We start from the raw sequence: 144,179 nt of genomic DNA on the forward strand, positions 1-144,179 counted from the left end.
GTATTTCCAAAAATGAAGGGTTTGCATTAGAAGAGGTCGTGCTGAAGTGCGTTCCATGCCTGACCTCAGTACGCAGCAGCTGTTAATTCCATGAATATACAACAGCGAGAGTTGTTCAAAAAAGTTTCTGATCAGTTGCTAAATACTGAACAAAACCTTGAGCCTTTGCGGATCTTTGTCACTGGTGGTGCAGGTACAAGGAAAATTTTCACCCTAAAACTCACAGTAGAGCAGATTAATCGACTCGCCAACAACTAAATTAGCAAAACTGTGAAGATTACAGCGCCAACTACCTATAGAGTAGCTGCAAGGCTAATCGGGGGCGCGACATTGCACTCCACATTTGCTCTTCCAATCGAAAAAGGCAGAAACGAATCGATGCGTCTTTTAACCGGTGAACGCCTCTAAAGGGAAAGGAAAAGATGGTGTAGAGTACAGTGGCTTATCATAGATGAGATTTCCATGGTTCCGTACACTACACTTCGCAATGTACATCTCCGATTACAGCAGTTTAAGACGAATGATAATTTCTTCGGCGGTGTTAATATCCTACTGTTTGGAGACCTGATGCAATTGCCTCCCGTATCCAAATCGGCTGGCGGCGCGTACTGCTTTAAGCAACCGCAGATGTTGGAGTCCGAGGTGAACTTGTGGCCGATATTTGGTTTTTGCGAGCTACCTCAGAATATGAGGCAAGCTTTCCCAAGGAATGTTTCCCTCGACCCAGCAGGTCAATGATTATAACAACATGATGACCAACAAGCTGGCTCAATCATGCGTGATGTATGATATTGTGGCGGTAGACGTGTCTTTAGAGGCCTATGGAAGTATACCTATCTATGGACAGACACCTAACGTCCAGAGATGTCCAGAGCTGGACACTGGAGGCTTTGGTCATTTTTTCCTTCGTATATGACATTTATTTCGGTTTATAGCTTAAATAGTAGTGTGTCTACTTGGAAAAAAACACCTAGAGCCTGCCTGTCTGCCTGGGTTCTTAGAGTACCGAAGGCGGAATTTATATCTTCCAACCCGAACAAAACAGGAGGAATTCCCAAAGCAATAAAGATTGCTGTAGGTTCAAGTTATGCTGCGAAAGAATTTAAATGTTGGCCACGGCTTAGTCAACGGAGCTACGGGAGTCGTTAAGAAAATCGAATTGCCTGCCCTGCGCTGTGACCAGCTCGAGCCCGGGGAGCTGCCTCAAGCTGTCTTCGTAGAGTTCGACGATAAAAGTATACAATATTGTGAGTTTTGGGGTCAAAATTGAGACAAGCACAACAGAGTTTGGTGCGTTGAGAGGTCAGGGTAAAGTAGAGCGACATATGCTGCCACTGATATTGTGCTGGGCTGTGACAGTACATAATGTCATAAGCTGCAAGGGACTACGCTGGACAAAGCTGTCGTCGATTTTGGCAGCAAAATCTTTGCCAAAGGTCAGGCGTACGTCGCACTAAGTCGCGTTAGGCAATTAGAAGGTCTGGCAATTCGCTTCCTGGGACCCAGAAAACTTATCAAGGACCCTTATGATAAAAAATCTCTTGAAGAACTAGTTTGCCTGAGGAATCTTCATAACTCCTAAATCCATTAAGGTAGTTTATCTGTGTCACTAAAAGGTATTAAATAAATAAAATAATTAAAAAATTAAAAACGCGACTGCTTCCTTATATTGAACTTTAGTTTGAAATAATTTTTAAATAAGCCAACAAGATTTTGTAGGTTTATCACCTTGACTGTACCTACACACTCTCGTCTGCATTTTATAGGATATTCTGTTGATTTGTTGTTGAAAGGCGAACTTATCCCTATAAGGGATCTCTTCTAACCTTAGATTGAATGTGTGGAAAAATCGAATTAGATAGATAGACAAACTTACAGAACGTACAATAATATTTAAAAAGGAAAAAAGGAAAACTAGGTTTGGTTTGTGCGACTCGAAATTTCATGCTTGAAATATTTTCTAACAATTTCTTATCCATTTGATGAACCCATCTTCTGTTATCGTTGATACACCCGATTTGATCTCCAATACCGTAACCATAGGCAGTATAAAATATTTTTATAGCTACCCCAAAAGGGGAATTTTCGTGCGCGGATAAAGACCTTAAATTCTGTTATCGCATTGCCTTCTTGATAAAAAGGAAACTGTTCTATAAGGAAGAAATATTGAGGCAATTGATTTTATTTTTGCTGGTAAAAGAGCAGCGCTGCTACTGCTGTTAGATTAAATTTAAAAAAAACTTATCGCTACAATGCTGCTTCAGTATTGCTGCTGACTATTGGACTGCAGGAAATATCAAAAAATCATTCTATCGAGATATTTATACATTTGGAGTTTTGATATTTGCGGCAGCAATTCTGTTGGCAGCAATGTCGCTGCATTACTGCAGCAGTAATGTTGGTGTAGTCTGAATCCGAACGGCAGCTTTATTGATATAGCGTTGCAGCTGATGCCACTGTCAATATCCTTGATAAATTGCTACAGCAGCAATGTAGTGCAATTTATCAAGATTATTGACCACTGTGCGCTTTTTTCTCACTACTGCACCAGCCATTTAACTATTATTACTAACGTATAGAACCACACAGAATCAGTATTTTGCGCCATGAGTTGATGTTGTTTTGACAACAAACCATAGAAGCGGGGCGTGAGTCTCGCGAACTAAACGCGTAAGCGCCATGAATTTTACGACGGTCCAAACACACACACACACACACACACACACACACACACACACACACACACACACACACACACACACACACACACACACACACACACACACACACACACACACACACACACACACACACACACACACACACACACATACACACACACACACACACACACACACACACACACACACACACACACACACACACACACACACATTTACACATTTTTACACATTTTGTTAAAAGCCAATCCATCGTATCCAATCAAAATATAAAAGCCCGAACTTAAAAAAATATTAGTAAAAAAATAAGACAACACATTAATCGGACAAGTGCGAGTAGGACTCGCCCACCGAGGGTTCCGTACAAATTGTGGAATGAATGCTAAACTGTGGAATGAACTGTCGCCTGCGGTATTTCCGGACCGATATGAACTTCAAACCTTCAAGAAAAGAGCGTACTCCCATCTTAAAGGCCGGCAACGCACTTTCAACCCCTCTGGTGTTGCGGGTGTCCATGGGCGGCGGTAATCGCTTACCATCAGGTGATCCGTCTGCTCGTTTGCCTCCTATTTTATTAAAAAAAAATTTTTTTAGTATTTCTTGTTATAGCGGCAACAGAAATACATCATCTGTGATAATCTCAACTGTCTAGACATCTATGACGGTTCATGATATACAGCCGGTGACAGACAGATAGACGGACCGTGGAGTCTTAGTAATAGGGTCCCGTTTTTAGGGTTCCGTACCCAAAGGGTAAAAACGGGTCCCTATTACTAAGACTCCGCTGTCCGTCTGTCCGTCTGTCACCAGGCTGTATCTCATGATACGTGATAGCTAGACAGTTGAAATTTTCACAGATGATGTATTTCTGTTGCCGCTATAACAACAAATACTAAAAAGTACGGAACCCTCGGTGGGCGAGTCCGACTCGCACTTGGCCGGTTTTTATTACCCTTTGGGTACGGAACCCTAAAAATGATATTCTAATATTGTTCCTCATGCCGATGCCGTCGTTACCTTATTTCCCTCGAGTCTTCATGTCGTTTTCATATTAAGATCGTGGATATAATCTGGATTTCATGAAACCTTCAGGGAATAGCGAGCTGATCGAATAAGTAAAGAAATATGTTTCGACGAATATTTAAAAAACTGGCCAAGTGCGAGTCGGACTCGACGCTGCGAACGAGAACGCCGTGGGCCCGCCGCACCGCGCCGCGCCGCGTCGCTTCGCGTTCGCGATTTGTTAGAAAAGGACAATTTAAAATGACATGAAATTTGGTATCAACATTTATATCTCCTACTAGTTTTTGTTACCAAAAATTGTATTAAGTACCAAGAAATTAAAGCGAGTAGGAGTTTTACGTACCTACTTCTACTTTCTCTATTTTAGTTATTACTCCCAGTTCTACGAGTACCTATGATGCCTACGTTATCTATGTGACAGTGATAATGTCAGCTTCTGTCTTTTTCAATCGCGCGGTATTAAGAAGTGACTTTTACTTTCTTTATCACGCGTCCAACATACAAACGCCTTTAAAATTTCTCGGCTAAAATCCTCAGCCGAAATCCTAATCTAGATAAGAAAAGTGCATAAAAAATATCCCTTTTTATTTTAGTCTGTCGTCTTTTATATCTCTTCAAAATTGCCTGGCTTTATTTAAATATAAAGGCGTAGGTTGGCTAAATAAAAGATAACAAAGCTCTATCTCGGTTTACTGAGTGGCAAGTTACCAATTTGGACATGACCAGTTCTTGGTCTTCAGTTGACGCCCTACGCTGTACGGAGTCCCTTTGTTTGACATAATTATTGAAAGTCATAATGTAATGATTTTCAGATTATCATTAGTCATCATTTTCAGGATTTTCGTAAGGTTAGATAGGTTAGGTTAGGTTTGTTTTATGGAAATCCTGAAAAGTTACGCGTTTCTGAGGAAAACCAAATTAATGACTAACGAAAATGTGGACAAACAATACATTATGACTTAAAATTTTATGGGAAACAATAGAGACCCACGCAGTACACCTACAAACTTTGTTTGTAAATCGCAGATATACTAAAGTTATAGTTGGATAAAACAGTTTACCACCCAATCTGGAGGACGATTAAGATTTAACAATTTGTTAAGGTTTTGAACCGGTTACGGCCTTGAAAATCGCTACCGCTGAGTGAGATTCAGATTCACGAAATGAAGTGAAATTCGTACGTCAGATGCGTGCCAATCACCAGGAGGATCTTGAAGGTCGTAACAAAACTAGTTTGAAAGTTTTAAAATCATAAAGTATTGTGAAATAGAATCGACCTCCTCATCATCATCATATATTTAAGAGTAAGATTCTTGTCGGTGGAGCAATTTCCATGTTTGGCGGTCCTCTTCCTTCTCTTTGACAGCCTGATATGACACGACGTTGAGTTTTTCCTTTATTTGAGGCATGTACGCTCTCCTTGGTCTTCCCTTCTTTCTTTTTGCTTCAACTTTCCCTTCTATGATGTTTTTGATATGACGTAGTGACTTATCAAGCCCAAGCATCGTTCCTCTCCTATTATCTATAGTTCTTAACAAACTCCTCTTCTCTCCTACTATACGTAAAATCTCTTCGTTGGTTTTCTTTTCAGTCCAACTGAAATCGATCTCCTGGCCAATCCTAATGTAGTTTTAATAAAAACCAGACAGATTTCGTCCAAAGATTGCCCCATCTAACAGTTTTCTGGAATTTAAATAAAAAAATTAAAAAAAAACATGGACACAGCCTTACGCGTCACATTTACATTCAGGACGTCTACAGTGATTTTAAAAGGTTTAGTTCTTTTCAACTCCAGTTCAGGTTTTTTCAAGGAGAATTTGCCTTGAAAAGGGATTGACGAAAAACCTCGCTTGTTCAAATGTTTTCTCTATGAAGGTTTAATTAATTTACACAAAAGTATGTTTAATTTTTTGTTTGCCTCAGGCCACATTTTCAAGTGCGTTGATTCAGACTAAAAGGCGCCTTTCTATAGGATGAAACACATTTTCCAAGATGGCGGCGGTTTTTCGACGTCCCCAAACATGAGATGGTCTGGACTTGAAAACATGACCTTTCATTAACATACACAGGTACCTTTCAGGACTGTTCTAGAGATTTCGATATGTCCTATTTCGATTGTGCTATCGCTATATTCAGGTGAAATTATCTTACTTAAAAATCGTATTAATTTTATTTTAAAACTGGTTCATTGGAGGATTTTGACTCGGTCTCGCTCGAGTAATCTCGCGTTTTCTCGGTTCATCAGAGCAGAAGATGGCGGCAAACAGGCTTTTGCCGGTTTATAATATACTTAAACTTTACACGTTTATTGACCTTCTGGGTGATGAGCGTAAAATTATGTCTGGGTCCAGTTAAAATTTTAAATGTCAAGTTGAATTATTATTAATTTGACAAACATATCACGATTATGAAGTTCGCATCAAAATAAGTACAAAATCAATATATCAAGATATCAAGTTTTATAATTCGAATTGGCGTCGATATATTGACAGAGTTACGAGTAGCAAGAGTAGTGCAACAATTTTGATAGTACACGCAGTGCAAGTGTTATTTATATGTCATCATTTTATAAAAGTTTGACGTTTAAAATAACTCACTGCGTGTGCTATTAGAACCGTTGCTGACTTCTCTTGGTCTAACTTAATTTGGTTGGTTATCTGATATTTAATTGGTTAACATCGTAAAATTATCCTATGATGTAACTTCAGAGTGGCGGATTTGCATTCTTGACCGCCCTAGGCCCCAAGCCCTTTAGTAACTACTAGTCGCCCCTTTCTCAGTACTCATCTTATAGGCTGCCGCCTTGCTACCGCCCCTAACGTCTTGCCGCCCTAGGCACAGAATAAGTAATAGTATTATCATACAGAACGGCCACGCACCGCCCCGCCCCGACTCGAATTACCTCGCCCCGCGACACGAGATTGACAGCCGTTTGCCGGCCGCTCAGTACTATCAAAGAGGATACAATATTATAGAGCGGTACTGTCATAGTAAATTTTGTAACCACAGTAAATTCACTGCCATCTATCGACACACTTTAAAACTAAAAATGAAGATTTATAAAAATACGATAAAATGTATTTAAATATGGATAAATGATTTTTTTTATTTGTATTAATTATTATTTTGACCCATGTTCTTTCACTGATATGCGTTAAAATTGTTAAATAACAAACGAAATTGTCAACGCCCACTATACGAGAGTAGGCCAAAGGTAGTAGCGACATCTGATCGAGAATCAAATTTTCGTGATTTTCGAGGCACGTTTTTTCCTTAGACTGTATTCATCTATTACGGAGTTATATGATAGATAGATAGATAGATAAAACGTTTATTTGGATATCTATCTTTGGTACTATTTTTAAGCAACTTACTCACACTATGACGCATGGTGCGTGTACAGACGTGCCGTTCACACATAGAAACGCAGGTTTTTTTTTATTTTAGTATTATACTTCGCTTCTGGATGAGATTAGCTCAGGACCGGGAAAAGTGGCGTACTAGAAGAGAGGCCTATTGCTCAGCAGTGGGCGATAAAGGGCTGATATGATGATGATAATGAACTTCTACTAGGAAATCACCACGCAACTTCTTTACCATCTGAGATAAAGTCACAAGAATCCGCTGCCAAAAAGCCGCTCCGATACAATCGAAAGTTGCACTCTCATTTGAAAACAACATGCTTAAATTACATTAAACTTGGCATACATTTACGTACCGTAAAATGGTCTTACTTTGCTCCTTGGTGGGTAACTATGCTCCAATTTAAAAATAGGATAACGTCTAATATATTCAAACAAAACATTTTTATCTTAGCTAACTTTGCGGTTTCACTCACGTATTTGACTAAAAATAAGTGAAACCGCAAAGTTAGCTAAGTTAGTATGTCTCACGATAGTTTAAATTCGATAATATTTCTGTTGTTATTTATATACTCTGATAAACGAAATTGTATACATATTTTTAATTGCTACGTTGGTCATAAAAGTAATCTCTTTTTTATCGGGGCCTATTAATTTGGCGCACAATGGGGTAACTGGATCTTCGTTTCATTTACCGATGAAATATGTTACATAAGATGTTCTTCTTAATTTTAATTTCGTCTGAATATTTAATAAGGACAATAAAAAAAATATTCAACATTTCTTTAAAGTCGAGCAAATATTGGATCAAAGCAGGATTTTACGGTAACAAATATATCTATGTCTGGTACTAGTTTTCGTCGCTTGTTAAACTAAGAAAATAGAAGGAGTAGAAGTTTTATATGTAATCGCTATAATTTCTTTGTATTGTCAATTTCTAGCAACGAAAACTGATTAGATTAGATAATTATGTTTATTTCTTAAATAAAAAGACACAGTATTTTACACAAAAGGATAAAACAAAGGCTTTCACTAAAATATCGTCAACAACATTGGCGGCGGTTCGTGTCTCATAATGTAAGTAACACTAATAATTCTAACTTATATTAAAACTAGTTTGGTAAGAAATGGAAGCCGACTTTCAAATAACATTTACTGTTCATTGTGATACGGATTCAAAAATAATTAAGTTATAAAAGTCACAAGAGATCAAAAGAATTGCCAAATTGCTTTTACCAATTCAATTATTCGTAGCATTTACTCCGTATTTTTGTAAAAAGACTACAAAGAGGCGTTAAAAGCATTTCGTGCTACCAATTACGATAAAACTCACAGGAATAAAGTTGGAGAAAAATTTAGGAACTAAGCACGCGAAGTGTGACTCGGCGTATCTTATAATAGCTACTGTTTTTAGAGTTCCTTACCCAAAGGGTAAAAACGGGAGACATAGATTTGCTAGTTGGGACCTAAAGTTGTAAACCTCTTAACTAATCCGGAGGAGTTACGAGGTTTGCAAGTTTAGCCAACTTTGTGTAGGAGGACATGGACGCTCACTAAGGAGGCTGTGCATAAAATCCGAGTGGCACAGAGAGCCAATATGCCGAGCATAGCATCAAACTTCAAGACCGAGTGAGGGATGTCGAGATCCGACGCCGCACTAAGGTGCAAGACGTCGGATACGTCATAACCAAACTTAAATGGAGCTGGGCGGGACATGTTACCAGGCAGAGTGATGGCAGGTGGGCCAAAATGTTAACGGAATGGTGGCTGTTTTCAGACGAAAGGAGTGCCTGGCGTCCGTTGGCTCGTTGGGTTCTGGATGAGATTAGCTCAGGACCGGGATAAGTGGCGTACTCGAAGAGAGGCCTTATGCTCAGCAGTGGGCGATAAAAGGCTGATAATGATGTTGATGATGTATAGGATACCCAGCTGCTCGATACCTTTTACGCGTCCGTAACCCAACCCTATAACCCTTCCTCTCAACCGTATGAGAGGAAGGGTTATAGTGTTGGGAAAAGCTCTAGTCTTTTTTTGTCAGTCTAGAGCTATCGTTAAAAATGTCTAGTATTTAATGAGCAAGAGGCGGAATTTTCGTAGTAGAAATCCTAACGTCAAAGGTAGGGAACAATATATTGTATCGACTATCCATAACGCAGCACGTCAAATAACTATAATAATAAGTAGGAAAAATATTAATAAGATGGAAGGCATTATAATATTTGATCAAAACGATTAAATATTTTTTAATACAGTTACTCAAAAAGTGCTACTTTTCGTGGCTGTTTAGCGTGCGGAAAGTTGGTTTTCGCGAACTAGTGCTTTTTACTTTTCCAATTTTTTTAAATTTATATTTGTTCCAATTCATGACTACTTATTGATGAGTCTTTATATTAGTTTCCTTTAAACGTCGTAATCAACATAAAAACCTACTGTTAATGTAAGAATACGAAAAATATGCATATTTAATATTTTATTACTTACCTCTTCATCATTATAAGTATTATAACACGTTTATTTTTTAATGTTGAAAAACCGTTCTTAATAAGTTGTCTGAATGGAACGGAACGCCTGTCAAAGAAGAGGCGTATTTTCTTACTGCAAGAATGTTTTAAGTTTCCAAAGGCAACATTCGATATTGTTTTTATAAATATACGTTACACAAATAATCGTAAATAACGATATTTAGGTAATAATAGAACAATGTTTTAATATTTACAATTGTTTCTGTCTTATAGAACATGCATTTGAAAAAAAAAAACTTTCATTGAAGTGGGTTCAATAATAATAACAAAATCTATTCTAGTCGAATAAAAGCTAGAAAAACACCTATTCATAATGTCAATGTCAATGATGTCACAGAATTAATAATATAAAAAGTTTCGAATTCCATTGTTGCTTTTCTCATTTTTTCGCAACTGTATTAAAAAACGTCGTTCGATACACGTGCGGATATCTCATTCTTCACTCGTCCCGAGTCTTGCCACTCGCCTACGGCTCGTGTACTCGTGATGTAATGACATGCTTTCCGCACTAGCATCGAAATGTACTATTATCGGCCTTTTGCAGATATCTGTGTTTTTCGTCGGGTTTCAGTATGATTATCCCCCTCACGCCGAAAAGGTTTCAAATACAATTTTTATGATAAATAAACTATTTTGTTTCCTAATCAATTTAATTTTATGTAATTAGAAAACACCAGTCAAAACTTAAATAATTGATGTAAATAAATAGTCACTTGCCGTTTGGCGTTTGTCGATGTTTGAGTGTCATTTTAGCTAGACCTCTGAAGGCCTACCGTGAACCATGTTCGACGTGTTGCCTCCCTGTCGAACTTACGTGCGAATTTCCAAGTGCGACAGAGAGGCAAACGTTCGCGGTAGGCCCCTGGGCTTTTCTGCAAAGACTCGAGTCTTTAGATACGAAGTGTCACAACACTAGCGGGTTAACTTCGAGCTTCGTTAAACAACGGTAACTGACGTGTTTAATGAAATTCGGCTGCGGTGAGAGATATCCATTTCGATACATTGTTTAACTGATATCCGACACTTCATTATACGCCCTTCTAATGGAAGGGCGTTGGTTTTGGCGCATGTATGTTTAGGGTTACGTAGCCAAATGGGAAAAAACGGAACCCTTATTGATTGGTCATGTCTGTCTGTCTGTCCGTCCGTCCGTATGCCACAGCTACATTTTTCTGAAAGTATAAGAACTATACTGTTGAAACTTAGTAAGTAGATGTATTCTGTGAACCGCATTAAGATTTTCACACAAAAATAGAAAAGAAACAATAAATTTTGGGGGTTCCCCATACTTGGAACTGAAACTCAAAAAATTTTTTTTCATCAAACCCATACGTGTGGGGTATCTATGGATCGGTCTTCAAAAATGATATTGAGGTTTCTCATCATTTTTTTCTAAACTGAATAGTTTGCGCGAGATACTTCCAAAGTGGTAAAATGTGTCCCCCCCCTGTAACTTCTAAAATAAGAGAATGATAAAACTGAAAAAAATATACCTAATTACCATGCCAATTTCCACCGAAAATTGGTTTGAACGAGATCTAGTAAGTAGTTTTTTTTAATACGTCATAAATCGTAAACCGCAATTTACCTTTCACTCACGTTTCACATAAAAAATACATTGTTAAAATTATGTAATGTACGGAACCCTCGGTGCGCGAGTCCGACTCGCACTTGGCCGGTTTTTTTAAACTATGGTTCTGATTTACGACAAACAAAAGAAAAACGACCTTAGAACAAATTATAAGTAACTTTCCCACTAATATATTTTGAAATATTGATCCTATATAGCGAAAAAGTGTACCTACTAAACCTATATTGTAGAAAATTTTATGTAGATCACTTATCTAATAAAACATTTCTTGCTACAGGCCACCGTTTAAGAATTATTTAACTTTTAACTTCGGACCCGTTTAGCTTCACCCCCACCCTAAATAATCACTTATATTGTATAATATATTATACTTGAACTAATGTCGCTTTTCTTTCATTTGTTGAAAATTAAAACTGATTTATGTAATTTTCTGTGCAACGGACGACAAAGATTACTACATAAATCAGTTTCCAATAATAAAATTGTTAAGGTGAAGGGGGCGAAGTGCGCCTGCCGTGTAAGTGTGCCTATCTATATAGTCTATATAGATATATAGGGGTAGGCGCACTTACACGGCAGGCGCACTCCGCCCCCTTCACCTTACCTGCAGGTAAAGAGCCCACGAGTATGCGCATGTGTGTGTGGGTGTGTGTGTAGTGTGTACATGTGTGCGTGTTTTCTACTATAGTCTCATTAGTTGAGAGCAGGACCGCTAGAGGCAGCACTAGTAGAGACGTGAACGTGAAATGTCCGAGAGTTTCTTATCTATTACAGTAATAACATATACTAATCTATGCCTCGGACCATTCTCTACAACTATGCAAAAATTTGCTTATACAAGAATTATTTCCCCTGAATTTCCTTCGTTTGGTGGCCTATATACCTACTTGTTTTCATACATTTCACAATTCTCAAGTTCAAATGAAAGACTGCAAACAATAATATAAACATGAAATCGCAAAAGTGATGATGTTTTCTTCGCAGCAATAAATATAATAGACGAGGTAATAATAGACCTCGTTGTTCGATTCAATTTACTGCGGGAAAACTGGGCATAATAATTTATTATGTCTATACTTACTCGGAAATAAGATAAAGAAAAAGAAAAATCCAATATATCGTTGACCGTGGTAGGAGGGTGGGAATAGTTATTTGTGCAACAAGAGAGGAAAGTTGGTTTTTCTTGCGAGTGTTTATTTTGAGTCCCGAGAAAGCGAAAGATTCTATAATTGTGAATCAAGAGCGAAGCGAGTGATTCTAAGGTAGAATCTTGAGCGTAGCGAGGGACTCAAAAACACGAGATGTAAAATAACTTTGCTCTCGTGTTGCACACATAATTTTTCACCTCAGTAGTGAGAACATATTACCGTTTTCATAGTTTTATTTCATGAGTAACTATCGCGGTAACCGAAGACAATATTAACATATTAAAGGTTAAAATGTATTTCGAATAACACAGAATAAACAGAAAAAAAAGTATGATAATATGTACGATACGATAAGATACGATACGATACGATACGAGACGAGACCGGACCGGACCGGACCGGACCGTACCGTACCGTACCATACCATAAAAAAAATGTAATAAAAGTATGAAGTTCATGGCCTTCACTAAAAAGCTACATTGTTTCACTCCCTGGAGTGAGGAAAGTCGCACTTTCCTCACTCCAGGGAGTGACGAAAGTAGGCTTGTTCGAGCTGCTGAGGTGAAAAATTTATTGCATACTTAAAAAAATATGCAAGCAAAAACGGGTAGCACTGTGATAGACTAGCACGTTATTTTTAGCGGATTAGCAAAGTAACGCAGCGTACTCCGTAGGCGAACAACACGCGAACGCGAAGCGAAGCGATGCGGCGGGGGGTGAATCAATCCTTTGATACATATAGAATATTTAGAAGAGTCCTACGTCTCGTTGCGAACGCGAACGCCGTGGGCCCGTCGCACAGCGCCGCGCCGCTTCGCTTCACGTTCGCGAGTTGTTCGCTTGCGTAAGACGCTGCGTAATATTTTTGTTTTAATTGATAAACCGTAGTTCATACTAGTTTTCACCGATTTTATTAACGTATCCGGTATTTACGCCCTAGGTTCATCTAGCCCAGTAACCTTACACCACGACTGCCTTACAAGCCGGGCTAGCACATGATTGGCGCGAGAGTATCTCTACTACCCTTCCCCCTTTAATTCATACAGTTAGTAAAAGACGGGTAGTCCATCTCGCGGCGAGATACTGTCTCGTCAATCATGTGCTCGGCCTACAGGTGTCAAACTGACATATTCTTAACGTCTGCGTAACTTATTTTATATACATCTCGCTCGCACTAATATGCCAGTACGAGCGAGATGCATAGAAAAAAAGTTACGCACACGCTAGCGCAGGGGTCGGCAAACTTTTAAGAAGAAGCCAATCACAGTAGAAATCACTAGATTTATGAACCTCAAAGAGCCGCAAAGGTTTTTTTCCTTAGTCTGGGAACCCCAAGAGTTAATATTTTGAGTGACTTCAAGAGCCGCATGCGGCTCGCCAGCCGCGGTTTGCCGACCGCTGCGCTAGCGTATATTATGTCAGTCTCAAACTGACAGTAGCCGTACAGTTGCATCTCTAGACGTGTACAACGTATAGTCAGTATCAAAAGAAGCGGATCAGACTACGGATATACTCCGCAATGCGCTGCGTCGTTCCGGAATGTATGGCATCGAGGCCATACTAATGTAGCGGTAGCTCAGATGGTGTGGGCCACGTCCTTCGAATAGATGACCACTTGCCTAAAGCTGTTCCCTACTCTGAGCTGGCGGAGGGTAAGGAAGCACGGTGGTCAGCACCTGCGCTACAAGGACGTGAGGATCTGAGCGCTTGCGCCATCGACCCTGAGCGTTGGGAGGAGCTTGCTGGAAGGTCATCTTGGCGTTCTACCATCCATAACGGTGTCAAAACATTTGAAAATAAGCTCCTCACAAGCCTAGACATAAAACGCCCGTTGCGGAAAGAAAGACCTAAGCCCTACGTGTACACGTTTAACGCAGCTGGCCAACTTTATTGTCACGCGTGCAATAGAGTATTTAAGAGCAAGTTCGGCCTGGCCAGCCACATTAGGGCTCACGCTAGACAACGTCCATAATGTTTATTTAGGGTCGCCGTCAACGAAAATGATGAGGAGGACTATATACTCCGCAGACCATACAAAGTTTAACAATATTTATATGAAAACTTTGAAAAGGATCCGGAGGCAGAAAATGAATTCCGATTGCAAAATAATTTTAAAAACTGTTTATTGGTATTATTTCGTTACTTTTGTAACTATTACCGAAGGATAACTGATACTTTAATTTTCTCCAACCTAAATACTGAACGGCAAATAACCCAATCAGCGGGGCTAAGATAGACGGCGGTCTATCATTTTTGTCACCATACCTGTCACGCTCTAACACGTACGTAAGTGCGAAAGTGACGCACGATATGACAAGTGACAAAAAGGCGACCATGATACCGCTGCAGCAAAGTTTGCAAAAGTTTGGTTTAACTTCAGTAAAATAGATTTTTGTTGTTGGCGAAGAAAGAGGGTTCCGCTTTTTAGTATTTGTTGTTATAGCGGCAACAAAAATACATCATTTGTGAAAATTTCAACTGTCTAGCTATCACGGTTCATGAGATACAGCCTGGTGACAGACAGACGGACAGACGGACGGACAGACGGACAGCGGAGTCTTAGTAATATGGTCCCGTTTTTACCCTTTGGGTACGGAACCCTAAAACAATACTCATCCTTTTCTTTTGGGTGCTAGTACTAGTGTAAGACGAAGACAGTATGATTCTCTCTGTCTATGTTTGAAATGAGACAGTCCTTTGACAAACTATACTATTTCGGTTTTAATAATTTTATAAAGATTTTATCTTATTTTGATACGTCTCTCTCACGCACACCAATTTGATACGTGTGAGCAAGATGCCTCATGAGACGAATCCTGTACTGCTACCACCAGTTTGACACTGACTCGCTAGCGTGTGCGTTTGCTTTCTATGCACCTCGCTCGTACTCGCGTATTTTGGACATGTTGAACTAATAAATATATTAGTTTGGTTACCCATCTAAGAATTCCAAATAGTCTGTGCGGAAAGGGAGAGCCGTGGAATATAAGGTAACCAATACATTCTACGACTCTTCCCTTTCCGCACAGACTAAGCGCCGACCGACGGACTGTACCGGCCCTAACAGCGCACATTAATCTCAAACTGTCTGAAGCTCGGCTGATAAACAAAGCAGCGACTGGTCGCATTTGCGACAGCGACTGGTCGCATTTGTGAGTGCGACTACAGCCCGACCAAGCAAGCGTCAGTCTTCCGCCGAACGCCGCGCAGTAAACACGCGCGCCCGAAGCTTGTGGCATATCGAAACTTTTCACTAGTATGCCATGTTCGGACTTTGAGGTGTTTACGGAAAAAGGTACCTGTGTGTTGATGTAAGAGGATTTAAGGGTATTTGTGCTTCGACTATTTTTAATGCTTGTCTAAGTCGTAAATATTATTTTTTTACGTTATAATATTGGGTTAGGAGTTAGTAATCTACACATATTATGTTAAATAAAACTTGGTGATTAACTTATGTCATTAGATTGGTCGGAATATTAGAATAATATACCTACCTAATGTAAACAATAACCAATCTTTATGTATAAGAAGGATGATTTAACTAGGTATACAAAAGTTTTATATTATAAAATCATGAGTTGCGCTAAATGTTCCTTTTATATGTTTGAACAAAATATTACTAAATAAATGATACGTTTGTCTCAGCAGTGACATTTGATTTATTATATTAAGTATGCTCTAATACCATTATAAAATATGGCCACCGGTCTGGCCTAATGGGTAGTGTAGTGAAGTGACCTTGCCTATGAAGCCGAAGGTCCTGGGTTTGGGCAGGTTTTTGTATGATGAGCACAAATATTTATTCCAGTCATGGGTGTTTTGTATGTAGGTATTTGTATATTATATAATATCGTTGTCTGAGTACCCACAATACAAACCTTATTGAGCTTACTCTGGAATTAAGTCAAAATAATCAATCTGTGTGAGAATGTCCTATAATAAAAACAAAATAAAAATAGGTAGGTAGGTATCAAGATTTTACCGTATATAGAAATTGATATTTTAGTTTCCTACGATAAGGAGTTGATGAGATTTTAATTAAATACAATTTAATTTAAAGTAGGTAGGTACGTTAACAACTTTCAAAAATTACTACACTTTGTAGATGTGTCTTGATTTTTGAAAACAAAAAAATCTTAATTTTATCAAAGCAGAGCACTCTATACAAAACAACATTAATTAAAGAACCATAGACTTTAGATATCGGCTAAAATCAAGCCCTTGTATTTGTATATTATTTCCAAAATAAAGTAAAATTTAATTATTTATATAGTTACCAAAGGAAGTAAATCCACGAGGATTACACAGAATAATTAATTAGACAAAAAAGTACACGCGTATTTAAATTTGCTATATAAATATCCGTTCTACTGCTACCTATCCGATGATGATGATGATGATGATGATGATAATGATGATGATAATGATGATACGTTTCCTAAAAAAATGACACTCATTAATTTTGTAGTTTTTCATAAATTTTGTAGTATTTATATTTATACTCAGAATCAAGCTCTTTCGATCTTAATGGGATAAAAAAATGTCCCAAGGTTTTTTCCTATTGTGTTACCATTTCCCCATATACTTTGTATGGCGGTAACAAAAAGGAAAGTTTGATATATATGAAAATTTCGGGACACTTTTTTTCTCCTATAAGGATGAAAAGGGCTCGTAATCCTAACTAGAAATAACACAAAAGTGACAAAAAAGGTCACAAGAAAAAAAATAATGGCAAAAAGAAAGAAACGTTCACCTAATGGCATTAACGTGAGGCACTTCATTCGGTTCTTGTCTGTTTGTCTGATTTAATATCTTGTCTTTTTATTAATTATATAACAATTCAAGTCTTGGAGACCCTTTACATCTCTGGATAATTTGATGATCTTTTTTATTATCATATACATTTTATCTCTGAGACTTTTCATCTCTAAACAATTTTAGTACTTCTGTTGTTTGTATATTTTTTATTCGCTTTTTTTGTTAATTTGACATTTATATTCATGTAATTGTTTTTTTTTTCTTTTTGTAATTTTGAGTTAACTTTATTGTTTGTAAAAATTGACATGTAAAAGTGCCCCTGTGGCCTATTTGCTGAATAAATGTTTGATGTTTGAATGATGTTTTGCCGATGTTTCATTAGTTACCTACAGTGCCTAAAAATACATTAGATTATTTATTTCATGAAATAAATTTCAGTACAACTTTGCCTAAGCCAAAATTATTTATTTGTTAATTATTTTTTTATTGGCAAAAAATTTTGGAACCAGTAAACCGTTGCAGCAATACCGTTCCTTAAAAAAACACAATGAGAAACAAATTTATGTCAACCAAAATCAACGGATTAACGCACCTAAACCAGCACATAATAATGAAATATCCCCTACAAATATTTAAACTTAATCTAGTCATTGAGCTATTATTACTAACGTATAGAACCGGCACAGAGAACCAGTATTTTGCGCCATGAGTTGCTGCCGTTTTGGTATCAAACCATAGAAGCGGCGCGTGAATCACGCGACCTAAGCGCGTAAGCGCCATGAATTAAACGGCGCTTACGAAGTTTTGGTCGCGTGGTGGTGGTTTGGTTGGTTGTGAGTGCGACAATTTCATTGTTTGGTATGTCGTCTCTATAGTAATAATAACTCAGTGTGTACAGTAACCTGCAAAGATAACTGACCTGGCCCCTCTGCATAGAAACTTGTTTGCATGGTTTTTTTACATTTAGGTAGTTTACAACAATATCTAAACTAAATTATAAAAGTATCCGGACTCCATTCGCAGTAGATTTAATATGACAATAAAATATCTTATAACAAAAAAAAATTTAAGAAACTATTCATAACTTGCTCTATTTAATTTATCAATCAGAATCAGAGTATTCGCCTTTGGCATTTTACAAACATGAAAACGTTTGTAAAATGACGACGCCGTTTGTAAACGGCGGATTCTCACAATTTGACTTGTACAGATACATAGGTACATTGCAAGTTAATAAAAAGCTTGTAAATTTTTACATTTATACAATTCTCAGTTTCACCGCGTTTTCAGTGCATGAGAGGCGTGCGGGTTAACACTGCACGGGATTAAAAAAATCCCGGGCCAATTTGGCTGATTCAATTTAAAATGTTCGCGCGAACCATGGGATGGCTTCCAACCTTCCGCGAAAGACGGAAAACTAAAAAACCGTTTCATCAGCGTTAGGTAGGAATTCAATTTATAAAATTCTCGATGATTTTAGGTTAAATTGTCAGTGTCCATAGTGTCCGGCGGATAAACGTTTTTTCGACAGCAATGCGACAACTAGAGCAACGCAATTTATCAAGAAAATTGACAATGACATCGATCGCGTGAACGCTGTTACCTTCTGTACCTACCTATATAGTAGTATAGGTGGAACTCAATAATCAACGCATATATTTTTTATGGGTTTAACAGGCGTTTTATAGGTTAAAGTGGCAGGGCATTAATAAATGCCAGGGGTAATTTGGCTTTTGTTTACAGTATTCTCCTACTCGTATCGTAAAATTGAAAAAGTTGTACCGTAAATTAAGGAATTCAGGAAAAGGGAAATAAGAGAAAAGACGGCCATTTCGTCAGAGTAATTATTTGATTTGTAAAATTTCATTTTTAAGTAAAGTTATAAGTGGCAATTGTGCTGTCTTGCGTTGTCTTCCAAATATTTTACGAGTCTCAGCAACGAGAAGTAGATATTTTTTCTGTCTTTCTATCAAAGGTAATTCCTTAAAAACGCATTTAACTGATTTGTAAGACCGAAGTGATCCCATAAGTGTTCCGTTTGTCAAAAAAAAGTTTTGTACGGAACACTAAAAATCGTCGAGCCTCAGGCGGATATAAAATTGCGATAAAAATCGTTAATAGTTATTTGTTTTACAAGGGGGCAAAGTTGTTGTTTAACCGCTCGTGCTAATATTGATATCCGAGCAAGCGAAAGATTCCAAAACAGGAAAAACAGAATTTTGAGCGTTGCGAGGGTTTCAAAGCACGAGCTTTAAACAAATTTTCAGTGAAACACTAAATTTTTTAACACACCAACACAAGAATAATACTAACTGTAAAATATCAAACAAAATCAAAGCAAATTGATTCAAAATTAATGTTATTAAATATTTATCATTCAAAATCATCATTTAAAAGTCAATTCTACCATCAAACATAAGAATCCACCTTGAAATTTGCATTAGATTACTTTCCTTCACATGTGGATAAAATGCAACTTTCTTAGGAGTACTTATTTGAACAATCAAGAGCCTTTACCAGCTGGTTTGGTGAAAAAAAATTTGATTGACACCTGAAATCTTTTGCTCATTTTATGATGAAAACGCTCTATTAACAAGCATTTCGGGTTTGTTCAATAAAATTGTAGAATTTTTTTTCTGACAGGTACCCTCTTCTTCGTTATGTTACACGTTTTTGACGTCGTTTTGTCATTTGCAGATATTTTAGACAACGTTTTAGCGAAAAGTTAGTGAGAGTGCCTCTATCTTTAGTCTTTTTCTTTCTGTACTTTTTTTGTCGAGATGTGCAATAATAGTAGATTGTGTCACAAGGGAGCAAAATGACATATATACGGCGTGGGCCTACATTGAATCCTAAGCGAAGTGAGGGATTCAAGTGTCAACGCCCAAGGTGGAATCCACATAGGAGGAATCCACGATTATAAAGAAATTGGTATCGATTATGTGCATACTATTTTCATATATCATTGTGATATTTTGTACTGGCAATAAAATGAACAGAGAACAGAAAAGTGCCACTTTGATCCCTCCTAGCAGGGAAGAAAAACCCTTTGCCAAATGGGTTTTTTTATGATGAACTAGCTTTTGCCCGCGACTTCGTCTGCGTGGACTTAGTAACCCCAGCTAAAGTAAGAATAGCGCCTGGAGAAAATCTTATAGCAATTATTCAATTTGAGCATATTATGCACAAATTAGAAGACACTTCATTAATTATCTCAATTCCACCCCGCTTTTTACTTTCTTAAGGGATGATTTTCGGTATATAAACCAATCTATGTCCTTCTCAGGGACTCAACCTATCTCTATGCCAAATTTCATCTAAATCGATTCAGCGGTTTAAGCGTGAAGAGGGAACACACAGACAGACACTTTCGCATTTATAATATTAGTATGGATTAGTATGGATAGGCAGGCGTTTGACCACGATCCCACCTGATGGTAAGTGATGGTGTCTACGGTGGAGCACGCTTACCTATGAGGTACCTATTAACTCTTGTCTTGAAGAGCCCCAGATTGTACTCATGCGGAAACACAGACTCGGGCAGGGCGTTCCACTCCTTGGCAGTTCGCATAAGAAATGTGGAAGCAAAACGCTTCGTGCGTATTTTTGGAGTTCCTACCATTAAATAAAAATAAGTAAATAAATATTATGTACATATTATATATATATTGTTTAAATTAACTTTTTTTTTTATCGAATAATTGGATTTATTTGATAATATTTTAAAATATTACATTGAAATTAACTAACAAAACAAAACACACCTTAAATAAAAAATAATTCTACACTTAGCCTAAAATAACCCCCCCCCCCTATATTGTTTTATAAGTACCCACAACACAAGCCTTACGCAGTGTCTTACCGAAGATAGATATAACTCCGTAATAGATGGATACAGTCTAAGGAAAAAACGTGCCTCGAAAATCAAGAAAATTTGATTCTCGTTCAGAGGGCGCTACTAGTTTTGGCCTACAGTCGTATAGATGGCGTTGACGGTTTCGTTTGATATTTAACAATTTTAACGCATATCAGTGAAAGAACATGGGTCAAAATCATAAAAATATTTAATGCAAATAAAAAAAATCATTTATCTATATTTAAATACATTCTATCGTATTTTTATAAATCTTCATTTTTAGTTTTAAAGTGTGTCGACAGATGGCAGTGAATTTACTGGGGTTACAAAATTTACTATGACAGTACCGCTCTAGTATAAGTTACTCTATGGTCTTACGTAAGCAGACAATTCGCGAACGCGAAGCTATGCGGCGCGGCGTGCCCACGGCGTTCGCGTTCGCAACGAGATCGCCCACGTAGGACACTTCTATAGGTATCAAAGGATTGATTCACCCCGTAGTATAAAAAAAAAACCGCTCCGCGCCGCGCCGCTTCGCGTTCGCGTGTTGTTCGCCTACGTAGTTGCGTTATTGAGCTTACTGTGACTTAGTTGATTTGTGTAAGATTTTCCTATACTATTTATTTATTTATTATATACTTTTTTTAAGCTATTAGAGAATGTATCTATGTACACACGCGTAGTCTAATCCGTTATTTTTGGTGCTAACTGTACTTTTCGTTATCTCCGAAGTAGGGTAAGTAAACAATTTTAACAAGCAAATTTAGCCAGCCATTTGTTCCATTAACTTGTTTACTTACCTTAGCGAAGGACACGGAATCTCAAAATATTGACTTCAAACTTTATGATTTCAGGGAATTTGTGCCGTACTTACTCTGATTTGACAGCTTTCATTTGACAAAGTTGTTTATGTAGCAATTTTCTGTGTACTTTTAAGTTATTGATATTTGAAAATGTTTGTAAATGCCTATGGAGACTGAAGGAATTTATTGGCAATCTTAATGGTTTTCAGTAGGGACTTGACTTAAAACCGGTCAAGTGCGAGTTGGACTCGCACACGAAGGGTTCCTTACCATTACTCAAAAAACAACAAAAAAGTCGTGTTTGTTGTTATGGGAGCCCCACTTAAATGTATAATAAAAATAGAATAAAATAATTCTATTTTTATTATTTGTTGTTATAGCGGCAACATAAATACATCATCTGTGAAAATTTCAACTGTCTAGCTATCACGGTTCATGAGATACAGCCTGGTGACAGACGGACAGACAGACAGACAGATAGCAGTCTTAGTAGGGTCCCGTTTTTACCTTTTGGGTACGAAACCCTAGAAACTACGAATTAGTTGTGGCACGGACACAGATAACAAATATAATTATATAAATAAAAAAATAGTACCTATTACAATATGTACAGTACACATGGTATTACTTTACCGCACTAGTGCGATAATTAGCACATTACGTAACTATGTCGAAAATTTCAAGGACCATAATAATTATGTACTGATACATGTGCGAATAGGTAATTCGCGACTCGTGTCGATTTAAAACACTCTTCGGTCGTGTTTTAATTTATCGCCACTCGTTTCGAATTTCCTATTTTTCGCACTTGTATCGTAATGTACCATTATTTCGCCCACGGTTTCCTCTTTTTTTATTATTTCAATAGCGAGATTATTTATAATACATTACCCATATTATTTGTAGTTCAATTTAATTTAAAATATTTAATATCAATAAACACATGTCAACCATTGTAATAAACTAAAATTAAAATCAAATTCAAATAACTTCCAATACGATACCAAAAACCGAGTACACAGTAAAATCACATATTAAAGTAATATTTTAATAATTAGAGTTTTGAATGATTCACGGTTAGTTTCACTAGACTTATATTGACCGGGATATAGACCGTGATTACCTTTTGTATTATTTGTGAGCTCCCGATATTTCGACGCAGTTACATGCATCATGTTCACGGGTGATTGAAGATAGCGGGTGGGTGTCAAAGTTGTGTAGACAGCGCTCTGTCTACCCTCATTCTTGCGCGTCGGCTGCGTTCACTTTCAACGTTACCAACGGTCGCATTCACACTTGTTGGTCCGGTCGCGTTCACACTCGTTGGTCTGTCCAAACACACTACACTCACGGTGTCACTACGCGTGTTTGATTCGGATATCACTGGTACAAAAGGTAATCACGGTCTATATCCCGGTCAATATAAGTCTTTTAATAATTAGTTTATACAAACCTGTCAAGGACCGATTTCATATCGAGATAAGTTTTCCTTGGATCAATTCGACGCATCCCGAATTCATTCTTGTGCTTTCACATAAATAGTTAACCCTCTTCATGGTTCAGAGGAATCAGGGATTACTAACACATGCATATATTATGATGCGGAATGGCATCAAAGCGTTCTTTTTCCTTAATTAGTTAGGTTAGTTATATATTTAATAACTTAGTTAAGAATTAGCTTTAAGTTTTTTGATTGGGGACTGAAAATCAGCGGTCTCGCTGAGTCTCATCCATTTTGCAGCACAAATATTTGTAAATTCTACCTGATTTTTTATTCATTTTGCAATTCATTGTTTTTTGTATGGTAAATAAATATATTTTATTGATTTATTTAATTATTGTGAAATGAGAAGCGTTAGAGTTTTGAATGATTCACGGTTAGTTTCACTAGACTTATATTGACCGGGATATAGACCGTGATTACCTTTTGTATTATTTGTGAGCTCCCGATATTTCGACGCATATATCGAATAACAATAATAACGAATATCGGGAGCTCACAAATAATACAAAAGGTAATCACGGTCTATATCCCGGTCAATATAAGTCTAATGAGTAGCGTTGATAGCCTAGCCACAGAATAAGTAATACGGCCACGCACCGCCCCGCCCCGACTCGAATTACCTCGTCCCGCGACAGCAGATTGACGGCCGTTTGCCGGCTGCTCAATACTGTTTTTAAGCAACTTACACTACGACGCATGACGCGTATACAGACGTGTCGTTCACACATAGAAACGCAAGTGATTTTTGATGTATAGCGTGTCCGCCCTGTGGCCTAGCCGTGCAAAGGGCGTGCGACATTTAATCCGGATATCCTGGGTGACCAATAAGTTTTTCGGAATTTATATACAAAATAAAACCTGATATTTATCAGCTCTTCAAGGAAGAAAGACATTAGGAAACCTGCATACATCTGCGAAGAATTTGAAGTCCGCAACCCGCTTTGGGCCAGCGTGGGGACGACTATTATTTACCTACATTTTCACATAACCTATTCGGAAAAGCGCTTTTTCTTCCCTGCTAGGAGTGATCAAAGTGGCCCTTTTCTGTTCTATGTTCTATAACATTTTATTGTCAGTACAAAATATTAACAAGAATGAAATATGTAAATAATATGCACATAATCGATTACAATTTATTTATAATCTATTAAGGCATACAATTTTTTAGCATAATAATTCCTCATAGTTGATGTGAAAAGCTGTAGTATGTGTCATTGATAGCAAAATTATTCCCACCTTGGGCGTTAACACATGAATCCCTCACTATGCTCAGGATAATATTTTAGAATCCTTCGCTTCGTTCGGGATTCGATGTACGCCCACGCTGTAAATATGTAATAATGCTCCCTTGTGACACAATCTACTATTCATACATTTCACATAATCAATTGTGCTATTCTCAATCAAAAGGGTACTTATTGTCGGTTGTCAATAAGCCGCTATTGCCATATAGCTTCAATTGAAAATCAACCTTATTGACAAGCGACAATGTGGTACTTTTTAGTTGAAAATGTCACAATTACTACCCTCGTTTTGGTTCGGGGACTAACACTTACATGACTGCATGTGATGCGGGATGGCATCAAAGCGTTCATTTTCCTTAATTGGTGTGAAATGGGACTTAAAGAGAGCGGAAAGTGACAAAGTTTGTCAAAGCAGGTGTAGAGATGCCATAGATCACCTCATATAGATTCCGTTTCAGAAAGCGTTTCTTAAATATTCTTCTTCGGGTGCCGTCTGCTATCGCAGTTTGGCAATAATTATAGCAATCTGAACCTTCGACACAGTAGCTCTGAAAAGTGACCGTGTGCTTTTCTGGAACCATTGGCGCAGATTTCTAAGCCACGATATTCTACACAAAACTTTACAGTCGCGTTTTGTACACATTTAATTACACGAACGTCGGAATTTAAGATAAAAACAATGAAATCCATACCATCCGCTCAGGATGGAATGGAAAGTTCTTCTGCGAACCCTATCTCCCTAATGAGGGATAACAGGATTACATCATCATCATCATTATTATAAAGATGAAAAACGTGGAAGTAAAACAAATTAAAGGTCGTACTACACTACGCGCTCGTCGCTAATCCATACTAATAATATTATAAATGCGAAAGTCTGTCTGTCTGTCTTTCTGTCTATGTGTTCCCTGTGTTCTGTGTGAATCGATTTAGATGAAATTTGGCATAGAGATAGGTTGAGTCCCTGAGAAGGACATAGGATAGTTTTTATCCTGAAAATCATCCCTTAAGAAAGTAAAAAGCGGGGTATAAGCGGGATAATTAATGAAGTGCCTGCTAATTTGTGTGCATAATATGCTCAAATTGAATTGCTATGAGAATTTTTCCAGGCGCTATGCTTACTTTAGCTGCTGTTACTAAGTCCACGCAGACGAAGTCGCGAGCAAAAGCTAGTTTAGTATAAGGTCAATGTGGGGAAAATCGTAAGTTACCTGCAAAGGAGTATGTGTACAAACGCAAGAGTTAGAAGTGACGAAAGTGCTTGTAAACGGTCTTACTTTATAGACGGTATTCCCCACATTAACTTTAGTATGATATGGAAGCGCCAATCTGTAGTTAACGCGAGTTGTCTTACATGCTCCGTCTATAGTAGAGTGATCTGTGGAAACGCTAATTACAGATAAGGCAGAGCTCCAAAACGTGGCTTCAGTCGACCTGAAAGGATGTTTTTTGCTTCACCTTTCTTGCTAGAGGCTATTGAACTTTTAAATTATGATCTTGACAAATACACACCTAACATATTTAAGAACGAGCTAAAGGCATTGAGAATTATGACATTATTTAACATTATAAAATCAATCAAAACTATCAAATATTAGTTATGGTCGACCGGGATAAGTGCAACTGTGGGATTATTGCGTCTTATTGAGTTATTTTTTTAAACAACGTGAGATACAAGAGCTTCCGTGATTTTGCGTTTAGAGACGGATGGCTCCTCTACACGATGGCCCGGGCGCTGGACCAGCGAGATGGTCATGCGATGGATGGCTCCTCTACACGATGGCCCAGCGCTGGACCAGCGAGATGGCCATGCGGTGGTTGAGAGCACGCATTACGGAATCGCACCATCGTTGGCCCATGAAACATAACAGAGGGCGTTATGAATTAAACGTATTTGAGAAATAAATAATAGAGGCAATAATAGTTGCACATTGCAATTACCCTAATTGACCTTATAAACGTGACCACCGCCATATATGAGGCGGGGATAGATGGGAATGATTCATATGAATGCTCCTATTCCCATGTGTGCATGCCCGACGAAGACAAATAGGAATACAACCAAAACACAGGGCAAAACATCTCGGATCCCTGAGAGACCTCCCCGAGGTCCTACTCAACATCAAAGGCTTGATAGGATTCCTCGAGGCGTTGGGCTGGCAAGACTAGCCCCCCCCCCCTCCCTGTCACGCAAAATGGGCGTCAGTCGTCGAGTTGCGGATAAACGCCCGAACTACAATACAAATGCCTTTATTGAAAATTCTATACTCTAGGGAATCACTTGATATTACCTCGGCAGTTTTAATTTTCACGGCCGAAGTGTGTGATATTCAAATGTCCTCAACTTTTGAAAACATTTATTTTAGACGTATCAGTATTAATAAAAGCTGAAAAGCGTACATCCAACTGCTTTTTACGTACAGATAAAATAAAAATTAATCCTCTGAATAACAAACTTGGGCGTGTTGACATTACGAATAACGCAGCGTCTTACGTAAGCGAACAACTCGCGAACGCGAAGCGAAGCGGCGAGATCGCCCATTCCCTTCTATTATTAGCCCGGTGGCCGGCTGCATGAAACCCTACCTGATAAAAAAATTGAAAATGCCTACTGTGTGGGGGTAGCTGACTTTTAGTAGCTTCAACTGCTCTTAGTCGACCGCGGCCTATCCTGGCAAATTTTGTGCAAATGGCAAAAAAGTGGTACAAAAACGTGTATGTCAGGATAGCTACCTTTGAGGACAGTAAAAAAAAGTGGTCGGCCAAATCCTGCGTTCGCAGGTTCCTGTGTCCGACCAAATTTATGGTACCACGTGGCAGCTACAATTTACCTCGTCGAAAAATAGAATAAAAAAATGGATCTTTTGATTTGATTGAAGAAAATACTCTGCCTCAGCTTTCAATTTGTCTAATCTCGGTAAGCAAATGGCCTCACAGAAACCCTTTCACCAATCCATATCTCATTGTGTGTTAAAATCTTCAAGTAACTTCTGAAAGTGACATTGTAAACAGCCTACAACCTTTGAAATCTGCAAAATATTTCGATATTTCTCGGATAAAATACGAAAAAGTTTTATAATATAAAGGTTTTCGATCTCTCCAAACATGTAGCCTCTTAAAAGGGCCGGACACTTGTAAAAGAGGTCCGAAAATTTGTGATCCAAAAGGCACCTTAGATAAGTAGATAATAATTATTTATTTTCATAACTAAGTTAATCGCGTCTTTTAATAATATCAAAGATAGATATAACTCAGTAATAGATGGATACAGTCTAAGGAAAAAACGTGCCTCGAAAATCAAGAAAATTTGATTCTCGTTCAGAGGGCGCTACTAGTTTTGGCCTACTGTCGTATAGATGGCGTTGACGGTTTCGTTTGTTATTTAACAATTTTAACGCATATCAGTGAAAGAACACGGGTCAAAATCATAAAAATGATTAATGCAAATAAAAATAAAAAAACATTTATCTATATTTAAATACATTTTATCGTATTTTTATAAATCTTCATTTTTGGTGTTAAAGTGTGTCGATAGATGGCAGTGAATTGTAGTGTTTTACCTTGCATGCTTGGATTACTTCTCTGTAACTCCTCCCTTCTTTGGTTTCTAGCGTAAGAATCCAATTGATCGAACCTTTTAAAATTGCATTCCCTGGCTCCAATTAAATTACTATTTTCTTGATCTGCGCCTGAAAATCACAGGATAACGTTACGGAGATGCTTTAAGCTCTCGCGAACTTTCCTGTCGCGTGCGAAGTCTGAAACCTCTGCCCCGCTTGCTGTTTCATAATTCCTGAAACTTACCTTGCTGTTTTTCTAATCATTTCATGTTTTTATAATGATTTCAAAGCTAATCGACCTAAAATTCACTATAAATTTTCCTTGACATATTTGTTTCTTTGTTTCGACATAATCCGTCAAACTATTAATTTACTCTAAATTCCTTAGCATGAAGTTTAGGTCGTATAGTTTTCAAGTAGTTTGTTCTAAATTTTATCTAAAAATTGTTACTGGTGAACAAATATTTTCAAATATTTTCAAAAATAATAACAAAGTAAACAATAATTCTAGAAAATGTTATCGCTAGCTATATAAGCGGCCCAGCGGACATCTGAATTCAGTTTGCTTCTAGTTCCCAATAAAGGAACGTCAGTTGTAAGGGTCCGTGCGGGGCCAAGCCAGGCCCCGCACCATCAAGAAACCCTCGCTCGCGCTCCTTAAAAAGTTACCTGTGTTCCTGGCGAAGTCTGGCGCTCTCTGCACGCGCCCAAGTCCGGTGGTGCTTTGCGGTTGCTCTAGCGGAGCGCCTCGTCTCCTAGGCGCGCGCTATCGGCGCGCCTCGCCTCAACAGGCGCGTGCTGTCACCGCGCCTCGCCCGCTATCGGCGCGACTCGCCTCAACAGGCGCGTGTTGTCACCGCGCCTCGCCTCTTCGAAGAGCGTGCTTATCAGCGCGCCTTACCCAGCGCGCCTTACCGTGCGCGCGCTATCAGCGCGCCTTACCCAGCGAGCCTTACCGTGCGCGTGCTACCAGCGCGCCTTACTGTGCGCGTGCTGCCAGCACGCCTCACCTTTGCGCGTGCTATCTGCGCGCCTTACCTTTGCGCGTGCTATCTGCGCGCCTTACCTTTGCGCGTGCTATCTGCGTGCCTTACCCTTGCGCGTGCTATCTGCGCGCCTTACTGTGTGCGTGCTACCAGCGCGCCTCACCTTGCGCGTGCTATCTGCGCGCCTTACCTTTGCGCGTGCTATCTGCGCGCCTTACCTTTGCGCGTGCTATCTGCGCGCCTTACTGTGCGCGTGCTACCAGCGCGCCTCACCTTGCGCGTGCTATCAGCGCGCCTATCCGTGTGCGTGCTCCTGCCTTGCGCGTGCTACTAGCGCAACTATAAACGTATTTTTATTCTTTTTGTAATTTAAACCATCTGTTAGCGTGTCATATTTAGACTATAGCCGATAAATAAAGAACCTACCCCTGTTATATCTATCCTTTCCTTTCTACCTCCTCACTCCCAGCTCCGTTACTCACTCCTCCAATATACGTGGAGGAGGGAGTAACGTGACAGTTTTGGCGCCCAACTTTTAAATTTACCGGCTTTCTTAACCCACTAAATTCTAAATTATAGACAGAATCCGTGTCTTTAAATCTTAAATAACTTTTCGGCCTCTTTCTGTTTAATTTTTTTTTATTTTTATTTCTTTAGTCAAATATGGCACGCACCATTAAATACGCTAATCTAAACAAAGCAGAGCTAGAATATGAGGTTCGCATTAGGTTAGAGGAACCTAGGGAAAACTTGGTTGCCTTGAAAAAGCAAGCAGAGGTTTTGGGTCAATCGCAACCCGCATCGGAGGTACTTAATTCCATTATTCCTCCACAGGAAGATTTATTACAGATTGAGACTTGCCTTACCTTCATACAAGCAAAAATTGAGCAGCTTCAAGCGAAACCTTCGCTATATGCAACTAAAAGGTTGGAATCATTTATCAATCACTTACATTATAGATTTAATCGTATTGATCTAGATCATGACTCTCCTTTTGCAGATAATCTTAACACTCTCTCTGAAAGATTCAAGGTTTTGGAGAACAGTTATGAAGGCTTACTATTTGAATCAGCGGAATCTACCCCTCAGTTTTCCCAACACGCTCCCGCGCCCGAGACCTCTGAGACATCATTAGCTACTTCTAACTCCCAACAACTAAAATCTCCTCTCGGCCAACAGACCTTCCAAATTGTTTCTCCTTCGAACGTAATCTCTGAGCTGAGGAAACTTGCTTATAATGGTGACTCTTGCCCAAAATCTTTTCTTCAAAAGGTACAAGAATTCAGCACCTCTCGCAACCTTAAAAAGGAACGTCTTGCTGAGTTAGTGTTTGAAATCTTCACTGATAAAGCCCTTCATTGGATACGCTTTCAAAAAATCCGTAAACCAGATCTTTCCTGGGACGATATTTCTAACTTATTAGTTAGAGATTTCGGAAATACGGACTACGATCACAAACTTTTGACTGCTATTCACGCTAGAACGCAAGGTGAAACTGAAGCGATTGTTATCTACGTCTCCATTATGCACGGCATGTTCTCTCGCCTTAATAAGCAATTGCTGGAATCTGAACAACTGGCAATCCTCCTGAGAAACATACGTCCTTCTTACTCAGTTTTTGTTGCACTCAACAAAATAAATTCTATTGATGAACTCCTAGCGGCATGCCAAAATTATGAACATATTTTGGACAGAGACCGCAACTTCACAGAACCCAAACCAGCTGTAGACCAACTGGCTTCGGAGTTCAACTATATGCCTACTCCATCAACTTCCAAATTCTCTTCTAATTATAATTCTAAACCTGCATTCAATTCGGAGGTTAGACCTGGCAGATATAATTTCTCAAAGCAAGTAAATAGCATTAATAATAAATTTACTGCTAACCTTTTCTGCGTCCGATGCCGTAGCAATGGACATTCCCTTAGCACCTGTAACCAACCTCACTATCCTATTTGCTTCAAATGTGGTCTGAAAGGTCACAAGTCCCCTGATTGCCCTAAATGCAATCCTTCAAATAGTTCTTCTCCAAAAAACTAACTCAGCGCGACTTAGATAAAGCTCATTACTTTAATGCAAATGATTGGAAAGATTGGCTGTCTTATCTTCGTAACTTTTTCACTGTCTATAAAATTTCTTCAGTTCTCTATGAGGAAGAACAAGATAGTGACAGACCATTCTTAACATTCACTATAGATAACATTCCCTTCTCTGGCTTACTAGATAGCGGCAGTTCATTAACCATTCTGGGCAATAACTCCCATTTCAGCCTTTTGAAAATGGGTTATCCTTTATCTAAGTCGTGTCCAACTACAGTTTCTACAGCCAAAAAGAAGAATAAACTACATTCAATTGGCCATATAGACTTGCTCATGACTTTTAACAACAAAACACACGCCATAAGAGCTCACGTATTCCCGGAAATACACCCTTCTATAATTCTTGGAGTTGATTTCTGGAAAGCTTTTGACTTGATTCCTGATTTACTAAAACCTAATTTTCTTGATGACTTAAAGTGTAACACGATTACACTAGAACAAGAAAAAATCTTTACTTTCGAAGCCTTAAAGTCTGAACAGAAAAACATCGCTAAAGATATAATTACTCGTTTTCGGCAGATTTCTTTTGAAGAAAAGGGCGAACTTGGAAGAACTCACCTGGTTTGCCACAAGATTGACACCGGTGATTCCCCTCCAATAAAACAACGCTGCTATCGACTCTCTCCTGAGAAGCAAAAGGCGCTGATCAACGAAGTGGACAAGATGCTCGCTTGGAAGGTAATCGAACCCTGCGAGAGCCCTTGGTCATCACCGGTTATTATAACCCCTAAAAAGAATGGTGAGTGGCGTTTCTGTGTGGATAGTAGGAAATTGAACGCCATCACTCGTCGTGACGCCTACAGCCTTCCTTTCATGAACGAGATCTTGGATCACCTGCGGGAAGCTAAATACCTGTCTAGCATCGACATCGCTAAAGCATTCTGGGAAGTTCCATTACATCCTCCAGACAAGGACAAAACTTCATTCTACGTTCCCGGCAGAGGAATGTACCGATTTGTGGTCATGCCTTTTGGTCTCACCAACGCTCCTGCAACGCAGCAAAGGCTTATGGACACACTCTTTACCCCAGAATTCGAACATAAGGTATTTTGCTATTTGGACGACATCGTTATCGTATCCAAAACTTTTGACGAACATATCTCCCTTTTACTAAAAGTTCTCGAAAAACTAACTTACGCTGGCCTAACAATTAACTTCGAAAAAAGTCAATTCTTTAAAAAGGAACTCAAATACTTGGGATTCATCGTCGACGAACAAGGCTTAAGGGCTGATCCTGATAAGGTTCGTGCTATATTAGACTATCCTACACCAACCACGAAGAAAGAAATCAGAAGATTCCACGGCACCTGCAGTTGGTTTAGAAGGTTCATACCTAACTTCAGCACTATAGCAGCACCACTGAACAAGCTAGCAGCTACGGGTAAGAACGCTCCTAAATTCCTTTGGACTTCTGAAGCTAACACAGCCTTCCTGAAACTCAAAGAACTCTTGGCTACTGTCGTATATAGCTTTTAAGATAATTTTATTGTACGTTTTGTGATCCTCTAATTTTGTGTTTTATTATTGTGTAACTTTCTATGTCTTTTAATCATTGTGTGTTTATGTTTTTATTTCAATATTTCGTGCATAGTTATAAGTCAATCAATGTGTATTATTAAGAATCAATGTCCCACAATAAATATTACCTATTCCCTAACTTTGTAAAATAGCGTAAGCTGATTGGCCAATAAATGGAAACTGACTCTGCACAACTCACCCACGTGACACAGTGGGCGGGGCGCGGTCGCGCTCTCATATAAATATGACTGCCCAATCTAGCCTCGTCAGTCTTTCTACAACACCTCTACACTTAACAACTTTAACCCTGAAATAAGTGTTCTTACTAACCCTCACACTAACCCGGTAACATGGTGGTGGTATTTCTGAGGTAATTGGCAGCGGTAGCTTCACTTCGGCCAGCGCGTTCCAGTCTTCGGCGTACGAGCTTCAAGAAAAACAGTCTACGCTCAACAATTATGGTCCTTCGATAGCCGAATAAAGAACAAAGAAACAAGTACGCGCTGAGTGTTGAGAATTTCTCCACTCAGATAGAAGAAAGAACAAAGAAACAAGTACGCGCTGAGTGTCGAGATTTTTCTCCACTCAGATAGAAAAAAGAAGCTTGAAAAACGAACGCGCTGAGCCTTGAAGTACGCTTCGGCTCAGACCCTTGCCTAATTACCCCTCCATACCCCACCAAACCGGCTTGCCGGTCGGACCGTGCTGTGTTGTAGGTTTACCTCCACTCACGCGTCCTGGCAACTTTCGTTGCATGTGTCACATGGTGATGCCATCACACTGCTTTCGAACGCTCTAGGCATTGCACTTTGTCATTGCGGGAGATTCAGTGCACCGAGGGATTTACGCTTAGGGGCACTGACGTTGCGCTCTGTGGCGTCAGGGCATAGGTGTTAGGCAGGTAAATTTGTATATAGTTAGGGACCCCCGCGTGTGTGTCAAGAAAGAAGAAGATGTCTACGAAGAGTACGAGAAATCTTCGACCGCGCGCTAAGGGCCCGCCTGCCCCCGCGCCCACAGACACCCTTACCCCCTCGTCCGGCAAGACCACGTCTACCGAGACACATACATGGAGCAAAGGCTCCACCGGTAACCAAGTGAATAGCGGTGGAGAGATAGACAACAATTCGGTACACTCGGACGCGTTAGAAAATACGGTAGTAGTTCGCAGTAGGTCAAATACGCTAGTAAATAAAGACCCCGTGGTCGCGCCGCCGCCGCCGCGGGCGCCGTCTGTTCGTGGATCAATCAGAAGTCGCGAATCGGTAAATAGGGATCGTGATAGTCAATTATCGGTGCTCATGGCCGAGCTCGAGGTTCATAAAGCCGCTCTAGTTGTCGCTCAGAAGCAGTTCGATACTGCCAAATTAAAGCTGCAGATCGCCGAATTGGAGGCGAATTCTGACAGAGGCAGTACCGTGGCTGACGAGTCTGAACGGCGTACTAGGAATTGGGTAGGACAACAGTGTAGGCCGCAGGAGCACGACGTCGCGATCGAGAATAGTAAAATTCCCTTGCCGAAGGAGACAGCGCCGCCGCCGCGCGCCGCCGCCATTGAGCGGGGTACTAGTAGGCCGCAACCGCGTTATTTAGAGGTGCCACACGGCAGTTATGCACCTATCTACCATAAGCCGCCCGAGTTACCCTCATTCGGAGGAGATATAACCGAATGGATTTCATTTAGGGCAGAGTTCGAGGACACGTCTCCCATGTTTAGTGCCGTCAATAACGTAAGTCGTATTAGGCGCGCGCTCAAAGGCGAGGCTCGGACCGCCGTGAAATCAATAATGTACACAGTTCAGGACCCGTACGAAATTATGGAGGCGCTAGAACGGCAATTCGGCGACCCGGAGGAAATTGTGTTAACGGAGTTGCATAATATAAAACGTATGCCGCGCTTGTCAGAGGACAACGCGAACATAACTTCCTTCGCCGCACATATTGCGAATGCCGTCGCAACCATACGTTCGCTGCGACAAGAGCAGTACTTACACGCGCCTGAACTTGTAAACAAAATCGTGGACAAACTTAATCTGATTGTGCGTTACGAATGGGCAAAATATAGGCAGTCTAATAGTCAAACTCCCGGTCTAGTTGCATTATCGGAGTTTTTGAACGAAATTAGCACTGCAGCCAAACGCGTCAACCGACATAGGCCGTCGAACAGATTGCGGAACACCGTAAACACGGTATCTTTTGAGCACGACCCTAGGCGAGCAAGCAGTTCTCGCGATAGGCGTCGCGCCCCCGCGTTTTCCCGCGATCCTAGCACGGAGTCGGAATCAGATTCCCACGATCATTACGTACGCGAAGCGCCGCGTAGTAATAAACCCGCTATCGCACAAGTTAAGCCTCGCGATAGTAACAAAAAAAAACCCGCGTCGACCGGAGCTAAGCCCAAACAACAGACATCGTCCGTCCCTGTCTCGCGCAGCACGTGCGCCGTTTGCCAGAACGGCCACGAGCACAAAGTTAGCGCGTGTCGTAAATTTTTAGCGGCGACGATTCCTGAACGGTGGGACTTAGCGAAGGGCGCTAGATTATGCTATAGGTGCTTAGACGCGGCTCACCGTAAGTTTAAGTGCAAGTACATCGCGTGCGGAGTTAACCAATGCGAAGCCGGACATCATAAGCTATTACACGGACTGAACGCGGCCGCGCCCGCGAACGGTAATAGCACTCCGGCGGTAGCGGTTAATAATATTAGGCTCCCGCAAACGTACCTCAAAGTCATGCCTGTAGAGGTGTCGGGACCGCTAGGTACCGTGCAAACCCTCGCGCTGTTAGACGAAGGCGCGGCTATGACTTTGATGCTTCACGAAACGGCCGATAAACTCGCGCCTCGCGTAAAAGGCGAAACTTTAGAGATAGAAGGCATAGGCGGCGTAGTCAGAAATCCAGATTCGTATACGTTACGAGTCGCAATACGGGGTTTTTGTAGCCGACACATGGAAATGATGGAGGTAATCACGATTGGCGATATTGGCATAGGAATGCAGGGCGTACCACGTGACGTAGTCGACAAGTGCGAACACTTGACTAAAATCGCGGACGAATTAAGTTACCCGACCGGCATACCTACCATCGTGATAGGACAAGATAATTGGCACCTCATCATTTCTCGGCAAATTTTAGAGGGCCCGCCTGAGCTTCCCATTGCTAGCCTAACTAGACTGGGCTGGGTTTTACACGGCCCAGATAGAACGCGCCGCGCCGCGGTAAATTTTGTAGGGCACGCACGGCCTAAAACCGCGGACGACGAGGCTTTAGAGCTAATGAAACGGCATTTTGACATAGAATCATTAGGCGTTTCACAAAAGCTACCTCGGGCCGATCCCGACCAGCGCGCGCTAGACTTGCTGAAAACCACCTGTGTAAAAATACCGGGGGAGAATAGGTATCGAGCGGGCTTATTATGGCGGACAGACGACGAAAAGCTCCCAGATAACCGAGCGCAAGCATTAAAACGGCTGTACAGTCTAGAACGAAAACTAGACCGAGATGCAACGTTAAAGGCCGAATATGCAAAGCATATGGCTAACTTGCTTGACAAGGGTTACGCGGAGAAAATGGAGTCGCCGCCCCCCCTCGATGCGCCCCGGGTGTGGTACTTAGCGCATTTCCCAACTTTTCACCCGCAACGCGGCAAAATGAGATTAGTGTGGGACGCGGCCGCCACGGCCTACGGACGGTCGCTCAATAGCGCGCTTTTGGCCGGCCCCGACTTGTTAGAGTCACTCTTTGGCGTACTAGTGCGTTTCCGCGAGGGTAAAATCGCGGTAATAGCGGACGTCAAAGAAATGTTTTTACAGATCGAGATAATTGAACAAGATCGCGATGCGTTACGTTTCGTTTGGCGGGGGGAGGACCGCACCTCTCCACCGCAAGAATACAGAATGAAGCGGCTTATATTTGGATCGGCAGCGTCGCCGACAACCGCGCTATACGTCAAAAACGAAAACGCAAGAACGCATAGCGAACAATTTCCGATCGCAGCTGAAAAAACAATAAAAAATACGTACATGGACGACATGTTGATCGCGCTCGATACGTCCGAGGACGACGCCAGGCGCATAGTAAACGAGGTTTACGAATTAAATATGCGCGCGTCATTCGAGCTTCGCGGGTTCGCGTCGAATCATCCTGCGGTTATTGCTGACGTAGTTAACAGTAAAGAGGAAACGTCATTGTTAGGCGCTAGCGAGAGCGAACGTACGTTAGGTTTGAAATGGAATCACAAGCGTGACACCTTAGGTTTCAACGTAAACTTTCGCAACACGCCCGAGGACGTACTTAACGGTCAGAAATTACCCACAAAACGACAGGTTACGAGTAGTGCGATGTCGATATTCGATCCGATCGGATACGTAAGCCCCATATCCGTCTTAGGCAAGGCATTAATGCAGGAGATATGGCGCACCGGAATCGGATGGGACTCGCCCATACCAGTCTCGCTCGCACCCGCATGGCGATCGTTCATAGATAACGTACAACAATTACGGGACTTGGAAATTCCGCGACACGTGCCCGCATTTAATAGGGAGGCATATATGCATGTTTTTTGCGACGCAAGTGAAAAAATATATGCCGCGGCCGTGTACCTAGTCAGCGTCAACCCCGAGGGGACTAGAACGTCCGCATTAGTGGCCGCAAAGGCCCGAGTGTCACCTCTCCGGGTAGTTAGTATTCCACGAATGGAATTACAGAGCTGCGTACTAGCGACTAGGTTAGCGGAGACCATAGTCAAAGAGTCAGACTACGTAATAAAGGACAAGTATTTTTGGTCTGACTCCAAAACGGCACTCACGTGGATACGGTCGGACCCACGTAGGTACAAAACGTTCGTCGCACATAGGTTAGCGGAAATCGAGAACACTACCACCCCCGCCAACTGGCGCTGGGTGCCTAGTGCAGCTAACGTAGCTGACGACGCGACGCGCGGTATACCTACGCAATTTGGAGCGAACCACCGATGGTTCATAGGGCCCGATTTCATACGTAAAAGCGAGGAGCATTGGCCGACAGAGAAAACGCCCGCGCCCGTCGCCGATACGGGCGAAGAACGCGTTAACAAGCTCGTATGCTCGGTAGGCGCCGCGAAAAATAAGTTTGAGTACCTGCCGGAGGTATGTAGGTTCTCAAAGTTCGTACGCTTAGTCCGCGCCACCGCTAAAACACTGGTTGCCGCCGAGGTTTTTAAAGCCGCATTGCTTAAAAAGAAACCAGACACAGACATAAATAAGGGGCATTTGAACTTAGCAGAGATATTGCTTATACGCCGGAGTCAACATGAAGCCTTTCCAGAGGAAATCAAGTTAATGGAAACTGGACGGCCGATTCCGAAGAAATCGCCACTCCATAAAATCGCAGTAAAACTCGACAAAAATGGAGTCATCGTGCTGAACGCCAGAATAGATAAAGATGTACACATACCCGTTCTACACGCTAAAGAAGATTTCGTCAAGCTGCTAATACATCATTTTCATGCTCTCTACAATCACGGCAACCACTCAACAGTGATAAACGAGCTGAAACAGAGATATTATATTATCGGTCTGCGCGGTAGCATTCGTTATATAACGAATAAGTGCCAATGGTGTCGGACCTATAAGGGGACCACACTCAAGGTTCCTGTAGGCGACTTACCACCAGAGAGGCTCCAGGCGAATCAACCGCCATTTACCGCCGCAGCCGTAGATTTATTTGGCCCAATGAATATTACAATAGGCCGCCGCCGCGAGAAAAGATGGGGCGTATTTATACTTGCCTCACTACCCGAGCTGTGCACTTAGAGCTTGCCGCCTCACTTTCGGCATCCTCTATGATACTCTCACTGCGCAGAATGATAGCTCGGCGCGGCACGCCTACCGTTCTGTACTCCGACAACGCAACTAACTTCTACGGAGCAGAACGAGAAATTGCAGAGGCCAAGAAAACGCTGCCAGACAGTCTAAAGCCATTCCTGACTGAACGAGCGATCACCTGGAAAAAGATACCGCCTGGCAACCCTTCCGCCGGCGGTGCATGGGAACGACTCGTGGGCAGCGTGAAAACTGCACTGAAAGCTACACTAAAAGAGAGAGCACCTCATGAAGAAGTTCTACATACGCTGCTTCTAGAAGCCGAGCACGTAGTGAACTCCAGACCACTGACACCTGTGAATCCAGACCTAGATGTCGAGGCTCTGACGCCGAACCATTTTCTCATCGGCCGGTCGAGCGCAATGGCACCGCTGGGCGTCTTCACAGACAAAGATATGTCACTGTCGTCATGGAAGACAGCGCAGAACTTAGCCGATCACTTTTGGAGGCGCTGGCAGAAAGAATACAGACCCAGCCTCCTCCCTCGGCCCAGTGCTCACCAGAACGTGCAGAAGCTAAATATAGGCGACATCGTCATCGTAGCGGACAGCTCTATGCCACGAGGAACATGGCCTAGAGGCGAAATCGCACAACTCTTTCCCGGCCCTGATGGCCACGTAAGAGTAGCCATTGTTCGCACCCGAGCGGGTGAAGTCCGCCGTCCAGTTTCCCGGCTTATACCTATATACTCCACGAATGGAGACGGTGTTGGCACACGCGGGGGAGATTGTCGTATATAGCTTTTAAGATAATTTTATTGTACGTTTTGTGATCCTCTAATTTTGTGTTTTATTATTGTGTAACTTTCTATGTCTTTTAATCATTGTGTGTTTATGTTTTTATTTCAATATTTCGTGCATAGTTATAAGTCAATCAATGTGTATTATTAAGAATCAATGTCCCACAATAAATATTACCTATTCCCTAACTTTGTAAAATAGCGTAAGCTGATTGGCCAATAAATGGAAACTGACTCTGCACAACTCACCCACGTGACACAGTGGGCGGGGCGCGGTCGCGCTCTCATATAAATATGACTGCCCAATCTAGCCTCGTCAGTCTTTCTACAACACCTCTACACTTAACAACTTTAACCCTGAAATAAGTGTTCTTACTAACCCTCACACTAACCCGGTAACATGGTGGTGGTATTTCTGAGGTAATTGGCAGCGGTAGCTTCACTTCGGCCAGCGCGTTCCAGTCTTCGGCGTACGAGCTTCAAGAAAAACAGTCTACGCTCAACAGCTACAACTCCCGTCCTTGCCTGCCCTAACTTTGAAGAACCCTTCGCCGTCCATTGTGATGCCTCAAATTACGGAATCGGCGCGATTCTGACTCAAAAACATGAAGATAAAGAAGCTGTCATCGCATATATGAGCAAGACCCTAAACAAGCACGAGCAAAACTACTCAACCACTGAACGCGAGACTTTAGCTGTAATTACTGCATTGGAGCACTGGAGATGCTACGTCGACAACGGCAGACAGTTCACGGTATACACCGATCATGCAGCCCTCAAATGGTTCTCAAATTTATCTAATCCTTCAGGAAGACTTGCCAGATGGACTCTCAGACTTTCAACTTTCAACTTCATTCTAAAGCACAAACGAGGTAAGGATAATGTCGTCCCAGACTTACTATCACGCTTCAATAACAAAGACTCGGATTTTCACCATACAGCACCTATAGTCCAAGAAAATCAGCATAGAAACAACGACGAAGAACTTTATAACAGACTTGTTACAGATTGTCAAAACAATCCCGACAGCTATCCAAACTACAACTTCAAAGACAACAAGTTATTCCGTCAGAGGTGCAATCAAGACTCCTTATCGAATGATTTCATTTGGAAAGAAGTTCCACCTCCTGCAGAAAGAAAGTCGCTGATTGAAAAATTTCATGGACTTCCGTCGGCACCTCACTTGGGAACCTTCAAGACTTACAAGAAACTTTCACAACACTATTACTGGACAGGCATGTTTAAAGATGTGGCTAGACTCATATCTACATGTGAAACATGCCTATCCTACAAACACTCCAATCATTCACCCTATGGTCCTATGGGCAAACCAAAAATTTGTTCACGACCCTTCCAATGTATATCCCTTGACCTTCTAGGCCCTTTACCTATGACTAGAAAAAGAAATCAATACATACTAGTCATAAACTGTTATTTTACTAAATACAGTATAATTTTTCCTTTAAAGCGTGCCCGAGCTCCAGACATAATCTACTACCTAGAGAATTTCGTGTTTCTAGTTTTTGGAGTCCCACAAACGCTAATCATGGACAACGGACCTCAATTCCGTTCATGTGAGTTCCACAACTTAATTAATAAATATAAAATACCCTTCGCTAACTTTAATCCCCTTTACTGTCCACAGGTTAACCCGACAGAAAGATATAATAGAACCATAATAACTGCTCTAGCATCCTTGGTTGGTGATGATCATAGATCATGGGATACTCACCTCCCAACGATTCAGTCTGCTATGAATAACTCGACTAACCTAGTAACTGGCTACACGCCTTCATTTTTGGTTTTCGGACGCGAAACTATTCCTTGTGGTTCTATTTATTCACACTGTCAAAATCTTGACGAAATAGTGTTCCTTCCTAGAGATATTTATGCCAATAACCTGGCGCTCTTATCCCCAATTTTCGATAAAGTTCAAGTCGCCCTATTTAAGGCACACTCTAAAAACAGCACTAGATACGACCTTAGAAAATCCTTTAAGGAATTTGAGGTTGACGATATAATTTGGAGGAAAAATTACGTCCTCAGCAATGCCGGCAACTATTTTAGTGCCAAACTGGCCCCTAAATATATCAAATGCAGAGTTATCCAAAAACTCTCACCTCTTGTCTATATACTTGAAGATCCTAATGGGTCCAGAAATAAATGGCACATTAAGGACTTCAAAACTTAATTTTTATTAATACCTAATTAAATTATTATTCATCACTTCATCTTAGGTTTATTTATTTTTTTTATCTTATATTTCCAGGCATCTAATATGCTTCAGCTTGCGACTAGACTTCAATGTCTCGCATGGCATCTTCTTCCGGAGCGGTTCTCCAATCTAAAATATAAAAAAAAATATATATATATATATATATATTAAGCTACTTGGTCATTCTATTTATGCCCAATACTCGTGGTAGGTCTACCCCTACCACAACTTAAGTAAATACTAACTCTATTTTTCTTACTCTCGTCGGCTCTAAACCGACTAGATTGTATATAGTTTTCATCATTTTTTTCCAGTGGAGCGGCCGACTACTCCCGAAAAACAAGCCATAGGTCATTGAGAGTTTTTCCTTAGGAGTGTGAGTCATCGAACGTGAACCACAACCCCTTACTCATGTCAGAGATGGATAATCGCGTGATTTTTGAAAGAGAGGTATGAACGGACAGGAAATTCCCTACTTCATTTTGTTTAACTTTATTCTAGCACTTCATCTCATACCCTGCACTAATTCTTCTTTAATAATTAATTCTATGTTTTCTTTAGCACTTCACCTCACTTTGCACTACTTTTACGTATATTAGACAATAATAATAAAAATTTAAAAAAAAACTTTCCCGTTGAAGTTAACGTAAAAGTTTTTTTTTTTCCGTGGTTTTTGGGGTAATGTAGTGTTTTACCTTGCATGCTTGGATTACTTCTCTGTAACTCCTCCCTTCTTTGGTTTCTAGCGTAAGAATCCAATTGATCGAACCTTTTAAAATTGCATTCCCTGGCTCCAATTAAATTACTATTTTCTTGATCTGCGCCTGAAAATCACAGGATAACGTTACGGAGATGCTTTAAGCTCTCGCGAACTTTCCTGTCGCGTGCGAAGTCTGAAACCTCTGCCCCGCTTGCTGTTTCATAATTCCTGAAACTTACCTTGCTGTTTTTCTAATCATTTCATGTTTTTATAATGATTTCAAAGCTAATCGACCTAAAATTCACTATAAATTTTCCTTGACATATTTGTTTCTTTGTTTCGACATAATCCGTCAAACTATTAATTTACTCTAAATTCCTTAGCATGAAGTTTAGGTCGTATAGTTTTCAAGTAGTTTGTTCTAAATTTTATCTAAAAATTGTTACTGGTGAACAAATATTTTCAAATATTTTCAAAAATAATAACAAAGTAAACAATAATTCTAGAAAATGTTATCGCTAGCTATATAAGCGGCCCAGCGGACATCTGAATTCAGTTTGCTTCTAGTTCCCAATAAAGGAACGTCAGTTGTAAGGGTCCGTGCGGGGCCAAGCCAGGCCCCGCACCATCAAGAAACCCTCGCTCGCGCTCCTTAAAAAGTTACCTGTGTTCCTGGCGAAGTCTGGCGCTCTCTGCACGCGCCCAAGTCCGGTGGTGCTTTGCGGTTGCTCTAGCGGAGCGCCTCGTCTCCTAGGCGCGCGCTATCGGCGCGCCTCGCCTCAACAGGCGCGTGCTGTCACCGCGCCTCGCCCGCTATCGGCGCGACTCGCCTCAACAGGCGCGTGTTGTCACCGCGCCTCGCCTCTTCGAAGAGCGTGCTTATCAGCGCGCCTTACCCAGCGCGCCTTACCGTGCGCGCGCTATCAGCGCGCCTTACCCAGCGAGCCTTACCGTGCGCGTGCTACCAGCGCGCCTTACTGTGCGCGTGCTGCCAGCACGCCTCACCTTTGCGCGTGCTATCTGCGCGCCTTACCTTTGCGCGTGCTATCTGCGCGCCTTACCTTTGCGCGTGCTATCTGCGTGCCTTACCCTTGCGCGTGCTATCTGCGCGCCTTACTGTGTGCGTGCTACCAGCGCGCCTCACCTTGCGCGTGCTATCTGCGCGCCTTACCTTTGCGCGTGCTATCTGCGCGCCTTACCTTTGCGCGTGCTATCTGCGCGCCTTACTGTGCGCGTGCTACCAGCGCGCCTCACCTTGCGCGTGCTATCAGCGCGCCTATCCGTGTGCGTGCTCCTGCCTTGCGCGTGCTACTAGCGCAACTATAAACGTATTTTTATTCTTTTTGTAATTTAAACCATCTGTTAGCGTGTCATATTTAGACTATAGCCGATAAATAAAGAACCTACCCCTGTTATATCTATCCTTTCCTTTCTACCTCCTCACTCCCAGCTCCGTTACTCACTCCTCCAATATACGTGGAGGAGGGAGTAACGTGACAGAATTTACTGGGGTTACAAAATTTACTATGACAATACCGCTCTAGTATAAGTTACTCTATGATAATATAGAACTGAAATGCGGCGCGACACTGGTTAGGTATCTCTAGTTATAAAACTTTAGCGGTTATAGCGGTATCTGAGGGTCTATCGCCAAACATGAAAATCGAAATTTCGTTATCACTCGTTGTGTTATGTGTCACTCTTGCATATTCGAGCGAAGGCAGATAGCGAAATTTCGGATTCGCGCGGTAGGTCCTCTGTAAACAAACCGCCTTGATACATCAGCAATACAAAATAAATAACGCTCAGAGCCATCGACCCTCTGGGGCATTGGCACACTGCGTCCGATTCGCACGCCGCTCCGAAGTTTGAGCGAGACAACGCTATGCGTGTATTATAGCGACATCTCGCTCGCACGACGGAGCGACGTGCGAATTGGACGCAGTGTGCCATGCCCCTCTCTCCGAAAGATTTACTCTACACTGATGACGCGGGGTTTTACACATGGGCTTAAGAAGGGTCGAATTAAAATTGTTAAACGCGATGAATAAGGGATGACGTGGACAAGAATGAAGTGATGGGTCCTTTTTCATGTCACTTCACATTTTTGATGAACTAGCTGTATGACAGCATTTCTGGTCTATCGGCCCAATTCGGACAATTCGTATAAGATGTCACAGCGATATGATACCGATCTGTCACAGTGACGTTTTGGTTGAAGAAATGTCACTTTTGACACTGGCGACGCGTTGTGTCTCTCTATCACTCTTCCATATTAGTGCGACAGTGACAGTTGTGTTTCGTTCGCTACGGAGCGTAAGCGATTGGCATGTTGGCGACGCACCCTGGTATATTCGCAAACGTCTTCATCTCGACGATGCGACGCACACACAACATCCTCTCCTGCAATCTTGGACATGGTCGGTGTCTAAAGACGCTGATGAAACTATGTTTGTCTCTTTCACAGATGAAGGCGTGGACCGCGACAGAGCAGGACACGTCGTTGCCCTGCTGCCGCACGCTACACATCAAGCATGCGGCGTATGCGAGCGCACTCTATACATTGGTAAGTCTCATGTTTAAGCCCCGACCAGGCGAGGCTCACTCCGCGATTTCGTCGCGTCGCTACAAGTACTTGCGGCCCACACCAATTTTGGTGTCTAGCCATAGTAATTGCCGCACACCGCTACGGAACAGACGCTTGCTCGCGCTTGCGCTACCTTGCGGTCATATCATAATAGACGCGTTTTGTTAGAGAGTGAACCTTCTGTATACTTATACCATAGAGTAACTTATACTAGAGCGGTACTGTCATAGTAAATTTTGTAACCCCAGTAAATTCACTGCCATCTGTCGACACACTTTAAAACTAAAAATAAATATTTATAAAAATACGATAAAATGTATTTAAATATGGATAAATGATTTTTTTTATTTGCATTAATTATTTTTATGATTTTGACCCATGTTCTTTCACTGATATGCGTTAAAATTGTTAAATAACAAACGAAACCGTCAACGCCATCTATACGACAGTAAGCCAAAGCTAGTAGCGCCCTCTGAACGAGAATAAAATTTTCTTGATTTTCGAGGCACGTTTTTTTCTTAGACTGTATACATCTATTACGGAGTTATATCTATCTTTGCTTATACCTAGTATTATTATTTATTCTGTGCCCCGACGCAAAAAGAAGGGTATTATATGTTTGACGCCAATGTTTGTCTGTCTGTCTGAGGCATCGTAACTTTCCATCGGATGGGCCGATTTCAATGCAATTTTTTACGTGAAAAGTTCTTAGGTACATATGTTACATAGAAATCGATCCAACAGTTTGAAATGATGTAAGCTATTTTTGGCATAAAGTGGATTTTGTTGGTATGTAGCGGGGTTTCTTAACTTTTTTATTTAATAGTTATTGTTACAACTTTTTAAACTGACTTTTAGATATTGAAATGCATTAAAATATGCAAAAAATATGAGTGTGGGATTATGAAACGAGCTGCAAGCAAGTTTCATAGAAAAATTCACATTAGTGTTCTAATGCCTAATTATTTACAATTACATGCATTGCTTTATCTACCTATACTTATACAAATATTAACAAGCTATCTATAATGTGTTCAAGAAGCGCATGTTACGACGCATGTTTGATCACACTGTTTGAAATTTCATCCATACTATCCATACTAATCCATACTCCATACTAATATTATAAATGCGAAAGTCTGTCTGTCTGTCTGTCTGTCTTTCTGTCTGTGTGTTCCCTCTTCACGCTTAAACCGCTGAATCGATTTAGATGAAATTTGGCATAGAGATAGGTTGAGTCCCTGAGAAGGACATAGGATAGTTTTTATCCCCGAAAATCATCCCGTAAGAAAGTAAAAAGCGGGGTGGAATTGAGATAATTCATGAAGTGCCTGCTAATTTGTGTGCATATGCTCAAATTGAATTATTGCTATGAGATTTTTTCCAGGCGCTACTTTAGTTGCTGTTACTAAGTCCACGCAGACGAAGTCGCGGGCAAAAGCTAGTTTCGAATAAAACGCCATCCCGACTGATACTAGAAGTGAGATCAAATTAAACTCCTTTGGTTTACGAGATGCTCAAAATATGAATGTGATTAGTGATTACTAAATCAGTGTCGACGTCATTGTTGCGCAATAATAACATTTTCACACATAAGAAATTTGATCTTACAAAATAGTTACATCAAATTTCGGTATAATTTGCGGTCTGTAGATAAAATAATTAAATAATAGTTACTCTGTGAGCTGTAGACCTCGCCAAAGCATTATAGTGGTAATTTTTCCATACAAACGTTCTCGACATTTTCCTGTCTGTATTTTTGCCCTAGATGTTTTTTAGGGTTCCGTACCCAAAGGGTAAAAACGGGACCCTATTACTAAGACTCCGCTGTCCGTCTATCACCAGGCTGTATCTCATGAACCGTGATAGCTAGACAGTTGAAATTTTCACAGATGATGTATTTCTGTTGCCGCTATAACAACAAATACTAAGAATAAAATAAATATATAAGTGGGGCTCCCATACAACAAACGTGATTTTTTTTGCCGTTTTTTGCGTAATGGTACGGAACCCTTCGTGCGCGAGTCCGACTCGCACTTGGCCGGTTTTTTAAAATGTGTTCTATATTACCATTACCTGTGTCTGTACGTTTCGATTTTTTTGATGTTATGATTTTTTATAAGATTTCTTCTTTCTTCTCCCATTCCGTTTTCAAAATTCCGTTACGATTGCTTAAGTTTTAGAGGAGGAAAATATCTAGAACGAAACCTCTGTTGGGTAGTTTCAAATCGTACCTAAATCCTCGTGGAGTTTATATAAGTGAGCCCTTCAAACCACACGAAATTAATTCTTAACTTCGATTGTTCGGAAACACAATCAAAACGATTAACGATCCCTTTCAGATCAAATCCTACTTCTGAACTGTTCTCATCGACTTTGGATCGGTATTAGCTTAAGACCTGTGCCAGGCTAGATGACAAATTTTCATTAATGTTACTAATCCTAAGACTTTCGCCCTTCAAGTTTATAGAAATAATAGGTACTTCTTTTTACAATCCAATCGTCAGAATGTGTAGAGCCAGTATAATGAATTGGTATTTAAACACAGAGAAATTGACATTTTCGACTCACGGCAGGCAGTATTTAGGAGGCAGGTTGTTAGGGTTCTCGGCCATCAATACATCACACTTCCCAATAATATTAAGCAATTTGACTTTTTTTTTTCGTATGGCTTTTTGTGTTACTCTACTTCAGAGATTTCCAGTTTTTAGATATTGTAAAAATATTACGTAAAAATATAGTCTCATTACTAAGTCGTGTGAGATGTAGTCCCAACAGCATTCTAAGAGAAATTGCCGATAGGTTTGATTGTCCGATCCTCAAGCACTGGACCGAGCAAATTAAAAGTGTATTTCAATTTATAATATACCTATAAGTAGGTACCTATTGTATTAAATACTAACACTAGATTAAGATTTTGCTTGTAGTACTAACACTCTATGGATGCATTTGTCCGAAATAAAGAAATTTTATTATTTATTATTATTGTACCGCTTCCTTGGTTATGGTGGTGAAATCCTCCACCTGCCCATGGTATCTGGTTAGAGGACAATCAAATACCGTGTGGTGTACGGTCTGCTCGGGTGCTCCACACCGGCATACTGGTGACTCGCACCAGTTCCATTTGTGCCATAAGTAAGCACAGTTCCCAACTCCGGTCCTTATCCGATTCAGGGGTCGATGTTGCTCCACGTCCGTAGGAATTACCTTAGATAACCCTACACGTGATCCCCGGGTGGTGCTAAGAGCGCAACAACTTTGGCAGCTGCACTGCCTCTTCAAGGTCTCGCAGCTTACTCTACTTCAGCAACCATACTCAAATTGACATATAATAATTAATTAATTATGAAATTTTGTAATTTGTAGTTTAGTGTAATTTAGAGTAGTTTTAGCTTAGGATATTTTTTTATAATTTTAGGATAGTTTTTGCTCGTTATTTTTTTTCTTGCTGTGCATGCTTGCTTTGGATGGCATTCTTAAGTAATACCTACCACTTATCTACTTTTTGTAATAATATTAAATTTTGTCTGTTTAGTGTGTCTTTTAAATAAATAAATAAAAAAAATCGATCAGGTGTGTTTTTAGGATCAAATGTCTATATGGGACCCAATGCATTAAAGCAATACAAAAGTCAGAAATGATAGTCAACGTCCGACAGTCGTACTTCACTCGCGAAACGCTCCTAACTGAAGGTCACTGAGAACCCATTTTGAATGTATGGACAAAATAAGAAAATTAATTGCGTTTTGCGTTGCGTTTTTGCGTTGTTATGTTGTCTATATGTACCGGTCTTATTATAGTCTGCATCTTCTCAAATGACTTTTACGTCTAAGATAATGTCTCTGACAATGGCACGCGCCGTAGCACGCGCTCAGACTTAATGGTACACAATGGCCGACCGCTCACATAAAAGGAACAATGGCGTTTGTTTAACAGATTACCGTCTTAGGAGTAGAATTCATTTGAGAAGATGCAGACTATAATTCCCAAGTATCCGTAAAATATCTCACACCGCAATTCACCAAAAATTTTCAAGTGCCACATACCAAACGTTCCGGAAATTTCAACTTTAAGCTTGAACGATTCGGCGCTCGCGATATTTGTACAACCTAGATGTCTAGATGTAGGTATAACAGCACGGACATACATTTTAAATAGAAGTCGTAAGAGAACTGAGCGTTTCTTTTTTTAACCTTTTTTTATGGTACCTTTTTTGCAACTTTTGTGTTATTTCTACTCTTTCAACGAGCTCTTTCGATCCTAATGGGATAACAAAATTGTTCCAAGGTTTTTTTCCTATTGTGTTACCATTTCCCCATATATTTTGTATGGCGGTAACAAAAAGGAAAATATTGCTTTGCCGATCGAAGGGATAAGGATGAAAAAGGCTCGTGATTCTGACTAGAAATAACACAAAAGTGGCATAAAAGGTCACATAAAAAATGGCAAAAAAAAGAAACGGTCAACTAAGTACACTATTTAATTTGTACACTTTAAAATTCATTACATGTAAGTATGTACATACCTATATGGTATGTGTTGTTGAAAAATTCCGCTTTCGCAACATTTGTACATGCCTTGAGGTCTAGGTGTAGGTAAAACATCATAGATACTCGTAGGTATATTTTTCAAATATATGTTGTCATAAAAACCAAAGAACTAAGTACACTTGGAATAAACTTAAAAGTGATAAAAAAACAAGTGCGAGTCGGACTCGCGCACGAAATTTCCGTACCATTACGCAGAAAACGGCAAAAAATCACGTTTGTTGTATGGGAGCCCCACTTAAATATTTATTTTATTCTTTTTTTATTTTTTGTTGTTATAGCGGCAACCGAAATACATAATCTGTGAAAATTTCAACTGTCTAGCTATCACGATTCATGATGACAGGCAGACAGAAGTACAATGGACTCTTAGTAATAGAGTCCCGTTTTTACCTTTGGGTACGGAATCCTAAAAATTAAGCTTCAATTCAGTTCTAAGCTTAATACTTGTAGCATAGTTCGCAGACGTTTCTGCTTGTTAAAAATTAAATTAACTAAGTACACGATTTAACACTTTAAGTATATAATATGGTCATATTTAGCTCGAAGAGTTGTTAATTTTTTCTTGGGTGTTTTTCGACTGATGTGATCAATATTTTTAATAAAAGTTACCTTTGAGTAGCGTCACTGATGATTGATATTGACTGTACGTACACTTAGAATAGAATATAATAGAATAATATTGATTCAGGCAACACATCATATATGTTATGCATTATATTACAAAATGCACAACAAAAATGTAAAATAAGAAGTATACACCGACGTAAGAAGTGACGACCGGTCTAGATTAGTGGGTAGTGACCCTGCCTATGTAAGGGAATTATTTGTGTGATGACCACAGATATTTGTTCCTGAGTCATGGATGTTTTCTATGTATTTAAGTATCTGTATATTACATATATCGCTGTCTGAGTAACCCACAACACAAGGCTTCTTGAGCTTACCGTGGGACTTTGTCAATCTGTGTAAGAATTTTTAATATAATCATACAAAACACAGATATTAAGATAAGGATGTGAGGCTGAAGTGATCTCCACTCAGAAATGCAGACTCAGCGTTGTCAACGGCGCGCTGGTTTTCTGTGGAACCAGCGAGGTGTGCGGTGCAGGACAGCATACTGCGCGACTTGCGAGTTCTATCAAGATATACACCTGTGCCGATACCTTTTTGATTAATTTATCTCTGAACACGTAATTCCACATAGCAATCTCGCGAAAATCACGCATGAATGAGTTTCAATACGTAGGACGTTAGGTACAAATAGCCATACATTAGACGTGCCTCTCCCCCGCAAAAATGAGCAGACTGTTTTATACAGAAAATGACAGACAAGGCGTAGTTACTAAATGCTCTTAGACACTAGTACGCCCCGCGGCCGCGTTTAAACTCAGCCACCCAGTTAAACTCCCTAAAAAAACTCACATCCCAAGTCTCTAATCCAAAACCATTGAGGGTAAGTTTGTTAAAAACAAAATGTGTGTGTCGAATAGAAACTAATTGAAATTTCGTATAGAACCCGTTTCAACTCTATACGGGCAATGCTCCAGTAGAAATCTTTTCACACCTCTTTTGTGACTGGCCTTTCGGAAAACTAATTTCATTTGAGCTTGTAGTGGACTGATCATGGATTAACTCAATTGCTATTTCATGACATAGTTTATTTGGGTCAGTCAAATCTTAGTTTCATTCACAAAGAGCTGCCCACAATGCCCAGTGCCCGGTACCAAAGTGGGCAGTATTTCTAACATGATTTTTATAATTGCGGATAATGGAAAAAATTGCACACTAATGTGTAATAATAAATAATAATATACAGGGTGGCTAAGAAATAAGTGCATTCCCGTTGCCAGGGAGGTTTTGGGATTATACTGATTTACTATGGGACCAACCACGAACTCGCGAAAAAAAAACCCTGCCATAGAAAATGGATCAGCCAAAATGTATGACCCAACCAAATTTTTTTTCGCGATTTCGGGGTTGGTCCCATAGTAAAAGTTGCTCAGTATAATCCCAAAACCACCCTGGCAACGGGAATGCACTTATTTATATCCACCGTGTATATTAAAACTGTAAAAGACTAACGCCTGCGCGATGTAACTGGACGCAAGCGCCATCTAGTGTGTATTTAGGTAGATTTACTGTATATGAGTGGCGTTACAAATTTTAGTAGGTCAAAAAGAAAGTTTAGCTAAAACCAGACTGTGTGTCTACTTGGCACACATTTTTTAACTTTATTATACCTTTATTTAGTGATTTCGCTGTTATTGTTATTTTAAAAAGGATTTTTTAACGTGTCGCACAAAATAAATCTATGGAAACGGATTAAATCGCGTATAATCAAATTAAACTTCGTACGTCGGGATGTATATTAAATTCATTATTCGCGATTTATTCTGTTTCCATAGTTTTATATATGAATAACTATCGCGGTAACCAAAGACAATATTATTAAGCATGAGCCAGAATTCGTACAATCAGATATCACAACACAACTAAGTAGGTACTATTGTCGTTGATATATAATCATATCCCACGAATTAGGAACATAAATTTTCTCTCCGTGCCCTGTAGTCGATAAGGGCGTACATAGACGTATTAAATTAGTTAAGGTAGGCAAGTCAAGCGACGGTTATCGCTAAATTATCGTATCTGGAAGGCCATTTATTATCTACATTCCTTGTGTTAGGTATTTAACGCTGCATCTCACGTAAGCGAACAACACGCGAACGCGAAGCGAAGCGGCGCTGCGCGGCGGGCCCACGGCGTTCGCGTTCGTAACGAGATCGCCCACGTAGGACACTTCTATAGGTATCAAAGGATTGATTCACCCCGCGCCGCATCGCTTCGCTTCGCGTTCGCGTGTTGTTTGCCTACGTAGTACGCTGCGTAAGACGCTGCGTGGAATAACATCGTCTCCCGACCTGAGCGAATTGAAGCGCACCTAGTTCAAAGGAATTTGAAGATTCTATTTTGTACTTACACTACCTATAGGTGTAAATGTATAAATTAATATATGTGTCGTTTTCAAGCAAAAGGTACCACATTGTCGCTTGCCAATAAGAACGCTCTAACAGGTTATTCATATAAAGATGCAAGCACGTCCTCATTGTAAGCGACAATGTGGTAGCTTTTGCTTGAAAACGACACATATTGTTAAAGTAAATGCTAAATGAGTACACTAAATTGTACCTAATAACGGACAAAGTTTACAAAATAGAAAATCAATTTAAAAAACCTTAAAAATTAAGTGTTTTTATTTATATTATTTGTGTCATTTTCAAGTAAAACGTACCACACTGTCGCTTGCTATAAGGACGCTTTGACAGGTTATTCGAATAAACATACAAGCAAATATCATGCTCAAGGTAAGCGACAAAGTGGTACCTTTTGCTTGAAAACGTCACATTTTAACCCTATAATGCTTATTGCTACTAACTCACTTTAAGTTCAAGTTCAAATATACTTTTTTCATGTAGGCCTAGCACTTATGAATGGTGAATAATATGTACATACTAGCTTTTGCCCGCGACTTCGTCTGCGTGGAATTAGTAATTTGGGTACCTTAATTCTTAAACAAATCTCCTTTTTAAACCATCCTTTTTTCACCCCCAAATTGGTCCACACTATACATTTCCACCCCATTTTTTATACCCTTAAGGGATGATTTCGGGGATAAAAGTTATTCTATATCCTTTCCCACAGCTCAAACTATCCCCATACCAAGTTTCATCTAAATCGGTTCAGCGGTTATCGATTCCCCATACAAATTTCCACCCCCCATTTTCACCCCCTTGAGGGATAAGTTCTGGGATAGAAAGTATCCTATGTCCTTCCCCGGGACTCAAACTATCTGTATACCAAATTTCAACTAAGTCGGTTCAGCGGTTTAAGCGTGAAGAGGTAACACACAGACAGACAGACAGACTTTCGCATTTATAATATTAGTATGGATAGTATGGATATATTATCTTAAGCTAATTATCAGAGCAATTTATTAATTTAACTTATATAACATCATGTTAATATTATTCTATAATAATATTGAATTATTATATCAAATTTAATACTAAGAATTTCACAAAAGATCGTCAACCATAAAAAATTGTATAAAAATTTATTTTCGTTTTATTTTCGTACAGAAAATCCTTTTTGAAAGAAAATTAATATACAACACACCTTTTGACCTAAATGGCCTAATTGACCGTATTCCCTTTTCGAGTATACTTATACATTTTCATCTACCACGGTTTAAAAAGTTTCTTTTCATAACATCAACTAATACATAACAAATAAAAACGCTACTTAAGCGCTCATTAAGCGCGTTCCGCTCGTAAATATAATACCTAATAAAAAACCTCTCCCGCAAAACTTGACAATGATCACGGCGTGCCAATTTTACGAGCCCTGACACCTATTAAATGGACACAAAACGGGCGGACCCACTTAAGAGCCCATCAACGAACTCACTAGCGCCACTGCTAAATAATTGTGATTATTTTTTAACGATATATATTAAAAAATGGGGCCTCTACGTACTGTATTTTGTATTTAAGTACCGTTTGATTGAATATATCAAACTAGTTTTTATGGCGCGTACCTCTTTCAACGTATTTCCCTTGCAGTACAGAGAGGTAACGCCGCCAGTGTCATGGGGTCCATGCCGCAGTCCGACTTGTTAGAAGGGGTATTTTCTTTGTAATTGCGTTCGTTTTTTGTAGGTAAGTATATTTTATAGCTTGTGTGTTTTATTTTATTTCTAGGTTTAACTTTACCTGTTAATATTGTCTTCGGTTACCGCGATAGTTACTCATGAAATAAAACTATGAAAACGGATTATATCGCGTATATTGAATTTATAATACATCCCGACGTTTCTAACTCTTTACAGCGTTCGAAACGTCGGGATGAATTATAAATTCAATATACGCGATATAATCCGTTTTCATAGTTTTATTTTACCTGTTAAATTAACATCTATTACTCATTCTCCGAATAAATTTATTCATCTATCGTTTTTATGTTGCTATATTCGTCGATACGCATAGATTGACATCCATACTAATATTATAAATGCGAAAGTCTGTCTGTCTGTCTGTCTGTCTGTCTGTCTGTCCGTCTGTCTGTGCGTTCCCTCTTCACGCTTAAACCGCTCAATCGATTTAGATGAAATCCATACTAATATTATAAACGCGAAAGTCTGTCTGTCTGTGTGTTCCCTCTTCACGCTTAAACCGCTGAATCGATTCGAAATTTGGCATAGAGATAGGTTGAGTCCCTGAGAAGGACATAAGATAGTTTTTATCCCGAAAATCATCCCTTAAGAAAGTAAAAAGCGGGGTGGAATTGAGATAATTGATGAAGTGTCTGCTAATTTGTTTGCATAATATGCTCAAATTGAATAATTGCTATAAGATTTTCTCCAGGCGCTATTCTTACTCTAGCTGGGGTTACTAAGTCCACGCAGACGATGTCGCGGGCAAAAGCTAGTAGAATATATATCGTTAAATTTAAATAAACACAATTATTTAGCAGTGGCGCTAGTGAGCTCGTTGATGGGCTCTTAAAATAAAAGGGGACCACCGCTTCACTATACAAACATATTCCCCATTTTTCTTCATGGATATTGACATCATTACGGCAAATATTTTTACACAATTTGCACTTTAACCATAGCTATGCCCCTTCGTTAGACTTCTTTACATTTTTTTTGACAAACCGAAGTTGCCGCTTTCAGGCTTCGTCGAGCAGAAAATAGTACACTCGCCTACGGCTCGTGGCAAGATATCTCGGTACTCGTGAAGAATGACATTTCCGCACGTGTATCGAACGACGTATTTTAATACAGTTGCAAAAAAATGAAAGCAACAACTTATGGATGGTATAGAAAGGATCGCAATCTCTTATGGCAGAATTGTTGTAAAAGTGACCGCGTTAAGCTTTAAATAATAGTTCCTAATCTCTCCGGTGGCGCTAGTTAGGCTCTGGGACATGAGTATAACATGAACCATATAAGGCAACAAATAACCCGACCAAATTACGTAGGTTGTTTTTGGTAGTATTTCGGTGTATGGTGGCGCCGCCTAATTACTGTTTTTTGATGGACACTTTTCATACATAGAGATTTGGCTCCTTTATACAGTCTCCATGCAACAACTAAGGAACGGAATTCGAAACTTTTATATTATTAATTCTGTGACATCATTGACATTGACATTATGAAGAAGTGTTTTTCTAGCTTTTATTCGACTAGAATAGATTTTGTTATTATTAATGAGCCCATTTCAATGAAAGATTATTTTTTTCAAATGCATGTTCTATAAGACAGAAACAATTATAAATATTAAAACATTGTACTATTATTACCTAAATATCGTTATTTATGATTATTTGTGTAACGTATATTTATAAATACAATATCGAATGTTGCCTTTAGAAACTTAAAACATTCTTGCAGTAAGAAAATACGCCTCTTCTTTGCAGGCGTTCCGTTCCATTCAGACGACTTATTAAGAACGGTTTTTCAACTGTGGCTGGGAAAATCTTTTAGAATGGTTCTCCGCAAATGGTCTGTCGCTCAATAATGACAAGTGTTACTACATGATTTAAACGTGCATTCAACTCAATGGACTGTTCTCTAAATCTCCCTTTTGCTAAATCGGATTTAATTCGTTTTCTTGGTATCGAACTGGACATGGGTCCAGTTGGTAAGTATGGACTTAAGGTGGCATGACCACATAAACTATGTTGTGAAACGATTAGGAAGTGCATGTTATTCACTAAAATCGATGGCTAAACTTAGCGATAAGCAAACCCTGAAAACTATTTATTATTCATATGTCGAGAGTATAATCAGGTATGGCATTGAAGTGTGGGGCAATAGTCCAAGTGTAAATAAAATTCTACTGATACAAAACGCATAGGCATCTGTTTATAAACAACAATATACTTACAGTAACTGCATTGTATATATAGGTATACCAAATCTATTTATTTGTTTATAAAAATTTAAGCTCATACGAATCCAAAAAAGAATGTGAGAGATACCCGCTTCGCCGCAATTTAGATCTTATGCTACCTGAATCACACTTTGCATACTATAAGAAAAGCATCAACCATATCGCAATTAAAATTTATAATAGTCTTGACATAAAAATTAAGGATTCCAGTAATGTTAAGGAGTTCAGTGCAAATCTTAAGACATACTTAATAAGTAGACCATTTTATAACCTAGACGAATATTTTGGTAAGATATTTGATTAACAAAGACTGACAATTACACTCATTTTATTTTAATTTTTATTGTTTTAGACTATTATTATTACTATTTGTAGAATTTCATGACGAATTAATCTGTATAATTATTCATTATTATTGTAATCGAAATGACCTCATCAATTTTAATTTATTGGGTATCTATATTTTTGACATGTATAAAATTAATTACTTATATTTATTCAAATTGGTTTGATACTGTGTATCCACTACTGCATGGATTCGTCCTTATTAGCAATAAAGATATTGAGTATTGAGTATAACAGATGTCAAAAGGGCTATTACAAGGGAAAGCAACACGACGCTACCAATTTACTGACAGTTTTGTTTCGAGCCCATGCAAGCAGCAGTGCTATAGGAGAGGACAATATGATTTGGAGAACGTTTTTGAAAAGTACATTTTTTTAACAATAAGAGTCCCATGCAATTTTATTATACGATCAAAATAAACCAGATTAAACATTACTATTACGGTCCCCATTACTGGGTCATTTTATCTTCATGTGTAAAATTTATTAGAATAAACAAAATTGTTGTGTGGAACTAGACGAACTAATATGCATCGGGGCTCGTATACCTATTATGGCATTTGGAGCTGCCCGATATTCTTGTTAGCAAAATCTCTACTTATGCAAATATATGCATGAATATAACATCTAACATATGTATTTAACATCTTGTAACTTACCTATGTTGAACAAATAAATCTTTGAATCTTTGAATCTTTGAATATTAACACGTAGACATTACTATTCAATTAAATGGTAATTGCGTTATTTCGTAGCCATATTGAAATTCGTATTTAAATAATGACACTAAAATGGAATTACGATTGTACGTCACGTATCTGATGATATTATGATATTGATTGATAATTATGATCATAGCTCGCGCTGATTGGTGCGCGCAAAATGCACTGAGAGTCGTTTCGTTAGACATCTAACTTCAACTTAAGAGGCACACGAACCCACCGCCGAAAAGCCGCTCGCATACAATCGAAGTTACGCTCTCATCTTAAAACGACATCCTTAAATTGCATGAACATTGCATTTATATAGGTACATAAGTTACATAACTTGGCATATACATTTACATTTATGTACATAAGTTACATAACGTATGACTGGTAATAGTTTTAGTTGTAAATAGAGCGAGTGGAATTTTTGTATGTAGAGTCGCAGATATATCGGAGCGGCCAAGGTGGTCACAAATATCTGAACACGCCTCTATTGTCAATGTGCTAAGTACTTGTTCAGATATTTGTGAACACCTCAGCCGCTCCGATATATCTGACGGCGACTGTCTCGTAAAGCCCGGTTCACATTTGTCTGTGTCGTGACGCATATCGGTTTCATACATTTAAAATGGTTGCGTTCACATTTGTCTGATGCAGGCTGTGTCAGACAAATGTGAATGCAACCATTTTCTAATTGGAAGTACCCTATTTCCAATTAGAGGTAAAATAAATCCGCAGTGAAAATAACGAATGTTAATTGAATAAAATAAATTAACCTTGCACACCAGACAAGGAGAATAGCGAGAAGGAACGCTAAAATGATAAAGGAACAATTAAGCCTATAAATTATAACAATTAAGGAGGTAACGAGCAGGATAAAACGATAACACAATTGAAATTCTGTATGCCAAACCGCGTACTTAGACCGAAAAATACGGCCAAATGAAATTTATGGAGGATGCGTATTTAGAATTTTAAAATATGAATATATTCAGATTTAGATTCCTATATATAATAAATAAATAAGTAATATAATATAATTAATTAATATAATGATATACTTACTTACTACTTCGCTGGCTCAGCGACCCGAAGTGGATCTTGGCCTCCGATACTTGGTTTCGCCATTTGTTCCTATCCTGTGCAATCCGACGCCATTCAGCCGCCTGGATGTCACATAGGTCCTTCCGGACCTCATCGATCCACCGGTACCTAGGCCTTACGACCGGACGTCTCCCAGTTAGTCGCCCCAGATAAGCTCTTTTGGCCGCACGATCCTCTCCCATCCTCTCCACGTGGCCGAGCCAGCGAAGCCGAGCAGCCTTGCTCTCGTCTATGATGTTGGGCTCGCCCACCAGTTCTTCCACCTCCAAGTTCTTCCTCACTCTCCAATAGCTATCCTTCCAATCCCAATATAATGATATATATTAAATCAAATTTAGTTGTCTCTCCCAATAAGGGTCGTCATGTAGGTCATGCCGATTCATCATCATCATCATCATGTCAGCCGATAGACGTCCACTGCTGGACATAGGCCTCCCCCAAGGCTCGCCTCTCCGACCGATCCTGTGCCGCTCGCATCCACCGAATTCCCGCGACCTTCACCAGGTCGATTAGTGACCAAAATATTAGAACATACGGATTTTCAAAATTTCTCCGAAAACCCAAACAATTTTTACTATAAAGTGATAAAAACCGGCCAAGTGCGAGTCGGACTCGCGCACCGAGGGTTCCGTACTTTTTAGTATTCGTTGTTATAGCGGCAACAGAAATACATAATCTGTGAAAATTTCAACTGTCTAGCTATCACGGTTGATGAGATACAGACAGACGGACAGACGGACAGCGGAGTCTTAGTAATAGGGTCCCGTTTTTACCCTTTGGGTACGGAACCCTAAAAAGTAAAGATCAAATAGGTAAGCTGCATTGCGCACAATAGAATTTTATATATGCAAGTCCCTATATCATGAATATGGAACCGAAACCGCAGCCAAATAACACTAGACCCTACTAATAGTGTTGTGTTCCTGCCGGTGAGTAAGGTTGCCAGAGCTCGAGGGAGAGGAGTGTTAGGGTCGGCAACGCGCATGTAACTCCTCTGGAGTTGCAGGCGTACATAGGCTACGGAGACTGCTTAACATCAGGCGGGCCGTATGCTTGTTTGCCACCGACGTAGTATAAAAAAAAAATGGGCTATGTGCGAAGTTGGTGGTGGGAGAAATACACGCGACGCCAACCACACGTCGTGGCTGAAAATATGGATTTTTGTGGGAAGTGCGTACAAATAAGCAAAATGTTCCTCACCCACTAGGGCGGCGCCACAGTCATACATGGCATGACACAAATTGCTAATATCATGTTCACAAAACCTTAATATTTTTTAAGCTTATTACTTGGCCCATTTTTTATAATGAGATATTTATCCGTCCAAATTTCATCATGAGGGTTTCCCGCCTAATTTAGATGCTATCTACAATTTGCGTTTTATTTGAGTGCTCTTTACGTCTCGACAATAAACTGAGAAGTATTTGGATTTTATTGCTTCTGCTACTTTCTGTGATTTGAATTGAGTTAGTGTATCCCGTTTTAACTATAGGTTTCTAAGAGATAACGACTACGAAAGAAATGAACCGCCCAATTCGAACAATGCTTAAAAGATGTGACAGCGATACGATACCGATCTGTCACGAAAACGTCACTTTTGACACTGACATATCGGTATCGCATCGCTGTCACATCTTTTAAGCGTTGTTCGAATTGGGCCGTGAATTCTACAAAGAGAATTGATTGTAATAGAGAGGTAGTCTAAGAAAAAAATATGCCCCTTAGTTTGATATCTAAACCAGATGGCGCTGTACTGCGGCATAGACATAGTATATACAAGTAGTTATAGACACGCCACCGAGCGACCGGGGGTAAGAGAAAGAATATTCATATAAAATTTGGGCAGCATAGGATTTTTTCTCTTTCACTCTTATAAATTTCGGTAGGTATTTCGCCATCGCCTCTGAATGAATGACGGATTGCACTTTCTAATTGTGGCAGTACGCGGCATCGAAATTCAATATCAATCAATCTTTGGGTATTATGTCAGTTCAGTTCAGTTCAGTTTTTGGTTCTTATGGCATCTGTCCATTGGGACAATTTTGCCAGCATCAAGGTTGTGGGAGCAGAATTTCAGTATCAGAACTTGATTCAGTCCGTGTAGAAGCTTGATCGGTTGAAGAATCTAAACTACTATTTATAGGAATAAAAATAGAAAAAATGGACGGCCAGAAAAACCAATAGAAACTATAGAAAGTAATGAGCCAACTGCCAGGATCAGGTTTTTTTTTTTTTTTTTTAAAGGAACATTACAGGAAAGTTGAAAGTCGTTAAATTTATCACGGAAATTGACAGTGACAGCACCCGCGTCAATGCTGTCCTCATTCAAATGTCACCGTGCTTTAGTATAAACATGTTATGCTTATAAAACGAAATATTTAACTAAACTTTAAACAAACATTTAAAATACAGTACGGCTACCATCAGTTTGGCACTGACATAAACGCTAAGCGTGAACGTATTACCATAGAGTAACTTATACTAGAGCGGTACTGTCATAGTAAATTTTGTAACCCCAGTAAATTCACTGCCATCTGTCGACACACTTTAAAACTAAAAATAAAGATTTATAAAAATACGATAGAATGTATTTAAATATAGATAAATGATTTTTTTTATTTGCATTAATTATTTTTATGATTTTGACCCATGTTCTTTCACTGATAAGCGTTAAAATTGTTAAATAACAAACGAAACCGTCAACGCCATCTATACGACTGTAGGCCAAAGCTAGTAGCGCCCTCTGAACGAGAATCAAATTTTCTTGATTTTCGAGGCACGTTTTTTCCTTAGACTGTATCCATCTATTACGGAGTTATATCTATCTTTGCTTTTATTAAATTTGTAACAAGAATTTACCATAAAATGTGTAACAATTTGTGAAAATTAAAATGCGTTTCTTTTTCTGGGACAAGCTTTACTTGGCAATTAATGTCTCATATTGACTCTTTACCTAAAATTGGTGTAACGAAAATACTTGTTATGAGTTCCTTTACGCCGTAAAGTGACTTCAATAAATATAATGCAGATACCTACTACAAAAGCCACAAAGGAAAACTTAACAAAATGTGGAAGAATAATCTTTCGCTCTGAACTTTGTAGCTTTTGCCTGGTCTAGTAAGTTTAAAGCTGCAATGATAGAACAGCTTTCGAGGGATTTTGTCTCGTTTAGAGGTATTGGGAACGGAAATAAAGACCCTTTTCTTACTAACTTTAAGCGGAAGTAAAGAAACATTTCATTTTAGGGTATTTTACCTGTGTTTAGTTTAATTTCGGTAGTTTGTTATAATTATATTATAATGTTGTTCATTTAATTAAATAAACCACAAATATATGTACTCTTTTTAAGTCTTGATCTCCTTTTATGTATTAAATGTGTCGTTTTTCGTCGGAAAAATGTGCTATGTCTTCCTCACGTTCTTTGAAAATGCAATTTTTAAATTAGAATCATTTTCTTTGTTTCAGAATATATCAATATTAGTAGTGCTGTTATATAGTTGGAGGATTGGAGTTAATGCCAAGCGGTATAAGGAGCTGGACGATGTTTATTATGGTGAGTTGCTAATTATTTAGATAAAAACTTAATTACTTAGGTACTTACTTGGCTGGCGCGATGACCCATAATCAGTCTTGGCCTCCAACACAAGAGCACACCACTTTGTTACGTCCAGAGCGGTATCACGCCAGCTTTTGCCGACGCCGAGCTCACGGACTTCTCCGTGACACGGAGATCTGCCTTCACTCTATCTGCCCAACGATATCTAGGATGACCAACAGGACGGCGTCCAGTTGGTCGACCCAATTACGACATGATAGTGTCTATCTATCTATCAAATATATATATCACATATATCGGTCGTAAAAATGAAACGGTAGATTAACGGCACATTAATTTCACAAAAATGAACTTTAATTATAATGCCAAAAAAAATTCTAAATCATAAAACTTATGGGTACCTAACTGAAGATTGTCCAGGAGTCATAATTTGCCCCACCCGGTAGGTGTTTTTCCTAAGTTTCTTCTCGTCTTCTTCTTCCTCGGTCCCTCATTGCTGAGGATCGCGACCATGTATGTTCCGTCTCCATAGTGTGCGGTCATAAGCCATATGGGTCACTGCATGTTGCCGCCAACCACCCTCTCCACACCATCACACCATCTCGTGGGTGCTTTTCCTCGCCCACGCTTGCCATCCATTTGACCCAAGATAATCTGCCTTTCTAGGTCATGCTTCTTAGATAAAACCGCAATAAATAGGTTAGGATAGGTTTTTCTAAGTTTACCTATCTAAAATTGCAATAAATATACTGAAACCTATCCATCAAAAAATAATTTTTGCCTGTAAATATTCTCACAGTCTTACTTATCTAAAAGTAAATCTTCGGCTTAAGAAAATTGTGGGCGTTTTGTCATCATATTCTCTACGCCCTCTACGGTATTCAGTCATTGTCAGATAAATGAGAAACATCGCAATTAAGGCATTAATGGGAAAGCTAAATTAATGCCAAGTAATGCCTTTGTATTAATAATTAAGATGTGCGTAGAGTATACATACTTATGTATTTAATAGTAAATAACCTCGCAACTCCCTACGTACTTGTATAAGTACACATTAAAATCGAGTTTTGAACACTCATAGAAGAAAGTTTCAACTTCAGAAGCTCAAAAATTGCCCTGGCTCTTACAAGGATAAAATATGACAGAATTTAATTTACGTTTTTATTTATTTGCATTAAACATGCAGATCAAATTCATAACAGATTCAGAACAAGAAATAAGAATCAGAATTGGACTCCTACATTTTCTATACTCTTAAAATTATGTCATAAGACCCGGCGAACCTAGAAAAACCATTTTTTTATTGTTAGTCGCGTGAAAACTACGTTTTACTGAAAGAAACATTAAAGTATTACCAAGTAGGACATTCATTATCAATTTTAAATTGTGTTTTTTTGACTATATAAAATTGTGTCATATAGATTAATAACAATGCATGTATGTATATATAGCTCTACGGGTGTAGCCGCCGTGCAGGTCTCGACGACAAATAAAAATACTTCGATTTGAAGTAAACGTGTAATCACATAGGTGCTGGTTACGAGGTACAGTTGACAAAAACGGTTAAAGGTGTAGAAGTGGTGGTTCTAGTATGGAGGCTGATGCGAAAGTGATTTAGCTAATTTTGAATGGTAAAATGTAGTCTAAATTTAGATGCCTCTAATTGGCCGCGATACAGGTTATGTGGAGCGCTCCTATTGGTGCATTTAAATAAGCCTCCGCATAGTAAGCGAGCCCGACGGCTGCGTTTAGATACTGCATTACAAATAAGAGGTTGCGTTCGCAACAACGGGTAATAGTTATAAAGTTAAAATTAAGTATTGAATATTTGTACGCCATATTAAGGTATAATAAGAAATGATCATGAAAACTTTGTATACCAACTGTTTTGTACCCTTATTTATGCAAATAAATATTCTGAATTGATTTTGAATTAAATAACGTCAACCGATATCTGTATTTTCGCGTTTTCCTCATGCCATTAAAACGTCCAGCCGAAGAGAGAAACGCGCACAAATGCCTTTGCCTTTCGCCAACGGTCGTTTTAGATTTAGCAAAAAGCTTTTGAAATAATGCAGACTTTCTCTAAAAGACTCCGTATTGTGAAGCGATATGGTCCACCGCACACTAGCGTCTTTGAGCGTCGATGTCCAGTCAGCGCTATGAAAACTGACGACGCTGCGTAGTTGCATCAACGTTGGGTCGAGCAGCAACCATAGATTTGGATAGATGGCGACGGTCGGGAGACGCTAGTGTGGGGTGACCCTTAGTGTAAGGCCTGAGTGGACGCTCGAGTTGGGCGTGCAGCGGGGCGGGGCGTGCAGCGTGCATGTTAAACAAATGCAAACGTATAGGAGCGGCCTTAGTGCACGCTTCTCACATCACTTGTCAGCCCGACGCCACGCTGCCCGCCCCGCCGAACGCTCCGCCTCAAGCGTCCACTCAGGCCTTACACTTAGAGTCACACGAACCCGCCATCAAAAAGCCGCTTACATACAATCGAAATTACGCTCTCATTTTAAAACGACATGCTTAAATTATATGAAACTTGTTATGTAAACATTTACTTAACAAACATATACAGATGATTGTTACGTACCTAAATGTCTGTCTATCATATATGTATGTTGACGTTGCTAAAAACCGTTATACAAAGAAAATAGAGCGGCTCCGGACTCCGGCTGCGAACTGCCCCGCGCCCCCCGCCACCGCCCCATCAGCGCGCGCGCAACGAGCGACGAGGCAGGCGGCGCGGGCCGTGCACGGTGTACAACCGCCGCGGACACTCGAGCCTGAGGAAGGACTCCCGACGAGTCCGAAACATGTCGCCAAAAGCGACTAAAAATACTAGTGTGTAGCCGTAGTGATCTAAATATTTTAAAATAGAGCGAGTAGAAATTTTGTGTCTAAAACTTCCACTCGCTTTAATTTTTTATATTACAATTTCTAGCAACGAAAACTACGTAGTACCAGACCAGACATAGATATTTGTTACTTGAATATTCGTGTGGTCTAACTCAAGTTCATTTTAGATTTCATCAACTCAATAGTCCTTACACCCTGGTGGCGGGTGCTGCCTCTGAGTGCGTCCCATGACACGGACAGTGGCAACATCCGTTCGGTTTATCACTTACACCTCATTAAAGTGTCAAAACGACATCTAAGTGTAGGCTTCGGCTCCGCACACACCTCCCAAATATTCGGAACCAATGGTGTTCCGAATATTTCCGTGATAATTAATGACAAACACTAAAAAAAATTATAACTCGTGCTTCATCTGTAAAAACCTCAAATCTGAAAAAAAAACGCAAGTCGTCAAATTAGACGCAACTGAACTAAACTGTAGCACTTGCTGTTTTCTCTTTCTACCAATATATAACTTCGTCTGCGTGGATTGATGATGATTGATAAAAACTACCCTTGTCCTTTCGCGGGCCTCAAACTATCGGCATGCCCAATTTTAAAATATTTAGATCAGTACGGTTTTTACACACTATTATTTTTAGTCACTTTTGGCGACATGTTTCGGATTCTTTGGGAATCCTTCCTCAGGCACGATTGTCCGCGGCGGTTGTGCGTCGTGCACTGCCCGCGCCGCCCCTAGCCGCCGCCTATTATGCCCAATTTTGTCTAAATCGGTTCAGCGGTTTAAGCGTGAAGAGGTAACAGACAGAGTTTCTTTCGCATTTATAATGTTAAGTAGGGATTTTATCTATCAATCATGTTATCTGCAATAAACGATTGAACTACTTGACACACACATCCCTAATTGAGCTATCTTGTACATCACTAGAGCACAGGCCGCAGAGCAATCAGTTCTAGAGATGCGCAAAACGCTTCACTGAGTTGAAAAAATTGGTTCATATCTTTCGCTCGCGGTGATATATATCACTCATTTTTTTAATACTACGTCGGTGGCAAAATAGCATACGGCCCGCCTGATGTTAAGCAATCTCCTTAGCCTATGTACGCCTGCAACTCCAGAGGAGTTACATGCGCGTTGCCGACCCTAACACTCCTCTCCCTCGTTAAGCTCTGGCAACCTTACTCACCGGCAGGAACACAACACTATGAGTAGAGTCTAGTGTTATTTGGCTGCGGTTTTCTGTAAGGTGGGGGTACTTCCCCAGTTGGGCTCTGCTCTAGATCTGGAATGACATCCGCTGTCCTGTGCCTGTGTCATTTCGCTCAGTGGATCTGTAGACGCTATTTACTTGTTCACGAGTGAGTAGGGAGAGAGATATCAATCAATCAGATACATACAGCCATAACGACCAAGATGGCGAATCAGCCGGCGCCATGTTTTCCCGACACTTTCCAAATTTTTCCGAACCTATCCGCATCATCTCACTTGCTCGTCATGCTCGGCCGACTCATTCGAATGATAAGTGGGAGAGAGCAAGCAAGGAACACTGAGATAAATGAGTTACTGAGCGAGTTAAAGAATTAGTGAGTTGAAAAGTGAGTTTAATCAAAAGATATAGTTCATTTAAATCACTTACTCGTGAACGACACATGTCATCAGTTCTGCGCAGTGCGCAGGCACTCGGCAAGTACGCACGTCTGTACTGAATTTAATTGTATTATAATATAATCTCTAGGATCTGTTAGGTAAATAGTCTGTGGTGAATACACAAGCGGCCAGCGGCGGCGGGATTGTAGGCCGCAATTTGTGTATTTTCCTCGCACAATTTCCAGGTCGGGTTGATCGATGACCGAAGGAACTCAATTGGTTTCGCTTTTTAATATTTCAGTCTCAGGTATACAGGCTGGATTAGGAGACGGGATTTTCTTGTAATTTTTAGGGTTTCATACCCAAAGGGTAAAAACGGGACCCTATTACTAAGACTCCGCTGTATGTCTGTCTGTCCGTCTGTCTGTCACGAGGCTGTATCTCATGAACCGTGATAGCTTGACAGTTGAAATTTTCACAGATGATGTATTTCTCTTGCCGCTATAACAACAAATACTAAAAAGTACGGAACTCTCGGTGGGCGAGTCCGACTCGCTGTAGAACCTATTTAATTTTATTTTTTTGTAAAAGCAATAATATTATCTCCGACCACAAGTATAATTTTACTTACTTGGAGATTCCAACCGTAATTTGCTGTACACAATATTGTAACCAATAAACGCTTTTTTTTTTCATTAAGCCACGATAATTATGTGGTCCGGATGTGGAGGGCAAGAAAATAAATACTTCTTGTACTCTAAAATTAATTATACGTAACAATACTAACGTGGAAAGCAAGGGGAGAGGCCTTCGCCCAGCAGTGGGACACCATAATGGGCTAGTAAAAAAAAAAAAAAAAACAATACTAACGTATTAAATACAAATCGCAATTAAGTCGCGCCCGGAATAAATTAATGATCTCATGAAAGTGTAAACCAAAAGTTATAGCCGAAACGTCGTTTCAACCATGTATGACAACATTTTGCTATTTGTTAAAATAACAGTTAAATAAATTAAAATTATGCTCTTTATTTATTTTATCTTCATTGCATAAAATAACATCATTAAGGCCGTTCCATCGGTTTGCCGCTGTCACTGTCACATTTCGTAAGAAAGAACGGGAAAGATCATACGCGCCAAGTGTCAATTTTGATCGAATTTTGTCGATTTTTATTTATTTTAAAAACGTTACCTTATAATATCGAAATTCGAAAGATATGAAATTACTATTTAAGTTAAGATTGTTTTTTCTTCTTTTTTGTTTATAGTATCACATAATAAATAACCGAGTAAAGTGGCATTAAAAGTCCGAGTTAGAGGTTACTTTGGGAATTAATTGTATCGAGCGAAGTGTCATAATTCGTGTATCGGAAGCTATGTTGTTAAAGATAATATAGTCAAGAACTACATATATTTTTTCCACGTCTACGAATATCAACGCCTCTTAGAAAAACATAATCATATAAGGAGATTTTTCGCCTTCTGGCTCAGGGAACCGCCTTAACAAATCCGATCTTAATGCCATAAGGCATTCTCTACCAGTCAACCATGTAAAGTAGATTAGTTGTAGGCGTTGCAAATCTTTAGCGCGAATTGTAAATTATTTAACAGTAGTGCTGGATTCTATGAAAGCTTTAAAAAACTTCCGAAATGTTCCTTAAAATCCACACGAACCCAGGAGCTGCCAAACAATTTGCTGAAATGCCATACAATTTTAAAACAACTTGCTGAAATGCCATACAATTTTAAAACAACTTGCTGAAATGGCATGAAGCTTGGCACGGACATTGAAGTAAAATATGTAGGTAGGTATATTTTATCTACTTATGTCTAGTATTAGTTTTCGTTGCTAGGAATTGTAATACAAATAAAATAAAGCGATTAAACGGTTTACATACAAAATTGCTGCACTTCTATGGGAGTGGTTTTTTAGCGGAGGGTTCGTGATCTTAATTCCTTATCACGCTTTTATCACGCGTATTTAAGCGTATTATGATAGTTTATATTTTTGAATATTTCTCAATGTGTTCAAGTTAATTAATACTTTTTGATGTTTACGCCATCTCCTATGTATTCACAATAATTTTAAAGTCCTAATTTTGCATGTGAACCCATTAATCTTATATGCTAATAGTCATTACCGCGAACAGATGGCGTTCCGGGGCCATGAGATACTTTTTACATGTTTTTAACATCTTGTAATTACCATGGTGCAATAAAGAAATAAAGAATAAAGAATAAAAATCATCAATTGTGCCATTTTCATCCAAAAGGGTACTTATTGTCGGTTGTCAATAAGGCGCTATTTCCAAATAGCTTCAATTTGTAATCAACCTTATCGACAAGCGACAATGTGGTACCTTTTGATTGAAAACGTCACCATTATAGTTGTTTACTTCAATAAAGAGTCTTGCATTACCTATCTGCATGAACGCTGCATTTTTAATTCTCCCACACCTCTCATCGACCGGTACGAAATGAAATAAACTTTACCTCATATTACCTTAATAATATATTTTTAATCAAGTCTCCATAATCATCCTGTATTGTAAAACATCGTTAAATACTAATCCATGTTCGCAGCACCCTAAACCTTTTACAAGGTTTATGCGAAAGTAATTCTGCTACGTTGTTTACGTTTTACGGTTGCTGGGTTAAACCTTCTAAGTCCCGATGTCGACCTTTAAAAAACCCAAAATCTAATCTAATTTTGAACTAATGGAATAAACGAAGGTTCCAAATTGAAAACTGCAAAAAAAAATTACTACGTATAAAACCGGCACCGGCACAGAGAACCAGTATTTTTTTGCGTCATGAGCTGATGTTGTATTGAAAACAAACCAGCGTGAATCTCTTGACCTAAACGCGTAAGCGCCATGAATTACTTCGGTGCTTATGACGTTTTGGTCGCTTCCTTTGGTACATGTTGCGATTACGACAATTTCATTGTTTGGTATGGTAAAACTATGAAAACGAATTATATCGCATATATTGAATTTATAATAGAGAACGTTTCGAACCCTTTACGGCGTTCGTGGTCAACGGGTGACACCAGGGACCGGACAACCCTTTCCGCGATAAAACCCTTAAACACGGCTAACACATTGAAAGACTTTCCCTTTTGAACTGCAAGCCCATTCATACCCTTACCTTTGACTAACCCTTACCGAAAAGCTAACCAAAAATAAGGCTAGCTCTTAATAAGGGTTACCCTTATCTTTAAGCGCTTTTTATAAAGGTTTTCCTTTACGTGAAAGAGACAGGATTAGTATATATCTACGGTAGTGTATGAAAAGGAAAGAAAATACATGCCTAGTCAAAGAACGCCGCCGTCGTCGCCGCCGACGATCGCTCGGATTCGAAGTAATGTGTGCTTTATGAACAAGGTAGACGACTTAAATTAGCACGCTTATATGCTAAAATGGAAGCCCTTTATAAGGCTAACCCTTATAAGCAATATGCAAGGTGTTGGTGAGCGGATGATAAGGGTTTTGTAAGGGTATTTGGGCTACCGATTACTCAAATGTGGTAGCTTTATATAAGGGTTTTTAAAACCAAAACAAAGGGTGACACCGTGACACAATACCGGGTGACGGGTATTTTTAAACGAATTATATCGCATATATTGAATTTATAATAGAGAACGTTTCGAACCCTTTACGGCGTTCGTGGTCAACGGGTGACACCAGGGACCGGACAACCCTTTCCGCGATAAAACCCTTTCAATGGGCGACACTTAAACACGGCTAACACATTGAAAGACTTTCCCTTTTGAACTGCAAGCCCATTCATACCCTTACCTTTGACTAACCCTTACCGAAAAGCTAACCAAAAATAAGGCTAGCTCTTAATAAGGGTTACCCTTATCTTTAAGCGCTTTTTATAAAGGTTTTCCTTTACGTGAAAGAGACAGGATTAGTATATATCTACGGTAGTGTATGAAAAGGAAAGAAAATACATGCCTAGTCAAAGAACGCCGCCGTCGTCGCCGCCGACGATCGCTCGGATTCGAAGTAATGTGTGCTTTATTTCAAGGTAGACGACTTAAATTAGCACGCTTATATGCTAAAATGGAAGCCCTTTATAAGGCTAACCCTTATAAGCAATATGCAAGGTGTTGGTGAGCGGATGATAAGGGTTTTGTAAGGGTATTTGGGCTACCGATTACTCAAATGTGGTAGCTTTATATAAGGGTTTTTAAAACCAAAACAAAGGGTGACACCGTGACACAATACCGGGTGACGGGTATTTTTAATATACGCGATATAATCCGTTTTCATAGTTTTATTTCATCGCGGTAACCGAAGACAATATTCTCTATAGTTATTACTCAATGCTCTTAAAGCGGGTTCAAACCCACCAATGAGTTTTTTGAACTAATGTAGAAAGACCTTAGCGAACTCGGCGCCGTCGACTGGACAGAAACGGCTTTGGACAGAGTAGCATGGCGGTCTTTGGTGTCGGAGGCCAAGATCCACTTCGGGTTGTCGCGCCACAGCAGTAAGTAAGTAAGTAATGTACGAAACATCGTTCGATGTTTTTGACCAGTCGTATATCGGTGAAGTTTGCATATAAAACATTTAATGGCTCCTCTACACGATGGCCCAGCGCTGGGCCAGCGAGACGGCCATGCGATGGTCGAGAGCACGCACTATGGAATGGGCCACAAGTAGATGCGTACGCGCCATCGTTGTCCCACTACCTTTGATATGCAGATGAAAAACCGACACCGTGGCCATACCATCGCCCTAAGCCATCGCCATCCCGCCGCGCCATAAGCCATCCGACACCACTAGCCTTTCTACACGCTGGCCCATCGTAGTGGGCTAGTATGATGGCCCAATTGTAGAGGAGCCATAAGAGACAAAGGTCAACCACGCTCGATTTTGTATTCGTTTATTATAGAGTATCTAAAGAAAGGGCCTGTTCCCATATCTATTGCACGCGCATAATTATATTGCTGTCCCACTCCCACAAGGTGCGAAACAGCAATATATGTAATAACGCGCGTGCGATAGAGATAGGAACAAGCGGGTCCATGTACAAAATTGCACGTGGTAAACGAGGGTTCTTTAGGTAGGTTTTAGAGCTGTATGCAAGCTAGAAACTTATTTTGAACGTGCTTAAACGTTAGGTTTTCTATTTTATCTTCGTCACCATTATTATAATTAATTATACGACCCTAAGTTAACAAAATTAATTATACTGGCTTTATTTTCTGTTTAATTAGTTATTCATAAATTTTGCGAGTTAAATATAATTTTATATGTTGGTAATACTGAGTAACTTTTACTAACATTTAACATTTTGTCCGAAGACGTGAATTTTTCAATTTCTCCTTAAAAAAAATCGTATAGCTCCCGGACGTTATTGTTAAAAAAACTTCTTCATTATGCAGAATTTAATCCTCAGGATTTTTTTGTGTTTAGTAAATAGTTTCAACGTTTGCCTTTCCTTACAAGGGTATCAATTTCGAAACATAGAAAACGAGCTGCAGAATTAATCTCACAATTTTAAGCTTAAAAGTCTCCTAACCTTACTTTACCAACCTTACATTTTCTAATATTTTTTATCCATTTCATGCAAAAATTTATCCAAGCATTACCGAATTTCCATTAAATGAGACTTGAAAATATTTATGGCCCTAAAACCACGAATAAATTTCCCTTTACAGGGACATATATTTTCTCAGCCGATACAATACAACGCTTAAAGGAAACCAATTTTGCCCGTATATGAGGGTGACTACACGTTCGGAATTGTTGGGACGTCCCAATTTTTAGCTGCCGAATTTGACTTCGTCCCGATATTTGGGGTATTTGATTTAGGACAGAACATAACATTCAGGCCAATTCAAACGTGCACCTGACATCAAAACGATATCTGAATGACGTCAATTAATAGTTATCAATCTCTCGGACTTGTCCGTACATGTATTAGCGCGAGCGAGACGCACGCGCGAATAATAACGAACTAACTGACATCGGCCTGATTGTCCCAAATTCTGATCAATTTGCACCACTAATAAATTAAGCTCATTCCAGATAACTTTAGACCATTTTTTGGCCCCTCGTGAAGAAAGTTCACTGCTCTAAAAGACCACAGAATCAGATTCTAACCCTTTACAGCAAACCAGTTGAATTTTGATACAACGCAACGTGAAAGAATACAAAAGCAGCAAATTATAAACGAAGGCAGTTACGCATCGTACTACGTAGGCGAACAACACGCGAACGCGAAGCGAAGCGATGCGGCGCGGGGTGAATCAATCCTTTCATACCTATAGGAGTGTCCTACGTGGGCGATCTCGTTGCGAACGCGAACGTCGTGGGCCCGCCGCGCCGCGCGATTGGCGATTTAATTATAGTACATTATGATACAAGTGTGCTAAGTTGGTCATTACGCACGAGGCGATATTGTGCGCGCGAGCTGTAAGCGAGCGCGCAATAAGAAAGCCGATGTGTGTAATGACCAATGCACACGCGTTTCATACGACGTTTTTCAACACACTTGCGAGAAAAAAAAGAAACTTTCACATTAATCAAATTTTAATAGTTAAAACAGTTAGTATTGTGTGTTTCATCTGTCATACTCGTACTGCCGGCCGGCCCCTTGCTCGCCCCGGCCGCGGGCAGCGCGACGGGCGGGCCGGCCGGGCCGCGCACCGCGCAGCCGGTCGGGCGCGCCCGTGCCCGCCAGTCCGACCAATTAAAGAAGGCTCCCTTTCCATGCATATTATTAGCAATCAGTTAGCTTCTTAACTCAGTCGGATAATATAATAAAAAAGCACGAGTGGAATAATACACTGAAAGAGCACGCGTGTTTAATATCTAGGATTATGAGCCAAAAATCGATGGAAGAAAAACGTCGTTTTGAGCAAGTGTGTTGAAATTTTTTTAATGTCACCTTTAAGTTGTAAAGCAAAGATATTATTTCAAGTAAATGCAATATAATTACTAAGTCCTGCATTTTCAGTCTGAGTCCTTTAGAATGCGGCTGTCCCGTAAAATAGAGAATCTGTGGTAACCCTACCTGAGGTGTAAAGAATGAGCAGGTATAAAGAAGAGAATGGGCGATTAGTAATAATGGATGTTTAAAACTCGCACATTGCGCTGTTTATCTCGTTATTGGGTTCATTTTGCTTTATTTTCCAACTGTCATAAATGGGACCAATCTGTAGATAAGTATAGGTATATACCTTCAAATAAAACAATAATTCTCCGAATCAGTTGAGAAATGAGCTTAGGAAATGAGTTCTGAGGTAACAAACATTAAAACCTTCTCGAGAAATCCTATTTTAGGAATATTGAAGATAGTCAAAAATAACAAATCCTACTTTGGTACAAATTAACAGGTATAACTCGATGTTTCATAACTCTATCTTGAATTACGTGGCTGTCCAAGACTATTAACGTTACGTTGCTTATTCTATGTACTCTAGAAAAACTGATTGCCATACCAGGCCAAGAAACCTAGTGCAGGAAATCAGCAAGTCCTTACTTATTCAAAATCTGCGGAAGCTGTTTTAAATTTCATGTCGCGATTCCGTCGTAAAATACGCTTACCTTACATCAATATGTGCATAGGAAACTTTACTTTAAGTTTAGATCTAAGGCCATAACACACTAAACAAACACCTACATAATATGGGTAAAACTGACAGCCCCATGTGCAGAGCGTGCATGGAAGAAGAAGAAACAACAAAACATATTCTCCTAGACTGTAAACAGGTAGAAGTGTATAGGAGCAAATACCTAGGTAATCCATGCACACTAAAGGAGGCAACTAGCAACCTGAAGACTTTGCTAGGCTTCGTGGAGGAGCTGGGGTGGTTAGAGTAGCGCTACCTCGTTTCACGCAAAATAGGCACATTGGATGTCGATTTGCGGAAAATGCCCAGCATAACTAACTAAGGCCCGGGTCACATTTAAGTATTCTAGTAGCTCTCCAGTCCAGTGATCGAAACCAGCACTAGAATGCTACTAGAATAATGCGAACCGGCACTGGCTCAGAGTATGGCCAAACGTAACAAAATCATCGTGTATCAGCACATTATAATAATCCATACTAATATTTTAAATCTGAAAGTCCGTCTTTCTGTGTTACCTCTTCACGCTTAAACCGCTGAACCGATTTAGTTGAAATTTGTCATAGAGATAGTTTGAGTCCCGGGGAAGGACATAGGATAGTTTTTGAAAAGGGGGATGGAATTGAGATTTAAAGAATCGCCTGTTGATGTCAAGCAAATCTTAAATTTAATTGTTGCTATTATATTTATCCAGGCGCGAAACTTACTCTAGCTGCTGTTACTGATTCCACGCAGACGAAGTCGCGGGAAATAGCTAGTATAGAATATTGAAACATGTTTCAATCTTCCTTATTCAATTCTCTCTAGCCCTATTTTCGTCTTTCTGCTAGAAAAGTTTCGTTAAACATCATGTTTCAGCCGTGACGCCTCATACATCACGGGATTATGTAAATGAGAGTGATGTATCGGCTAGAATTTAGGGGCGAGAAATTAATTTGCGGCGAGCGAGGAAAGTAACAAGTTCTTTATGTATATTTGCATCTTTTTACAAAATTGTGACAATCCCGCCGCCGAAAAGCTGCTCCTATTTATTTATTTATATAGCAATTTGTTCTGAACATGTTTGCTTTTGTGATAGTAAATTAGTTTTGAAGGTTTATATATATATATATATTTTTTTTTTTTTTTTTTTTTTTTTTTTTTTTTTTTTTTTTTTTTTTTTTTATAAATACGTTTACACGACTTTACAGTAAACCAATACGTCATGAAACTAACACATAACAACATAGAATCATTACATTAAGTATTACATTACATTTCACACACGGATAACAAACATTACGTTACAATCGAGGGCCTAGCGTCCATCACCTCACAGAACCTCAAGCATTCGTTTCTCACAGCCACCCATCGCCATGCAATCAAATCGCATTCCGGTGCTGACGCCAAGAGCGCATTAAGTAGAGAGAGAGCGCGCGGCAGTGGCGAGTTTCTTCGCGACACAGTTCGCGCAGCCGGCACAGCTAAAAGAACGCGTCTCCGCGGCCTGAGATTTATTCTGGAGACATCTGGAACAAACAGTCGCACGAGGCGGCTCACAAGTTCCGGACAATCTGACTCTCCGCGCAGTGTTCGACACGCAGTAGATAGCAAACTAAAGGTCCGTCTGACTTCTAATGAATTGTATCCAAGGGTTCCCAAGAGATACTTGGTTGGATACAGGAACGGGTAGTACCCATAAATCTTCTTGTACAAAAACCTTAGGAAAGCTTTTTGCACTTTCTCCAGCAGTAACGCGTAAGTTGATTCATACGGTAACCATGCGATCGACGAAGCCTCTAACTTGCTTCTCACCAAGGCGTTATAAACTAGCTTAATAGCCAGTGGATCGTTAAAGTTACGCAAGTTACGGATTACAAAGCCCAGTCTTCGATAGCAGTCGGTCGCAAGTGACACTATGTGCTCGTGGAATGTGAGACGAGTATCGAAGACCACGCCTATATGAAGTTTAGTGTGCCTGTCGGCAAAGGCCTCCTCCAACGCCTTCCTGTATTTCCTCTCTCTTGCCACCCTTGTTCAGTGGTCAATGTCGTTTTGAAATGAGCGCGTACACTTCGGTTGTGTGGCGACGGCTAGGTTGCCCACATGGAGGGAATTAGACACAGATGCGTCCATATATCTGACTAAATTAGTCAGATATATATCCCTTGATTCCATAAATAAGATACTCTCGATTTCATTCGTAAGGTATCTTGCTCTAGCTCTAGGGTACCCTAAGTACGCGCAAGATGCAAATTAATTGTGAATGTCAAATTGAAATCAATTTGTAAAGTGCGAATATCGCTCCTGCACAATTCAGTCTAGTTCGGAGTGGTTTTGACTTATAAATAATTTATTAGTTTGAACCACAACACGTTACAGTTGTCACCGTGGCAAGGCCTGTAGTGTTAAATATTAATTACCCAGTCTTGTGTAATGGAATTACTTAGAAAGTTAAGGCGCTGTTTGAATTGTGGCAGCTAGCAATGCTTGCAGTCGCGATCGAGTGAGTTTCAGATTACATATAAGCATTACGCAGCGTCTTACGTAAGAGAACAACTCGCGAACGCGGCGCGGCGCGGCGCGGGGGGCCCACGGCGTTCGCGTTCGCAACGAGATCGCCTACGTAGGACACTTCTATAGGTATCAAAGGATTGATTCACCCCGCGCCGTATCGCTTCGCTTCGCGTTTGCGTGTTGTCGCCTACGTAGTACGCTGCGTTACTGCAGCAGTATTGCAGTGCGACATCACTGCCGGTTACTTGAAGGCGATGCAACACTTTTGGGCCGTATCTAAACTAAACCTCTGTTTACAGCAGAAACATTGTATTGAAACCCTCACCGTCGCAATATTGTGTCTATAAACAACGAAACATACACACAGCAGCAAGAAACCAACAGTGTATCCGATACCCTGATTTCTTAGGAATAATCTCAAGTTCGCTAGACATATTGACCGGTATACATATGGACCGTGATTACCTTTTACCTAGCTCAAAATTAGCTAACTGTGATATGCCTATTACTACCCCATACTTTATACTGAACAAAAATTAAATTTGATGTCCGTAACAATTTAGATTCCAAATCATTTAAAGATTTTATATGAACGAAACGCTCACATTTCCTCTTAAAAGAAATAGTTAGGAAATAGTTTAATCGGCACCTGAGGATAGCAGTGACTAGGAATTCTCATTATCGGTCCGGGCCTCTGAGGGACAACCTGTATACCGAACAGAGCCTAACGCGATTTTGTGGAATTATAGAATTACTAAATGATGTATTATTAATTATTATTTAGTATGGGGCGGGTCGCTGGTAAATAATAGCGACCCACCCGGCTTCGCACGGATTACACAAAACATTAACAAATTATACACCTAAACCTTCCTCAACCATACCATAACATATTCCGTACCTGTACCATATTTCATGCAAAATAAAGTTATTTTCTTTCTTTCTTTCTTTCAAGAATCACTCTATTGATAGCTTAGATGAAAACCGCATGAATATCCGTTCAGTAGTTTTTGAGTTTATCGCGAACATACATACACACAGCAGACGCGGCGGGGGCCGCGGGGAGGGGGGTGGGACGAACGATATCAAAGTGCGCTAACCTACGTTTTAGTACATACAAGCGGCCCCTAGCGGCCGCAATGACGGCTCAAAAAAGTGGTCACGTTTTTAAATTTGTTGGCTGTCTCTTTCGGACTTATGGACTGTTCATACACGTGATGGCTTCCCTTTGCACGGTTCAATAATATAAATGTTAATTCTGTGGTTAAGGGTGGTTAAGGTTATACAGATGTAGTGAACAATCCTTTGCCATCGTATTATCTCGGAAACGTTCGTATTTGTCATGCTATTTCAGTCAACCACAGTACTTTTTGTACTGAGCCTGACTGAAATAGCATAACACGTTCATAAGTTTCCGTGTAAACACGATGGTAAGGATTATTCACTACATCTGTACCATCAGCATTAAAAGTGCATGGTGACTTTATCAATGAATTCATTCGTAGTTTCTCCATGCAATTTCGTAGCTCACTGTACATTTTGGGGTACTAAGTGAAACTTTCGTTAGTCTGTGGCAAACACAACTTGTCAGTCAGTAAAAACCAGGAAAATTATACTCATCCCTTTCTTTTGGGTGCTAATTAATACTAGCGTAAGACAAAGACAGTATGATTCTCTCTGTCTGTGTGAAATGAGACAGTCAGATACGGCACGGTGTAAAGGCAGTCCTCTTTAAAGCGATATGCCGCTAGTGATTTTCAACGACAGTGTTTTCAAAATTAATTTTTAACAAGCAGAAACGTCTGCGATCGATGCTATTAAGCTTAGAATAAATATAAGTGTAAAAAATTACTGCCTTGGGTGAGACTTGAACTCACGGCCTCTGGATCGATACTCCAGACATTGTTTTCGCCCAAGGGTCTTACCATCGCTATTTTAATAATCGATATCGACTATTCAAAATTTCTATAGATACCTATTTAACTATAACTGGTCAAGCAAATCTTGTCAGTAGAAAAAGGCCGCAAATTTAAATATGAAGGCGCGAAGGGATATCGTCCCATAGAAAATTAGATTTTACGCGGAGAAGTAATGAGGTCTAGCGCGAAAAATTTGCAAATATGAACTGTCTCGCTCTCTCAATTTGACCCACAAGAATGCAAAAATTTTACCTTAATACTTTGCGGTAAGGTCCCATTGAAAAGGCCCTAATTCACTAGCTTTACTCAGTCTCATGCTTCCAAACTTGTATCACCGAATTAGGCGTGTCACCAAGGCGAGTTTACGCTATTAAAAAAAAAAAAACTTTATTCAACGACCAACTAGGATCAATCAGTGTTAGTAATGCTTATGGGTAATCTTATACTACGGTTAATAACAGCAATAGTTATTTGTGCAACAAGAGAGGAAAGTTGGTTTTTCTTGCGAGTGTTTATTTTGAGTCCCGAGAAAGCGAAAGATTCTAAGGTAGAATCTTGAGCGTAGCGAGGGACTCAAAAACACGAGATGTAAAATAACTTTGCTCTCGTGTTGCACACATAATTTTTCACCTCAGTAGTGAGAACATATTAAAGGTTAAAATGTATTTCGAATTACACAGAATAAACAGAAAAAAAAAGTATTATAATATGTACGATACGATTTACGTACCGTACCGTACCGTACCGTACCATAAAAAAAAGTAATAAAAGTATGAAGTTCATGGCCTTCACTAAATTAAAAAGCTACATTGTTTCACTCCCTGGAGTGAGGAAAGTCGCACTTTCCTCACTCCAGGGATTGACGAAAGTAGGCTTGTTCGCGCTGCTGAGGTGAAAAATTAATTATATTATTATTATTATCAATTCCGTATTACATATTTATTTACATATTTAAATATTTATAACTTCCTGCGCACATGAATGAAGCAGCAGTTGTTCAAATAAACACAGTATGTCTTAAAGCAATTAATTTATCTTCTGTACATAGTTGTTGAAATACTACTTGTTGTATAATGGCTCCATTTGAAATAGGAACGGCGGAATATCGAGAAGCAATTGTTTCCGATCCCTTCGGCACTTAGCTGCAAGCATTTCTGATATTCGCTGCAATTTCAGTTGAAGATAGACTTGCAGTTTATCTGTGTGGTCCACAATTTAATAATACAGAACGAATGAGAATAACTAATAAATTATTAGTAGAAGTCTGACTAAAGGGGCCCACCCATAACCAACCTTTTTTTCAGATCGTAGGTATTTAACTGAAAGTTTTCGAAAAAATGTATATTTTAGTGTAATATTCACTGTAGAAAACGTTTTAAAGAGTGGAATGAAAATAACAAAAACATAATAGCAAAGATTGTATTTACATTGCTTTCAATAAGATAATAAGAGCAGGTATAAGTACCAAGTAGGTTGAATCCACCGCTTGCAGCTTCTGACTCTATATCCATTTTCTTTGCATTGGGTATCACATTAGGAGAATTTCGGGAAATACCGCCACGCCACGCTCTGTAGCTCCGTACACAGTTTGCTCCACAAATTCTTTAAAATTAGCACATGAGTAATGATGTCATGATTCGGGTCCATCTTGTAGCTAAAGAATTTCAGGCATAGCTCTTATCTCTTGTATAAGCATGTACCTCAATAGATGTGCTCTTATTGCTCCCACGTGCCTTCAGCGGAATCAAATCGCACTATTTTCTGCAGAATGTCATTGGACATGGTTGTCGTGAACAAAATTAAAATTGCCTTGAGGACTATAAATATCGACATTTAAATTCAAAATTAGCCACAATTACTAGACAAAATCAGACCAGTTCACGACAGACAGCTGACGACGACAGACAGTTCAATCAATCACCTTTTCTCTTAACTGATTTACAAGTTGAGTAGGTAAATAAAATTAGCATTGGTCTTATTTCTTACCTGTTTACTGAGAAGCTGAAGGGGCAAACACTGGAGGAATTGTGATCGACTTTGCTCTGTTATTCCTAATACGCAGAGAAGCATTCGCCTCAAGAGTAAACTAGTATACGGCTTCCTAGCCTACTCAGTAGTGACCCTGCCTACGAAGCTGTCCCGGGATCGAATCCTGGTATAGTATGAATTTTCTCAAATGATTTTTACGCCTCACACCCTAACTGCTGGCTTTGGAAAACTAGCTTTAATTTAATAACAAACCGCATTGTAATCGGCCCATTTCTCGCGTATAGCGTAACCATAGCAACGGGGCCAGATTTGTTCTCGCTCTTGGGAATCGATTACGTTTCAAGTCTCTTTGTTCATTTCAAAATGCTGTGTGATGGAACGCGGGACCAGTTAAGTCCCCGGCAAGCTCGGTCCTCCATACAAACGTAGTTGCGCTCTCATTTTAAAACGACTAGCTAGATGGCTCTGAAACTTTGTACTTACAATACTATAAGGTATATTTAGGTCTATAATTAGTTTATATAGCTTCAGATGCTATAGTAAAAATAATACTGCGAATTTAAGTTTTTCATAAAAAAATTGTTTTTGCTCCATTTCGTTTGTTTTATAAACTAGAGCTATATAAACTAATTCCAGACCTAGATATACCTCATGTCGTCATGTCATTTTATATGCAAAGTTTCGTTACAATCCAGCACGTAGTTTTAAAATAAGAACGAAACTCCGTTTCTGGGAAGGTGAAATTCGGCCGAGCTTGCCGGGGACTCTTAAGAGGCAGATATATGGTTGGGTTCTAGATATCAGAAATTCGATTTTGATTACATTTGTAAAAAAAATAAGGATTCTCTGAAAAGGACTCAGTTTTTACAAAAGACTTGGATCCCCAATAACTTGAAAATAGCTCGAGTTTCGACTAGACTAAAATCTGAATCTAGTCTTAAAGCACTCAAAGACTTGATTTTTAACCAACACTATTAGTTAGAATCCTTCAAGATGCTTCCACCCGCACCCTGCATCATAGACTTCTCTATGGAGACTTCTCAGGTCCAGGTGGAAGCAACTTAAAGGATTTTAACTAGTGTTGTCATCAGTACTGCTAGTTGACAATAGATGTCGCGACGAACGAAAAGTCTATTGCTCAACAATTTTCAGCGAATATTATAACGGGATTAACCGGAAATCTATTTTCAACTCCTTCTGCTTGTAAGTAATATGAGTTGTAAATTGTTTTAGCAATACATTTATCGTCAGTCGCGACACTCGTGACATCTGGTGTCAAGTAGCTGTACCGATGAATTCACTACTTAATACAGTATGTTTCTTTTTGTTGTCGATCATTGGAATTATTTTTTGTTTAAAAATTATTATTTTTATCTTTTGTTCTAATTCAAAAAATATTAACGTTAGAGCATTCCTGAGAAGTAACCCTACGTGGGATTTTAGGGTTTTGTCCAATGGCTAAGGTCACCCTGTATAAAATAAAATATAACAATAAATATTATATAGTTTAGCGTGTAGTTGCGCTCTCTGGGAAGGGTTTCCACCGAAGACCAGCGTCGAGATCCTTAAGTGGTATCTTGACATTAAGCTGAGTGGAGACCCTTTCAGTGACGCTTAATAATAAATTAGTTCTGTTGTCTATATAATACCTAAATTTAAGCGTTTTCTGAATAAATTTCTTCTATTCTTGAAACGATTATAAGTAAATGGAATAAAACTACAATGACTAAATTATTTGACCACGACGTCATCACGTCACATTTGATTAGGGTGGTTCAAAAACCTTTTTTTTTTATTTTCCGGCGGGGCACCCCCTTATTTTGTTAAACTTATTATGTTGATGTTGATAAAAGATTTGTAACTTTATCTCAACTATAAAAACTCAATATTATATCATTTTAGTCTACGGAATAAAAAAAACCGGCCAAGTGCGAGTCGGACTCGCGCACCAAGGGTTCCGTAACATTACGGAAAAAAACAGCAAAAAATCACGTTTGTTGTATGGGAGCCCCATTTAAATATTTATATTATTCTGTTTTTAGTATTTGTTGTTATAGCGGCAACAGAAATACATCATCTGTGAAAATTTCAACTGTCTAGCTATCACGGTTCATGAGATACCGCCTGGTGACAGACGGACAGATGGACGGAAAGACGGACCGACAGACGGACAGACGGACAGCGGAGTCTTAGTAATAGGGTCCCGTTTTTACCCTTTGGGTACGGAACTCTAAAAACAGACTATACAAGGGAGCTATACAAGACTATGCAAGGCTCAACCACCTTAAAATTTTCCAACTTTGTATGAAATCCAAAAAAACCTCTGACTAGAGTTTGAATTTTTGCCATACAAACGTGAACCACCCTATGTCACATGTTTGACTTAGTGCAAATAAATTAAAATATACAATTTATACGCAAATCAAGACCCGTTTTAGTAAATAATAATGTGTAAAAGTGGTGCCTAAAAGTGTAACTCAGTTACCACAAGGTTGGGTCAGATATTTTGACTGTTGGTAAAAAGAAGCTGATTTAACTTGTCATTCCAACACGTATTGCATGAATCTCATTACATACGTGTTTATCCATTTACTTTTTCGAAAGCCTGTCTATCTTTGTCGTGAAAATCCATGGCCGAGCTGAAAAAAAATAACGTATGAAAATACGGCACATGAATTCTCAGAACTCGTTTAAGACAACATTAAAGTCAGTGACGACTGCACCCACTAGACTGGCCGTAACAACCATCGGAAAATTCATTGGGATCTGTACCGTATCACCGCGCAATAGATTCCAAATTCAAACTGCTTTCCAATGCTGGTTACGACTGTGTGTCGAGTGGGTAAATGTGTGACGAGAACGCCGAGAAAGTGTGGTATTATGTCATTTAGGCATGTCACGAATAAATAATATGATCCTTATCTGGAATTGGGTATTAAAAGTTTCAAGGCTCTCAGGACGTTCATGTGATATCTCGATGATATGTCTGATAAAATGTTAGGATTATTGTTATTAATCATGAGAATGAGTGAATACGTCCTTGAAAAGACGTATAAGACGACCTTCTGCTACGCGTTTTTTAGCACGTTTTGCTCGTATTAATAATGGCTGAAATATTTCTATACCAACATTAAGGATGCCTTACGCTAGAACGGTCCGGGCCCGGGACGAGACTTCGCTACTTCTTTTTCTATGACAATTGATATTGATCACGTGATGCTTTCTATAGAAAACTAAGTTTCGGGCGCCCCGGCCCTGACCCGGATCGTTGTAGCGTGAATCATCCTTTACTATATAAGGCTAAAGTAACTATTTCTCTGTTACCTCTTCACTCTTCAATTGCTTGAGCTTTATAACTTCTAAATTACCTATAATAGGCCTTTAATTATAGTTCAAGATCCCAGAGCCCCCAGACATTACTTATTTTCTCATGAATAAAATGTATGGGATAAAGTAGTAGGTATTAGTATCCAACGCTATTAGTTATTCTGTGCCAACGTTAAGAGTGATGCTACCGCCTAGGGATGCGTGGTGAGGAGCTCTGAACACTAGTTCACTTGTGCTTGGCCAATTATTAATTTTATTTCTATTTTAGGCCACAATTATATTGATAAAAAAATGAGACCTGTGGCCGAATAAAATAATGTACTAAATACAAATCCATAGCAAGAACTGCTCAGAATTTTAAAATCCCATACCAATTTCGTAAAGTAGCGAAAAAATTAAATACCTCCGAAACCGTTCGTCACAAATCCGATGACGAAATGAAAAGCCCTTGGGTCTCGTTCAAACGATGCGATGGCTTAACAATGAAGCCGAGGCTTCAAAAATTGAAGCACACTTCATCCGATGGAAGCGGCGGCAACGTGTTCCAATAAAACAATAACGTATACAGGTTAATTCTGGACACATTTTCAAAAGTCGACACAACTTTGTTCAGTCCTACCAAAGATAGATTGATTTAGTAAGATGCATACAATCTAAGACAATTTCGTGCTTCGAATTGTACAGGTAAACGAGATGGCGCTGTCTGTTACATCTCCATACATTTTGCGGTAACTTTTTGATTATCAAAAGTTGACGTTTGACAATTCAGTGACCGCAAAACAAATGGCGCAGTACAGCGTTTTTTTCTTAGACTAAAGTCTAAGAAAAAAACGCTCAAACGCTCAAACGTAAACCTCTCTAATACAATCAATTCTCTTTGGTCCTACTTACGTTAGGTGTACAAGATATTAGTATTAGTATAAACCGCTGCCAACTGTACAACAGTCAACAACGCACGCATACCTATGCAATATCCACATCATAATGAAACGGGAAGTTAATTTGCTATACGCAAACTAGGTTATACCGCCCTGCCTCGAATCTTTTAACGAACTCGTCAAACCCAAAAAGGCGTAACCGAGACTTTGCAGGCGAAACGCAAAGCTACGCTTAATAAAGCGTGTATGCACGGAATAGACTGACATGTCACGCACACATTTACAAACGCAAATATGAAATGTTTCACCTATTTGCATCTCGATCATGAAATAAAAATGTCGCCAACCTTCGGCCATTCTGATTAAATCTTCGCCCCAAGGTGATAAGATAAATAGTACCCAGCGATATCATATATAAATTATGAGCACCAAAAATGGCTCAATATGGAGAGGTCTCAATATCCGAAATATGGCATAAGTTTGGCAATATAAAAGAGCCACAAGAACATACCAGACATAAGTATATTAAGTGTAAGGTTACTTCTGTATGTCGTTTTAAATTACGTTTAGTCAAGTTGTTAGTTACGCTTACTCTAGATAGTATTTTCCATCTCTTTTGTACTGTGATAATTATAAAGACAAATATAATTATAAGGTGGTTTACTAGAGTTCAAGTTATACTTGACACGATACAGTAAATATTAACGTTTCGTGAATGTGATCACTTTAATGAAGAAAGGCATAGGATACGAAGCCTCTTCATATGCTCCGTAATTGGCGGGATATAAAATATATCGGCGGAATAAATGTAATTTTATGTCAAGTCGAAACGTGGAGGGTAAAGGCTTTGAAAATATGGAAATAAATATGGTTGGAAAATTTCACTGTACTTCCCACCCTTCCACCGTAAAAATAAACACGCAAATAAATACTCTGAGAACAAACTTTCGTACTTTCTTATAAAAATATAACTTTCAACTCTGGATCACTAGCCCATCGCCCAGCCAACTGAGCTACAGTATTGTTATTGTTAACACTAACTACAATACAAAATTAACTTATTTATATTTTCATGTTTGTGTGCTACGTAAATGGTATGCTATACTAATTTAATATTTTCCATTGTTTCAGGTGTACAGATAGCGTATTTTGCAATTATAGGAACCCAAATGTTCATGATTATGCTCAGCATAATCTTGTTCTACGGGATTTATAAAGTAAGTACCTATAAATAATAAAATAATAATAATTTAAGCTATAATACTTCCCTCTGCTGGGCACAAGCCTCCTCACATGCGCGAGAGGGCTTGGGCTATAGCACAGAATAAGTAATAGTATTATCATACAGAATGGCCACGCACCGCCCCGCCACTACTCGAATTACCTCGCCCCGCGACAGCAGATTGACGGCCGTTTGCCGGCATTTTTAAGCAACTTACTCACACTATGACTCATGGCGCGTGTACAGACGTGCCGTTCACACATAGAAACGCAAGTGATTTTTGATGTATAACGTGTCCGCCCTGTGGCTATAGTCCCCATTCTGGCCCAATGCGGGTTAGGGACTAGTGACTACACATACACCTTTGAATTTCTTCACATATGTATGCAGGTTACCTCATGATGTTTTCCTTCTCCGAAAAGCTAGTGGTAAATATTATATGATGTTCCGTACACAAGTTTCGAAAAATTCATTTGTACGAGCCAAGATTTGATCCCGCGACCACCGGATTGAAAGTTAGACGTAAAAGAATAACGTAAAAACGTAATTTCCCGATTCGCAGAACTAATCCATGGATATTATGTAAAGCCCTATAAGATCAGAAGCACCCTCTAGACAAATTATAAGTGTATTTTTGTTATTTCTCACATCATCATTTTGTCGCCCACTGCAGAGCATAGGCCTCTCTTCGTGTACGCTACTTATCCTGGTCCTGGGCTAGTCTAATCCAGATTACCCAGAAGTGCCGTGCGATCTTCCGAATGTCGTCCACCCAGCGGGCTAATGGACGCCAGGCGCTTCTTTTATCCGAAAGCGACCGCCAATCCGTAAATTTTGGTCCTCCTGCCACTTTGCCTGGCAATTATGTCCCGCCCAATTCCATTTAAGCTTGACAATGAAGTCGATCTTGAATTTCCTTACTTGGTCTTGAACTTTAATGCTGATTTCTCAACTAACAAATGTTATATTATAAAGTATTCTAGTAACTTATAATTTTTGATATAAAAAAAAATAATATGGGCGAGATTTGATCTCACGGCTCCGGGACTACGCCTCACTCAATGTAATAATTATACTCAATCTCCACTTTTTCATTATTTTACACGCATTATCGAATTAAAATCCCGGACAAGTGCGAGTCGGACTCAACCACCGAGGGTTCCGTACTTTTTAGTATTCGTTGTTATAGCGGCAACAGAAATACATCATCTGTGAAATTTCAACTCTAGCTATCACGGTTCATGAGATACAGCCTGGTGACAGACAGACGGACAGACAGACGGACAGCGGCGTCTTAGTAATAGGGTCTCATTTTTACTCTTTGGGTACGGAACCCTAAAAAGAGATTTGCGTAACAAAAGGCTCTGTTAAGTACAGATAGAACTTTAGCAAGTTTCTAGCTCTCAACAAATCAATTACCTACATTTAGTACTGTCCTAGTCTTAAGGGAAACGGCCTATTCAAATATTTACTTAGGCTTAAGAGAGATTGATAATGGACCATTAGTGCACTATTAATAGAAATTGAGGTCCAGTATAACCTGAGCGTCTTGAAACAATGTATCGCTCATTGTATGGGAGGTTGGTAAAGACCCGTAACAAATTATTACTAGAGTTGTCTTAGCGCTGATATTGTATTCCGAATGACAGAGTACGGGGGTACAAAACTTCCGTGAGATACTGACATATTAAATATATTAAACCGGGTCACTCACGTTTATAAAGTCGATGATTGCTCGACATGTTTCGCTCCATAGCGAGAAGCATTTTCAAAGAGCGCTCGCGTTGCGTTGAAATGCTCCTCGCTATGGAGCGAAACATGTCGAGCAATCATCGACTTTATAAACGTGAGTGACCCGGTTTAATATATTTAATATGGGGGTACAGTTTAGTTGACGATAGCTGTTGAAACGACGCATTGGAAATATATTTTGTATTTAGCGATTTCGTGATTTTCTCTCCAATATATCTCCACTACTAGGCATTTAAATTCTACTAATAGAATTAAAAACGAAAACATCAATTCGCCGTTTCCCACAAACTTTCGAGTGACGAAATCGAGCGCTCGAAATTCAAAAATCGGCCCCCAGTGTTTGTTTCCAACCTTGACCATTTAATTTCTTAACGAACGTCACGTTATATCATGTCATTAGCTATTAGCCACGCCTTCGGCCATAAAAAGATCATATAACGAGTCTCTTTACTACCACTTTTATTATTAATATTAAAAAAGTTATAATTTCATTTCCCTGCAAGCGCTGGTGGCCTAGCGGTAAGAGCGTAGGTACGACTTGCAATCCGAAGGTCGCGGGTTCAAACCCCGGCTCGTACCAATGAGTTTTACGGAACTTGTGTACGAAATATCATTTGATATTTACCAGTCGCTTTTCGGTGAAGGATATCTGACTAATCCCAATAAGGCCTAGTTTACCCTCTGGGTTGGAAGGTCAGATGACAGTCGCTTTCGTAAAAACTAGTGCCCACGCCAATCCTGGGATTAGTTTCCAAGCGGACCCCAGGCTCTCATGAGTAGTGGCAAAATGCCGGGACAACGCGAGGAAGATGATGATGATAACTAATTTGATTAATTTAATTAACAGATGGTTCCAAGAAAGGCAATGATGTAGGATGTGGGATCTATGGTGAAAGACCTAAGCTCAGAGCTAGCGTCAGCATGGGCACACAGGCCTCAATCTTCCAGGCAGAAGTCTTCGCCATCAACAAATGTGCGGAGATCAACCTGGATAAAAACCTAAGACACCAACATATCTACATCAACTCAGACAGCCAGGCTGCTCTGCTGGCACTAGATTCACTTGAGTCAAACTCAAAACTAGTCCAGAACTGTAAAAAAAACCTAAATGCACTGGCTAACTCCAACAAAGTCATACTTAGATGGGTACCAGGGCACTCCGACATTAACGGAAACGAAGAAGCGGACGAACTTGCTAGAAAGGGCGCAGACACAACCCTGGTCGGCCCAGAACCGTTCTGTGGAACCACAAAATGGGATGCATATTCTCTGCTCAGCAACTTAGAAAAAACGAGAGCAATCGATTGGTGGAAGTTCGTCAAAGGACAAAAACACTCGAAAGCTCTAATCAAAGGGTTCAACAGCAAAGTTGCTAAGGAGCTTCTAGGGCTCAAAAGACACAAAACCTGCGCGGTGAACAAACACATGTTTCAAATAGGAAAGATACAAGATCCGACATGCAGGTTCTGCCAGGAGTCAGAGGAGACTGCAATGCACATTCTCTGTTCCTGTGGACCACTAATGTCAAAAAGAAGTACCTACTTAGGGCGGCACGTACTGCAACCCTATGAGGTACAGAACATTACGGCCCAAAGAATCTGGAATTTTCTGGATTCAACGGGCATTAGTAGTAGCTTTAAAGGGCCGTCACAATAGATCACTGTTTGGTCGACGTGACACTCAAAGGCCCACAACGCCCCAATAATAATAATAGTAACTAATTTTCTTTGACTTAGTACTTGTTTTTTTTTTTTCAGGAAAACGTGGCGTTCCTAGTCCCGTGGGTGGTGGGCTGTATGACCTTCATGGCTTTAGAAGTCATGGCCATGGTCTACTCCAACATCCTCAGAGATCATGTTAACAGGGTGAGTATTTTTAGAGATTATTCCGATTGGGTCACGCAAGGGAGTGAGTTATTACAAACGGCATTTCTTCATAGAAAACTAATTTTCTTCCGACTTTGTCATCTCACCCTGGTGAATGCCCGGTTTTTTTTTATGTCCTTAAACTACGTCATCTCGCTTTGTGTGGAAGGGCACAGCACGGCGGATGTCATTCTAGATCTAGAGCAGAGCCCAACTCTGGGGAAGTAACTCCACCTTACAAAAATCCGTAGCCAAATAACACTAGACCCTACTCATTCTTTGAATTGGCCCAGCGCCAATGTCCAACTTTGCTTTGGAGGGTAAATGCAAATCAGACATCCAACTAATACACAATACCATCCATACTTAATATTATAAATGCGAAAGTCTGTCTGTCTGTCTGTCTTTCTGTCTGTCTTTCTGTCTGTGTGTTCCCTCTTCACGCTTAAACCGCTGATTCGATTTAGATGAAATTTGGCATAGAAATAGGTTGAGTCCCTGAGAAGGACATAGGATAGTTTTTATCCCGAAAATCATCACTTAAGAAAGTAAAAAGCGGGGTGGAATTGAGATAATTAATGAAGTGCCTGCTAATTTGTGTGCATAATATGCTAGTTGAATAATTGCTATGAGATTTTTTCCAGGCGCTATACTTACTTGCTGTTACTAAGTCCACCCAGACGAAGTCGCGGGCAAAAGCTAGTTCATAATAATGTTCGTTACATAACATTTAAAACTTTCGCGTTTTGAACACATATTAAAATCACATTTACTTTTACATTTACATTTTGCTGGCACGTGAGTTAGCCGCGACCACGACACGTGGAACCTGTGTCGAAACATCGGTAAATAAAAGTAACAAAATAAATTCTCGATAGACCCGATTGTAAATGTGATTTAATAAATGTTCGTTCTGTCCGTAAATTATAAGCGTTTAAATTAAAAAATAACAGACGGCCTCTCGGTACTCATCTAGTTCGAAATAACAAGTTTTTCGAAACGGTTAGTTACGTTTAGTTACTCGTACATGAAAACTTTATACAAGCCAGCTCTATTGTCATATCAATTTGTGCAGCAATCCGTATATTGTTCCACAAACAGCACAACTTGGCTAGCGTTTGTTTGTGTTATTATTGCGTTAGCTGCACAAGTGCACAGCAGACACAGCGGTCAAAGGGCCCACTAGATTTTAGTCAAACCTTGCTACCTTGGCCCACTGACTATCAGCCCGCCGGACAATATCGGCCCGTCGGTTGTTCGGAACTGTGAAATTTATGTTCTATGACAGGCCGATATCGTCCGGCGGACTGATAGTCAGTTGGCCCCTTTAGATGTACTATATTTGCGAGACATAGGTCAAACAAAACCTTCAAAGTTTAAAGTTGGCTCTATGTTGGCTCAATAAAAACATAATACGAATTCGTATTGACATACTTACCTAATATTTTCTTTATTTATTCGTCTTATTAGGTTAAGGTTTATATAATATGAATATAAAAGTAAAATATAAAAACATTTACAAAATAATACAAAAAATATATAATAACACAAACAAATATATAATAATATAAACACAATACAAAAAACCTAACCTAGGGTGCCGCCGGCAGCGGGGCAAGGCCCAAGCTACCGGTGGTCAGGGCCGCAGTGTAAGGGACCGACGTACTATACGCGCCGTGACCGAAATTACCGCCTTCTGCATCTGACCCTTGATCCAACCACCCAGCGATACTCTCTCTAGGTGTTGGTCGAGACTTCGCTATGAGAGCGCTCGCTGACACGACTATAGGAACAATGATCGTCGAGTCAACATCCCGCATGGCGGTTATCTCGTGAGCCAAGTCTTAGTCTATATACCTATTATTGTTATGACACGACCTTGACAGTTGAAATGGCTGCCAGCGCATCTCGCGCGCAATAAAAAAAGCGCGCGAGGTGCTTAAAGACATGACTCTTTTATGTTTCGCGCGCACTAATCAGTGTCATATATATCAACTCAATACTTTAAGGTGCAGTGGGTTCAACAAGCAGTTTTTGAAAAATCGTACCGTTTTTTTAGATAAGAATCATCAATGGCCACTGCATCCCTGACGGATGATTGTTGCAACGATGTGTCAAGAGCGGTTGAGACGGCCAATGCATTTTCGCTTATGGCTATACAAGCCTATCGCTGCACGGCACTTCTTCTTCACGGTTGCCAAAAATATTTCTCCTTCGAAACCTGATTAAACAACTTTCAAAAATCACGAACATAAATGATGCGTTCGTCGGAGAGGTTTACTAATGTATTGCCAAAAATCGTTTCCCAAAGTATTACTTCCCAAACTATTTTACGCAAAATATCATTTGGCAAAATTTCATTTCGCAAATATTCTTAATCCAATCTCACCTAACCCAACCTAGTACGTAACTTTCATTTCGCAAGTATGGGGTTGGGAAATGAAATGGTTGCGAAGTAAAAAACTTGCTAAAATTTCATTTGGGAAATGAAACTGATGCCATAAGTTTGTTGGGAAGTGAAATTTGGCGAAAAATATTTTGGCTAAACGGCGGTATCCCGTTCGGAGAAGAACCTGAATTTACGGCGCCTTAACAGATTTTAAAATAAAACACCGCTCCTGGTGTCGTATCAATTTGGACAACAATCCGTATATTGTTCCACAAACATCACAACTCGGTTAACTTTGTTTGGATGTTATTATTGTGTTAGCTGCAGTCAAAGGACTAAATTGATTTTAGTTAGAACTTGCAGCTTCGTGTTTGGTCTTGTTGAAAGTTTCATATATATATACATACAGCGCACCTAATAGGGATGTTGCCTTAACACCTTAACGCCCGATGCGATGTTTAATGACGCCGTAGTAGCGAACGTGTTCACTTAAGGCGGTTCCCTGAGCCAGAAGGCGAAAAATCTCCTTATATGATCATGTTATTTGTTTTTTTTTTTGTTTTTTTACAGCTCTTAAGCCGTTGATATTCGTAGACGTGGAAAAAATATATGTAGTTCTTGACTATATTATCTTTAACAACATAGCTTCCGATACACGAATTATGACACTTCGCTCGATAAAATTAATTCCCAAAGTAACCTCTAACTCGGACTTTTAATCCTACTTTACTCGGTTATTTATTATGTGATACTATAAACAAAAAAAGAAGAAAAAACAATTTTAACATAAATATTAATTTCATAGCTTTAGAATTTCGATATTGTAAGGTAACGTTTTTAAAATAAATAAAAACCGACAAAATTCGAACAAAATTGACACTTGGCGCGTATGTTCTTTCCCGTTCTTTCTTGCGAAATGTGAAAATGACAGCGGCAAACCGATGGAACGGCCTTAAATTGTTTCACACCATGCACAAAATAAAGCAACAAAAAATTATTAGAAAAACGTAGACAGCATTTTAGGGTTCCGTACCCAAAGGGTAAAAACGGGACCCTATTACTAAGACTTCGCTGTCTGTCTGTCTGTCTGTCTGTCCGTCTGTCCGTCTGTCAAGGCTGTATCTCATGAACCGTGATAGCTAGACAGTTGAAACTTTCACAGATGGTGTATTTCTGTTGCCGCTATAACAAAATACTAAAAACAGAATAAAATAAATATTTAAGTGGGGCTCCCATACAACAAACGTGATTTATTTGCCGTTTTTGCGTAATGGTACGGAACCCTTCGTGCGCGAGTCCGACTCGCACTTTGCCGGATTTTTTTTGACACAAATTCTTTTTAATTAATCGGATAGAACTTAAAAATAAAAAACTAGGTGACTTGACCGTAACGTCACTTGTTCTATTGTCATGTAAATTACGTAGTGGCCCATCTTTTAGACAGTTCGAAAAAAAAACTGTTTTGACCAGCAAGACTGTTTTGCGTTCAGTTTGAATATTTGTATTCTATTGATATGAACACAAATTAGAATATGTGCTGGTGTACATATATTATGTCTTATTTAAGTATGTGATTATAAAAAAACTATATGAAATTATATCCACATTATTAATTTCAACATTAAGAATATGCGTCGTTGTTGACTTCGCCGGCAAAAGAATTGATAGTTAGAGTTCACTAAGGTTCGGCCAAGTTCTAGTTCAGTTAGACTGTAATTAAAAGTTCAGGATTTGACTTGGCTAGTTTTTACGTACCTACAGGCTATGTTATATTTGTATATGTTACTTTTCTAAAATTTAATTTGTGAAGTCCGTAAAAAATATGTTTTATTGCGGAGCCCAAATAAAAACTATCAACAATCCATGTTCAAAAAAAGATTGAAAACAGTACTCTTAGATAATATAATTACTTAGTATATACATATTATTACTACTAAATGTTAGTCTATACCAAGGGGGGGGGGGGGTAGGCAGGTGTAGATATTTCATCTCAAGAAAGCGACATATACAGTTACAATTAATTAGTCCGCCTTTGTACATTGTATATATTTATGTTCTTTTATTGTGTTTGTAATCTGTCTTATGTACAATAAAGTGTTTACATACATACATAACTATAAAACGTAATACCATAACAACAAGTTTCAGGGTCATGGCCTTCGTGAGATGAAGTAGGTACACACGGCAGCTATAAAGTATTAAAAAAAGTATTATTCTTAAGAAATTTAGCCTTAAACTTAATGTTAATAAATAAATCCCGTCACAAGTATTGTTTTACTTAATGGGAGACTCCAGCCTTTTATGTAAGTGTATCAAACATCAAACATTTATTCAGCAAATAGGCCACAGGGGCACTTTTACATGTCAATTTTTACAAACAATAAAATTAATCCAAAATTACAAAAAAACAATTACATAAATATAAATGTTAAATTACACAAGAAAAAAAAAAACGAATAAAAACTATACAAATAACAGAAGTACTAAAATTGTTTAGAGATGTAAAAGTCTCTAGGTGTCAGAGATAAAATGTATATAATAATAAAAAAAGATCATCAAATTATCCAGAGATGTAAAGGGTCTCCAAGACTTGAATTGTTATATAATTAATAAAAAGACAAGATATTAAATCAGACAAACAGACAAGAACCGAATTAAGTGCCTTATATCATAATGTTAAACCACAATAAACTATTTGTATTTGTATTTGTAAATAAATAATAAGTAAACCTAGTAAGTAGATATCTATAGTTTGTTCTGTACTCTGTATGTAGTTCAAGAAACTCAAGAAAGTACACATAAAAGTGAGAGCGCACTATTCGCCAACAAACTGTCTTCAGTTTGGCGAAAATATTGTATAACTAGTACTTAATGTTTTTATGAAATAAATAAATAATAATAAAAAGTGTTGATTAATATAAACTCCGACAAATTATAGTCATTTAGAAAACCTTCAGCCTTCGTTTACCGAAATTCGTGTGAAGTTGTCAATGTCAAAGCGATTATCGTCATGGTCCTTGGCCATGTACTTCGTTAAGCATCGATCTGTTTACTACCGGGAAACCGGTTCTGATTTTATAATTTGTTATCGTTTTCATCTTGTTTTGATATGACTTCGGCAATAGCCGGGTCCGCACAGAGCGAGCATACGCGCGAGACAATTTTCTGGCGTACAAAACGGCCAGTGTAGACGTGCCTCGACCGAGGCCGCGCGTGCTGATGAATGATGATGATTAACTCGTATAGTAAATTTCTGAATGGAGTGAAACGTGGCATACGAACGGCCTTGACCTATTCTTATCGGCTTGAAGTGAACCTTTATGTGCGGTCTCTGATAACGCATAGCTTTTCCGTATTTCCAGTTCAACGTAACAGTGGTTTCATTGAGGAAAGTATTCGGTAATAGGTGGGAATAACGAGCCCCATGTCGTTTCTGACAGGGGTATTAGACGTCCATTGTTTTGACGTTTTGAAGGACTTTTAGGCTCGTAATGAGTGAAATTTGGGTTTTATGAGCCCATTAACGTGCTCACTATCGCCACTGCTCAATAATTGTGATTATTTAAATTCAACGATAGATATTAAAAAAAAGGGGCCGCTACGTACTGTGTTTTGTATTTAAGTACCTTTTGAATACATTATAATAGTTTTTACGTTGCTAGATTCGTCAATCTATGTTTTGAGTTAAAACGGCCCTAGTTAAAATGTTAAAACCTTTTAACGTCGCTGCCCGTAAATTGTCTTTGTCATTGAAGCACACACATTCATAGTAATTTATTGTAATATCTATTTTTAACTTATTATCTTATCTTCGTCTTTTGTATGTTTATATATTAATTTTGTTGTTCTTCTTTTTACCTGTCGTGATTATTTCACCGGATGGTCTAATCGGAAGATCAGCGCTGGAAGTCGCCAGCAACATGCAATTTTTTATAAAAGGCGCTTTCTTAGTATTTTTTATTTATTACAGTGCATTAAAATATGATCATCAGCAATTTCGTAAACACATTAAGGTTCTTTTATACAAACCGTTAAAATCCCTTTGTCATTGAAGCAACATCTACATTCATTTGCCACATTGCCAGTGACACAGCCGGATCCACTTAGCTGAAGACATATTGGTCCCATTAGCATAGACAACCCATCCTACGGTAGGGTTTTGCATAAATCGAGAATGAAGTACCAGAAACAAGGATACCGATGTTGCAAGCAAATATATGCAAAATTTAATCAATAGGGGCCGCTAGAGGCAACACTAGCACAAACCGTAAACCATAGAGTAACTTATATAAACTATGCCTTAAACAGTTTTTTGACAAGTTTTCACTGGTTATGTGTTACGAATAAATATCACATTGCCGCATCAAGGTGGTCTGTTTACAGTTTGTGCTAGTGGCGCCCCCTACGCAGTTTTGCGTAATATTCCCTATTACGTATTTATAATAACCAAACAATAATTATTCACCAAAAAGCCTTGACACAAATGAGTGCAAATATTATTTGTAAACATAATTTGCTCAGATTAAAAAAAAGGGCTTTTTAAAACAATTTGTTTTTTGTAAACTTTAGTGGCCTAGTAAGTTTTAAAATGAAATGGAAATTGGTTACAGAAATATTGAAATAAAACAATTATTACAGTGTTCTTTTACATAATATGAATGCTTGTAGTTCGTTTAATAATAAAAAATATAACGATGGTTCTTAACCACAATGCACTTTTAGTGTAGTTAGTTATAGTTAGTGTAAGGCCTGAGTGGACGCTCGAAGCGGAGCGTTCGGCGGGGCGTGCAGCGTGGCGTCGGGCTCACAAGTGATTTGAGCAGCGTGCACTAACCGGTCAATTCGAACAACGTGATAATTACTAGATAAAAGAACAATACGAGATCTAATATAGTTTAGTTCTCAACCAGATATCTTTTGCAGTTCGATTCGAGAATTGTCATTTCACGCTACAATTATTGTGACAGTTTTTTTGCTGGGCAAAGGCCTCCTCTCGTTTCCTCCACTCGACCTGGTTTTTTTTTTGGCATATCCATTAAATAATTAAATATCCATTGGATGTCTAAGTAATAGCTTAAGCAAATCTGAAAGAGATCGTTCAAGAGGATATTCGGAATCGCAGAAATGTCAAATTTGACATGACTTTCTTAAATATCTCGTTATCGTTTCTGTTTTAAACGGTTTTTTATATCTAGTGGACATCTTGTTGATCATTGTTTGAATTGGCTCGTAAGGCCTCTCCTATACGTTTGCATTTGTTTAACATGGACGCCGCACGCCCCGCCCCGCTGCACGCCCAACTTGAGCGTCTACTCAGGCCTTACACTTAAGGTTAACGAAGAAATTAGTGATATAGTTTTTAGTGATTTTAGATTTTTTCAAACAAAACAGTATAAAGTATTTTTCATTAATTTTTCATCTAAGAGAATAAATAAATATTATAGGACATTTTTATACAAATCGACCTAGTCCTGCAGTAAGTTTAATGCAGCGTCTTACGTAAGCGAATAACTCGCGAACGCGCAGCGCGGAGCGGCGGACCTACGGCGTTCGCGTTTGCAACGAGATCGCCCACGTAGGACACTTCTATAGGTATCAAAAGATTAGTTCGCCTACGTAGTACGCTGCGTTATAAGGGTTGAGGGCTTCCCTTAAACATTACGTCAAAGCAAAATTATTAGTGGCATTAGAAACCTCATAAACTACAAATTTTCGATATCTGAACTTTTCAGTTTATCGATTATTGATTTCATGCCCTTGGGCCACGAAAACAACAACAATAAGGTCGATTATAATTCAAACATTTGTTACGGTTTTAATCTGGTTTTGATACGACCTTGACGATCGACTTGATGATTGGCGTGCATCTCACACACTACATTCCCTTCATTTCGATGCACCAATGAAATCAGCATGAGCGACCTTTGAGGTAATATCAAAACAAGATAAAAAGCATATCAAATCGTTAAAACGGAATCAAACTCCTGAAATAGCCTCGTCTTGCCCAATGTGATTTTTAAAGAACAGAATAAATTTTTAATAAGTTATGAATAAATAGCCTGGATAAGTTGAAGTTATACTAAAACATGTTTTTACTTAAACGTGAAACAAAGGAAAATCAATCCTATTTTCCAAATAATTTGGTTTAAATTTCAATGGCTTACACTCATTATGGTGGGCATACATCTACATATCTACTTTAGGCACGTCGCCAAACCCACATTTTGTCTACGTAGATCACGTAGGCTATCGTAAGACGTGTAGCACGTGCTACGTGTCTACGACGTGTCCGTAGCGATGCCATTTGCGAAGCGGGCTATTCTAAGTTTAAAATCAACTTGTTTGGTTATAGTTATGATACGACTTTGAGCGATATTCTGATTTTAAAATTTGTTAAACTTATGATCTTGTTAGAAACAACCTTGATACGCAGCAGTGCATTATGCGCGCACCCAGCGAGGTACGGTAAATCGAAAATGACTGATGACCACTGTTTAATAACTGGTCACCTCATACTAAAAATGAATTCTATTCACCTATAAATATAATTATTTTCTAGTGTAAAGTGTCAATAACTGATCACCCTCCAATAACTAGCCACCTGATACTAAAATGAATTATGTTTATAGGTGAATAGAATTCATTTTTAGTATAAGAGGTGGCCAGTTATTTAACAGTGGCCAGTAATTGACGATTTACCCTATCGTTTCCTTTATCGACCCGAAACTCCGATAGGTATCTAATTATAAGTTACAACATCAGAATGCAGCAAGACTTTAGGTTTATAACTAAATATAATTTTTTTTGGAAGTTATCTTCTAAATTGCAGACATTTCAAAAGTTTTGTTCCAACGTACTTAATGCTTTGTAGAAATGAAAAATGTAAACCCAGATAAAAACTTTGTGTTTTCTTTTGTTTCAGCAATTCGACGCTATGTGTAAAGCAGAGATATCATTTTTAATACCAAGAATACTTCTAAACGTAAGTTTTTTCAGAAAATATTTTTTTCTCTTACAACTGCACGATTTAACTAATTGGGTAGATCAGCTGTTTTTTTTTTAAAGGTAAAATTGCGGCAAAAAATTTAAAATAATCAGTTTCAATTTTTCCTTTAATTAAAAAAATCTGTAGTATAGTTTGCTGACGTATCTGCTTGATAAAAGTTTGTCAGCTTTACAATAGTTTTACGAATTTATACATTTCAAACACACAGAGAGAGGGTAGAGGAAGAATATTTAATTTAGAGTATAGAGGTTTAAGCGAAGTCATTGGGCACACTCCACATTTGGCACGAATACATGTTTTTGGCAGATGAAACCTCTTTGAACATCAACCCCATCACCCCACACGATCAGTCCATACCGAAGCACTGAGTCCACGTAGCCATGATAGCCTCTCTTTACTCTTAATCTTATCTATACTACCTTTCCCTTTCTTTCAACTCTGTGTATAAAATGAAAGTTATTAATAAAAGACCGCAAAAATGGCGACACTAATTAAAATGTCAAAGTAAAGAAAGTAGGTTTAATTAAGTTTCCGAGAAAGGCATAATCCCTATCTAAATCCTCGGCAAAGTTTGTGAAAGAGATCTGTTGGCGAGTAAAAAACAAGTTGAATTAAAATTTTACGAAAACTGGATAAAACAGCGAATATTTTAAGTAATAAGCACGGTCTTTAAAATAGATTACAGGCTTGGGGGCGTATTATGATGAATTCAGTTAATTTCAATTCATTTAACACGGTATTGCGATGATAATCGTGACTGATTCATATATTATAATATATGTGGTATTTTCTATAAAAAGGGACCTTATTGTCGATGGCGCTTACGCCATTATAAACGATGCTCCGAAATAAATACAATGCTGCGCGACGCTGTGCGGCGTAAGCGCCATCGACAATAAGGTCCCTTTTCATAGAAAATGCCCAATATTCCGGCTGATATCGCTCTATAAAAGCCAAACTTTATTCGATGCCCGGGTTGGTCTTTTAGTAAAAATAGTTCGGAATGGGGTGAGTAGGGTTCGCGGGGAGAGTTGGGTTATGAATGGGGAGAGAAGGATTGAAAGGGGGGGTGAGATGGCTTTTTAAGGCAACTGCCACAAAAATAATGTATTCCAATTTAAAATGGAGCTATAGTAATACTCATAATAAAAAAAAATCGATCCAACAATCTTCCAAAATAACTTTTGTATGAAAGCCTGTCTCACCCCAATTACGAGGGACTACGGAGTGAGGTGGGTTTTCCTGTTTATCGTCAAAGCTATGAAATGGAACTACCCAAAATAAAATAAAAACTAAAATACAAACGTCCACTTATTATATATACCATTCAGTTTGCATATGTAAAAATAAAATGTTATCGAGGTTTGAATGTCAGTTTTGCTCCTACTCATACGGTATACATTAAACTTAAGAGCCCATCAACGTGCCCACTAGCGCCACTGGTAAATAATTGTAAATATTTAAATTTTACGATAGACATTTACAAAAAGGGGCCCGCTATGTACTATATTTTATATTTAAGTACCTTTTGAATCGTTTTTACGTTACTGGATTCGTCAATCTATGAGTACAAAGTTAAAACGGCCGTTTTTGTTTTAAGTTCATAGATCAACGAATCCAGCAACATAAAACGGATGGACGGATTTATTATTTATTTAAATACAAAATACAGTACATAGCGGCCATTAAAAAAAATCTATCGTTAAATTTAAATAATTACAATTATTTAGTAGTGGCGCTAGTGAGCACGTCGATGGGCTCTTAAATGCGGTTAATGGTTCAAAATACATCCTATAAAGATTGTATATTTTTCATCCCTGTATCTTTTATACAGGGTGTTTTTGAATATATTTTTTGTGCAGTGCCTGTGCATCTGGTGCGTGCTCCGGCTTTACCACCTCCTCCGTGCTGGCGTTACCTGGAAGGGCGCTGCCGCCATTGAGCTGTGACTGTTGGAAGATAACCCCCCGGGAGGGCCTCGCGAGTCGACTTTGCTACTCGGGGGGGCTGAGAGCGATACGGACGCTAGTCTTCACTCGCTTTGACTAATTATCCGTCTCTTTCTAACATGGGACACGAACCCAAAAACTTGGGTGTCAAAAAGTGGCTGTAAATTATACTGGCGCGGCGCTATAGTTGAGATAAAAACTGCTCACGAAACAAGTAAAAAAGAGACAGGTCGCCGCTCGCCGCTGGTTGTGACAGAGAGCATACTAAGGTCGCGTGCAGTGAGAGTTTGACTCAACTATAGCCTTTCTCTGTAGCACGGTCGGATTTTTATCGCTTGTCACCATGCCTGTCACTTTCTAATAAGTATGTAAGTGCGAAAGTGACGGACATAGTGATAGACGACAAAAAAGGAACCGTGCTGCGCCCGCAGCTCACAGACCACCTCATCTACGGAGCACGGAAGACAATCGAGGTCACCACACACACTAAAGGGGCATTTAAAAAACACAATTTGACCGAATCATCGTCATAAATTAATATAAATTATTTTGTTACACTTATAATGCTGATAAAATACACCAAAGTTGTAACTTTATTTCTACTACAAGAGGGTACCTACTCAACCACAGAATTTTTTGTTGTATGAAATCCAAAAATAAAAATGTTTATTTTTTTAGATTTTTATTTAAGTATCTGTTTTTACACTATTTGAACATGTGATTTATAGTTTTAAAAAAACACCATTTTTATTTCTATTTTTTTTTAGTTCTTAAAAATTAATTAAAAATGATTAGATTACTTACTTACTTAAATAATAACTTATACATATAAAAATAAAAATTACAAATACAACGTTGGAAAATTTGAAGGTGGTTGAGCACCCTAAGCAGTTGAGATAAAGTTACAAAACTTGGCGTATTTTATCGACTTATTAAGTGAAACAAAATAAAGGGGTCCCGCTTCTTCTGGCTAGAGTTTGAATTTTTCCCATACAAACATGAACCACCCTATTCGTCATCCATCTTACTTATCGAAATCGAATCTAGATGAGATTTGTAAAATTTGAATGCCGCTACAATATTATTGTGACTATTTAATATAGGTGACATTTGGATGACAACTGCAGCTGCATAACTTTTTGGCAGCGGGTTTGTGCGTCGCTAAAATTCAAAATTTGTGCTCTGTCTGAGATGCCACACTGTATAATATAATTGTAAATACTGTTTGTCTGTAAATGTTACAAGCTGTAAATAAGTTCCTTGTAATAGATATTCGTTTAAAAGTTGTTAGAAAGAGTGGAATTCAGATTATAAAATGTTTAAGTCTTGATATTATTACGACTTTGTCACAACTCCCGTGCACCAATAGTGCGAGAGAGATGCCAAATGGCGTGACTCACAGTCCAATAAAAACAAAAATAATCAAATATCAAAACTAACACATTTTTATATGCTTGCTGCTTGTACATACAGAGGGAATGAGGGCTAACGCGTATGAATTCGCCGCTAGGGGCGCTAGTGTAGATGGTGGTCTTTTCCATAGTTCGAAATGTCAAATGTCACTTGTCACTTCAATGACTGACAGCTGTTCTTTAGTCTTTTGGACCACCATCAACAGAGGTGCCAACTGGTGAGCAAAAAAACGATAGCCCTCATTAATGTGAAATTGTTAATGCCTTCATTTTCTAATACATGATGTTATTAAATTAAACTATAGACAGTAATAAAGGCAAAGTTAAGGTGATGTTCGGATATCAACTGCAACTGCGTTGTTTCACTAATTTTATCAAGGTAATTGGGTCAATATTATTTTCGTTGTCTTGTTCCTGACCACTCTGTCACGCTTCTGTTTTTTGTCTTTTATCAAATAAATAAAAAAGTTGACTGCTATTGCATGTCTTTCTAGCTGTAGATTATTATAATTATTTTGAGAAAAATTAAAAACTAATTTTCATCCCATACAAAAAGCTCCACTGCGTCACATTTTTTGGGGACAAAAAAAAGATAACGAAAATAATTTTGACCCGATTGACAGATATAGCTGCGGCAACAACGACGCCGCAACAGTAATGCAGCTGTTAACTAACATAGCGGTTTCACTCACGTGTTTTTAGTTCGATTAATGCAGCTGTTGTTGATATCCGCACGTCATCTTTAACCTAACTCATCAAGGCGAGGGGTGCCCAAAGCGATTTGAAGTATTTTCTATTACATAATGTTCGGTCGATAGAATATTGAAACTTGATCGTACCCCTAGTGTACATTTCATTCGATACTCGTAGCGTGACGTGATTTACGTTAAGGCCGTTCCATCGGTTTGCCGCTGTCACTGTCACATTTCGCAAGAAAGAACAGGAAAGATCATGCGCGCCAAGTGTCAATTTTGATCGAATTATGTCGATTTTTATTTATTTTAAAAACGTTACCTTACAATATCGAAATTCGAAAGCTATGAAATTATTAAGTTAAGATTGTTTTTTCTTCTTTTTTTGTTTATAGTATCACATAATAAATAACCGAGTAACGTTTGATTAAAAGTCGGAGTTAGAAGTTACTTTGGGAATTAATTGTATCGCGCGAAGTGTAATAATTCGTGTATCGGAAGCTATGTTATAATAATATAGTCAATATCTACATATATTTTGTCCATGTCTACGAATATCAACGCCTCTTAGAAAAACATGATCATATAAGGAGATTTTTCGCCTCCTGGCTCAGGGCACCGCCTTAAGTCTCATTTTGTCTGGGATTTTGAGTTTTCAAAACGTCCCGCTTGGCGCGCTGTTCAAAATGAGACTTAACGCAAACGCGTACGTCCATCACGCATCGAATGATATTTACACTAGGGTTTCGGGGCGTATCTCGCCTTAAAAACAATGTACCGTAAAATGGGGTGAGAAGGGTTCGCGGGGAGAGTTGGGTTATGAATGGGGAGAGAAGGTATGAAAGGGGGTGAGATGGGTTTCTAGGGCTACTGCTACAAAAATAATGTATTCCAATTTAAAATGGAGCTATAGTAATACTCATAATAAAAAAAATCGATCCATTAATCTTCCAAAATTACCTTTGTATGAAAACCCATCTCACCCCAATTACAAGGGACTACGGGGTGAGGTGGGATTTCCTGTTTATCGTCAAAGTTATGAAATGGAACTACCCAAAATAAAATAAAAACTAAAATACAGACGTCCGGAACACTTATTATATACACCATTCAGTTTGCATATATTAAAAATAAAATGTTATCGAGGTTTGAATGTCAGTTTTGCTCCTACTCACCCCATTTTACGGTACCTACGTATAGAATTATATTTTCTAAAGTGCCGTTACTTTGTTAAAATTAAAAGAGTTTATATATAAGATATTAAGGCATTTCATGTAACTTATAATGAGTTCTGAGAAATGTAAGTAATAAATGTCTATTAAAATTAACATTCTGGTTTAATTTATTTCCAGTTAACAATTCTAATATTCTAACTTATTTGTCTGTCATGGCGACATTCTGTCTTATTCGGTGATGAAAGAAATGTTATGTTTATCTTAAGGTGCAGTAAGCTCTTATTCTTCTGTCACTCTCACTGAACGTAAGCGTGAGCGAGATGGAATTTCGTGCCCGGGAGCGCGGATATGTTATTTAATTTAAATTTTTCGTGTTTTAAATATAAAAAAAGTAATCTAAGTTGCCTTAAGCATAATATTGCTCATTTTTAGGGTTCCGTACCTCAAAAGGAAAAAACGGAACCCTTATAGGATCACTCGTGCGTCTGTCTGTCTGTCTGTCTGTCCGTCTGTCACAGCCTATTTTCTCCGAAACTACTGGACCAATTAAGTTGAAATGTCTTACACATATGTAAGTTTGTGACCCAAAGATGGACATGTAACGTAAACAAATTAATTTTAAACATCGGAGCCACTTTTGGAGGGTAAATGAGAAAATTAAAAAATAAAGTATTTCAAACTATATCGTGTTAGATATCAAATGAAAGAGCTCATTGTGAGAAACTAAAATATATATTTTTTATAATTTTAGGATAAACAGTTTAGAAGTTATTCAAGAAAATATACAAAAAATGACCATTCCCCCCTTTATCTCCGAAACTACTGGGTCTAAAATTTTGAAAAAAATACACAAAATAGCTCTTTACCTATAGATCACAGGAAAACCTATTAGAAATGTGTAGTCAAGCGTGAGTCGGACTTAATTACTTAGTTTTTGATCCGACCCCTACGGGTTTTTTTAAAGACATTTCACTTACATTTCACATAATAAATAAATTGCGTAAATTGTGTAATGTACGTAACCCTTGGAACGCGAGTCCGACTCGCACTTGGCCGGTTTTACAAATAATTTTCATGTTTAGCTTTTGTGCAAAATTAATTATATTTTTTAAAGTGCATTTTAGACCTATGTTCCTGATTTTTAGGGTTCCGTACCCAAAGGTTATTCATCAACCGTGATAGCTAGACAGTTGAAATTTTCACAGATGTATTTCTGTTGCCGCTATAACAACAAATACTAAAAAGTACGGAACCCTCGGCGGACGAGTCCGACTCGCACTTGGCCGGTTTTTTTCTATCGAGCGAAAGTCAAAAGCTCAGGATTCGAATCGCTGAAGTCCCTAGAGAAAGGCCTCAAGAATCTCAAGATTGCTAATTAAATTTATGGCAGCCGTATTGAGATTAAAAAAAGCGCTACTTTTTTAAAATCCATTTTCTGATCCCACTGCACCTTTATTAAACGTGCAACTCACTGAGTTGCCAGATGAGATTAAGGTACCGTTTGGATTAAGACTACACCAGCATTACTGCAGTATTGCAGCGCGACATTACTGCCAACTGCATTAATTGCTGCCGCAATTGAAAAAAGTCCGGGCAGCAACATCGATTTTCACGTTTGACGACCTGCCGGGCTAGCACATGATTGGCGAGAGAGTATCTCGCAGCGACATAAATAAAATAAAATAAATAAAAAGCTTTTATTTCAGGCATTTACCCATATTGCGTACAAAATTAAATACTACTTAAGAACTAATTGACACTGTAAAGGGGTGCCAGTCATGTTAAAAATAAGTCTAAATCTAGGTTCAGTCATTTTCTGTTCTGATCCATGTGAACAGAAATCCAGCGCTTAAACACCGGACTCCTTATATCGTCAACATAGACTACCCGACCCTCTTTAATTCATACAGTTAGTAAAAGACGGGTAGTAGACGGTGTAGGGTAGCGAGATACTGTAGCGCCAATCATGTGCTCGGTCTACTGATGCGTTGCTCGCTTACGCTCCGTAGCGAACGAAACGCAACTGTCACTGTTACACTAATATTGAAGAGTGATAGAGACACAAAGCGTTTCGCTGTCGTAGTGCAAGCGATTGTCACCTTGGCTAGGCAACCAGAGCAGCCGGCCTATGTAGGTACCTATCTCTCTATCACTCTTCTATATAAGTGCGACAGTGACAGTTGCATTTCGATCGCAACGGAGCATAAGACATGTAGGCTAGGCACCCTGATTACATTTCACGGTCATCAGTCAGCGGCGTGAGAGTCCAGTTCGTATAAAAACAAGATCAAAACCTTAACAAAATGGTAATCAGAATCGACCTCATGGCTTCATTTCGCCTTCATATACATTATTTAGAAAACTTCAACATTTGTTACATTAAATGTACATGCTTGTACTTGTCCAGAGCCAGAGCCACTAAAGCCACACATGTTTCATCTGGGGAATAAAGTCTAGCAAATATTTGGACAGTTCCTAATGTACCTAATGCTAACAAACCATCTGGAATAGTGATGTACCGTTTGGTAATATTCCCTCAAATATACTAAGGGAATATCTCTTAAGTCTCTAATACGTATCTGCCGCATGGCGCTAGTTATAATGTACGGCCAAGCCGAGTTCGGCCGGATATAACAGCTGTACGTGGTGATAGCGTTTATTGTAATATGTATTTTTAACTTATCTCTGTCTCTGTCTTTTGTATGTTATATTATATATTAATTTTGTTGTTTTTCTTGTTACCTGTCGTGATTGTTTCACCGGAAGATCAGCGCTGGAAGTCGCCAGCAACATGCTGAGGTGAGACCATTTCGTGGCACTTTTTCTTTTTATTTATGTTTCTCTGTTTTGTATAATTTTCTATTTGTGTGTGCTAACGAATAAATTATTTATATTCTATTCTATTCTATTCTAATATCAAATTTTGTAATAAGATCGAATTTAAACTGTCGCGACTTCGCGAGTCTTCTGACAATAAGCTAATTTTACAATCAATCAATCAAATAATTTATTTTCAGGCAACGAAGACCCATAGACCCTTACATAACCTCACAAACTATACATACCTTACAAACTAACATATATAAATAAATAAAATAAATATATATAATCACAGTTAGCTCAAGAAGGCTTGTGTTGTGGGTACAACGATATATATAATATATACAATACATAAATACATAGAAAACAATTAGTGTTAACATTCTATAAAACTAAATAATACAAAAACTAAAAAATAAAACAAAATTAACTTAACCTACCCGTCACATAAGGAACTGGCGCATGCAGACAAAGCCAGTGTCTCATTAGGGGGCTGTCCCACGTTTCCGAAACAATGTCCAGGATATTCCATTAGGGCTGTCCCATATCCTGCTCAGAGTTGAAGTACACCTCTTTAGCATGATGGCATGGAATCCATCTATTACGGCATCGGCAAACATCCCCGAGGCGCTACAGAAACGAACCTAACCTAAACCTAACCTAACCTGAATAAACCTGGCAGAAATATTTGTGAGAATAAAAATATTCCCGGGGAACATCACTAGTGCAGAACACATAATTTAAGTAAATATGCTTTTGTTCGTAATTAGGACTCCCATTGTATTCTCTAGACATTGTTGATGATGTAAAATTAAATTATACGCAGATATCATATTTAATGTTAAAGTTTTACCTCCGAATTGGAAATTTTAAAATCAAAAGCTTAGTAATTATTATAACTACTAAAATTTTAAATAAAAGTATAACAGAATATCCGGCAAGTTTCAAACGTTAGTCCAGCCGAACATTTTTTATATTATTTTTCGTTCAGATGGAAATTAAGTTACAACATGGTTTATTTTACCTCCTTTAAATACCTACCTAAAATAAAACGAATACTCGACCTACCCTCATTATAGCAAATAATGAGAATAAGGTACCTGACTAACCTGACCAATATTTTAAGTTTTCAATTTTGCATAATGCTTATAATTATTGCCTAACAAAGCTTAATCATTTGCCAAACAAAGTGTATTTAATAATAAAAATAAAAAATATTTTGTATAAGCAATCAAGTTACCTGGATTAAGATTTTCAAATAAAGTATCTAATATGGAAACAAATGCTCAGACAGATTAAACAATACTGAAGAAGATAAGACATTCGATTCTCTAACTTAATATTATATTTTATGTGAGGCGCATTGGGTTAGCTTGAAAAGCGGGGTAATTTAAAAAAGATGACTAATATTAATTACATGATCAAACGAACTTCAAAGTGAAGTTCGATCAGTATTATATGAGTAAGCTTCATTCGAAGATATAAAAACCAGGTAGTCATTTAACCTACTAGGCAACTCATCGCATGTTTAAAGTAGGTAGCAAAAACTTTAACTCAAACAGGTCTATCCCTACTTTTCACCTAGTCTTGATGGGGCGCGCGGCTTGCCGCCATTGCTCATTATTTTAAGAGACTTTACTTTCTAAAGCAAAACTTTCTTTCCGGGTATAGGGAAGGGAGGGTAGTTATATCTTCGAATGAAGCTTACTCATATAATACTGATCGAACTTCACTTTGAAGTTCGTTTGATCATGTATTATATTTCTCAAGCTTCATTCTTCAGATATAAAAACCAGGTAGATGTTAAGAGTTGAAAGTTTTGCTGCATTCTTTCCCATTATCAATATTATCATAGCATATTTATTTCTGAAAACATATTTGTAGGAATAATTATCTACTATGTACATATGTGTATGTTATACACAAGTTTACTGTTCCAATTGAGTTCTAAGGCATTGTTAAGAAGCACGGGAAAGTTTAGCAATGCAGGTTCAAAAAGGTATACATATATTAGGTATAGCCAGGTTGTATATATATATACTTTTACGTATTAGGATATTTAAACAAAATCTAATTCGTTCTTCATAAAACCTAATTGACTAAGATTCCATACAATTTGTGGTCAACTTTGCATTAAGTTTAATTCAATTTGAAAAAGTTTAATACGAGTAAACTCATAAGACATATGTCCTTTTGTGAAATGTATTAAAATTCACTAGCAGTGCTTGTCCGCAATACGGAATTTTTGAAGGCGCAGAACAGTACACTATTGATGACAAGATTCAGGCTCGTCTAAGTGTAATTATCTACGAAGATAAGACGTAATTTAGGCTAACGATACAACCCAGCGTTACCTCCATACAGGGTGGGATACGCTGTGGCTGTGATGTCTTTCCCCGCGTCTTGACGCTTATGACGCGTAGGCTGTGTGATGTCTGTCTCACGACGACTCATCCTGTTTACGATGATCTCTGAGCAGACGACGACATTGAGAAAATTCAGTTATTAGGCGTGTGCACGCGCAAATCGGCTTACAGCAGCTCCTGATCAACGAATAGTGACACGACGTGCAATAGACAAAGACTCACGCGGCCTAGCGCGTTTCCGAGAGCTTCAACTTAACAAAAAACATGTATTTGCTCGAAACATGTCTAACGTCGTTTTTAAGTCCTTTGATTTACCCAAGAAGAATTATATTTTGATTTTTATCAAATTATAAAATCCACCACGTTCCTGAAATCTAAAAAATATATGAACGTGCATAAATTATGCTTTCTGTTCAGTTATTAAGCATAAAGCATGTCATATGTGTGGCATCACCAAAGGTATTCTAAACAAAAATAATTTATAAGACTAGCAGTCTACTCAGCTTTCGAAGTAATCTTTCAAATAAGATTGTAATTTACTCAAACTCAAATGTTTATTATTGCGCTCATATTACATATAATGAATGGGCCAAGGTCCATTAATGGTAACAGAATATTTATTTATCATTTAATTATATATACGTACCTAATGTACATATATTCGAGCTATTAAAATGCATAATAATATCCAGTTAAACCTGAGTAGGTAAAATCAGCGTTTAACAAACATCATTAGGAATTAATTTAGTATACATTTATAAATGGCTGCATGTGACGAGTACCTTTAAATAGAATATATAAATGATATGAACCTTTTTTATTTTATTTAAATTACTATTATTGACCGCAAGGCGCGATTGACCATATTTTCACAAATATTGGTGTAGCGGCTTCTATTCTCGCAGCGCGAACGGGACAGCACAGCAATCAACCACGCAATCAATGAAATGAAATGAATATCAATCAACAGAAATTCAGATATTAAGCATCAATGGAATGGATTGTTTCATTCCCAACACGGTAATAGCAGCGGGAGCAAAGCGACGACCTTGGTTTAATCGGCCTTGTAAAGAGGCTACAGTCCGCAAGCAAGCCGCTTACAGGGCTTGGACCAAGGCCGTAGCTAATAAGGATCCGAACGTTTCTGATGTGAAACGCGACTTAAACGCTGCCTCGAGGTCCAGTAAAAAAGCCATTGCCAGGGCTAAATACGATTTCGTCGGCAGAATTGGCGACAAGCTAGCGGGCTATCCCTCTGGGAGTCGCGCGTTCTGGTCGCTCGCCAAAGCTGCCGAGGGAAATTTTTGTCAGTCGTCTTTACCACCTCTGCGAAAAGCTGATGGTGATCTGGCCCACAGTGCAAAAGAGAAAGCCGATCTTCTTGGTACTCTTTTTGCCTCGAACTCGACCTTGAACGACGACGGTAGCGCCGTGCCGCCCACCATCCCGCGGTGTGCATACTCCATGCCCGAAATCTCATTCACGCAGAGGGATATTCGGCGGGAGTTGCTATCCCTAAACGTTCATAAGTCGAGCGGGCCAGACGGCATTCCAGCACTTGTGCTTAAGCAGTGTGCTCCTGAGTTATGTTCCGTGTTGGCGCGTCTCTTCACACTCTCTAGCAACAAACGGCATGTTCCATCTTCGTGGAAGACGGCCCTTGTGCACCCTGTGCCTAAAAAGGGCGACAGATCGGACCCATCGAATTACAGGCCTATCGCTATCACCTCCCTTCTCTCTAAGGTCATGGAGCGTATAATCAACGCAAAGCTCCTGAGATACCTAGAAGAACACGACCTGATCAGCGACCGTCAGTATGGTTTTCGCCACGGTCGCTCGACTGGTGATCTTCTAGTGTATCTCACTCACCGCTGGGCTTCGGCCATTGAGAGTCAAGGTGAGGCATTGGCAGTTAGCCTAGATATAGCGAAGGCGTTCGATCGGGTCTGGCATCGGGGTCTCCTGTCGAAGTTACCATCTTATGGATTGCCGGAGGGACTATGCAAATGGATCGCTAGCTTTTTGTCTGGCAGACGCATACGAGCCGTAGTAGACGGAAGCTGCTCCAATAGCATGGACATTAACGCTGGCGTTCCGCAAGGCTCTGTGCTATCCCCAACGCTGTTTTTGCTGCACATCAATGACATGTTGTCTATCGACGACATTCATTGCTATGCAGACGACAGTACTGGGGATGCCTATTACGCAGGCCGTGCCAACATCCCTCGTTCCGTGGTGCTAGAGAGTCGTGAAAAGCTTGTGTCGGATATTGAGGGCACTCTATCCAGAGTTTCGGTGTGGGGCCGGGACAATTTAGTGCGATTCAACCCCACCAAGACACAAGTTTGCGCGTTTACCGCTAAGAAAACCCCATTTACTGTGGTCCCACAGTTCGAAGGCACAGCCCTTACCATGTCAGGGAGTATTGGGATCCTCGGTGTCGACATCTCCAGTGACGTCCAATTCCGTAGCCACCTGGAAGGGAAGGCTGATCTGGCATCCAAAAAACTCGGTGTGCTCAATAAAGCACGGCGATACTTTACTCCGGGGCAAAGACTGCTGCTATATAAATCGCAAGTCAGACCCCATATGGAGTACTGCTGTCACCTTTGGGCAGGAGCACCTGGATGCCAGCTTGGACCCTTCGACTCAGTCCAAAGGCGCGCTGTACGAATCGTCGACGATCCCAAACTCACAAGCGGTATCGAACCTTTAAGTCTAAGGAGAGACTTCGCCTCCTTGTGTGTGTTCTACCGCTTGTACAATGGGCTGTGCTCTGAAGAATTGTTTGACATGATGCCAACGGCCGCTTTCTATCACCGCACCGCTCGCCATCGGCAGGGTGTTCATCCTCACACCCTAGCACCTAAATGGTCGCGTACTGTGCGGTTTAAGAGGAATTTCCTCCCGCGTACGCTTCGGCTGTGGAATGAGCTCCCTGCCGAGGTTTTCCCGAGGGGCTACAGTATGGGGTTCTTCAAAAATGGAGTGTACAGGTTTTTAAAGGGTCGGCAACGCGCGTGCAATATCTCTGGTGTTGCAGGCGTTCATAGGCTACGGTAACTGCTTACCATCAGGCGGGCCGTATGCTTGATTGCCACCGACGTGGTATAAAAAAAAAAAAAAAAAAAAAAATCAAATCTAAAAACTTATGCCCTCCATTCAAGTATTAGCTCTGCAAGGAACGAAAGACTGTGCGACGTAATGTTGTATATTTATAAAATGTAAACATTAAAGCCGGAATAATAATAAAAAAATTGCCTTTGCTGTATTGCTACTATGGTTGTATTGAGAGTTCAGAAAACAAATATTATATTAACTGGATTCATCTTAATATTTTAATCCATGACTTATGTCATGAATGTGCTATATTAATGACATAGCGGTATTGCAAGTGGTGGGTCCCCACCAACTACAGTTACTAAACTTATAATATCAAGGTACATATATTTTAAACTTGGCAAAAACGTATTGCATGGTACCATCGTATTGATGATGGCTGAAAGAGTATCGCGACCGACACATGAGAGTTGAACCATAGGTGCATTCGTCATTTATTGATTTTTTACGGTTTCTATTAGCTTCTTAATTATGTATTTATATTTTTATGTGCATAATCTGAGGGTGATCATTTAAAAGATAATCGGAAGGTAATCGTTTGGTAGTTTTGATACAGGTTAATAGGTATTTACCTAGTTACCCATTAATTACGACCATAAAAATAAATATTAAATATCTAGAGATGCGAACAAATATATTCGTGTGTGTATTTAGCCAAATTGTACCGAAACCGCTTTATCATTAACTCAGTTAGATGGTACTCTAATGGTCACTTTGTCAGGCTTCGGCATGAACTTGTATTTATGAAGAAATAAGCGTAAAACGTGTTTGCGTTTGTTTCTTAGCTTCAGTTGTAAGTTTAGTTTTTTGCATGCCAGATGCTGGTGAAATATGTGTTACTTATGTATAATATTGTCTGACCACCTTTTGTACCATATTTCATGCAAAATAAAGTTATTTTCTTTCTTTCATATTCAGTACTCACAAATTGTTTTATTGGGTTTATTAGATAGATAATGATGAACCCATTTTCCTGTAATTCAATTCAGTTAGGTGTCTTTGTTACAATTGGATGATTCAAATTATTTAATTATTCAATATCACTTAAAAAAGTAAAATCATATTTTTAAACAGACACAAGGTACTTAGATACTGACATCGCCTATGCCTTTAAGCGATCACGGTATTATAAATATATTTATATTTTTATGTATCCCATAACAATATTGGCGTACGTATCCCGATAATTTGTATGGTTATATGCATATATAAACATTCAAAAATCGTCACCAAAATATATGCATTGTGCAGGGTATTACCACTTAGTTTATTCCATTTCATTTGTGGTAAAAGAGATTTTATCCAGCTTAAGTTTAGGAATTTCGATCAGATTCACATTACGTGACGTGATGTAGGTACACCTATTTAGCAATTCCCACTTTTAGAGACAAGTTATACTTATGTGGGTAATATAAAACCAATATAGGTACTATTGTATTGTTTCAATTATAAATTTACGAGGTAGTCTCGTGTTTATTGAAATTCAACCTCTGGGCGGATAAAAGTACCGTACTATGGGTTAGGTGTGAGTAAAATTTATTCTGTCACATATAATTGGATATTAAAAATCCAAATATATTTTATATACAAGGATTTATTTTAATAGGCAATGTAGTCTTGTGCCGAACATTTCGGCAGCTAGACCGACGTGTCTCTGACACGCACAAATCAAAACTGAACCGCGGAGCGCTGGTGAAAAAATTTAAAAGAAATATTTTTAATTCGAGGGTAGACTTCGAATGTTTTTCAAAATAAAACCCTTAAGGTTTTAGATTACATAAATAGGCCTACATGAATAAAGTATATTTGAACTTGAACTTAAAAGATAATTCTTTATTGCACATAGAAAAACTTGAACTTGGTGTTTTAAAATGTGCGTGGTTTTGATCGAGAACCGCTATAGATTTATTAAATTGTGTTATGCATTGCTATCATGTTGACTCACGGCCAACCCCAAGCAAGTTCTATCTTCGTGACGACTCTAGGCCGCCCCCCAGGTTTATAGTTACCAGTCGTGGACTCACGGCCCGCGCGGTACTAAGTAAATGCAAGGTATTTGATCACAAAGTGTAAGTTTTTTACAAAAATAGTTAAAATAGTTACACTTAAGTAAGTATCTGATTTTTCTTCAGGATCTGAAGAATCTATTATCACCCGGCAATTTTGCTTGAGTTTCTTCTGTTGGGCCATCTAAAACCAAATAAAAGGAAAGCCTCCCTCGTCTCTTTAACACAACACAATATGATTATTTAGGGCCCTTTGTTTCGTTGCGCGCTGTCCGATCTTAATTAAACCTTTTGTTGGTTCACGACCAACCCCCGGGCGCAATCGGTGTTCGAAGTACGAACAAACTTTCCATCGTGTTGGTTCACGACCAACCCCCAAGATAATTTTCTCCTTCGTGTTGATTCACGACCAACCCCCAGGATGATTTATTCCTTCGTGTTGATTCACGACCAACCCCCAGGATGATTTATTCCTTCGTGTTAGTTCTCGACTAACCTCCAGGATGATGAACAATTTTAATAACAAATATATTTTATATTGCACAACGAATACGAAACGAATAATCCCACAGCTTACATCTCGTATTCTCGTATAAATCGTATAATGACTGCACTAAGTGCACTACGTATAGGCATTTTAAACTACTTTGAAACAAAAAACAAAACAAAACAAAAACAAAAAACAAAAACAAAACAAAACAATTATGATTTTACGTGCGTTCGTTGCCTCGCAAGAATAAAGAATGAGCAATGGCGGTAAGCCGCGCGCCCCATCAAGACTAGGTGAAAAGTAGGGATAGACCTGTTTGAGTTAAAGTTTTTGCTACCTACTTTAAACATGCGATGAGTTGCCTAGTAGGTTAAAGGACTACCTGGTTTTTATATCTGAAGAATGAAACTTGAGAAATATAATAAACTAGAAGCACTTAATACAAGCAATGTTAGTTGCTATAGATAGACTACGATAATCACTTACTATCAGGCATGTAATTAAATATTTAATATCATTATTATGTCAATTTAACATAAAACAACATAGACCCACAATAAGCTTGGTAAGGATTGTGTTGTAGGAACTATACGACGATATATAGTTGGTCAAGCAAATCTTGTCAGTAAATAAGAACAAAAAAAACTATACTCATCTTTTTCTTTTGGGTGCTAGTACTAGAGTAAGACAAAGATAGTATGATTCTCTCTGTCTGTTTGTAATCAGACAGTCCTTTGACAAACTATATATACCTATATATTCATAGGAAACATCCATAACACAGGAACAACTTGTGAATGCTGCGAATGCAGGTGTCCCTTAAGGCTGTGTGGTTTCGCCCACGCTATTCCTCTTGCATATAAATGACACGTTGCAAATCAGCAGCATTCACTGTTATTCAATTCAATTCAATTTCATTTATTTAGGGACCAACTGAGATCATTTTTCTTTGTTAGTACAAATATGACTCATAAAATATGGTTAGTATTATTATGTTATGCTTATGATGGTGATGTTACACCGGCCGCGCCAATGTTTTTCGAGAAAACTTCACTGAGAGCCGAAACAAACCTGCGTCTGTAATGAAATCAATGTTCGTCTTGAACAGTGTGATTTTTATAAAGTGACATATCTGTCCTGGAAAAATTAAATCTGTGCCCAAGATTTGTTTCGATAATCGCAATTTCTAGCTTAAGCAAAATCCCTAATCGTTTCCCCAAATTGCAGATCGCCATTCCCGGTACGCATTTATTTTCTGTCTCGATTTTTAGCCGCCATTATCATTTCCCCCTTTCTGCACGTTACAGCCTACAAAAATGATAAATTGTTTTTACTCCACATCTAGTGATGTGACCAAACCTAGATAAATTGTCAAGTCTAATAAATAGTGTAACGTTCCCAAAAGTGTAAATTCTAAATTACATTCTGACATCTAAATGAGGTCTGCTAGTTACCATTCGCGCATGTATTTTGCTTGTACTTGTCCGTACATGTATTGGCGCTAGCGAGACGTACGCGAAAATGATATCATTTCAATGTCAAAATGATATGAATTAGATATCATTTTGATGTCAATACGTAAGTTTGAATTGACCCCTAGAGGTCCCAAAATACATAGTTGGCTGAGCAGCCTGTATTTGTTCCTTGACTTATCAACATCGTTGTGATGGCAACTTACCATCTGGTGGGCCGCGCGCTTGTTTCTCATCGTCACCGTTATGTATAAAAAAATCAAATATGAAACCTACCTATGAAAGCCAAATTCCGATTTTTTATTCAAAATGATAAGGAATATTAGGTATTCATTTGAACAATAAGTTTTAAATTTACCTCCGACGTTTCGAGGACGGCGTTGTCCCCGTGGCCTCGGCGAAGACCCCCGTCCCATCCCCCCCGTCCCGTGGAGTCCCGTCGTTGTAAATAATAATGAGTAAAAATCGTGAAAGTTTAAATCAGTGTTATTTATTTGAAATCGATTAACAAAAAATTCCCTCAAGAAGTTTTAAATTTTTTGGGAACGGGAATATTCCCGCGGCGTATCACTATTCTCACCGCTCCGTTGACATGTCATTACAAGCGAATAATAGCATGGAGTCGAGCAAAATTGGATTTAAACAGTTTAGGATTTGGATTCTGTCCTGGAAATGGCGTCGTGCTTTCATGAAAAAAAGGTTTAATCGCAAAAAAATGTTTCTTTACAAGTTTTAGTAAGGTTTTCCCGTGGGTCTACAGTATGGGGTTCTTCAAAAAAGGAGTGTACAGGTTTTTAAAGTGTTTAAAGGCTCGGCAACGCGCATGTTCCACCTCTGGACTTGCAGGCGTCCATAGGCTAAAGATTTAAAGATTCAGATTTATTTGTTCAACATAGGTAAGTTACAAGATGTTAAATAAATATTTCAGTATCACTATGTCTTGCCTATTGGCATACAAATTCAATAAAAATACACACTATTCATAATATCACAAAAAAACAATAATAGTCAAAACAGGGCTATGATGACTGCTTAGCATCAGGCGGGCCGTATGCTTGTTTGCCACCGACGTGGTATTAAAAAAATAACCATTTTAATTTGAAACTGAACAACTAAAACAAGCATACGTGGGGGGAAATGACCGAATGGGATAGTCTTATGTATCTTCCAGTAGGAGTAGCAGAGAAAGCGTTGTTATTGTTTGTCCTTGTCACAGTCTCACATTTTTTTTCACATTTCCCATCGTAAATTTAGTATGGTTTATGGTGGGCTATCTACTCGACCAATCATATTGTCGCATTGCGTATGTTTTGTCCCTCACGGGCGCACGCGTATAGCTGATCTATGTAATGCTAGGTCTATGTTAGAAAGGGACTTCCACTAGCAATACAAGTTACAAGCTTTTGCAAAACGGACCCCTGGGGCCTGTGACATGCGCTTGTATTACAAGTTACAAGCTTTTGCAAAACGGACCCCTGGGGCCTGTGACATGCGCTTGTATTACAAGTTACAAGCTTTTGCAAAACGGACCCCTGGGGCCTGTGACATGCGCTTGTATTACAAGTTACAAGCTTTTGAGAAAGGGGTCCCTGGTGTAGTGAAAAGTATGTCGTGTAAATATTATCTGTCGGGCTGCCAGCGGATTTTTTTACATTTTCCTGTATTCTCAAATAAATTGCTATAAACATCGAGACACGGCCATCATTCCAGACAAATAGCCTGTTATTTTTATCTTAAATGCGTATAAAGTAATTAGGGTTTTTATTTTTACCTGGGGCAGATATTTAATTTTGAAGGACATAAAAAGATAAGCTTGATGAACTGTTGCGCGTTTATTGTATAGTATCTAGTGTACCTACCTACCGTGATACAGAAAAAGGGCATGTAAAGGATGACTCACGCTAGACCGGTCCGGGCCCGGGCCGGAGCTTCAGCCGCTTCGTTTTCTATAGAAAGCACATGGCATTTCGGACGCCTCGGCCCGGGCCCGGCCCGGTCTAGCGTGAGTCATCCTTTATGAACAATAATGATTGGTAAAAGGGTTAGAACAAAAATTTGATAGTTCCGAACAACTGACGTCCGGCCGACTTGTAATGGGTGTGCATGTGCCAGCCAGTGCGTTCCGCCGTGCACCGATGCGTCGATCATATCCCTTATATGATCGACGCATCGGTGCACGTTGAATAAATAAACAGGGGTTCCTTATGATGTCATACATTTTTTTACAATCCTTTTTTTGAAGTCCGACTCACTTAGATTTCTAATATGGTTTTCTGTGATGTATATATGGGTAAAGAACTTTTTTGTACTTTTCTGGAAATTTTAGTTTTGGAGATTAATAGTAAATTTTTCGCTTATTTCTCAAAATAACCTCTTTACTGTTTATTTTTGTTTAAAAATCTCATAATGTGACCTTTCATTTGTACCTATAATACGATAAAGTTTGCAATACTTTATTTTAACATCACAACAATTTACACCTCTCGTATTAAACTACTTATTTCAAAGAATGTTGGGTCGGACTGGTAATTGGTCCAACGCTATCTCTCAATAACAGCCTAACACACGTTAATATAGTTCCGATCGCCTTTCGACTCTGCAGAGGCAAAGGCTCAAGAAGAAGGCAAGTGTGTCTAAATATGTCGGCGGCCGATCGTAATATCAGGCAAATCGTAAGGTTCCTGTATAATGTTTTGACGGTAGTCACATACCAATATAGGTTCGTTAGCTTTCTTCAGATGCCCGAAGGACAAACTGTCCAGAAATAGGAGCCCCGCATAGCGGGGCTCCGTTCTCAGGAAACGAGACAAATATTTTCGCGTTTCACGATATGCCTAGGAATTACTGTAGTAGGTTCAGTTTAAAAAAAGAAGTGTGTGCGTGTAATCTTTACGCGCGATTGAAGTAAAACTTTTTTGAAGTTTATCGCTAAGTTGGCACTTTGACGTGTACGTCCTATTGTGCGTATGTCACTACTGAGCGTGACTTCCGTCAGAAAAAAATCTGAGTTTTACTTCTAAAAGCCGTAGCGCTTTTTTGGATCACAATATGGCTGCCATAAAAATTAGCAATCTTGAGGCCTTTTTGAGGGACTGTATTGATTCGAATCCTGAGTTTTTGACTTTCACTCGATGGAAAAAAACACAAACATAGGTCTAAAATGCACTTTAAAATGTGTAACAAATTAAGGACAAAATATCAAAATTGCTTCTAAAAATCAGCAATATCATGTTTAAGAAAACGTATCGATTAATATATTTTTTTATAAGGTACATAAAATTAAAGTTAAAAAGCATGATATCCGCGCTCCCGAGCACATTGACTGGGCCTTAAACCGTTGAGTTGTGTCGACATGATTTTCTTGGCCAAGAAGACAGTCGATCGCTAATAGTCACTCAAATTTTCTCTCTAAGCATTAGCGTAAAAAATCGTCCCTAGTGGTTCCCAAAGTAGTTCCCAAAGTCAACAAAAATAGCCATTTTTGGGGACAACTCTCGGACGTCTTAAAAACGGTAACGCTCAGATTTTCTAATAGTTTCAGGGCCAACAATATTCGCTCGCGACCCACCAATAACCCACCAGACAGTCTTCTAGTGGTTCAACAAAACACCTACGCCTCTCTAACCATTCGTAACTTTATAGCCAGCCAAGCGACAACACTCCTTCATCAATAGATTTAAAGCCTCAGCCCTGTGGAAGTAGTTTATCCGAGTATCAAAGGATCTTGATCGGATTTACACGGTCAAATTGATAACGCAGACAAAGGTCTTACAATACTGGGCTTTGAAATCCTTTGATTTAGGCAGTCTTCACATAGGCTATGGACCCACACGGTGTCCATTTTAAGTCTATAAAAGACATTTTAATTCATGGATTTTCTAGTGAGCCTTAGTAGCCTAGCGTGACGTGCGACTTTCAATCTGGAAGTTGCGGGTTCAAACCCCGGTTCGTAGTTCGTACTTTTCGGAACTTATATACGTTTACTGACATATATGTACGATATATCATTTGATCTTCACCAGTCGCTTTTCCTGAAGGAAACATCGGAAGTAAACCAGACTAATCCCAATAAGGCCTAGATTTCCTTCTGGGTTGGAAGGTCAGACGGCACTCGCTATCGTAAAAACTAATGCAGAAAACCTCAAATTTAATATACTCGATAATATGTCGATAAAATTACCTTTGGATGTTTCATGCAGTAATGAAATCGGCAGCATTACTGCAGAAGTATTGCATCATGACATTACTGCCAACTGGATTGCAGCCGCAAATACCAAAGATCGATGTTGCTGCCCGGATCATTTATATTTGCGACAGCAATGCAGTCGGCAGCAATGTTGCGTCGCAATACTGCAGCAGTAATGGTACACCATCTGTGGTCTGAATTCGAACGGTACATAGGTCACTAAAGCCTGACCAGGAATATATGATCACGCGTCATGTTGCGGAATTTCATTGAACTATTTATTTCATACTATACTGAATTGTCACCCATGAGCATAACAGCGCCCTCTTGACAATGATCATTTCTGGTCAGGCTTTAATTTTGATAAGTTTTGCAATAGACCAATATGAAACAATGAAGTGGCCTATCACATATACTTTTTAAAACTATATTTACTAGTGACCTAGCTATGTATCTTCAGTGTGATAAACGCTTTAGGCCAAATAATGCCATGTGTCGGGACCATTTCACGGGTGAGTACCTACATTTCTGAGGACAGTCTCTTGGAAGGGTGCGAGGGAAATTAAATTTTCACGGTTTAGAAGAACCTTTACGCCGCAAATGCGTAGTTTTATAGTTGAAAGATTTCCCTTCCGTGGAATTGGATTTACGTTTTATACGTAGGTACTTATTGACCGAGCAAGTACCAAGCGCGAGCGAAGCCGTCTCCGTTTCAGCTTCAGTTTCGTATGTCTGTTGTCATTTAGATGTTCAATAATTATAATGAATGATTTTAATCGCACTTAAACTATCGTGAGACATATTTCAAAATATTTATCAATACGGTTTTTACTCACTATTATTTTTAGTCGCTTTTGGCGACATGTTTCGGATTCTTTGGGAATCCTTCCTCAGGCACGAGTGTGCGCGGCGGTTGTACGTCATGCACTGCCCGCGCCGCCCGCCTCGTCGCTCGTTGCGCACGCGCTGATGGGGCTGGGGCGGGGGACGCGGGGCAGTCCGCAGATGGAGTCGCCAAGTGAAGGTCTGGTAGGGCGGCTGTATCGAACGAATTCAAGCACACTGCACTCACTATGTCCCCGCGATCGTCACAACACACATGGCGCTTGACCCTAGGTATTATAGGCTTCCATGCAGGTGGCAACATCCAGCCTCCGTCCCGATTGAAATTAGGGTGGCGTGCAATTTCAATCGCCTCGCGAATCTTACGCGGCACAAAACATTTCCCCCGTACCAGTAATCTCGCTTTATCGAAACGAATGAAATGGGACGCGCCTATATCGTTCGCGTGCTCTGCCACCGCTGAGTTCCTGGTGTCCATGTTCTTTACGCTGCGTATGTGTTCCGCACCGACATACACACTCGTGCCTGAGGAAGGATTCCCAAAGAATCCGAAACATGTCGCCAAAAGCGACTGAAAATAATAGTGAGTAAAAACCGTACTGATAAATATTATGAATGATTTTGTTGATTCATTGTTTAATTTTTCTACGTACGTACACTGATTTAAAGGTTCACGATTTGTAGGTACACAATATTTCTTACTTAAACGGGACTTAAGTACATGTCATATTTAAGTATAAAATGACATGTGATATTATACTATTTCTATCTTACTCTTACTCTTATAACACTATTATGTAACATCAATTTATACCTTTTTTACACAAATAAACTATTCTATTCTTGTCACATATTGACGAATGTGAAGGGACCTTTACGAGCATGTAGTCGTAAATTAAAAATATCTACCTATAGACACTGAGTTCTCGAGTACACATACAGATATATAGACACATAATAGCCTTTAGTAGTTATACAATTATGTACTTAGTACCAGTGTTGGCCGCCTGTAATTGCAATTAACCATTAACCAGTACAAATTGAACCGTAAACCGTAACGGATGGTTACAGTTTACTGTTCAATTTGTACTGGATAATGGTTAATTGCATTAACGTTTCGATCAACACTGCTTAGTACTTATACAACTCACTATATCTAGTTCTTATCGCGGCATTGCTAAATCATTACACTAAACAACCGTTCATAGTAACAAAAGCCTTTCTAAGGATCACCTAGACAACATTGTGAGCTGTCATGAAAACAATAAACCAATTAAGTTGGTACGTAAGGTATTTTCCATAAAAACAAACTTCTCATATGACTAAACATTATAAGTCAATTTACTGTTAAACAACGTAAGCAACAGCTAAAATAATTCTAGTTTTCCAAATCACAAAACAATAAAAAATTAAGTTAATTACGTATTAAAAAATAAAGCTAAATATTTTAGTAAGACAAATTTTATTTTTAAAATGAATGCTAACAAAGAGCCGTACCATACCCGTTGAAGAAATAAAGAAAAGTTAATTATAGAGATGAAATTTAAGACGAAAGTGGACGACCGTTCCGAATCCGCCGTTCCGTACAAACGTAGTCCCTATTTTCCTCTCTTTATATTATAATTATTGAAAATATTTTGTGTATATCAAATACAGCTTGATTGTAAATAAATAATATATACCATTCGTTTGATTTTTTCGAATTTTTAATATATAAGTTTGGAGCGTTTAAAGATTTATATGGAATTTGTTTTTCGTCCTAACTCTTATAATAATAAAAAACTCGAAATAAGTCTAACGAAAGGTCATATCTATAGTTAATAAACATCAAATTATGTCCAAATATTTTCCTTTATGTCAATATCCAGAGAGGAAAATGGAAACAAAGCTTGTATGGAGAAGCGGTTGACCCCATTCCTCTTAAAATAAATTGTCAACGAAAATTCAGCAAACAGGAAAAAGAACCTTTTTCCCACAATCAGCCTTATTTTGTCACATCAAGGATTAAACTGAAAGTTTGCAACTCTGAAGCTCTGAAGTTTGTTACAACTCTGAAATTACTTAATTTCTTTTGAATTTCTTTGACAGGTAAACATAGGAATTAACTTAAGGGGATCCCATGCCCCAATGACCTTCGATTTGAATTCCTTAGTTTTCTAATGTTTTTTGTAGCTTATCATATTTACAGCAACGGATTTTAGAAATATAGTATCCCATATTTACTTCAAAGTACATTGTTTTCGAAATATTTGGCATCAAAGTTGAACAATTTTAGGCCAAAAAACTGGTTTTCTGGCCATAACTTTTGTGTTAATTAGTTTAAAATTAAAACCTTAGACAAATTTTAAGAGACGTCTAAGACGAACCCAAATATGTAGATTTCGTATAAGTAAGATCTTTCACAGCAATCGAGATACGAAAAAAGTGTTTTTTAGACAATGTTTAAAACAATCATAAATAAATAAGTATTCATTTTTTTCACAATCCGGTAGACAAAAATGGAGATAAAAGATTGAAGAACCGATAGCCGCTTGTCTTATAATTCTATATGTAGTGCAAAAGTAGGAGATACGATTCAAAACTTGTCAAAAATCGATGAAAACCTCAGGTAGCCCCTTAATGCTAACGTTTTTCCGTGGCCCATTTTATGTTTAATTAGGTCTCGTCACTTGCATTAGTTGCATTTGACACGCAGACGTTGTGTTTTTTATGAATTTTGTTAGGGCAGAATATTTTTTGAAGAATCCATCATAAATATTCTGAGGTGTCTAAACTCTTAACTTTTTGACTCGAAGCTCCGTCTCACACAAGGGAGTAAAATGACATATTTACGTACATTGAATCCTGACAATCCTGAGCGTAGGGATTCAAGTATTAACGCCCAAGGTGGGAATAATTTTGCTACCTTGTGACACTTGTGATACTGCTTTTCACATCACCTATGAGGAAATGATTACGTGTTAAAATATTTATAAGCTAAAATAAGTTTTTGGCTAAAATTTCAGACAGTCATCCATTGAGTTAAATTATGTAACGATTAAAAATAACAAAAATAACAAAACACGAGAATGTACATTACATAAACACAAATGCGCTAGAATTACTACATATTGGTTGTAAAATATTTAAGTAATATAGTTTAATTTACTACTGAATGTTTCTGCGACTCAGTCATTACTTTGAGCTATAGTAGTATTTTTAACTATATGTTGAGAAAGTATGTAGTTTATGTGACTATTACCTAATGAAATGCAAACACGAGTGTTGATTTAAGAAACTAGCTAAAACCTATTCCATCTACTACAACCATAATATTTTGTACAGGTTATTCGCGAAACAAAATCACGCTTATATTACGGGCAGCGGTGATCAATCATATCAACATAAAGTATGAGTTTACCGCTGTTCCACCTCATTAGAGCGCCGTTAAGAGTCCCCGGCAAGCTGGGCCGAATTTCATGTTCCCATACAAACGGAGTTTCGTTCTCATTTTTAACCTTACTTGTTGGATTGTAATGAAACTTTGCATTGTATATTATACAATGACATGAGGTATATCAAGGTCTGTATACTTTATATAGCTCCATATACCAGTTTATAAAACAAACCAAGCAAAAACAAATTTTGTATGAAAAACTTAAATTCGCTGTATTTTTTTAACTTTTGTGTCTGAAGCTACATAAACTAATTACGGACATAGATATACCTTATCCTATTGTAAGTACAAAGTTTCAAAGCAAACTACCTACTCGTTTTAAAATGAGAGCGTAACTACGTTTGTATGGAGAACCGAGCTTGCCGGAGACCCTTAAGAGCCAGAGAGCTCAATGCGCTTTTGATGACTGTTTAGTATTCTATTTATTTTGCTGGGTCATTTCTTGAGCTCAAATCCCTAATCTGTAAAATAATAGTAGATTGTTAACCAAGGGATGGAAGGCACCCATCCCTGCCGAGGTATTAGTAGTCCGAGGCTAAAATGATTCTAAAAGGTGTGCAGAAAATGATACGTGTCTGCACTAGAGCATTTTACGTTCGAAGTACGTTTTTTTTTTACTATAAACAAATAAATTTTGAGTTTAAACGGATTTGTTATACAATTTCCATTCTGATAATTTGACTCCCCATTCCATAAATAACGATACTTTTGCCTAAATTGTTAATTGAAAGTACCCTCTAGAAATACTGTAAAATGTATACTTAGTCATGTTTTTAAAAAAGACATGCATTTTACTTTCCTCGTATTCGATATAAAAAGGAGAGTATTTAACTCAGGTGTAAGGCCCATGGTTAATAATCTACTTTTATACAAATAGCTCCTGTTTAGTCTATTGTGACGGAACAGAGGGGTAACTACGGAACCCTACACTGAGCATAAAATTAAATAAACTATTAAAGTGATTTTTAATAAATAAACTATTATTTAATGAATTACATGATATTGTCACACTTTGTCATTGCAAATAATGCAAATGTCATCTAGACTAGTTCACATAATAAGTTTGATGTTTACGAAAAATCCGCAATCAGGTTCTATTTGCAGTTTTAAACTTTTTAATTTTACTAACACCAGGTTCAAGCGTTCGGAATATCAGCCAGATCGAGTTTAAGTTTAGTTGCAATTTTGTAAGTTGATTAATTGGCGAGAACTTTGCGTTGAGCTACTTTGAGGGGCAGTTCACGAACGTGCTGATCTAGATAATTGGTCGTAAAAGTACACGCGGCACACGGTAAATACTGCAACGAAGTTTGGTCGTTTATTAATACTGTCTTCGGTTACCGCGATAGTTACTCATGAAATAAAACTATGAAAACGGATTATATCGCGTATATTGAATTTATAATACATCCTGACGTTTCGACGTTTCGTTGGTCGTTTATTATTATTTTATCTATTATAATCAAATGTTAAACATTACAATTTAAAAGCTCCACAAAACTGTAATTAGTTTGACTGTGGAGTCAAGTATCAATCTCTTTTTACAATAAGTTTGAACAGCCACAGAATGTATTTATTTTATTTTATGTGATAGTCAGCAAATGAGCAGAAGATCCACCTAATGGGAAGCGGTCATCGTCACCCATGGACATAAGTTGATATGAGATTTGAATGATTCACTGTTAGTTTCCACCACTAACCACTAGTTTCTTCAGTCACCCGTGAATATGATGCATGTAACTGTGTCGAAATATCGGGAGCTCATAAATAATACAAAAGGTAATCACGGTCTATATCCCGGTCAATATAAGTCTAGTGATAAGTTCATATGTGTGGGAATAATAAGTAACTGACATCATTCAGATAGTTTTTTAGGATTGGCCTCAGCCATCTGTTGCTGGCTTACGATCCATTCCCAAAGTTGTGTAATTTTCACTAATCAAAATTATTTTTAGATTAAGTTAAACTAGTTTTGACTAGGGAAGACGCGAATACAAATATACAGTCACATTTTGTAACGTTTTTTGGTTGATTTTAACTAGTGAAGTGAAAACACTATACTGGTATATTTATAGACTTCATATATCACTGAGGGGTGTGAAGTTTTCGCACCATTTAACCCTCCATTGCTTGTGTGGAGAGGCCCTTTGTTTTCTAGATTAGCTTCACGGACAGAGATAAGTAACTATAAAGACTGGTGATCTGCATTAAACTCCTATTTCTCTTTGTTGCTGTACATAGGTAGAATGAGCAGTCGCGCGCGGTATTTACGCAACGTTACGACCTTTAAACTTTCAAGAAAAGAGCGTACCTACTCCCATCTTAAAGGTCGGTAACGCACTTGCAACCCCTCTGATGTTGCAGGTGTCCATGAGAGACGGTGATTTCTTACCATAAAAAAAAAGATTATGGAAAAGACCAGTAATGAAAAAGGTACCTATACAACAGACAAATATTATATATATTCGTCGACGACGACCGGTATGGCCTAGTCACTATTAGGCCATACCATACTAGGCCCTAGTGGGTAGTGAGTTCGAATCCCGGTAAGTGCATTTATTTGTGTGATGAGCACAGATATTTGTTCCTGAGTCATGGGTGTTTTCTATGTATTTAAGTATTTATATATATATATATATATCGTCTGAAGTACCCATAACACAAGCCTCCTTGGGCTTACCGTGGGACTTAGTCATACTGTGTAAGAATGTCCTATAAAATGTATTTATTATTTATTTATTTATATGGACGTATGGACAGCCTCTGCACCAGAAACGATTCGGAGCGGGGGTCCTCTCCCTTTTGCCTAAGTAATAAGTAAGTTTTGTAAATAGATAATAAGGAACTAAAATTCTTAATTAATATTGTTTACTTCAAGGATGAGTCACATTCTGTTAATATCATTTAGAAATTACTTGTATAGAAAAATATCAGTCTGTAGTGTTCACTAGTCTCATGATATTAAGATGATATGCGGTTCAGGTCCACTGAACCCTTTCTTTATTGTAATGGGTAGTATTAAGGGTCCATCTATTGTTCTAACGGACGCAATGACACGTCATGCGAGGACATAGGGGAGGGTAGGGCAAGAGGGGGTACTTAACGTTCGCCGAATGAAATTGACCCTTTGACCCTTTCGTGTCGTTTCGTTTAAACGCAATGTCTAATTTTAATTATCTTCGTTCATTTTTTTTACTATTATAATACGCACGCTTTGTGTTTAGGTAACCTGGCGGATTGTATACCCACTGAAAATATTCGCAATGTTAAAATTAGGTTGTTACTCAACGAACTATGGAAAAAATAGAAAATTAGTATAGGTATATGTTAATAAAAGTTCATTTTGAGTGAAAACGCGTTTTCACTAGTTAAAACTAGTTTTCCGTAAGAACTTGGTGAAAACTAGTTTTGGCTAATTGTGTGGGAATCCCTTTGTTAATTTAAGACCGTGTGGGATAAGCCTTTGCCGTACTCGTTGCGTCATTTCTGCAAAAAAAAGGCAAAGTAGAAAGCAAGGCTATTAATTCTTCACACTCTTTAACTCGCTTTGAAGCCAGTTGACATCTGCAGCTTTTATTTTAAAATGTGTTTCGTTTTAACTTGAATGAAACACCCTTCTCACTTACGATCTAAGTTACGCGAATCATTAAGTTATTATTACTCTAGAGACCATACCAGACCAGGCCTCCTTCACTCGCACAAGGCCACGCGCTATATGCCTACCGCTCGGCGTATCGTCGATGATACAACCGACAGAGGGCCGCCGAACGCCCGCCTGAGCGCTCGCACCGCACGTTTTTCGCGCCTACGCTTCGAAATGCCGAAACCACGTAATTATTGTGCAGTAGATGGGTGTAAAAGTCAAAAAACAAAGATTTTCATTTCATTTCACTTCCGAGAGACGAAGAAAGGTGAGTAGTGTTTTAAATCTATCTTTATGAATTTTGTCACCATTTATTTCTTTGAACATAAGTAGGTAAATCGTAAATTAAGGAGTTTTTTGAGTCAGGTTGTTTTTATATTTGATTGAATAATAAAAAATATGGTTGATTCGCAACATTCGTTTTATTACAATAATAACATAAGTAACAGTACAACCCTAGCGCATTCTTTACGATGACGCGTTGGCACGTGACTCGCACGGCGAGCAAGGCAGTCTCGACTCTTTGTGCGCGTACTTATGGTACATTTCTTCTCGTCCTGAGCAGCAGGTATTATTATTAAGATTTTGTAGGCTATTATAGCGTAGGTATTTTCGCTTTAGTATGGGAATGATGTATCTGTTACGTAGTAACTATTTATTAATCTGTGACCAGACAATGAAATTGTCGCAATCACAACCTGTACCATGCGCCCAAAATGTCGTAAGCGCCGTGAAATAGGGTATTCTACATTTTTTTATGAATGGTATCAGTCGATCAGGTTTGTTTTGAGGATCAAATGTCTGTATGGGACCTATTGTCTTAAAGCAATACAAAAGCACTTTACTGACGTAACATCTTACTCACTTACATCGTGACGTCAGCATGTAACGTCACTGTCGCTTAGAAGAGTTGTTAGAAGCCGTGGAAAACAAGGAAATTACGATTTTGTCGGTGAAATATTGCGTTTATGGATATTGTTGCCGTCCAATTTTTGTTTAAATAAAATGTAAGGAATTAAATGTCATTTTTTTTTCCTATTTGGAACAGCAAATCGAGCACAGATAATGACAGAGATGCCAAGTTCTGAACTTATACAGTGAGCGACGAGTGCTGGGGCCATAAATCATAAAGTTATCTCGTGGAATCTGCACAGAGCGAGCGCCATTCACAAAACACTGTTTCGACTAACGAAAGGACGCTTAGCAAGAGGAATTTTGTACATACATTGACCCGCCTGTGCCTATCACTATCGTACGCGCACGCGCATAATTATATTGCTATCCCACTCGCACAATGTTATTGCCGCCGCAATCATGGGCGGGAAAGCAGCAATATACTTACGTGCGAGCGATAGAGATACAGCAAGGCGGATGTATGAAATTACTAGTGCTAACGATGCGTCTTACGTAAGCGAATAACTCGCTAATGCGAAGCGAAGGGGCGGGGCGCGGCGCGTCGCGCCCACGGCGTTCGCGTTCGCAACGAGATCGCCCACGTAGGACACTTCTATAGGTATCAAAGGATTGATTCACCCCGCGCCGCATCGCTTCGCTTCGGGTTCGCATGTTGTTTGCCTACGTAGTACGATGCGTAAGCGTCCGTTCTTTAACCTATTAAAACTTGGAGTGGTATTATGATCGAATTAAAACTGTCGTGACGAGTCATACTGCAGAGCTGCAATGCAGCCAGTTGGCTGCATTGACATTTTGCATGCAGTGCAGTCGCATTGCATGCAAAACGTCAAAATTGATGTTGCTGCCCGGTTTTTTTACGAAAGCGTGTGCGTAACTTGCTCTCTATTAGCGCATATTAGTGCGAGCGAGATGTATAGTAAGTAAGTTGCGCAGACGTTAGCGAATCAGTGGCACTGCTAAGGCATTTGTGATAAGGCTACTTCTACTCTTTGATGGCTTCTTACACGATGGCCCATCATACTGGCCCACTAAGATGGGCCAGCGAGTAGAATTTAACCTGTAGTTTTGATATGTGGTATTTTCTATAAAAAGGGACCTTTGTGTCGATGGCGCTTACGCCTAATAAGGTCCCTTTTCATAGAAAATGCCCCATATGTTATTATGGTACGACCTTGACAAGACTCGCAGTGCATCTCACGCGCATCAATAAGTGCGAGCGAGATGCCTAACGACGCGACTCGAAGTGCGTTTCACGGAGCAGAGATCAATCTTATACTGGCTCTTCTGACACAATTCGTTCATTCAGTAACGGGAATGAATGGTGAATGGCATTCGTGAGATCATTCAGTCAACTTTGTAAAACGTCGCAATCACTCTTCATTGACTTGGATCTTTTATGAATACTACGAATTTGACTCAATTTCCGCTAAATGGGTAATAAAGTAAAATGGCGGCCGGATTCTAATTTTTATAAACTTAAAAAATTGGATCTCGATACGATATGCATCGGATCGGATTTGACACTGATCTAATTACTGCGTGTACTGTCAAAATCTCTGCAGACTTTTCTTGGTTTAACTCTAATATTTTCGCTTTTTAGCTGTCTTCGGCTACGAAAAGAATATCGTACAGGAAAATGTAAACAGAGCCTACAGCTATAGCTATCAATTTCCCTATCCCTCCAATCTTAACTTCAATCTACAAATAATTCAAAAATAACAATCTTTTGTTACAGCTTTCTCCACATTTCCATAAGCCTATTGTTTTCTTATAATTATAGTCAGTAGGTAGGGAAAAGTATGCTAATAGCCAGGGGTCGAGAGCGCCTACCCTTTTTATAAAGGTCACGTTCAAGACCAAAGATTGTGTATATCTGACGTTCCAGTGTAGACTTCGAGGTATATACTGTTATTCAAATATGAAATCTAACTCATGTATATATAAAGTTTAAAATTTAGCGGCATTTTTTCAGACTTAAAGCTAAAGTGAAATACAGTCAGCTGCAATAGAATCGGATAAAATAAAGTTTCAAAGTATCTGTAACACTAATATACCTATAAGTGTAAGGCCTACTACTTACTCACTTACTCCTCTGGCGCAGCGACCCAGTGTGTCTTGGCCTCCAACACGACAGTTCGCCACTGATCCCGGTCCTGTGCAGTTTCTCGCCAGTCTTGGACCTGGAGCTCGCGCAGATCAGCGTCCACCACATCCGCATTTGTATGTCACCATAACGCCAGCTGCATTACTGTTGCGGCGTTGTCGTGCCGCCAATATCTTGATATAATGAGTGACGTTCGCTGCAACATTACTGCCGCGATTATGACGTAATTCCGTCATTCATTTTATCAAGGTGATGTTACAGATACAGTTGAGGCACAACGACGCCGCAATACTAACGCTGCGTCTTACGTAAGCGAACAACCCGCGAACGCGAAGCGGCGCGGCGCGGCGCGGCGCGGCGGGCCCACGGCGTTCGCGTTCGCAACGAGATCGCCCACGTAAGACACTTCTATAGGTATCAAAGGATTGTTTCACCCCGCGCCGCATCGCTTCGCGTTCGCGTGTCATTCGCCTACGTAGTACGCTGCGTAACGCATGCAGTTGATATCCGAACGTCACCTTTATTGACACATTTTTCATGAGAAGTACTTCATTGTTAGAGATAAAAGACAATATTGCCTACAGCAATCTGTGGTCGTAAAATATCACTTTGTTACTTTGTTTGATATCAAAGACGAAGAAAACACGTCGCAAAAATTGTATCGGCGAGTTTAGCCCTGAAATCAGCAAGAAGGCAAGAACCAATTCAATTTGAATTCTTTTGTTTATCAGTGCGTCGCGCTTTGGACAAAAGAGGTCATGGATATTTTTTATAAATTATGACCTATATTTTCCATCTGTAGGTTACATAATTGTGGTGTTACAGCTTGACATATAATTGTTTTGAAAATTTTGTGTTGCCACTTTTCTGTATGCATGACATTGACCTGTTATTATTATTCTCTATTATTATTATTGTATCTCTTTGGATATCACGGGCCTATAAATCCCGGTCTTTTGATAGGCTTGCGTGGGGATATAGATCAAACACGTAGAGGCCCCTTGGAGAGCTTTAACGTCATGTAGAACGCCTGCTGGAACCCGTTCACAGGCGCAACAATAGACACCCATGAACCGGTCGCAGCAGGCATTGGGACTATTGTAGAAAAAGTGAACAGTATACCGGTCTATGGATTGAAGTTTGGGTGGACAATGAGACTGGGCTATTGTAAAGACGTCCGGACACCTGCCATAACAATGTTTTCACAAGTTATCGAGGCAGGTGGTGACTTGCCGCTGACTAGATGGGCCCCTGAAACTGCCGTCGTAAAGACGACCAGGAGCAACACCGGTGTGAGCGGCTCAGGGGTGTCGAGAGGTGTGCGCCGCTTTCTACCCAGTGGCTGTTAACAGCTACTGTGCCAACTCGCGTCTTATGCATCTTTCACTTCCACCCCTGGAGCATGTAGCTCTAGCGACTCCTCTCTGGACAGCCAATAAATTATTAATACTTATTTTTTAGTCTGACATTTTTATACTTTTATTTTAATTTTATAGGTTTTAATGTCATGCACATTGAGAGTCAAAGAGTATTCTACGCCAAATTCAGGCTGATTGTGATGTAACCAAATACTAACCCTACCACCATTTATAACCACTCACATTCAAACAATAAAAAAATTGTATTGTATTGTATTGTATTAATTCATATTAAATATAATTTACCTACAAGTGACAATTTTTTTATTGATTTTCGAGATGCACGGAGACTGAGAAAAGAACATTCCAATTGGAAATGTACTAGTAGTAGTAGTAGTAGTAGTAGTATAAGGTTTGGGGGGTTGGGGGTTGGGGGGGGGTTGTATTGTAAGTATATTTTAAATGTTGGCTCAATTTGAACTTAGGAGCTCTGGGATTAGATTACCTTTTTCTAAATTATAATAATCATTACAAATTCAAACTGGCTTTTCGCAACGTTTTTATGTGCGGCGGGGCAGCATGATTGTTTGAGGAGGATAGCAGTTGACGACGGATTCTATATACGTAGTCCCAATTTTCCTCCCTGGATATTTATATCGTTTTCCTTAATATGAAGATATTATCTTCATCAGATAAAGAGCCATAAAGAAAAGCTGTGGAGACATCGAATTGACTTAGCTTCAAGCCTTCACTAGCCGCTATAAGTATCTACTTATGCCATGCTATCTGCATGGCTCTGACTGTCGCCATCTTGCTGCATCTTGCTTACTGGGCTGAATATCTGGTCGTAGTCCTCTCCCTTTCTTTGTTAATTAATAATAAATAAATAAATATTATAGGGACATTCCTACACAAATTTGCTAAGTCCTACGGTAAGCTCAAATTGATTAGGTATTGTAATTTAGGTGCGAAAAACAATTTCCGTAAGTACAAGTTTTAACAGCGTGTAATTTTTGTAATAATTAATAAATCTAAAAAAACAGCGGAGGGGCATACGTGTGGTGGCATACAATACATACATACAATATTTATATACATGTGTATTTATATACATGTGTATTGTATACATAAGATTGCGTAAATAATTATTTGTTTTACAAGGAAGCAAAGTTGTGGTTTAACCGCTCGTGCTAGTATTGATATCCAAGCAAGCGAAAGATTCCAAATTTTCTAAAAAAGTGGAGTCTTGAGCGTTGCGAGCATTTCAAGGCACGAGGGTTACACCAATTTTGCCACCAAGTAGAAAATAAATATTAACTGAAAAATATTATACAAAATGAACCCAAAAAAATTCAAATGAACGTTCGAATTTAAACTATCGTGAAACATATTAACTTAACTAACTTAGCGGTTTCACTCACGTATACGTGACTCAAAATACGTGAGTGAAATCGCTAAGTTAGTTAAGCAATTGAACGTTATTAAATATTTATCATTCAAAAGCCAATTCAACCGACCAACATAAGGAAACAACTCAAACTTTGCTTCAGATTACTTTGCCACACATGTGGATAAAATGCACCTTTTTTATCCGTTTTTGAACAATCAAGAGAGCCTTGAGTGTGAGAGTGAAAAATTAATTTTGATGTTTGCTGTCGTAAATGTCAAACAATGTCGCGCCACAATTATTGTGCTGCAGTATTATACTGTAGCAGTAACACTGGTGCAGTCTGAATCCGAACAGTACCTTTAGAGAATTTTTGACACTGAGAGATCAGTATGGTATCGGTGTGACATCTTATAATCATTGTCCGAATTGGGCCTTTTGTCTTTCAAATACGGGCTCAACAGAATGGGAGAGACGGGACATGAAAGAGCAATCGGAACAGTCTTTCTGCCCCTAATGAGCGAGAAGGCCTTTGCTACATCAGGGGGGATGTCTCTCATTCCGGTAAATATTTTGACTGAGACATCTTTGTTTTTACAAAAAGGAACTTTGCGAAATCAAAGTGTACCTACACTAAAAGAAATGTTTCCACAAAATTGGGACTTGCGAACTAAAGTCGTCGTCAATAGAACTTGAAAATAATGTAAACAAACCATTTTACCTTCATTACTTCGTAATCTCGCTCTTTAAAAGGACAACCATTACCTTATCAACAGTCTTTATGACATAGGTGAAGTTAACTTAATTTTAGCCTTCCCGCAATCAAAAAAGGCGATGAAAATGTACGAGATTATTAACCTAGGTATTAAGCGTAGATAATAAGAGTTGATTTGTCTTGATATGTCACAATAAGAATGACATTTTCAATTGTGAAAAAATCCTTTTTCTAATAAAGATTAAAAAAAAGAAAAAACAGTGTATATACTTAAATATTTTATTTATATAAATTTTATTAATTTTGTTTTTTTTTATTGCAGAAATAAATAAGACTTATTGTATTGTCTGAATTTAAAAAAGCTAAATTACTGTTTTAATTAAACCTAGTAGGAAAAGAGAGCTTTATTGGATACTTTAATTGGCCCAATATCCGTAACCACTCGACTGCTGCACCGAGCCGGGAAAGAGTAAATTACTGGCTTGTGCGGTAAAGTTGGCTCCAGAAAATCTACGTTAAAGTTTTTATATTTTCTTAAATTACCTAACTGTCTTGTTGCTCAGTAAAACTAATGGTGCCGATTAAAAAAAATCTTAAAAAAACCCCAACCTGTTCTTGGTGCAATATAAATATCAATATAAATATTTATTCTATTTTGTTTTTAGTATTTGTTGTTATAGCGGCAACAGAAATACATATTCTGTGAAAATTCCAACTGTCTAGCTATCACGGTTCATGAGATACAGCCTGGTGACAGACAAAAGGACAGACGGACAGACAAACAGACAGACAGATGGACAGTGGAGTTTTAGTACTAGGGTGCCGTTTTTACCCTTTGGGTACGTTATTATTTTCATACAAATCAACCGGTATGTGTAAGTATTTAATTTCGGTTTTTAATGTATTTTGCATTTTATCCAGCTCATCTGATAATTCATTTTTCTTACTTAAACACCAATTAAGAACATCAAATATATCTTGCGAGTGTAGGGCGGTATTTTGATTTCTAGTAATACCGGTACCGGCGGGCCCACGGCGTTCGCGTTCGCAACGAGATCGCCCACGTAGGACACTTCTATAGGTATCAAAGGATTGATTCACCCGCTCCGCGCCGCGCCGCACAGCTTCGCGTTCGCGTGTTGTTCGCGTACGTAGTACGCTGCGTTACTTTAATATGTTTAAATTGTTAAGAATTTCGTTTTCTTAAAAGTTGTATGATGAAAGTCTTAGATAAACGTACCCAAATCGTTAATTTTTTTAATGTCCGCAGAAAAGACGCCAGTTTTACCGAAAGTTTTTGACCCAAATAGCAGAATTGTTAGCTGAAGAAAACAGAACGAGTAGATAATTATATTTGATTTGATTTATTTATCTCACAATATAAATTGCACTTAAAATTACACATTAAAAATTGTATACACATTAATTATTTATAACAACGAAAACTAGTACCAGACATAGATATGTTACGTAATATTTATGCCAAGTCTCACGTAATTTACGCATGTTGTTTTAAAATGTGAACTACAAAATGTGCCATTTATAACCAAAAGGGCACTTATTGTCACTTGTCAGTAAGGCATTATTTCTATATAGCTTCAATTAGAAATCAACCTTATCAACAAGCGACAATGTGGTACCTTTTGGTTGAAAACGTCACAAATAAATAAACGCTTGATACTGATGATGATTGCCCGTGATATAACACCCGCACCCCCATTTACATCAGCTGACGCGTCATGACGTCATAATGGCGTCGTTTCCTATTCCTACTGATATTCGTGTGTACATTTGCATGTGTTTTACCAGAGAGATGTAAACAATAAGGTTTGGGTCATGGTTGGTGTAAATGGAATGACGTAAGATCTCTCTCAAATTTCAATTGATGTTGTATGAAGACATTTGGACGCCAATTATCGAAAAGGACCCATCCCCCCAAGGGAAGGGTATCCCGGTCAATATAAGTTTAAGGTTCCATCCTCTAAAATTTGCCATTTAAATTAATGATTTTTCGTTTTGACAGAAATTTCGAATTCTATTGACAGTTGTTATATATATAAGGATCCAATCTGTGGATTGGACAGATTGGATCCTTATTTCCCTAAATGGCGTCCATTTAAGGTTCAAAGGCATTGCTTCTTATAGCGGAAGCCGCTCGTCCCCAATTTCAAAGGAATACCGCAAATCGATGTACAGGTTAGCCGTTTGGCACACGCATACTAGAGGTCAAAACAAATTTTTTGACCCGCAGTTCCTAAAAAAATTTCGCTGGGGGGGAGTGGTAAAACATTTTTTTTGTATAGAAAAAAAAATAATCCAAAACCCAATATCGAGTACGTATCATTTGTGGTATATTGTACAAAAAAATCAGTAAGGTATATCGTAGCTGGAGGATACAACCTTGATATTTTGTGTCAATAACTAAACAAATTATACCAACTGATGAAAAGGCGCAGTTAAAGGGTTAAAGAGGTATTTCCCGTGGGATATATGGATATTACGTATCATTTTATGATTAATATGTACCGTATCTGCAGTATAGTTCCATAAGTCTTGTGGAATAGGTATTGAAGTAGAACTATGTCACTGTAAAATTGAAAAATTAAAAAAAAATTGTTAATGATATTATTTTAAAATTTGCTTTCTTGGGGTTAGACATGAGGATATCACGTATCATTTGTGGTATATTGTACAAAAAAAAATAAGCCATATCGTGTCTGGAGGAGCCCAAACTTGGTATGTTTCGAAAATTCTTTTTGTTTTAATTTAAAAAAAATGCCCGAAATGTAATGATGTGATATATTTTTAGAATAGCCTCAAATAGCCCTTTCGTATGATACCACACACGATAGGTTTTGTTTTTTTTTCCATACAAAAAAAAAATGTTTTACCACTCCCCCCCCCAGCGAAATTTTTTTAGGAACTGCGGGTCAAAAATTTTGTTTTGCCCTCTAGTATGTGTGTGCCAAACGGCTAACCTGTACATCGATTTGCGGTATTTTTATACGAACGGGTTAGACAATGTTCTTATTTAAATCGTATGGCATTATATGTTCAAACTTCAAAGTCACTCAAACGCGCATAAGAGAACTCAAGGACATGGTAGAGAGTGTAGAATGTGATTAGTAACGATGCAAATTTAGTTGTTATGTTGCTATTACAGACTACCTACTTCAATGGAAGTGCCATGCAATGCGTGGTGACCGTAACTTGTCTTACAAGCGGTTTGACCGTTGCGCGAAACTTCAAAATAAGCCTTTTTAAGGAATTTTGTCAGACTTTTTATACGTGCCGCCTGTGAGCCAAGTGAACGCAGAGATATCAATGGGTTACGCATTAATCATAATAAAGTATTGTCAGGGTTACCTTTCAAGTCACAATGCGCAAGAGAGTGGCTTTCCTGATGTTGCTGATGCTGTGTTATGGAAAGCCCCAACAGCCTTTTGAATATGTAATTAACAGTTTGGATTACAAATATTTATAAAATGGAACAACTTGCACAATACACATGTAGGTGCTGTTTGGGTAATTTAATTAAGAAGTAGATTTAATTTAACCTTTCAGTGATAAGTCCACTTAAAAAAAATATTGCCAGGGACCACCCACAATTTGTACCTACCTAAGTTAATGTACCTATGTCAAATAACATATGGAAAAAAAATTGTTTATAAATTTCGTGGATCACTTCAGGTTCTTTCTGGCACTACCAGTGTGGTCCGCGAACCACTCTGGTTGAGAACGAGCAGCTCTGCTGTAGGTGCTCCCAAAGACAACCAACATGTTCCGCGGACAATTGGTTGAGAACCACTGCCTTATATGTTCCATCTATTAGGATCAGCCGGCGCAGGATGGTTCCATTCTTATCGCCTGTCACTATGGCCGTCACTTTCGTACTTACATACTTGTTAGAACGTGACAGGCATGGTGACAAGCGATAAAAATGCGACCGTGCTACCGCCGCTGTACGCCGACAACAATGATGCGGATCGTGACTGCATGGAAATTCTGCTCCTTCTTCAGGCCTTATCCCATTTTTATTTGGGGTCGGCTCTCCTAATCAATTTTCTCCAGTTGTATCTGTTCTGGGTCGTCGCTGGGTCTATATTCTTATTCTCTAGGTCTTTCTTAACTACGGACATCCATGTAAGTCGGGGTCGTCCCCTCTTTTTCAGGTTTTCCACACACTCTAGCACCTTCCTAGTCATGTGGTCCTCCGGCCTTCTCATGACATGACCATACCATCGGAGTCGTGTTTCCGCTAGCTTGTCCTGTATGGGTCTTATTTTGAACGAGCCTCTGATGTAACGGTTTGGCACTTTGTCCATGAGTGTCACTCTAGCAGACCACCTTAGCATTTGCATTTCAGCGACGTGAAGTTGGTCGGATTGCTGCTTCTTGAGTGGCCAACATTCTGCACCATATAACATTGCTGGTCTTACAGCGGTTTTGTACTCTCTGCCCTTCACGCGGATGGGCATCCTCGGGTCACAGAGTACTCCTGTAAGCTCCCTCCACTTTTGCCAACCCGTACTTTTACGATGCGCTACGTCGCTGTCAATGTAGCCGTCATTGGTTATTACGCTGCCTAGATATAAGTAGAACTTTAAGAAGTTTTGTACACTTTTAAGCGCAGTATTTTGCAGGTGTAAAGTATGATGGGAGTTACTGTTGGCAAAATTGCAGTGCATATATTCAGTTTTCTCTCTGCTATGAGGACAACATCGTCTGCGTAAAGGAGGTTCCAAGGTGTTGGTTTCTGGATATTAGACGTGAGGTAGTCCATAACGAGGTTGAATAGAAGCGGGCTGAGAGCTGACCCTTGGTGAACTCCAACATTTACGTGAAACTCATCACCCATTCCCGCTGGACATCTTACTTTTGTGGTGACATTACTGTACATGTCGACTATCATCCGTATATAACATTCAGGGACCCTCTGGGACCGCAACGCCTGCCAAATCAAAGTTCTCGGGATTCGGTCGAACGCCTTTTCCAGGTCTATAAAGACCATGAGTATTGAGTAAGTCTTTCTTGTTATCCCTGTAGGATTCCATTAAAATACGGATGGTGTGGATTGCGTCGGTTGTTGATTTTCCGGTGACAAAGCCACACTGGTTTTCTATCACTGATGTTAGTTTGCGAAGTCTTTGGTCCAGAACTCGTTCCCAAATCTTAAAACTGTGTAATAGCAGTTTGATGGCATGGTAGTTACCACACAACCTTATATCGCCTATATTTTTATAAAATAATAATACTGCATGGAAATTGTCTTTATTATTTGCTAGTCTATTGTTCCACATATAACGAGCGCACACGTGTGACTGATTGCTGTCAGCTGTGACCAATCTAAATTGGTTTGATGTATGATTTAAATATAAATATTACGGAACAACTCGGGGCTTCCTGATACAGGTATAATATATTTAAAAGGAAGTCCCAACCTACTACCTTGTAATGTTACTTTTTATTAATGAAATAAAATATTTTAAAATTTATTTTTTTTCATTTTTCATTTTCAACTTACACAAATACTTCACGTATTAAGATTTTTAAATCTTCGTTGCATTCAGGTTTAATTCGAATGGCAACTGCAGCTACTGTACCCCTAGTGCTGAGTTTCTAAAACGTCCCGCTTGGCGCGCTGTTCAAAATCCCATACAAAATGAGACTTAACGCAAACGCGTAACATCCGTCACTCTATCGAATTAAATTTACACTAGAGGTTCTGGTTGATGTCGATGTATGTATGTATTTGTCAATTTACTTGGTAAAATGAGTATGGCATCAACGCCGTCGCGTTTATATCGCAACAGTGCGGCTGCGGTTGAGATCCTAATGTCACCTTAAAGGTAACATTCACTATCTACACCAACAACATCTACACCCGTGTCATCCAGAAAATATGAAGCTTTTCTATATTGATGACAATCTTCCTCGCAAAGTATACGAATGGTCTTTCGGACTTTGTTGTTAATTTTTGATCGACTACCATGACAATCCATGATTGTTTTACTCAAGTTACTTAAGTATAAATATTCTGGTATTATATCTTATACCTTTAAACGAGCAATTCTTGTATGTATATATCTATCTATATATATTTATATATTTCGGGGATCTCGGAAACGGCTCTAACGATTTTGACGAAATTTGCTATATGGGGGTTTTCGGGGGCGAAAAATCGATCTAGCTAGGTCTTATGTCTGGGAAATAGCGCATTTTTGAGTTTTTATATGTCTCCCAGATATTTATAATTATTGCACACTACTGTGTTTTCTAAAAACATTACCCTTCCATTTCTATATGATGCCTAAAAGAGATATCTTCCAACAGTGGCCACAGGGGGCCATAAATTTTACCGTAAACCCTAACACACTAGCAAAGTCTAGTTTAATGAAGGAAGCTCGAAGATTAATGTTCTTTCTTAATACCTATACATAATATACCTACCTAGTATTAGATATGAGTACTTTCATACTAGCCTCCAGGCATATCTATGTCCAAAAATAAATTTTTAAACAAATTAGTTTATTGAGATATTTTCTCACCGGTTTTTGAAGTTAATAAGTTTTTGAAAAAAAATCATTTTTGGTACAAGCTTTAATCGCTGACTGTACTTTTCTTTCCATAGGCAACTCATCGAGTTTATGTTTCGTTGTTTTATCACAGAGTTCCTATGGCCACCTCATGTCTCCATCATCAGATCAGCTCGATGTTACCATAATATTGCATCGTCACCCGACTTAAACTTTTACACTTAACTACTAACTACCTAACTAACTAACTACCACTAACTCACTAACTTTGGACTTTTTTATATGTAAGTAAATTTTCAGCTTCATTGAAAGTCGGGAAGTGGGTCAAATTTAACTTGCAAGATTTGACCCTTAAAACCATACATTGCAAGTTTAAAAAGCTTGTAAAAAGAGCCTTTACGTCCTGGTGTTGCAAAAAACTCTTAAGTAACAATATAAAGATCATCGCTTGTGTTTTACGTAAGGGATAACATTTATCTTCAAGTTTCTTCATTATAAGAACGTAGTAGGTAACCGTAAAATTTATAGTCCCCAGAGGCGACTGTTAGGAGATATTTCTTTACGCCCACTAGCCGTTTAAGAGGATTCTACCTATAAATTGCCGAGTTAACTTTGGAATTATGTTTCTGGGTGTTATTTTCAGACTAACAGGTACTTTGAGGCAATAATGAATTGGTATTTAAACAGAGATATTGACATATTCGACTCACGGCAGGCAGTATTTAGGAAGCAGGTTCTAAGGCTTCTCGGCCATCATCACACTTCCCAATAATAGTAAGCAATTTGACATGTAATAATTAAGTATATGTGAAATGTTGTAATTTGTAATTTAGTGTAATTTTGAGTAGTTTTAGGATATTTTTTTATAATTTTAGGATAGTTTTTGCTCGTTATAATTTTTTCTTGCTGTGCATGCTTACTTTGGATGGCATTATTATGTAATACCTACCACTCATGTACTCTTTGTAACAATGTTGAATGTTGTCGGTTTAGTGTGCCTTTTAAATAAAATAAAATAAAATAAAAAAACAAGCATGTTTACGCTACATACACTCGTTTAGTGCAAAACTTTTACTCGCTATATTTTCTTTGCATTTTGGAAGTGGTGGGGTCCGAGTCGATCTGACACGTTTGCCTTAAATCCGTAGATCGCGAGTTCAAGTCCTGAATCATACTGAGTTTTTCGGAATACGGAATATCATTTGATATTTACCACTAGCTTTTCGGTGACGAAAAACATCGCGAGGAAACCTGTATACATCTGCGAAAAAGGAAAAGGGACAAAACACTAGTAACGCAGGACAAAGTATGGACTAAGGTGGTGGGGAAATTTTAAAAATGACTTGTTTAAAATTATAATTAAGATTCCTACCGTTCTAAGTTAGTTACAAATAGTACATACTGGCCTTCATAGTAAACCTTTAAAAGAATCTTAAAACTTCGTTCATAATAAAAATCCTATTTTTCCGTTAACCTGACTCGATAAAAGAAGATTGAATTCCGGAATTCCGATATTGATTGATATGGAAATCGTTTCTTTTCCTGATAGAATTAGGCCGTATCTTAAAGGCATATAGCTGAAATAGAATTAGGTCGTATCGCATCCGAAAATTCTTGAGAGGTCTTAAAGTCCATACATAGATTAAGTAAGTAAGGCTATAGATACGGCATTCTTGTTATACTGAAGCGGCACACGCGACGACGCAGTGTAGCGACAGCCATTATATATAAATTTTAATTGCGACTGCAGCAATATTGCTGCTGCAGCAGGATACAGACAGCAATAGAAGGTTTTCATATAAGAACAGCGTCAAGATCCTTAAGAGGTCAAACATTAAGCAGAGTGGAGACCTTTTCAGTGACGCTTAACTATAAGTTGGTTCTAAGAACGCCATGTCATAGCACAAGGAGAACACCTCAGAAGGTAGCTCATTCCACAACTTGCACGTTCTGGGCAAAAACGAGCGAGATGCCTGCTTGTTCTTGGTTACCTCTTTAGTAAAACTACACCACCCATAACAAGTATCCCGACTTCATTATCGCACAACGGAAACACATTAAATCTAATCGTTAACTTCCAGCGATCATTCAAATCAGTCTCGTGTTTTCCTTTAGTTTACTTTAAGCGTTTCATGAATAAAGTTTCTTCTATTTTGTTGTATATCTAATCTACATTAGTATCTGTGCTGACTCGGAATACACTTCGTTCACTCGGCAAATATCATTCGACGTTCGACGATCGATTGTTCCACTTTTCATAATGATGCCTCGCACCTTGCTCTAGCAATGTGACAAAGAGAATAAAAAAACCCATGAAATGTTCTCGGTATTTCTTTCTGCACGTTTATTGCAAAACCAATTCGTTTCTATTTCTATGACATTTGAAATATACGCCAATGAGTGACGTAAATGAAGTCATCAATTGTTTATAATGTCATTGAGTAAAAAAAAAAAAAACACGACTGATTCCTTATATTGAACTTAAAAGTTAGAAATATTTTTTAAATAAGCCAACAAGATTATGTAGGTTTTTCACCTTGACTGCACCTACACATCTGCATTTTAAATATTTGACTCCAATTTCAGTCGGAGGACCTTTCAAATCAAAAGAAAATCCTATAAAAGGCCCCCCGACTGCACTTGAAGTCAAATATTTAAAATGCAGACGAGAGTGTGTAGGTACAGTCAAGGTGAT

General features: G+C 38.8%; 2 protein-coding genes across 3 annotated transcripts; both read left to right on the forward strand.

Moving 5' to 3' along the window:
• The first annotated feature begins 462 nt into the window (after positions 1 to 462).
• On the forward strand, positions 463 to 1,646 carry LOC134741716 (ATP-dependent DNA helicase PIF1-like). The gene is made up of 3 exons (XM_063674609.1): positions 463 to 642; positions 1,079 to 1,216; positions 1,376 to 1,646. Exons 1-3 carry the CDS (start codon positions 463 to 465, stop codon positions 1,580 to 1,582), a joined length of 525 nt encoding a protein of 174 aa, XP_063530679.1. The 3' UTR covers positions 1,583 to 1,646.
• A 13,881-nt stretch (positions 1,647 to 15,527) lies between these two features.
• LOC134741319 (uncharacterized) lies at positions 15,528 to 101,890 on the forward strand. 2 transcript variants are annotated; one of them, XM_063674068.1, is made up of 7 exons: positions 15,528 to 15,622; positions 44,638 to 44,736; positions 61,885 to 61,972; positions 85,757 to 85,842; positions 89,357 to 89,464; positions 98,776 to 98,835; positions 100,722 to 101,890. In XM_063674068.1, the coding sequence occupies exons 2-7, from the start codon at positions 44,638 to 44,640 to the stop codon at positions 100,806 to 100,808; spliced, it is 528 nt and encodes a 175-aa protein (XP_063530138.1). In that variant the 5' UTR covers positions 15,528 to 15,622; the 3' UTR covers positions 100,809 to 101,890. The 2 variants fall into 2 exon arrangements, with proteins under 2 accessions (XP_063530138.1, XP_063530139.1); XM_063674069.1 differs by lacking the exon at positions 15,528 to 15,622 and adding an exon at positions 15,656 to 15,693.
• The last annotated feature ends 42,289 nt before the right edge of the window (positions 101,891 to 144,179 follow it).

Source organism: Cydia strobilella, chromosome 5 (genome assembly GCF_947568885.1).
Source record: "Cydia strobilella chromosome 5, ilCydStro3.1, whole genome shotgun sequence".
NCBI lineage: Eukaryota > Metazoa > Arthropoda > Insecta > Lepidoptera > Tortricidae > Cydia > Cydia strobilella.

What these genes read in the sequence shown, in the direction of transcription:
- LOC134741319 (XM_063674068.1), top strand. Translation starts at nt 44,638, where the DNA reads ATGAAGGCGTGGACCGCGACAGAGCAGGACACGTCGTTGCCCTGCTGC. An exon ending in GCTGGACGATGTTTATTATG is followed by an intron (nt 61,973 to 85,756) that starts GTGAGTTGCTAA and finishes CCATTGTTTCAG; the next exon opens with GTGTACAGATAGCGTATTTT. An exon ending in TGTTCTACGGGATTTATAAA is followed by an intron (nt 85,843 to 89,356) that starts GTAAGTACCTAT and finishes TTTTTTTTTCAG; the next exon opens with GAAAACGTGGCGTTCCTAGT.
- LOC134741716 (XM_063674609.1), top strand. Translation starts at nt 463, where the DNA reads ATGGTTCCGTACACTACACTTCGCAATGTACATCTCCGATTACAGCAG. An exon ending in CGCAGATGTTGGAGTCCGAG is followed by an intron (nt 643 to 1,078) that starts GTGAACTTGTGG and finishes AGATTGCTGTAG; the next exon opens with GTTCAAGTTATGCTGCGAAA. An exon ending in AGCTGCCTCAAGCTGTCTTC is followed by an intron (nt 1,217 to 1,375) that starts GTAGAGTTCGAC and finishes TAATGTCATAAG; the next exon opens with CTGCAAGGGACTACGCTGGA.